At 38.3% G+C, this 127,366-nt stretch overlaps 2 protein-coding genes across 5 annotated transcripts in view; both read right to left on the bottom strand.

The window, feature by feature from the left end:
- Positions 1–11,075: 11,075 nt before the first annotated feature.
- LOC121380267 (tyrosine-protein phosphatase non-receptor type 13-like) lies at positions 11,076–108,114 on the bottom strand. 4 transcript variants are annotated; one of them, XM_041509113.1, is made up of 12 exons: positions 106,504–108,114; positions 39,926–40,802; positions 37,019–37,155; positions 32,221–32,353; positions 26,926–27,114; positions 25,137–25,341; positions 24,634–24,769; positions 21,484–22,262; positions 20,662–20,776; positions 19,268–19,406; positions 17,546–17,582; positions 12,054–12,190 (listed from the first exon to the last, which is right to left on the bottom strand). In XM_041509113.1, the coding sequence occupies exons 1-11, from the start codon at positions 107,109–107,111 to the stop codon at positions 17,565–17,567; spliced, it is 3,336 nt and encodes a 1,111-aa protein (XP_041365047.1). In that variant the 5' UTR covers positions 107,112–108,114; the 3' UTR covers positions 12,054–12,190; positions 17,546–17,564. The 4 variants fall into 4 exon arrangements, with proteins under 4 accessions (XP_041365046.1, XP_041365049.1, XP_041365047.1 ...); XM_041509114.1 differs by having other exon boundaries at positions 12,100–12,190; positions 17,528–17,582; XM_041509112.1 differs by lacking the exon at positions 17,546–17,582 and having other exon boundaries at positions 11,076–12,190.
- An 11,908-nt stretch (positions 108,115–120,022) lies between these two features.
- Positions 120,023–127,366, bottom strand: part of LOC121380257 (coatomer subunit epsilon-like) — a 21,175-nt gene continuing 13,831 nt past the window's right edge. Inside the window, exons 9-11 of the mRNA XM_041509105.1 lie at positions 125,875–125,949; positions 125,072–125,145; positions 120,023–120,269 (exon numbers count right to left, since the gene is read on the bottom strand). Of these exons, the coding sequence (XP_041365039.1) occupies positions 125,092–125,145; positions 125,875–125,949 (129 nt within the window). The 3' untranslated portion in view covers positions 120,023–120,269; positions 125,072–125,091. The remainder of the gene's footprint in view (positions 120,270–125,071; positions 125,146–125,874; positions 125,950–127,366) is intronic.

Here is a 127,366-nt window from a genome sequence, read left to right as displayed (position 1 = left end):
AAATGTAGGACCATGAAAATATAAATGTGACGCTTACATAAACTGGTTTACACCAAATGTAGGACCATGAAAATATAAACATGACACTTAAACTGGTTTACACCAAATGTAGGACCATGAAAATATAAATGTGACGCTTACATAAACTGGTTTACACCAAATGTAGGACCATGAAAATATAAATGTGACGCTTACATAAACTGGTTTACACCAAATGTAGGACCATGAAAATATAAATGTGACGCTTACATAAACTGGTTTACACCAAATGTAGGACCATGAAAATATAAACATGACACTTACTTAAACTGGTTCACACCAAATGCTACACCATGAAAATATAAACATGACACTTACTTAAACTGGTTTACACCAAATGCATGACCATGAAAATATAAACATGACACTTACTTAAACTGGTTTACACCAAATGCAGGACCATGAAAATATAAACATGACTCTTACTTAAACTGGTTCACACCAAATGCAGGACCATGAAAATATAAACATGACACTTACTTAAACTGGTTCACACCAAATGCTGCACCATGAAAATATAAACATGACACTTACTTAAACTGGTTCACACCAAATGCTGCACCATAAAAATATAAAATGACACTTACTTAAACTGGTTCACACCAAATGCAGGACCATGAAAATATAAACATGACACTATATTAGAGTGGGGTGGAGTGGACACCTGTGCATTGTGTGCACAAAGTAAAGGAAAGGAACGCTTATTTAACAACACATCAGTGCATTTTAAACTATGGCTATTTGGTTTCCAACACATGGTGGTTATTTCAACACTTGGTCGAGATAGTGAGAGAAAGGAAAGGAATGTTTGATTAACGACATTTTAAACTACAGTCCTTTGTTATCTGGGACATGATCTAGCTCAGACAGTAGAGCGCTTGTCTGAGGACCTTGCATCGTAGGATCAAACCACCTCTGTGGATCCATTCTCCAATTAATTTTTTTTTTCTAATGCCAACTAGTGCACCACAACTGCTATATCAAACACCATGGTATGTGTTAAGATCCCTTACTCCTAATTGAAAAATATAGTGGGTTTCCTCTAAGACTAATTAATAAATCAATGTGCTCTAGTGGTGTCATTAAACAAAATAAACTTTTCCTCTATGACCACGAATAAAACATTATCAAATGTTTGACAATAGCCGATGATTAATAATCAATGTATCTCGTTCGAGCCAGTGCACCACAATTGTCTTATCTAAGGCTGTGGTATGTGCTATCCTGTCTGTAGGATGGTCACATATAAAAGATCCCTTGCTACCAGAGAGAGAGAGAGAGAGAGAGAGAGAGAGAGAGAGAGAGACAGACAGACAAGACAGACAGAGACAGAGAGAGACAGAGACACAGACAGACAGACAGACAAGAAAGCCACACACTATAAAGATAACAAAAAAACCCTGACATCTCCCACAAACTACTAACCTGCATAAACACTCGACTCCCATTTCTCAAATTGATATATTTTCCTTCTTTAAAATACATGGTGTACTTTGTGAAGAAGAGTTTTAAACCTGCCCTACTGGTTTTAATCTCACTGTCAGCTGAACTCTCTTTACAAAATGAAGGACTTACTTAACCCAGGTAACATAATATGTAATTCATGTTCACCGGAGCGTGGATGGCAAAGACAAGGGAATGTTAGTTCTCCACAGCTCCCACCTCATGCAGCCTACCTCAATATATCAACATACCAAATCTGGAGGTCTCAATATCGGGTCTGTATCAATAAAAACCCTGATATGTGTGTTGCATTATGTAGCTATGCGACATAGTTCTACAAATCTGTACAGAGACACTGGAAGAATGTAACTTGGCAGAAAAAGTACTTTAAAAAAAAAAAAATTAAATGTAAAGAAAATTAATAAATCTTTAGAATAATATATATCCAAGCAGACTGTTTTAGCATGTGGTCAATATTCTCTAAAAGAAAAGGAATGTTTCTTTAAAGACACCTCAGCGATTTTTGATATATGGTTAATTGGTGTCTGGTATATAACTTTTCCCCACACTTAGTCAAGAGAGAGGGAGAAACAGACAGACAGAGACAGACAGACAGACAGACAGACAGAGAGATATATATAGAGATAGAGAGAGGGAGAAATGGGATGACAGAGATAGGTGAGAGAGAGAGGGGTGAAAAAGGGAACAGGGTGAGAGAGAGAGAGAGAGAGAGAGAGAGAGAGAGAGAGTGTGTGTGTGTGAGAGAGAGAGAGAGAGAGAGAGAGAGAGACAGAGAGAGAGTGAGTGTGAGAGAGAGAGAGAGAGAGAGAGAGAGAGAGAGAGAGAGAGGGTGAAAAATTAGATCGAAAGGCACCGAGGTTGATTGGGGGGGGGGGGGGGGGGGGGGCTGCTACCACATAGGCTACACCTATCAAAATTATCTTTTTCATGTACTTTCCAAAAGACAAGGTAGTACATACCATGGCATTTGATGAACCAATAAGGCACAGGTTGGAAGGAAACAGTCTATCAAGGACAATTGATTGGAGGATATATATCACATCTGCAAACAACTGACGAAAACGTCTACATGGACATAAATATCTATATACACTACACATATCCATTAAATATCCATATACACTAAACATATCCATTAAATATCCATATACACTACACATATCCACTACACATGTCCACTACACATGTCCACTACACATGTCCACTACACATATCCACTACACATATCCACCACTACACATATCCACTACACATATCCATTAAATATCTATATACACTACACATATCCATTAAATATCCATATACACTACACATATCCATTAAATATCCATATACACTACACATATCCACTACACATGTCCACTACACATGTCCACTACACATGTCCATTACACAAATCCACTACACATATCCATTACACATGTACACTACACATATCCATTAAATATCTATATACACTACACATATCCATTAAATATCTATATACACTACACATATACACTACACATATCCATTAAATATCTATATATACTACACATATCCACTACACATATCCACTACACATATACACTACACATATACACTACACATATCCATTAAATATCCATATACACTACACATATCCACTACACATATCCATTAAATATCTATTAAATACATTAAAAATTGCAAAATGAAAACACTTCCATGTGGTGTATATGATGACATACATTATTCAGCTGAAGGTCACTAGTCTAGTTTGGAGAATATAATTTTTACACAGTTACAAAATAAAGACGCTTCTGTTTGGAACCCGGTACATACATTGATATATTCATTACTCTTCGGTAAATAGAGTTACTCATGTGGAAGTCTTAAAATGAAATTAAAAAAAATATTTCATTACATAGCAAGCACATGCAAGTGTTAATATCCAAAGTTAAAACACTGTTGGTTCATGATTCCTTAATTCAATCAGACGTATACAGTGACATACATTACCCATGTGCAAGTTGTAGTCTACAATATATTCCAAACAATCAGGGGTGGGAATTGGTGAACTGTAAAAAAAATAAAAAAATCTAGAGGGGTCCGAGGACAAGGATAATTAAAATGCGAGGAAATGCAATGTTCCTCTGAAAACCATGGATCTGAGGAGAATTCCCACCCCTGAAACAATGGAAGAGACATCATCATACTTATATGCTGCATCTGCTTTTTTCATGATTCCAAAAAGAAGAAACATTCCTATGGTGCATATAGGAACATACATTACTCACAAGCAAGTCTTAATATTCCAACTGAAAACATTGCTTTTTTCATAATTCCAAAAAGAAGAAACATTCTTATGGTGCATATAGGAACATACATTACTCACAAGCAAGTCTTAATATTCCAACTGAAAACATTGCTTTTTTCATGATTCCAAAAAGAAGAAACATCCCCATGGTGCATATAGGAACATACATTACTCTCAAGCAAGTCTTAATATTCCAACTGAAAACATTGCTTTTTTCATGATTCCAAAATGAAGAAACATTCCTATGGTGCATATAGGAACATACATTACTCACAAGCAAGTCTTAATATTCCAACTGAAAACATTTTTTTTTAATGATTCCAAAATGAAGAAACATCCATTTGGTGTATACAGGAACATACATTACTCACAAGCAAGTCTTAATATTCCAACTGAATTTCTTTCCATTGCCACCCCCCCCCCACCCCCCCCCCACCCCGATTCCTTAATGAAGAAACATCTACATGTATTTGGTGTATACAACAAGAAACATTTCTCACAAGCAAATATCAATATCCAAATTAAAAACATTTAATTTTTAATGATTCCAAAATGAAGAAACATCCAACTGATGCACATAACAACAAACATTACTCACATGCAAGTCTTAGTCTGCATGATTCCAAAGAACGGAAGAGACTTCAAGACTTCTTGACTTTTGCCGTCTGTCGTTTGTGTTGACATTCTCCAACTCCACCCTGGAGAGCACAAATATCCCCCAACAACTGGCGTGTGTTCCCAGCGCCAATATTCACGCGATTAGGCCGTCACCACTAATCAATCGGTCAACAAAGGATCCTCGTCCAGCGTGAGGAGGACGCAGGACAGCCACACCAGTTTAAAATCAAACATCATGACAACCACCATTTTCGTCTGTTTGTCCAAGATGAAGATCTGGGGTAGAGTTAAAGTCTAACAACACCACTAGAGCACACTGATCACGTTATCATTGGCTGCTGGATGTCAAACATTTGGTAATTTTTTACTCGAAGTCATAGAGGAAGCCTACTACATTTTTGCGTTAACAGCGAGAGATCTTTTGTATGTTATTTTTCTAGACAGGACAGCACATACCATGAACACTGATAGACCTGTTATGAGGCACTGGGTGGGACTGAGGGAAAACCCCCAAACCACCTAGATGGGTTGATCCCTCAACTCGATCACCTCAGGCGAGCACTCTACTAATGGAGCCAGATCCCGCCCCTCAATGGTAGAGTTAAAAGTTTCTTTTGCTTAACAACACCACTAGAGCACACTGATTTATAAATCATCGGCTATTGGATGTCAAACATTTGGTAATTTTTGTCAGAGGAAAGCCATTAAATTTGTTCATCAGTAGCAAGGTATCTTTAATATGACCTTTAATTCCCAGACAGGACAGCACATACCATGAACATTTATACACCTGTCATGGGGCACTGGTTAGAACAGAAGAAAGCCAATCAGAGAATGGGTCCACTGAGAGTCATCAATCGTATCACCGATACATCTGAGATGAGCATTCTAATGACCGAACTGAATCCCACTCCTCCACACCACTTTAAAATCAAACATCAGGCAGCCACCATTTGTCCGTTTGTCACTGGGCAGGGTGAAGTAGAGGCTTAAAGTTAAAACTTTATTTTATTTAATGACACCACTAGAGCACATCGATTTATTAAAAATTGATTACTGAATGACAAATATTTCATAATTTCCACATAGTTTTAGAGGAATCCCGTTACATTTTTGTATTAACAGCAAAGAGGTCTTTTAAATGCACGTTCCCCAGACAGGACAGCACATATTATGCCCTTTGATATGACAGTCATGGGGACAGACAAAAAACCAGTCAGAGAATGGGTCCAATGAAAGGGTGTGCACTCTACCCACTGAGCTAGATCAAACTCTCCCTACCCACCCCCACCCCAAAATGCACCTTGTTTTATATGCTAATTTACTATTCTCACACCTGCTTTTTCATTACATAAGGTAAACTACTAGAATCTGGTCCAAAACTATTGGTATGGTTAGTCCAATACTTGGTCAACAAAGAGAACAAACCTTCTGCTAGAGGGGACTGATCCTATGACCTACTGCACCTCAGACTAGCATACAGAGCTATGTGTATCCTGTCCCATTAGAAAAGACGTCATGAAATATGAATACAATCAATCAAACTCGGACTGGAGAGTCATCAGCAAGGACAAGTCACCTTGGATGTAACAAGTGACACCCAGTTCAAGTTTCCATCTATGTACTACAACTAAAACAAACACAAAAACACTGCTCACTAATGTGTGTATGACACAGACCTGTAGAAACATCTCCATACTACAACTCAAACAAAAACACTGCACACTAATGTATGTATGACACAGGCCTGTAGGAATATTTGGAGTTGGGGGAGGGGGAGGGGAAGGGAGCACAATCTCATGGACAGGGACAAGCCAGATTTTTATCTTTATTTAGAGTAAGAACCCCCCCCCCCCAAAAAAAAAAAACCCAACAACAACATAATATGTTTGTTCTGAAATGGGACGTGCATGCGTGTGTGTATTCACGTTCAGAGAATGGTACACAAAAATGTTTGTTTTGTTTAATAGCAGCACTATAAATCATTGGCTACTAGTTTAATTATGTACATGTAGTCTTTAGTGGAAATCCATTACATTTTATTTTTTTTAACAGCAGGAGATCTTTTATATGCAGTTCCCCAGAGCAGCACCTACCACAACCTGATATACCAGTCATGGGGCACTGGTTGTTGTTTCCCATATAAAGACAAAAAACAAGGCATCTAGTAATTTGATAATATTGACAGAGTTTTCAGAGGAAGCTCATTACATGTTTCCATAAACAAGGGATCTTTTATATTCACTTTCCCACAGACAGGAGAGCACATACCACAACCTTTGATATACAAGTCATAGGGCACTGGTTGTTGTTTTTTATATAAAGACAAAAAACAAGAGATCTAGTAATTTGATAATACTGACACATTTTTCAGTGGAAGCCGATTACATTTTTCCATTAACAGGGGATCTTTTATATTCACTTTCCCAAAGACAGGAGAGCACATACCACAACCTTTGATATACAAGTCATAGGGCACTGGTTGTTGTTTTTTATATAAAGACAAAAAACAAGAGATCTAGTAATTTGATAATACTGACACATTTTTCAGTGGAAGCCGATTACATTTTTCCATTAACAGGGGATCTTTTATATTCACTTTCCCAAAGACAGGAGAGCACATACCACGACCTTTGATATACCAATCATGGGGCACTGGCTGTTGTTTCCTGAATGAATGAATGTTTAACAACACCCCAGCACGGAAAATACATCGGCTATTGGGTTTTCTCTATGACGACAAAAAAAACAAGGCATCTAGTATGTGTAATATGCGTTTTTATTACGCAAGTCTTGTATCAATACATATACAGCTGTCACCACTGTTGTAGGTAACAAAATAGAGTATACTCACTTCCATGCAGGAATCCACAACAGTTAGGATAGAGACTGTTCAACATGAACAAGTAAATAAGTAAACAAAGTAACACAACATCCACTGCTAACAAAACAGTCATAAACATCTGCTGTAAACATCTGACATACAAAATAATATTCAACATAATTATGATTGTTCAACTCATGAGACATGCGCCTAAAATTCTAGCATTTATTTAACAGCCTTAAAACAATACCAGAGGCCTGTTGTTCAAATGTTAGGTAGTTTAACGAGTGATTAACAGAAACTTAAAACACCCAAGTATTTGATCAATACAAATAATAACTGAAGGCATTGTGTTGAAACTTCATTTAGAACAACCAAAGGTGTCCATACATTATCATATCTAATGTTTGTTTTGTATTTGTGCAAAAATAATTAAAATGAAAATTATCACACTAATCAGAGTTAATTTAATCATACTTTAACAAGTAGGCCCTGATGTACAAATATCAAACTGTTTCTTCCATGGTAGATTAATTTTCTTCAAAATTTAAATTTATTCACCTCTTGAAAATTCTCATTTAAATATTTTTTAAAGTTAATTTACAGGGATTTTACATCTTTTGTTTCACAGCAAACATGATGTCCATGGCCACAACAATGTGTCAGATTACAGTTAATGTAAAATGTTTTAAAGGATGACCCAGGAAGTAAGAATATTTTAACACAAGTGACCTAAAAAATGTATGCACCAAACACAGGTATAACATTATATTTATTAACACAATGTGGTTACAAGTACACACAAGTACACACATGCACATACACACAGTGACTAATGAATGTGACTTTAGAAGGTTAATAAAATGTTGCCATTTCATGTCTAGATTTGATTTGTATTGTATTGCAAAATCTCCATTAATTCAGGATCAGATTACGTGCTTATTAAATAAACATGATGGATCATGCATTTTATGAATAACTTATAGTATCCTATACAACCCTATTAATTTATATAACTTGTGCCTAATCCATTTGTTCTTTAAAAAGCAATACAGTATGTTTCAGTTAAACCCTATTTATATTGCCCAGTTTGCCTACAAAATAGACCACCTCTTTAGATCTACATTCTATTTGCATTCAGATCAGAAGAAGCCATTGCCAATTATAGAGATTATTATACAAGCTTGTGTGTCGTACAGATTTTACGAAACGACCGTCAGGAATTTTGTATTGCCCGAGTGAAAGTGAGGGTAATACATGAATCCTGATGCGAGTTTCGTAAAATCAATACGACTCACATGCGAGTGTAATAATTTCTATTATCCATATTATTATTATTGTTTTCTTTATGTCAAAATGTTTCAGCCACAACTAGAAGGAGATCATGAAATGATGTCATATTTCAAATGCAGTTTGAGCTAGGACTGGAGAAGCAATGTCATGTTATGACGTCGCTTCCCACAATTACGTCATTACACTTGTTATTACAGTTATGTTGAACCATATGGACAATAAAAGCCATTATTATATAACATTTAGTGAAATATCTTAAAATATCAATGAAATGAAAGTGTTATCAGTCACTCAGTGACAGTAACACATTTTAGAGTGCAAATTTCACTATTTCACTCTAAAATGTGTTATTGTCACCGTAGAAAGTGTTATTGTCACCGTAAGAAAGCTGGAACTATTTTGCTGCTGGCATTTTAAAAATAAAGGTAAATTGTCAAAAGTTATATAATAAATAGAAAATTTCATGTTTTTTGTCAAATATGATTTATATCTCATCTCGTGAAGTTTGCAATTACATCACACTCGTTGCGCAAGCGCGGCTCATGAGATATGATTGCAAACTTCACTCAGTGAGATATAAATCATATATGACAAAAAACATGAAATATCCTTTATGTATGTTATACACAAAATTGGAAATGGTCCTCAAACCTATACGATATGTGGGTGTTAACTGGTCCCAAGTGTTGGTGTTCAAAACTTCAGCCTTGCCTCAAATATAAAATAAATCAGGGTGTCCGAATCATTGAATCAAATGTTTTCCTGTCACATACGGCATGATAAATATATAGATAAACATCATTGCAAATGTTAAGCACAACTTAATTTTGCTGAGATGTATGGATTTACAACCTAATGAACTTCTGTGGGACATTTTGGCACAAAATAAAAAAGAGAGAGAGATCCAAGATTCAATTGGCATATATACTTATAGTCTGTCCCATCATTCTATAAAAATATTTCTTGTATATAATTTCAGTTTGGTTTAACATAAGAAGAAAAGTAAAAGTGGTGTGGAAGTAACCAAAATAGACTATTTTTGTGTGCAATTTATAAATCAATCGACTCAGCAATAAATAACTTGTAGTAAATGTCATAGTTTGAAACAAGGCATTCCCTGTGGAACGGACTACAGAGTAATTGGCCAATACAATCCCTTGTTCCAGTAAATCATGTGCCAGTGTAATAGTGCGAGGAGGTGTGTTAATGCAGTCATTCTTGCACATACTAATGACACTATTACCACAACGGTACATGCAATCGGACAATATGCTTCTCATTATAGCCAGTGGTCCTTGTTTAGTCCATCGACACACCAGGGCTTCAAATAAAAGTATAATATAGGCTTAAGCACTGTTATATGTTTTTTTAAAACTGCAGGCCAAAAGAAACATGTCCTGATAAGAGTAAAATATAGCCTGCCGAAGGAAGTAAGACAGTATGAGGTGGGTGAGGTTTCGGGATGGGGTGTGAAAAATTAGCATCTCAGAGATGTATTTTTATATCATTATGTAATTAAATCACAACGTTCAGAATCACAAGCTAAATTGTAAATAAAACAATTGTACATAAAAATGAAACAAAATCAGTCTCTTAAAAATGACCTGCGATTTTTAAGGCATTTTTACCAGGTGAATTTTTATTCTGCCTGCTACGTCTAAATAATGGGATTGATTTTTGCAGGCTTCTATTTCAAGTCCTGTATACCTAATCCTTGTTTGTATATTTTAGCAGGCTGCTATTTCAAGTCCTGTATACCTAATCCTTGTTTGTATATTTTAGCAGGCTGCTATTTCAAATCCTGTATACCTAATCCTTGTTTGTATATTTTAGCAGGCTGCTATTTCAAGTCCTGTATACCTAATCCTTGTTTATATATCTTTGTAGAACGTTAACAAACTTACACACAAGTTTACAATCTGATATTTGAACAATAAACTGTTATTTGATTCCATTTGGTCAAACAAACAGAACAAGTCTGGGGAAAAACAACAACTTATGTGCTGCTTAACTTTTGGTGAGGTGTATACATGTATGTAGCGTAAAACACACTGCTATACCATAATATTGCTCAGTCATCAACATCTAAAAATAAGCCACAAATTTGACTTGCAATTGTTAATTGCAAAATAGTGACGTATTCTTAATTCACAAACACAACAAAAACAACATGAAATTAACATTATCAAAAGTACATGTTTATGTAATTAACATCTTTTTTGGCAAAAATTCAACAAATTATCACCTGGATAATTTATCACACAGGTAAAACTTAGACTATATCACAGAATAATTGTTTTATACTGTCAAACAACACCAACCAGTAAACAAAATATTAATGTTTTATTCAACATCATTTTATTAACTCACAATTTCTTCATTTAATTTCTATTTTTCCTTTTAAGCAACAAAGAATTATTTTTAATACTTTCCAAGATAGGGAAGCACCATAAGCGTACAAGACGGGGTGGGAGGCAACCGCCCCCCTAGTGCTGGAGCAAAACCTAAAATTTGGGCAAAAATTATAAGACATTCGGGTAAAATGTGTTAACCTGAGACCTCTTTGGCATATATTTCCATCATTCTACCCTCAAAATTAGTTATAATCTATGTAAAAATGTGTATTCGGGCATTTTCATTTAATTTGGACAAAAACCAGCCTGCGCCGACCCCCTCAAAAAAAAGGGAGCCCCATACACCTATGGGAAGCGCATACCAAAATCTTTGAAATTACGATCCGCTAAGAGGGATGGATCCAACAACCCACAGTACATCAAAATCAAGATTTACCACATTAAACTACTTTCTGCTCTTCAATGACAAGTACAACTTAAAAAGACAAAACAAACACTAAAATAATGTTTAAATATTTAAATACCCATAACTAATATGGAGGGGAAAAAACCGGCAACTGACATATTCACAGAGACACAAATATCCCCAAAACAATATTTTGACTGCAAAATATTAAATTTTTTAGATATCAATTTTTTTTTTAAATTGAAAACAACCTTTATACCTTTTATTTAATTTTTTGAAACCTTTTACATTTCTGTTGTACTACTTCAAGAAAACGTTTCTGTTATTAATCAGAAACATAATATGGTGGGTGTGGTGGGTAAAAGTAAAAAGTTTTTAAAGTATTGCTTGAATTAGACAATAAATAATAATACAATGGACATTATGTAACACATACATATGTGTTGATTAACAAATGAACAAATTAAGACAACAAATAAAAATTTAACCTACTAATTCTAACAGATCAATAAAACAAACCAAAGGTATCCTCCTTTGAAAAGCTTGGGATAATAATAAAACAAAATTAAATTAAAATCAATAGCTCAGTTAGAGAAAGAAATGAAATATTAAAAAAAAAAAAAGGACAAAAAAATAAAAATAAAGAAATTATGAAGTTTTAAAGCAAAACAAAATATTGGCATTTTGCCAACAAAGCAAACACAATTGCTAGTCCCAGAGTTCCTTGAGAGACATCCCAGAATTCCCTGCGGATTGAGGAAGTGCGAGTCAGTCCAGCCCATCTAGGTGTAGTGCAGCAGACTACAACACGTACCTTTCACTGGCTTCTCATTGGTGGAATTCAAATTCCCTAAATCCCTTTCATTGGCCGTTTTAAAATCACTTCTAGGAAATGCAGTCAGATCTTTAGATTTCTGGAAAGAAATTAATTAAAAATTCAAATAAAATTTAAAAAAACATAAATTGTGTAAAACCAGTATGAAGAATGCCACAAATCAATACATACCCTTGACCAATATACACCAGTAATTAATCCAAATTTGTTGGACCCTTTTTGATTTTCATTTTTGGCCAAGTTCTGGAGATATTTTTGCAACCAAACTGGACAATTTTACTTGTTACTATGCACCTGTAATGATTTTGTTAGATGGTAGGAAGTGTAAGTTGGAAAGTCATATATGGAAAGTCTAGAGCACATTGATTAATTAATCATCGGCTATTGGATGTCAAACATTTGGTTATTCTGACACATAGTCATCAGAGGAAACCTACTACATTTTTTCCATTAGCAGCAAGGGATCTTTTATATGCACTTTCCCATGACTGTTCTGGCAAATTAAACTTGTAATGATTTTGAAAAGAAAGAAAGAAATGCTTTATTTAACGACACACTCAACACATTTTATTTACGGTTATATGGTGTCAGACATATGGTTAAGGACCACACAGATTTTGAGAGGAAACCTGTTGTTGCCATTTCATGGGTTACTCTTTCCGTTTAGCAGCAAGGGATCTTTTATTTGCGCTTCCCACAGGAGGATAGCACAAACCATGGCCTTTGTTGAACCAGTTATGGATCACTGGTCGGTGCAAGTGGTTTACACCTACCCACTGAGCCTTGCAGAGCACTCACTTAGGGTTTGGAGTCGGTATCTGGATTAAAAATCCCATTATTCGACTGGGATCCGAACTCAGTACCTACCAGCCTGTAGACCGATGGCCTAACCATGACGCCGGTTGTAATGATTTTGAAGATATATATTTAAAATCTGAATATACTTTGATATTATGGAATAATATTTCTTAACACCTGAGTTTTAAAATTGTTTTTTTTTAAATCATCCTCTCCTTGATGATATATGCAACTGGTTGCCACTTCCCCATGTAAAAATGTCAATGAAATTTCAGAACTATATCCTCCAAAAAAGGAGAAAAAATTTACCATATTTTGTTATATCATTGTTCTTTGTTTCATTGACACACACAGACCAATTTGCTATGACTGCATTGAAATATTTAACACCTGGATGTGAAATAAAAAACATTTATTATGTAAAGATTTCGTCACAATGGGCCACCTATTCCTAGTTGTATTAATCTAAAAGTAAACGGTTCAGCTACAACAGAAATTTCAATATTATCTTGCCAAAACATTTAGTTTTCAAAAGCTATTCAAATGACATTTTGGCATCTGTTTGATACACATTTGCGACGTTGTTTTGATACGGCTTTATTCCCATATTACAAAGATATGAAATATCTCTTTAATATGACAACTCGGCACATTTTTAGTCTCCTAACATTCCAACTGGAGAGGACTATACGTTTCATATCCATCCTTCTGTCTGTCTTTTTAAGATATTGAGCTGAAATGTTGTATAAAGTTACTAATCAAGTTTGACTTTCATGGCGATTAACCCATTTCTGACAAGAATTATACGAAAATTTGTTGGGTTCGAGACAGGTATTGCTTTAGCAGTACTCCCAAAATTCTTGTTAAAACTTTGACCATTTGGTGTTGAACATCTATGATTATTTAGAAAGTTACTTGAAACAAGAGAGATAATCTGCTGCCATCATAGAGGCTGTGCCATCCAAAAGGTATACCATTCACTTAGATTTACAAGTTGTTGGACAGGAAAAATACTCAAGTCCTTTGAAGACATGCCTCGGTGCATTCACAATCTGCATTCCTCATTTATGGGTTACACGAATATAAATCCAGGTAACCCATTTCTTTTTTGTGTAACCCGTTATGTCTATAAATAAAAGACGTCCTAAATGAACAAATTGAAAAATAGGTTATGCAAAATTAAGATATGCAGGAGTGACATGCAAATGAAATAATAATTTTAAAAATTTTCAGAGTTCTGAAGACCATCAACCCTGCTATACACTGTAATTGAGGCGATCACTCTACCACTTAGCTATATCATGTTTCTTGTTCCCAGTAAAGTCACACTATCGAACATGTTTATAACGTAGTTAAATCATATTAATTTTCTTGGTTACAATTCTCAAGATTCCCTGTTACCCCTAACCTACCTCTGTCCGGAGGAAAACAGAGGTAGGTTAGTCAACATGACCTAGAGTTATTTTTGACATGTGTGATTTTTAAAATGATATTTAAAGGATATTTGACAATTTATATAGTGGGGGAAAGATCTGCAGGAGTTAGGTTTATGGTTGTGAATGTGCACAGATTGTTGAATGGGTTGTGGGAATCTTGTTCATGTTGACAATGTCAGATTTTTTTCATTTCACGTGTATTACCATTACGGGTTATAACCATTACTTCTCCTCCCAGCTTTCATTATATCTAGTACAAGCAAAATCAAATCATGATCACAAACTAAGTGTTGATACTACAGATTAATAATTAAATATAAATTACATTAAAAGCATAATAGCACAGAAAAGCATCTCCAGTAATAATGAACCCGTAGAGTGCTGCAGACGTGTATACACGTTCTAGGTTAAGTATTATGATGTTACATGGAACCATTGTCATAGTGTCGCTATGATCTGACTGTTTTAATGTTTTTACATATGAAAATGTTAATGGATAATAGGTGCATAAAATCCTCAAAGATATAGACAACTGGCAGCTGAGAATCGGTGTTTATTGAGAGAGAAAAAATATATGTGTTAATGCAAGTCAAATTCCTGAAACTTTCTAAAAACAATGCAGCCTTATAAGGGTTAATAAAAGACTAACACATAGCAGGAAAAAAGAAACAAAGAAATGTTTTATTCAACGACGCACTCAACACATTTTATTTATGGTTATATGGTGTCAGACATATGGTTAAGGCCACACAGATTTTGAGAGGAAACCCGCTGTCACCACTTCATGGGCTACTCTTCCGATTAGCAGCAAGGGATCTTTTATTTGTGCTTCCCACAGGCAGGATAGTACAAACCATGGCCTTTGATGAACCAGTTATGGATCAATGGTCGGTGCAAGTGGTTTACACCTAGCCATTGAGCCTTGTGGAGCACTCACTCAGGGTTTGGAGTCGGTATCTGGATAAAAAATCCCATGCCTCGACTAGGATCCAAACCCAGTACCTACCAGCCTGTTGACCGATGGCCTAACCACGACGCCACCGAGGCCGGTTAACACATAGCAGGAATACATAACGGTAAGCTCTATCATTTTAATCACTACTCATACACGTGCAGTTATATTATTGCATGTTAAAATGTAGCTAGTTCTTTTTGAAACAAGACAAGTAACAGAGCAAGCTGACTCAATCTAATGAGTTAATTGGCTGATGAGTTAATTTGCTGTGATCAACTACTTTAAATGAGCATCATATTCATACTCGTAGCTGTTTGACAGAGGACAAAAAATATCCCACAGATCCATCATCCAAGTAATACAGTCAGGGCTGCAGAAACTACTCGCCCCATCGCCAAATGCGAGTAAAAAGTCTGACAGTCGAGTTAAAAAATGCAACTACCAGTCCGACAGGGGATCTGTCTTTTTCAGACTGACTAATTTAATTTGTTATATACATATTTTGTTTTTGCATTGAATCCGCAGTGTTCTGAATAAATTGTTCTATTAAACACTTTCGGGATGTCACTTGAATTTTGTAAATCTATATAAAAGAAATGTGAAAAACAGAGTATTTCAAAATTTATTGATTTGTCAGTCAAGGTTTGGGTCTTGTTTCCGTTTGCTACATGATGTTGATCAACTACCAAGTGTCCTTATTTTGTTTTGTCATTAAAAAAAAAAAGAGAAAACAAAATCATTTGAAGTGAAGACAGTATATTATATTATTGTTAGACAATAATATATTCTATAGGCTGATGGGCTAGTAAATTTTAGTTGGTGTTGGAACGGCTAGCTAGTGAAATATTTTTAATTTCTGCACCCCTGACAGTCATTTCTGGAATTGTCTAGTCTTTTGAGCTAATTTTCATTCTTTGTTTGTACACAATAACTAACACATTTTGAAATATCATTATATCAGTCCAATGTTAAGTTTGACGACAAGATAATTTTCACACCATATGAAAAACAAACATATCAGACCATAATGTCACTTCATATCCATTTTGTAAATGGTACAGTTTGTTTAAATTACAATATTTTATTTTCCAAACATGGTTAGATGCATTAGTAATATTCAAGCAAGAGAATTTCAATAGCAATTTTTCATTCATATCATATCAGTTTTCCCGCATTCCGAAACGGAAGTATCATGCACTCAGTGTACTGTATTAATAGTAATTTAAGTATATCTGCTACCATGAAAAACATTTTGCAGTCTCTATTTCACAATTTTGATACATCAACTGTTATCAGAAATTAAATCGAATATATATTTTTAGTGAACACACTGGAAATTTACTTAAAACGAAAACCTGTTACTGGTGCAAAACTGTATTACAATTCACTCAGTGTTATTTCAATATGTTATAAAAACATTTAATTAGTACAAGCTACTACTTCTAATGAACGGAAAGTATACAACAAATACAGAACTTCATATGTATCTATTTTCTTGCTATCAACTCCTACTACTACTTAACCAATCACATGCCAATATTACTCAATGCTATCATCTACACACCAAATCTGCACTAAAAATACTCTAACAGGCTCCAGTCCCAACAAAACTATTTTCCTACTGGAATTGAATTCTTCTTTTTAATTGCTTCATATTTTTTCCCATTTCATTTAGAACACAATTAAACAAAATAGAATCCATCTTAAATTTTATATTAATGTCATTTTCCTGTTCATTACCCATCAATAAAACAATATTTACTACAACAAAGAAAAATCTTCAAAATGGCAACAAAAAAATCTTCAAAATTCAAATCAATTTAATAAAACAATTTATATTCCACTACCACTAAAAAGTACATGACACGACTCCCATAAAATATTCACACAAATTTCTACACTACTGACTGAAACAAACGTTCTGCAGAATTAAATGTGTTATCTACCATAAAACAAATTTGGTGCACTGTGTGCAACCATAAACCAAGTTTGATTGACCTAGGACTTACAGTTTGTTAAAAACTGATCTTAAAAATGAAACTTTAACGTTAAAATTTAATGCAAAAGACTAAAACATTTGAAGTTCTGTATTGGTTGTTGATTTTGATAGTGAATATGCAAAGATGAAGCATATGTTAAGAGAGAATACAGAGTTCACACTAGAGAGGAGAGAAAGTGGCTTACAGGTGAAGACGCATGCTAGGTGAGAACACACACACACACGTACATCTATTTATAGCTATACCTCGTTGACAACAGCAATACTACACATACACCTCACGCTGCAAGAGAGATTGGATCCTTAATTCTAATATTATAAAAGTATAAAATAAAGTGATAATTAAATAATTATATCTAACAGACCCAAACATGTCTGTTGTATTAAAGATGTGATCCTTAATTCTTATAATACAAAATTATAAAACAATATGATAATTAATAATTTTATCTAACAGACCAAATCATGTCTGCTACAAAAAAGATGTGATCCTTAATTCTTATATTACAAAATTATAATTATGACAATTAAATAATGATATCTAACAGAAATAATGTCTTTATTTTCAAAATAAAGAAGACAGTTTGTTCTATGTCGATGCAAATTCCTCATCCGTTTTCCGTGATTAAGCATTTTTGGAAATAGTTTAAAAGCATCTTAATATGAACTATACCTCAACTGTACACTTAACCAAGACATAAGAATGTTTTAAGAAGAATAGTCATCGTAACAGTGACACAAATGTAATTTTTAAACCTTCTGACTTCAATAAAATACAACAAAATTAAGTAAACTGCATAAATTATCCTTCAACAAACAAAAAGGTATTATAATTTAGACTTGTATAGTTTGTGAAACACTTTTATTGTTGAAATGAAAGAAATATTTTATTTAACGACACACTTGAACACATTTTATTTACGGTTATATGGCGTCAGACATATAGTTAAGGACTACACAGATTTTGAGAGGAAACCCGCTGTCGCCACTACATGAGCTACTCTTTCCAATGAGCAGCAAGGGATCTTTTATTTGCGCCTCCCATAGGCAGGATAGCACAAACCATGGCCTTTGTTGAACCAGTTATGGATCACTGGTCGGTGCAAGTGGTTTACACCTACCCATTGAGCCTTGCGGAGAACTCACTCAGGGTTTGGAGTCGGTATCTGGATTAAAAATCCCATGCCTCGACTGGGATCCGAACCCAGTACCTACCAGCCTGTAGACCGATGGCCTAACCACGATGCCGGTCTGTTTAAATGTTTCACAGACCTTTAAAGGTGGCACCAAAACTATCTCTGTGTATTTAAGTCACTGCAGTCTATAAAAATCATTAACAAGAATCTTAGTCTAAGTGGTAAGGCTGTTGTTGCCATAAAACTCAATTGTGTCACAAGACATTCTTTGTGTGTGTACAAACATAACATGCATGGAATCTAGTCTATATTGATAATTACATATATACCATGATGCAACAACATTAACAGAAGTTTTACAAAAACTGTACATCATTTTTATAAAACCGTTGTTGTTTTTGGTTTCTTTTGAAGAAGTGAACAAAAAAGAAGCTGAGAACTAAATGATCTATGGCCGATTGAATCAACGGACTGTTTTTATTGTTCGTCCATCACCATTGTTATTATGGACTAGACTGTCCAGTACTTCTATCCTTTCTTCTTTCTCTCACCATGAACACAAATGCCAACCATATCAGAACTAGTACCCATACAGTTTTACTTTGATCACAACCTTGTGGTGTATTTGGTCAAAATTCATAATACTAAAAAACAATTAATTCAGTGAGAGCAAAACTAGAATATAGTGAACTGTAACCAAACTTGGACGGTTTTAATCCAGAACCTTTATTCATTTATTAATTTCTACTTACACAACTGGTTGCCATGGTACTAGCAAAAACCTTTCATTACATACAAAGCACACGTGTAAAATCTATTCTAAAATATCTACCTGTATTTGAGTGATGTCGTCTCTCTGGGCCAATATGGCCACCGGTCCTGGAGAAAGGTTTCTGAACAACTGATACGCATCAAGAAGCGTCAACTCGTGCATCGGTTTCCCGTTTACTCGAACCAGCAAGTCTCCCTTTCTGAAAACAATATGTTACGGCTTTTAATATTTGGCACAGAAGAGAAATTAAAGCCAGAAATAATATATTACAAACTTTACTTACTAAAAGGGTGGGATTTATTTAGCTCAGTCGGTTGAGTGCTAACCGTAGGTGAATGTACTTGCGTCACAGGATCAAACCACTTCAGTGAATCCATTCAACTGATTAGTTTTTTTTTTACCTCATTGCAACCAGTGCAGCACAACTGGTTAAAGGTCGTGGTATGTGCTTTCCTGTCTGTGGGAAAGTGCATATAAAAGATTCCTTGCTGCTAATGGAAATATGTAGGAGGTTTTCTCTCATGACTATGAGTCAGAATTACCAAAAGTTTGACATCAAATAATTAATTAATCAATGTGCTCTAGTGGTGTCATTAAACAAAACAAGAATGAATGTTCAACACTTGGTAATTTTGACAAATAGTCAGAGAGGAAACCTACTACATTTTTCCATTAGCAGCGAGGGATCTTTTATATGCACCATCCAGACAGGATAGCACATACCACAGCCTTTGATATACCAATCGTGGTGCACTGGCTGTAAAGAGAAATAGCTAAATGGGTCCACAGATGGGGATCAATCCCAAACCGACCGCGCATTAAGCAAGCACTTTACTACTGGGCTAAGTACCGCCCCAACATCCACTAGCCAATGATTAATAAAATCACTATCCTCTAGAACTGTAGTGTAATCTGACCTTAACTGCCCTTCTCTGGCAGCTGGTGACCAGTCTGGAAGTGTAGTGTAATCTCACCTTAACTGCCCTTCTCTGGCAGCTGGTCACCAGTCTAGAACTGTAGTGTAATCTGACCTTAATTGCCCTTCTCTGGCAGCTGGTCACCCGTCTAGGACTGTAGTTGGTGACCCGTCTAGAACTGTAGTGTAATCTCACCTCAACTGCCCTTCCCTGGCAGCTGGTCACCAGTCTAGAACTGTAGTGTAATCTCACCTTAACTGCCCTTCTCTGCCAGCTGGTGACCAGTCTAGAACTGTAGTGTAATCTCACCTCAAATGCCCTTCCCTGGCAGCTTGTCACCTGTCTAGAACTGTAGTGTAATCTCACCTCAAATGCCCTTCCCTGGCAGCTTGTCACCTGTCTAGAACTGTAGTGTAATCTCACCTTAACTGCCCTTCCTTGGCAGCTTGTCACCCGCCTAGAACTGTAGTGTAATCTCACCTTAAGTGCCCTTCTCTGGCAGCTTGTCAACCGTCTAGAACTGTAGTGTAATCTCACCTTAACTGCCCTTCTCTGGCAGCTGGTGACCCATCTGGGACATCTTGCACATAGATATTGCTTACACCACCAAACGTCTTCCTCACCACGTTGATTCCTAGAGACACATCTTTTTCTGAAAAATAAATCACTTATATTTTAAATTTACAATAAAAATTGAACAATGTATTAAACTGACTCAAAAGTAGTTCACCTCAGGTCATGCAAGTAGCAGACAAAATGTACACAAATGGATGGATTGTTTGGGCAAGAAAGGCAACTCTCACAAAGTTAAATTTAAAAGAGTTATCTCCCATTATTTCCATTGCAAAATTTCAACAGCAATTTACTAACTAAAAACTTTTAGGTTTTTTTTGTGACATTTCTTTTTTAAGTGTTATCTCCCATATTTCCATTGCTAAATTTCAAGACAAATTTATTAATGAAAAACTGCTTTTTTGTGGCATTTATTTTTGCATCTGAAAATTGTTCAATTTATTTTTGAGCATACATGTAAATCTGAAAGAGAAAACCATATTCCCTGATCAAAACCGTATCTCTGCACAATGCAGAGTTGAAAGGATGTTAGGCAATGCCATGACTGCTTTCCTGATACACTATCTGGTGCTCGTCCTTAGGAGATCTGTACATTTACATGATCATGATGGGTTTACGTAAAAACGAAATGAGTCACCTGAATTTGTTTTTGTGTAATCCACTGTCTGTGCAAAATTTAAATTTTCAGAAGCCTGCATAAGCACATAGAGTTATCTCCCATATAAGCATGTAAACAGAGTTATCTCCCATATAAGCATGTAAACAGAGCTTTAGTTGGTTGCCTACCTTTGTAGAGATGGACTTCTAACAGCTTGTTCTTGCAGACTTCATTCTCGCTTGTTTGGCCGGAGGTGAACGTCTGTAAGGAACTCACAGAGGATGTAGTCCGAGCACTCGCGTCTTGTCTTTCTACTGAACTTACCGACGAGGCCACGCGAGTCTCGCTGTACTCGACATTCTGCGAGTACTCTCGTCTCTGCGAGTACTCTTGTCTCTGCGAGTATTCCAGCTTCTGCACCACTGACAAGAACTTCACCCCTTGGTTGTAACTGTGCAGGACAGTACTTCTCTGCTCCACTGGACGAAAACTGGAAAACGATCCAAATGAAGAACTGGAACTGGAACTCACATTCACCATCCCGTTACCGAACACACTGCTGGACACGTTCGAAGTCTGATTCTTCGCACACTGATTGGCCGGAAAGAAGCCATTCTGCAGATTCTGATTTCTTGAACAGTGATTGGATGAGAGGGAGTCAGATGACCCAGTTTCGTGGTTCTGATTGGTCAGTCTGCTCCTTAGTGACAGTACACTGGTTCCCATTTTGGGCGATTCTGTTTTTGGTTCTCCATAAGTGTATTTGGGTCTGTACGAAGGCACTGTTGGTACTAAGTTATTCTCGTGGCAGGGAGGAAAGGCTGGCAAGCTGGAGTATGGAGCAAGTCCGAATATCTGTCCATCTGTAATACTGTTGCACGGAGTGTGGCGGGGAGAGTGACTAGGGGTGGACACAGGACTCCCATCTAGGGAGTCACTAGGGGAGTGGCTTGGAGATCGGCGAGGGCTGTGGGAGAAAAAAAAACAGAAACAAATATACTAAGACAAAAACGTTTAGCAATTTGGTAAATGTGTTTAAATAAAAGAAATACTGTAAGTTTCAAAGTGAAATCAGACACTGAATTTAACTGAAGTATCCAGGGCTTCTAGAATTTTTATAAAATCCACTAGTCACGGGATCAGTGATTTTAGAAATTTACTAGCCATGATTAAAAGAAAGAAGTGTTTTATTTAACGACGCACTCAACACATTTTATTTACGGTTATATGGCGTCAGACATATGGTTCAGGACCACACAGATTTTGAGAGGAAACCCGCTGTCGCCACTACATGGGCTACTCTTCCGATTGGCAGCAAGGGATCTTTTATTTGCGCTTCCCACAGGCAGGATAGCACAAACCATGGCCTTTGTTGAACCAGTTATGGATCACTGGTCGGTGCAAGTGGTTTACACCTACCCATTGAGCCTTGCGGAGCACTCACTCAGGGTTTGGAGTCGGTATCTGGATTAAAAATCCCATGCCTCGACTGGGATCCGAACCCAGTACCTACCAGCCTGTAGACCGATGGCCTGCCACGACGCCACCGAGGCCGGTCCATGATTAAAAATTCACTAGCCCTACTTTACTTAAAAGTTAATACAATTTTACTAAATACTAGTAATAATCAGATATGTCACCTAAACAGGGAGATAAAGCTTAAAAACACTAACATTGGGGAGTTGGGGGAGTGGGCAGAATATTCATATTAACAAAACAGACTTAACTGCAACATTTGACCCAAAAAATGCACTACCTGTCGGGCATGGCAATAGCAGTTATTTACTAGCCCAACACTGAATATCACTAGCCATGGGAGAGTGGGGCTACCACAATCTAGAAGCCCTGCTGTATCATTTGTCAGTATAAGTAACTGGAGATTTTCAATGCAAAATGAAAGGTTAACTGTTTCTTCATTGAATGTAGATTTTATTTTTAAGTATATGTATAATGCATTATATAGTACCAAATGAGTGAACTTTTTTGTTGTAGTATACAATCTGTATTCAGCAGAATAGAATGTATCGTCTACCATAAACTGATCTGGTAAATAAAGAAATAATTTATGATGTAATATTTAGGATCATCGCCCATCATAAACTGATCTGGTAAATAAAGAAATAATTTATGATGTAAAAGTTAGGATCATCGCCCATGATAAACTGATCTGGTAAATAAAGAAATAATTTATGATGTTTATGATGTAATATTTAGGATCATCGCCCATCATAAACTGATCAGGTAAATAAAGAAATAATTTATGATGTAATATTTAGGATCATCGCCCATGATAAACTGATCAGGTAAATAAAGAAATAATTTATGATGTAATATTTAGGATAATCGCCCATCATAAACTGACCTGGTAAATAAAGAAATAATTTATGATGTAAAAGTTAGAATGAATCTAAAAAAAATAAAATTAAATATTAAAATAAAATAAATATTTAATTTCATGAATGTTTATTTTTTAAACTTGTGTTGAGATGAACATTTACAGGTATAACTCTAAACCAAGTTTTTTTTTATCTAGGACTTGTATTTTATTAGAATTTGGACCTGTTGAATATGTTCAATAACTGATGAAATGTGCTGGTATACACACTCTTCCTGATTAGTCAAGATTTCACCAAAGTTATTGCCACTAAATGGGATTTACAGATGTTGGTTTGGAGAAAGTCCACTGTATTTGTTAATTAAAAAAATAGTTTCATTCAATATTTTTTTTATTTTTTTTTTAAATAAAGTTTACTGATCCCCAGAAACAAAGATGGTAGTGTCAGCCATTTGTGGATTTATTTTGTCATTAAGAAGCAGAAATAAATAGAAGAAAATTATTATTAAAGTAAAGGAACTAGTTTCAAGTTTGACATAATTCAATTTGTAACGGAAAAAATATTACCACTTCATATTTAATTTTATGTAATTTTAACTGTCATTACCAAGTACCCCATCTTGTCTTGGCTGTGAAAAATTCCCATCATTTGGTTACACCCCTGGCATTCACACAGGCAGTCTCGGGTTTAAACCCTGTCATGGAGTTTGTGTTGTTAGTTATTTTATACTTGGCTCAGGGTAAAATAAGCAGACAAGTTCCCAAATGCCAACACCCCCTCCATACGATCAATTCTTGAACAGTCCTTTAGCTCAGTTGGGTTTGCTCTTACAGAGTTACAAGTTTTGTTGTTACAGAGTTACGTGTTTTGTTGTTATTCTATACCTGGCCATGGGTGTGAATCCAACAGACTGGTTTCCAAATGCCACCCACCCCCTCTACATGATCAGTTCTAGAACAGTTCTTAACTCAGTTGGTTACATGTTTTGTTACTATTCTATACCTGGCGGTGGGAGAAGCAGACCGGTTCCGAAACGTGATTCTGACGAGACCTTTCTTTAGCAATCGAAACTTGGACAAAACCTCCCGGTGAGTCAGACCTCGCAATGCCTCCCCGTTCAGAGCCACTATCTCGTCTCCTGAATAACACAGGAAACAAATGTATCTTATTGATGTTTTGCAAAGAATCGTAAAATTAGGATGGTATTAAAAATAAATGATTAAGAAACATTAAAAAAATACAGAGAGAGAGAGAGAGAGAGAGAGAGCAAGAGAGAGAGAGAGAGAGACAGAGAGCAGAGAGAGAGAGAGAGAGAGAGAGAGAGAGAGAGAGAGAGAGAGAGAGAGAGAGAGAGAGAAAGAGAAGAGAGGGGGAAGAGGGAGTGAGAAAAAAGGAGAGAGAAAAAGAAAAGAGAGAAGAGAGAGGGTACGTTATATAAAAGTTGGAGAGAAGGAACCTAATAATGAACAGATGGAAGAAATGAACTGAAATAAATCTGAGTGTACCTCCTTGTATTCTGCCATCCTCTGCGACCAGCCCGTTTGAGAAGATCCTGCGCACGATGATGCCCATGTTTCCCCTGGGCGTGTCACTGCCCCCTACAATGCTGAAACCCAGACCCTTCCCCTTGGCCCCTTTGTGGACTGTGATGGTCTGTTCATCACCATCCAGAAAAAATGGCGGGTTCGTCCTCGGTACCTGACTGAACTTCTGAAAACACAAGAAAGTAATTTTTATTTCTTAAGCATGCATGCATGCATTGAGATGAGCATTAAGAGATGGAATAGTCTCCCACATTTAACTGATCTAGGAACTATTTTAACCGATCTAGGAACTATTTTGATGTCTACTATGGTCATTTTGACAGTTGGTCAGGACAAAAAGAGAGGAAACCCACTGCAACAACACAGGCTACCCCTACAGAAAAATCATCACAGGATCTTTTATATGCACTTTTTACATGAACAGAACAGTGCATACCATGGTCTTTGATAAACCAGTCCTGGAACATGGGTTGGGGCTGGGAAAATACCCCTAGTCCATTGCACCTTCGGAAAACACTTTACCACCAATATACACCCCGTCTCAGTTTGAGAGAAATGAGAAAATGTAATAAAAAGCAAAAGACTGCTGTGTGATTAATAGCTCCCCTAATTTACATTATAGCGAAGGAAGGAAATGTTTTATTTAACGACGCATTCAACACATTTTATTTACGGTTATATGGTTAAGGACTACAGAAGGAGAAAACCCGCTGTCGCCACTTCATGGGCTACTCTTTTCGATTAGCAGCAAGGAATCTTTTATATGCACCATCCCATCGACAGGATAGCACATACCACGGCCTTTGATGTACCAGTTGTGGTGCACTGGCTGGAGTGAGAAAGAGCCCAATGAGCTGACAGGGATCAATCCCAAACTGACCGCACACTGAGCGAGCGCTTCACCACTGAGCTATGTCTTGCCCCAGATTACCGGGAGCCATTTAAGATATTACTTTACCGATGCCATATAAATTTACATGTTAAGATATTACTTTACTGATGCCATATAAATTTACATGTTAAGATATTACTTTACTGATGCCATATAAATTTACATGTTAAGGGGAGCTAAAAATTACTCTCTTTAAACTAAGGTCGACGACATTCACTTTTCGCACCTTGTTTTGGCTTTGTACACAATGCATACAAAATATCTCACCGTAATTTCACTTGAAATCCAAATTTCGTAAATGATATAATTTTTTAATTACACATCCAGATGCATTAGTAATGTTCAAAAAAAAAAAAATTCAATAGCAATTTTGCACTGGAATTTTTCCAGCATTCTGAAAATGGAAATGTCAAGTACCCAGTTTAGTGTTATTGTAAGGAGATATAAAGTGACGTCATTGGAATACTGATGTCATCCAAATTACAAATTAGCTGTATTATTACAATGCTTCGATACATTAAAATAAAAATAAGTCTACTAACCTTGACCCCTGTCAAAATTCACAACGAGCAGACAACGCTATTTTCAGGTCGGTATATTTTTATTTCTTATAATTCTGGACAAATTATTAAATTTAAGTTTCAAAAGATGAAAGAAATAAAAAGTACCTTTTGTAAAATATATCACATAAAAAAATTAGTCGGATATGTTATATTTATTGTGTATGAAGCCAAAACAAGAGTGCGAAAAGTGACTGTCGTTGACCTTAGTCTCAGGGACGTGATAGGGAGCTACTTTGTAGTGATAACTCTCTTAAAACTGTAAAGTCTGTAACAAGAAATGAATAACAAGACTTACCTCAAACATGTCTTCCCAGTTGATCAGAGTTCCCGATGGCGTCTGCGCCGTCACTTCTGGTACAACAGGAAATGGTGCGTCGCCACGGGAACTACCGAGGTAGGGTGGCGGAGACATCATCCGTGGTTTGGTTTTCAACAGGTCAGACTGGGGGGATTTGGGGGAGGCCAGGGAGGCAGACTTTCGCACCTACAATAATAAATGTTAGGACAAACTTCAATGACACTAACGTTGATTAATTAATGTAATTAATGTAATTAATTAATCAATGGCTACTGGATGTCAAACATTGAGTAATTCCGACATTTACAAAAACCGGCTACATTTTTCTATTAGTAGCAAGGGATCTTCTACATATGTGTGTATATGCATTTCCCAAAGACAGGAAAGCACTTACTATGGCTTTTGGTATACCAGTAGCGGCGGATCCAATTAGATTGGGAAAACCCCACCGAGGTTCAAGACCAGGTTTATACACAAATAAAAATTTTAAGAAGGAAGAAAATGTTTTATTAAACGACACACTCAACACATTTTATTACGGTTATATGGCATCGGACCACACAGATATTGAGAGAGGAAACCTACTGTCACCACTTCATGGGCTACTCTTTTTGATTAGCAGCAAGGGATCTTTTATATGCACTATCCCACAGACAGGATAATACATACAATGTACCACAGCCTTTGATATACCAGTCGTGGTGTACTGGCTGGAGCAAAAAATAGCCCAATGGGTCCACCGACGGGGATCGATCCCAGACCGACCATGCATCAAGCAAACGCTTTACCACTGGACTACATCCCGCCCCCATTTGACGAAAGACACCAAGGTTTAGAGAGTGATAATATACCTTTGACAATCATCATACCCAACATTTGTATGGAAATGTTAGCCCTTAAAAATATTTTCAACAAGTAAATGTATGTAACGTACTTTATTCAAAATATTACAGCCATAATTGACTTGAATGTTCCTACTGTCATGTGGTGCAATATAGATAAAGGAAGATAATGTTTTATTTAACGACGCACTCAACACATTTAATTACGCTTATATGGCGTCGTACATACGGTTAAGGACCACACAGATATTGAGGGAGGAAACTCGCTGTCGCCACTTCATGGTTTACTCTTTGTGATTAGCAGCAAAGGATTTTTTATATACACCATCCCATAGACAGGAGAGCACATACCATGATTGTGCATCAAGCGAGTGCTTTACCACTGGGCTATTTCTCGTCCCTTATAGATGAAGAAAAAGAAGTTTTTATTTTAATTATAGTTATGTGGAGTCGGACATATGGTTAAGGAACAAACAGAAACCTGCTGCCACCACTCCATTAAGGGATCTTTTACATGCAAAATCCCAGCAACAGGATAGTACATACCATGGTCTTTGTTACACTAGTTGTGGAGCACTGGCCTGTGAGCCCAATGACAGGTTTAAATCATAGACAAACAGGCAAATGCTCTATCATTGGGCTACGTCCCATCCCTGCGATATTGGTGTGCCAAATGTTGTGTGGTGCAATATAGATGTGCCAAATGTTGTGTGGTGCAATATAGATGTGCCAAATGTTGTGTGGTGCAATATAGATGTGCCAAATGTTGTGTGGTGCAATATAGATGTGCCAAATGTTGTGTGGTGCAATATAGACTTGTAAATGCTAACTTAAAAACTGTTTGACATAAATCCCATTAACAATTAACCACCCTCCTCCACACAAACAAACACAGTATCAAATTTTATATACACATATTAAAGGTGCGGCATAAAAAAACATCGACATACCACAAATAAACACACAGTCCGTTCTGAAGTTTCTGAGGCAAATACGAAGATTTATTACGGCAGTTGGGCCAAGACAAGGAAATTATTACTGCAAGAGCAACTCTTAATTGGGCCGTTAGCCAGAAATAAAACTAATGAAGCTTGCGAACATCTGAAGGAAAATTAACTGCAGTTTTAAGTTTACATCTATTTGTACTGGCAGTTTACCAAGACAGGAATTTCCTTTCAAAAGCAGCAAGCATAAAAGGGGGGTGTGGGTGGAGTGGGGGGGTATATATATATTTCATAAATCTCCGCTCGCATTATTTCGCCATCTGGTGTTGATAAAGGCTGCATGTTTTATTACTTGCCACTCAGCCATCAAAAGAATTAAAAAAATATTTGCTCATTACGCAATGAAAAATAGTCTAATTTAGAAATTGGAATCAGATGTGTGGTATTTAGTTGTATTACGCAGGAACAGAACGTAGGTTAGAGGTAGAATGCTCACCTGACGTGCAAAGATTTTTTTTTTTTTTTTGAAGTACAAGCATCTGAAATTTGCTAGAGCAATAGGTTCGTTCGTGCATCGCTCATGTAAGTATAGTTTGCGTAATTCATTTTTCATTTGCGCATTTAATTTATGACATCATTTACATGGTCGTGATGGGTTACCTAAAAATTAAATGGGTTAACTGAATTAGTTTTTGCGTAACCCATAAACGGTTTACACAAATTATCAATTCTCAAAGGTCGGAATGTGTACCGTATGTGTTTAATCAATGGCTAGTAGTTGGTTAATATGGGTGAAAGAATGGAGGTAAAGGAAAACCATTTTCCAATCTCCCATCTTTCAACTTCTTTCATCAGTGGCAACTGTAGGTGTTTAAAATCCGGGACTGTACTGTATGTGTTTAATCAGTGGCTAGTAGGTGTTTAATATGGTTGAAAGAATGGAGGTAAAGGAAAAAAAATCTCTTTAATCAGAAAAAATAACTTCTTTTATTTATTTTTATTTAATTTTTTTATTTATTTTTATTCCACTGCCCCCTTTCCTTTCTCTTCTTTGGCTTCCATCTCATTTCTTCCCGATCTGGCAGCTCCTCCCATCTTTCAACTTCTTTCACTGTCCACCTCCACATCCCAGTCCTTGTCTCTACAACTGCGATAGGTGCTAGTCTCTTGCGACAATCCGTGTCACACAAAGTCTATTATGTGTTTTACCTGGTCATCAGAATACATGAAAAAATACCGTATGTGTTTACTTACTGTATTACTGTGGTAGGTGTTCACCATGGCATAACTATGGTTATTTTGTGTCAAACATATGGTTATTTTGTGTCAAACATATGGTTATTTTGATACTCGCATGATAAAGGAAGGAAATGTTTTATATAACGATGCACTCAAAACATTTTATTTATGGTTATATGGCATCGGACATATGGTCAAGGACCACACAGATATTGAGAGAGGAAACCCACTGTCACCACTAAATGGGCTACTCTTTTTGGTTAGCAACAAGGGATCTTTTATATGCACCATCCCACAGACAGGATAGCACATACCACAGTCTTTGATATACCAGTCGTAGTGCACTGGCTGGAACGAGAGGGGCCCACTTATGGGGATCGATCCCAAACAGACTGTGCATCAAGCGAGCGCTTTACCACTGGGATACGTCTCAACCCTCACATGAAAAAACCCCACCCATACAGGCAAGGGGGAGCAAGAAAGATTTTGTATGTACTTTCCTCTAGACAAGACAGTACATACATTGGCCTATAATGTACCAATTGAGGGGGGGGGGGCAGTGGTTGGAATGGGAAAAATAATATGTCTATCACAACTAATTGCTCTAACATTACACTATATCTCTCAGTCACCCACAACCCCACCCCCAAAAACCATACACATTCCCATCAACAAGCTGTCACCTGGTTATAAATGGTGCTTTACAGAATGTTTAAGTACCTCTGATTTACACGTCTCCATATACACATATACATGGAAGCACAGCAAGTCTATCCTCAACACACAGACCCATCTGTCCCGAGTCAATATTTACAGGCATTTAGCACTGGCTGTTTAATTCCAGGACTGTCCAACATACACCAGCTGTGACCACCCCATCACAGGAATGTTACCCTTTTCACACAGTCACAGTTGTTCAGCTGGCTTAGTACAAGTCCTGCACAACAACGAGATATATACGATATATACATATTTCACTTTCACAACACTGTGAACCTTCTTACAAACACTGTGGTGAGCCTGTATCTTATCGACCATATGGTCTTTTTAAGAGTATATTACAGAGTAGTTTACCGAGTCTATTTTAATCGGTATTTGTCGAGGCTCTGCCAAGACAAATACTGATTAAGTAGACGAGGTTGATATTTTACATATTAAAAAACACGAGTAGCGAATTCTATTTATCCTATAACACTTCTAAAATAACATTTTAATTAATTTTTTAGTAAATCACAGTGATAAAGTTATCACCATCAGCAATGTGACATCACGATTAGCACAAATTAGTTTGACGTCACACATTTTAACTAAATCTTTGAAAATGTTACTCTCGGGTATACAGGTCTTGTTGGCTTGTAAACAAATGACCCATCCATTGCAACACATTACCTAGAGACCTTGCAAATTTGCATACCATTATTAACCGGGTTAATACACCAACTTATCACATGGATTTATGACATGGATATCATGGGCAAGTTGTAAGGTAAAACATTTTATCATATAATATCTTACATTTTCAGTGCAATCAAAACATGTGATATTTTTCAGATCACATACTTTAAGAATTTGATAACTTTGTAAATTAGATGTAAATTAATCGAGGTCACGGCACTAGGTTTATTGACATTTAAGCAAACGTACTTTGGTGACACTCCATGATTGACGTATGCATTCATAGTCGTCAAATAAAACCATTTCAATGACAATTTTAAACTGAAAGCTGTCCAGCGTTTAAAAAACAAAAAACATTATGCACTGGTTACATGTATTTTGATGTAAGGACATCCCAAATGACACCATTCGAGTTTGACGTCATTTCCATTCCAAAAGACTCTGTGCCACATATTCTTACTTAATTTGAATATGACATGACAACAGCAAAAACCAAAGTTACAATGCGACATGTCTATGTTGTAATAACTTGTTTCCTTTACAAACAAACTATTTTTGAAATAATGAGTATTCTGAGAGCTAGTACTGCTTGTCCACTACCGGGCCTAAAAAATATTTGTATCTCCTAAATTCAAGGGCCATGAAAAATGGGTAAATTGCCATGAAAGTTATCTTTAACAGTACATGATAAAGCTATATACAAAATGTCAGCTAAAGGCATTGTGGAAAAAAATTCCAAAAAACTATGTGGGACAAACGGATTGACAGACAGACAGACGGATTGATGGACGGACAGACATGAAACCCATAGTCCCCTCCATTTGGACCGATAAGAGACTAATAAAAACACAATAACTTAAACAAGTACTGACTTTAGATGCGACAACCAGCTGGACAAGTTTAGGTGCGCTGCGAAGACAGTCAACCGCCTCCTGGTGGCCGAGACCGATCAAACTGTGTCCATTAATCATCAACAGTTCATCACCACGCTTCAGTCGACCATCCCTGAAACACAACAATAAACTGTGTCTGTTAATCATAGTTCCCATTAATCATCAACAGTTCATCACCACGCTTCAGTCGACCATCCCTGAAACAAAACAATAAACTGTGTCTGTTAATCATTAACAGTTCATCTCCATGGATCAGTCGACCACCCCCTAAACACATCAATAAACTGTGTCCGTTAATCATCAACAGTTCATCACCACACTTCAGTCGACCATCCCTGAAACACAACAATAAACTGTGTCTGTTAATCATTAACAGTTCATCTCCATGGATCAGTCAACCATCCCCTAAACACATCAATAAACTGTGTCCGTTAATCATCAACAGTTCATCACCACACTTCAGTCGACCATCCCTGAAACACAACAATAAACTGTGTCCATTAATCATAGTTCCCGTTAATCATCAACAGTTCATCACCACGCTTCAATCGACCATCCCTGAAACAAAACAATCAACTGAAACATGTCAATCCCAAATCAAAATCTCTTGCTTTTTCTACTATTTGACAATTATCACACAGGGAACTCTCAACGACCTCTAGATTCTTCCAGACCCAACCAACACCAACATGAAATGCATGTTTTGTTGACAGGAAAATACATATGAAAAGACCTATATTTGTTCCATTAGCAGTAAGGGATCCTTCATATGCACATGTCCACAGACCTGACAGCACATACCACAACCTTTGATACACCAGTAGAAGTCATGGGACACTGGTTGGGACCAGAAAATACTGGCTGAGTTACACGGAGGAAACCTACAAGACTAGTCCTAGCAACATGCAGCAAGGGATATTTTATATGCAATTTCTCATAGACAGGACAGTACATACCATGGCCTGCGATATGCCATTCATGGAACACAGGTTGGACAGAAACACCCCCCCCCCCCCACATCTATTATGGCCAATCGATCTCACAACCCTTGACACCAAATGAAAGTACTCTACCACTGAGCTCCATCCCACACCTACATGAAAAAAAAGAGTAAAGTTTGTTTTATTTAACGACGCTCCTAGAGCACATTGATTTTTTTTATCTTATCATCGCTATTGGACGTCAAACATATGGTCATTCTGACACCCTTTTTCAGAGGAAACCCGCTGTCCCCACATAGGCTACTCTTTTACAACAGACAGCAAGGGATCTTTTATTTGCGCTTCCCACAGGCAGGATAGCACAAACCATAGCCTTTGTTGATCCAGATATGGATCACTGGTCAGTGCAAGCGGTTTACACCTACCCATTGAGCCTTGCGGAGCACTCACTCAGGGTTTGGAGTCTGTATCTGGATTAAAAATCCCATGCCTCGACTGGGATCCGAACGAAGTACCTATCAGCCTGTAGACCGATGGCCTAACCACGATGCCACAGAGGCCAGTACACCTACATGAACTTAAAAACACAAGCCTACTGCATTGATTCACATGACATTTAAATCGATGGCCCACGACTGTAACCATTTGGCCAACCAGTACTCCTCCCACAAGAATGGAAGCTCAATTAACCGTAGTTAAAAAAGCGTGCTGGTAGACACTCGGATTGAAACTGGAGTGTAACAGTTTGTATTAATATACAGCAATTTTTAAAAATTGCAACGCGGCTAATGATGCACTCGGGGACTAGTAGTCCACTGGCAGAAATGTCAACCCAGTAAATATGATGTTTAAAATCGCAAAGTGCCAACTGTCAGGGTTCGAACATACCGCACTGATTAATTCGCATGACATTTCACAGCCCACGACCTTAACTACATTTCACAGCCCACGACCTTAACTACATTTCACAGCCCACGACCTTAACTACTAAGTGTACACCAGTGGCGTAGGAAGGTGCCAAAAAGTGTGTGTGTGTGGGGGACCACTTTTATATTTACACACTTTACACTATTATAAAGTAAATATAAAGCAAAATATCTGAGAAGTCTTGTCCCCCACTTCCTACGCCAGTCTACACTGTATTTTTGAAAGTGAAAAGAAATTCTGTACATAAAACAAAGAGATACTCGCCCCACCTACGAGATACAGAAACAGTTTTCCTTTCAAATTGAAGCTAATCATGGCAGTCATCAATGCAGTATTTTATTTCAGGCAAGCCATGATCTAACAGCCGGCAATAGACACAAATGATTCTTTGTTCTCCAAATGGTTCTGGTGATGCAATCAGAATGAAATCGCAACAGCACACCGTTTAATGGCTGAAATGAAAGTAGCCATGTATCTCTACAGATAACACATTTACAGACAGAACATCTAAGCTTGTAAAGGAAGCCTTGTTCTTGACGACTCACTCATTTTAACGAACACTGGCCCTGAGACATGTACATGCAATTATTAATGAACAGGATATTAACATACGGTAGAGTTGAAACGCTGGTCATGGCATCAGATCATGGTTACAAGTCGAATGATTGCTTTTGTCAGTATCAATGTCACTGTCGTATACACGAGTTCATGTGTCTGTCTGTTTATGTCAGTATCACTGTCATACACACAGAGTTCATGTGTCTGTCTGTTTTTGTCAGTATCACTGTCGTACACACATAGTTCATGTGTCTGTCTGTTTTTGTCAGTATCACTGTCGTACACACATAGTTCATGTGTCTGTCTGTTTTTGTCGGTATCACTGTCGTACACACCGAGTTCATGTGTCTGTCTGTTTATGTCGGTATCACTGTCGTACACACCGAGTTCATGTGTCTGTCTGTTTATGTCGGTATCACTGTCGTACACACCGAGTTCATGTGTCTGTGTGTTTTTGTCGGTATCACTGTCGTACACACCGAGTTCATGTGTCTGTCTGTTTATGTCGGTATCACTGTCGTACACACCGAGTTCATGTGTCTGTCTGTTTATGTCAGTATCACTGTCGTACACACCGAGTTCATGTATCTGTCTGTTTATGTCAGTATCACTGTCGTACACACCGAGTTCATGTGTCTGTCTGTTTTTGTCAGTATCACTGTCGTACACACCGAGTTCATGTGTGTGTCTGTTTATGTCAGTATCACTGTCGTACACACAGAGTTCATGTGTCTGTCTGTTTTTGTCAGTATCACTGTCGTACACACCGAGTTCATGTGTCTGTCTGTTTATGTCAGTATCACTGTCGTACACACCGAGTTCATGTGTCTGTCTGTTTATGTCAGTATCACTGTCGTACACACAGAGTTCATGTGTCTGTCTGTTTATGTCAGTATCACTGTCGTACACACAGAGTTCATGTCTCTGTGTGTTTATGTCAGTATCACTGTCGTACACACCGAGTTCATGTGTCTGTCTGTTTATGTCAGTATCACTGTCGTACACACCGAGTTCATGTGTCTGTCTATGTCAGTATCACTGTCGTACACACCGAGTTCATGTGTCTGTCTGTTTATGTCGGTATCACTGTCGTACACACAGAGTTCATGTGTCTGTCTATGTCAGTATCACTGTCGTACACACCGAGTTCATGTGTCTGTCTGTTTATGTCAGTATCACTGTCGTACACACCGAGTTCATGTGTCTGTTTATGTCAGTATCACTGTCGTACACACCGAGTTCATGTGTCTGTCTGTTTTTGTCGGTATCACTGCCGTACACACCGAGTTCATGTGTCTGTCTGTTTATGTCAGTATCACTGTCGTACACATAGAGTTCATGTCTCTGTGTGTTTATGTCAGTATCACTGTCGTACACACCGAGTTCATGTGTCTGTCTGTTTATGTCAGTATCACTGTCGTACACACCGAGTTCATGTGTCTGTCTGTTTATGTCAGTATCACTGTCGTACACACCGAGTTCATGTGTCTGTCTGTTTATGTCAGTATCACTGTCATACACACAGAGTTCATGTGTCTGCTTTTGTCAGACAGCTGGTAATCCAAGTCAAACAGACTAAAGTAAACTGTAGGCGTCTCTTACCTAGAAGTTACGAATAGTCATAATATCTATAACTGGCAATTCTAGTATCATGACCTGGTAAACTGTAGGTCCTCTGAATATTGGATGTAGGGAAGACTGAGGATAATAATTAATCATTCTAAGGTTGGGTGATGTTTTAACTGTGAGGGGTAACTGTATCCCTAATTGTGAAGTGCTTAAGTTTATGTGTGGTGCTCAGCCTAGAGGTGGGGTGACACCGGCTGAAACAGGCCATGTAAGTGCTGTAACCCTTACCTGGTATTCTATAGTACATATTTGAAACTAAATTTGTGTTGTTGTCTTTTTAGTGAATTTAACATTGGTTAATAGTAAATATAAATATATATACGATCTTGTTCCCTGAATACCTCTAGAGCCAAGCCACTCTGGGAGTAAACTACCCGATACAGGGAGATCTATATGTATAGGTTGGGATATTTGGAGAAATACTGTTACACCCATTGCAGGTTTCTGATTCTGTTGCTGGGGCACCGAGTGGTGGAGCAGTTGCCGGTAATGGCGTTGGAAGCTTCATGACAATACCCCAATGAACTTAAACGAAATAACAGACAGTTGAAATCAGACAAAAAGCTAAAAAAAAATCACATGTCACTTTTCCTTCTTCCATATTAAGATGTTATCAACAAGAGAAAAAGCAAAATGACCAAGTATCATGAATGTCTATGTACTCTTTAGGTTGTAGTTAATGATGCACTATATATCAAGTTTGTAAATAGAATTTTCCGAACCTAAATGCTGCTCCATTTTCAGTGATTCCAGCTACGAAAATCCCAATGTCTCCCTTCTTGGATCCTTTACCGCCTGCTATGTGAATGCCAAGGCCGTTCTCATCTTTAAGAAGATGTAACTTCGTGATCAGACGTCTCTACAAAAAAATAAAAAAATCTGAATCGAATCTGATTGGATCTCTATTAAACATTTCAGGTGGTAAAATCACCAATATACCAGTCGCAAACTTTCTGGCAGAAATACGTCATAGGTTATGCAAAGAACAGGGTTGTTTTGTAATGATGTCAGAAAGACAATTTCTGTAGTGTTCATATTACGTACAGAAGTCGTTAAATACTGAGAAGTTTTTATGTCAGAAATGAACATATTATTCTTTATTAGTCGTTGCAAATTTACCATAATATTGGCTCTGCTAACGCGTCGCCAATAAAACTAAATTGCGACAGTAAAACCACCGATATACATACGCAAATCAGAAAACACAGTAGGGTTATCCCCTAATAATAATAAACTTGTAAAAAGAACAATAAAAAATCCAGAACTCTAAATTTATGCAACAATGCATCCATGCGTACACTGGAATTTTTCAAAGGGATGTCAACGAGATGGCAATTCTGACCTACAGTCCTCAAATTAAGCCTGCTGTATTTTTCCACATGTATGTAAAATTAATCGATGTGTTTTAGTGGTTTTATTAAACAAAACAAACTTTAACTTAACTTTTGATTACATGGATACGGCGGAGGGACGGGGAGGGTGCATTTTACATGTAATTATTATTTTATGCCTAATGGATTTGATATTTGTTTTATAAATAAGATTTTATTTTAAGGGTGATGTGGTTACTTCTTGGACAGCCCTTAATTATTTACTTAGGCAACAGCCCTTAATTACTTACTTAGGCGACAACCCTTAATTATTTACTTAGGCAACAGCCCTTAATTATTTACTTAGGCAACAGCCCTTAATTACTTACTTAGGCAACAGCCCTTAATTATTTACTTAGGTGACAGCCCTTAATTACTTACTTAGGCAACAGCCCTTAATTATTTACTTAGGCGACAGCCCTTAATTACTTACTTAGGCAACATCCCTTAATTACTCACTTAGGCAACAGCCCTTAATTACTCACTTAGGCAACAGCCCTTAATTACTCACTTAGGTAACAGCCCTTAATTACTTAGGCTACATCCCTTAATTACTTAGACAACAACCCTTAATTACTTAGACAACAACCCTTAATTACTTAGGCTACATCCCTTAATTACTTACTTAGGCAACATACCTTCATTACTTACTTAGGCTACAACCCTTAATTACTTAGGCTACATCCCTTAATTACTCACTTAGGCAACATCCCTTAATTACTTACTTAGACAACAACCCTTAATTACTTAGGCTACATCCCTTAATTACTTACTTAGGCAACATCCCTTAATTACTTACTTAGGCTACAACCATTAATTACTTACTTAGGCAACAGCCCTTAATTACTTACTTAGGCAACATCCCTTAATTACTTACTTAGGCTACAACCATTAATTACTTACTTAGGCAACAGCCCTTAATTACTTACACAGCCGTTAATTACTAAGTATATGTATACATTAATTTATATGTTCAATACTGTTTTTATGCCATAACGCAATAAAGAACTTGGAACTTGAACTTACATTGACAACTGTTTTACTACAAGATGTCTGCATTCTCCTTTCAAGTTCTATAATTAACAGTATACATCAAAGTCTTTCAAATAAGGTACATGAATCTTTGAGGAAAATTAAATAATGTTACCAGTGTTATGCACTACTACATTGCTATGTTACCAACATCATATACATATTTATACTGTTTTATTTGTTCGCACAACAAAAGAAAATCTACCAAGTGTTAAACACAACCAGAGTAATTGGTAATAAAACTAGGCCTATATTTATGACCTATGGGTTAATAGTACTAGACTCATCACACACATCCATGATGAAACACTGCTTAACACATTAGATTTCAATTCATCCCGGTTATAAAATAGTTTACATTGTTATAGAGATCACTACACTGGCTATAAAGAATTTAGTACTGCAAAGGGAAATATGTTTGTGGGAAAAATCCATATGAAAAATGCGAAATTAATAATTCAATTGCAAAAACCACCACATTCGCCCATGAAATTTTGATAATAGAAGCTGACGAAGCACCATTAAAAAAAACCCCGAGCATTTTGAGAGTACTGCTAAAGCAATACATATCTCCTACTTTAAAAGTTCATGATAATTCTGTAAAAAAATGGGTAAAATCACCATGCAGCCAAAACTTGGTCTGTAAGTGTAGATGATAACGCTATATACAAAATTTCAGCTCCAACATCTTGATGCACTGCGAATAAAAGTCTGGAAAACTATATGTGGGACAGAAGGACGGAAAGACGGAGACAGACAGATTGGACAAAAATGAAACCTATAGTCTCCTCCGGTTGGACTGGTAGGGAACTAATAAAACGTTTCTAAATCTCTGACCTTGTTGACAAAGCACCATTCTAGCAAAATATTTTTTGTTTTACCTTGCCAATGGATGCTGGTGAAGCACAATTCCAAGAAAGAAAAAAAAACCCACAAAAAATCTCTTACCTTGCCAGTGGATGCTGGCAAAGCACCATTCCAGAAAAAGAAATTCTTACCTTGCCAGTGGATGCTGGTGAAGTACAATTCAAGAAGAAAAAAATCTCTTACCTTGCTAGTGGATGCTGGTGAAGCACCATTCCAGAAAAAAAAGAAGAAATTTTTATCTTGCTAATGGATGCTGGTGAAGCACCATTCCAGAAAAAAAAGAAGAAATTTTTATCTTGCCAGTGGATGCTGGTGAAGCACCATTCCAGAGAAAAGAAAAGAAAACAAAAAATCTCTTACCTTGCCGACTGATGCTGGCGAAGCCGACTGTGGACTGCTGGTTCCGTCTGACGTTATGCTACAAGTCGACGAGGGTGAAGCCGTCTCCGGCCGATTGCTGTACATTCTCATGTTCTTCAACAAATTGCGCTCCATCACCTTCCGAATGGGCGTGGCACTTCCTCCGTTCGTCTGCTTGGACCCGTGCCTCGTCAGAGAGTCTGTAGAGTCCGAACTACCGCCCCCGTACACGCCGGGGTCCGGAACCAGCGTCGACGTCGAACTTTGTCGGAGATCGGTGTCGGGGTCGTCGTCGTGGAAACCGTTCACGTAACAACAACCAGACCGTGTCTGACGGGCGTTTGCGGCACTTTCTTCTGATGACGACGTCCACTGAAGCACGTCCTCCACGGCCGACGCGCTCTGAGTCTTCAAGCCGGGATCCTCCCAGAATTCATCCTCCTGCGCCGACGCCAGCCCGCCGTGCTTGACGTAGTACTGGTTCACGACGCGACTCGTCTGCAGCTTGGGCTTCGGCAGGTTCACGTAGATGATCTGGTCCGACGGGGTGTCCGAGTCGGCGAACACGTCGTCCGATGATATCGTCAGATCGTTCGAGTTGGACAAGCCAGGCGCGACGGGCACGATGTTGCCGTTGACGTAGTCTCCACTGCGTTTTCTGCTGCACTCTGATGGTAGGCAGGTTGTCGACTGTGACATGCCCTGGAAGAACGACCCACTTACATGCTGTAGGTGCGTGGAGGTGGCGGTGGAGTTCACTTCTTGCAGCGACGGCGTGTGACGTATTGGCAGAGGTGGTGGGGCACTAGGTCGCTTCCGGCGACGCCGTATTGTCATGACAACCAGGCCCGATCGGACGGCATTCTCGAGAAGAAGTCTGGAACGATAGATTAAACAGTTTGCAGAGGTGTCATGTCTAAGGCTGAAATGAAGACTTTAAAAAGGCTGACATCTCATAAGCTTACTAACATAAATAGCTGACATCTCAAAAGCTTACTAACATAAATGATCTTTAAAAATGGCTGAAATCTCTTAAACCATACTAGCATAAAATTAATGATCTTTAAAAATTGTAAACTTTAAATTTGTTCAGGATTTCAAATCCAATCTACATGTACTTTATGTAAATTATATTCTGCAAAAAACCTAAAATCAGATAAGATAAACAAGAGTATCAGTGAGGTACATTATATGTTTGATGGAAAACCATAGATATTAATGACTATGTTACAGATATGATTCAATTCTAATTATGTGAAATTTTTGCAATGGGATGGATGAAGAGTTTGTTTTGGACCAACCACCTTCCCAAGTTGTTCCTACATGTGGTTTGATGGTCCTGTATGCATCTGTATGCAAGGATTTACTGTTATATGCAGTAGACCGTGAAAAGTAGGTCACAGTGACCTAGTAATAGAACACGACACACTGCCATCCCAAGTTGTTCCTACATGTGAGATTTGATGGTCAAGTATGCATCTGTATGCAAGATGTGGTTCGGACAAGAAAATATTAACAGACGGATGTACGGACAGACAGACAATGCTATACCATAATAAGAACCCATCAGATGGGCGTATAAAAAGTACATGTTCCTTAACAAAACTAGAGCTGGGTGGTATTGAAATTTCAGGTTCAGTATCGTTAAAGGCATTTTTTGGGTGATTTACCTCAGTATAGGTACAGTATTCGGTATTGATAGACAATACCGATATCGATAATCGAGCAGTATCTTCAATATACTCTAAATGCAAGTCAGAGTTAAGTCTTACCTGCTAATTTCATCTAAATAAAATTAAATTCTATACACAAAGCCCTGATCTCACTCTCTTCTTTTCAGCTAGTTTGTGTTCGTCAGATATATTGTTGGTGCTTTAATTACTAAATAGCAGATAACATTTTTCAATTCCGAAATTTCAGCATTTTGAACTTTGCATGGTACCGTAAATCCGTATTGCCCAGCTCTAAACAAAAATCAAACATGGCAATAGGTAAACTGGCATTGTGCATATATATATGTATATATATGTGTATATATATGTATATGTATACATGCATATGTATATATATATGTATATGCATATATATATATGTGTATATGTATATATATGTATATATATGTATATGTGTGTATATATATATCATATAATATCTTACATTTTCAGTGCAATCAAAGTATGTGATATTTTTCAGATCACATACTTTAAGAATTTGATAACTTTGCAAATTAGATGTAAATTAGTCGAGGTCTTGGCACTAGGTTTATTGACATTTAAGCAATGTACTTGGGTGACACTCCATGATTGACATATGCATTCAGTCATCAAATAAAAACATTTCAATGGCAGAGAGAGAGAGAGAGAGAGAGAGAGAGAGAGAGAGAGAGAGAGAGAGAGAGAGAGAGAGAGAGAGAGAGAGAGAGAGAGAGAGAGAGAGAGAGAGAGAGAGAGAGAGAGAGAGAGAGAGACAGAGAGAGAGAGAGAGAGATGGAGATGGAGACAGAGAGAGAGACAGAGAGAGAGAGAGAGACAGAGAGAGAGAGAGAGACAGAGAGAGAGAGAGAGAGAGAGAGAGAGAGAGAGAGAGAGAGAGAGAGAGAGAGAGAGAGAGAGAGAGAGAGAGAGAGAGAGAGAGAGAGAGAGAGAGAGAGAGAGAGAGAGAGAGAGAGAGAGAGAGAGAGAGAGAGAGAGAGAGAGAGAGACAGACACACACCACACACACAGTGAAACTTCTTTAAACTGGACACCCTCAGGATCAAGTAAGAAGTCCAGTTTTAAGAGGTATCCAGTTTAGTGTGGTTCTCCTGTAGATATTTAAAAAGGGATCATGTATAACGTCCAGTTTTGAGGAAAGTCCTATTTACAGAGGGTATGGTTCTGAGAGGTTTCACTGTGTGTGTGTGTGTGTGTGTGTGTGTGTGTGTGTGTGTGTGTGTGTGTGTGTGTGTGTGTGTCTGTATATATATACACACACACACGTATATGTATATGATATTTATAAGAAAAGGTACAAAACTGCTTATTTGACCAATAAATTGACCTACATGTACATGTCTGTATGTTACAAGTTGACAGTTTGCATTACACTGTGTTGAATTGTTTATTACACCTTCGAATTAAAGACTGGGTCAAAATGTGCATGGCCTTTATCTTGGCTGCTTTACATGTATGTAGGTCAGGTTTTGGACTCAACTATATTTTAATATGTAAACATTTATAACAAAAATCATCAACTTTTGTACTCTTCCTCCGATGTGCCATTCTTTTATTTTCTTTAGATCATATTTACAATTAAATCTAGGAAACATTCAAATGCTGTGAATGTGAAATAGATGACCTCTGGTGTAGTGCTATGTGGGAAATTGATTGCTACGTTGCCATGTAATATTATAAGACTCCAACATATGACGTCATGTGGGATAGGGACAAAAAGTACACCAGAGGTGGTGAAAATTTCGACCTAGGACGAGGCTTGGTCCCATAGGTGTCCGGTAAAGAGGGCTTTTAACAGCATTGCTTTCTGAATCTTATTTAGTGGGTAACCATGCTGTATTTGACCATCAGCAGACGTTAATGCTGTTTGACAGTCGCAAATTGAGTAAATCCAGTAATGCGGAGCGGAGACGATAAAACAGATATTGGCTACTGTAAAACCAGCATGAATGTCTGCTGATGGTCATGTACAACATAGTTATCCCCATTCTAATTGAATAAAAGGAAGGAAGGAAACAGTTTATTTAATGATGCACTCAACACATTTTATTTACGGTTATATGGCATCAGACATATGGTTACTGACCACACAGATATTGAGAGAGGAAACCCGCTGTCGCCATTTCATGGGCTACTATTTTCGATTAGCAGCAAGGGATCTTTTATATGCACCATCCCACAGACAGGGTAGTACATTCCACAGCCTTTGATATGCCAGTTGTGGTGCACTGGCTGGAACGAGAAATAGCCCAATGGGCCCACCGATGGGGATCGATCCAAGATCGACTGCACATCGAGCGAGTGCTTTACCACTAAGCTACATCTCGCCCCGCAGGAACAAAGGTGCGGTACCTACCTGATTTCCCACGATGCACTATAAATTCCACTTTGTACATGTGTATAAGAATTAAGAGAATATTCAATGAGCTACGAGGCATTACCGTTTATCTGGCACAAATTAACTGAGGTTGTTATTCCAGAGCCTTTGGTCAGGGTAAAAGTTTGTTTTGTTTAACAACACCACTAGAGCACATTGATTAATTAATCGTTGGCTACTGGATGTCAAACATTTGGTAATTCTGACTCGTGGTCATCAGAGAAAACCCTCTACATGTTTCCTAATGCAGCAAGGAATCTTTTATGTACACTTTCCCACAAACAGGAAAGCACATAAAATGGCCTTTGTCCAATTGTGTGGGCAGGACGTAGACCAGTGGTAAACTGCTCGCTTGACGCACGGTTCGTTTGGGATCGAACCCTATAGGTGTGCCCATTGGGCTATTTCTAGTTCCAGCCAGTGAACTACGACTGGTATATCAAAGACCGTGGTATGTGCTATCCTGTCTGTGGGATGGTGCATATGAAAGATCCCTTGCTACTAATGAAAATAATGTAGCGCGTTTTCTCTCTATGACTGTGTCAAAATAACTATAAGTTAGACATTCAATAGCCAATGCATGATTTAGCCAATGCATGATTAATAAATCAATGTGCTCTAGTGGTGTCGTTAAACAAAACAAACTTTGTCCAGTTGTGGTGCACTGGTTGAAACGAGAAAAAAACCAATAAGCTAAATGGATGCAGCGAGGTGGTTTGATCATGCGACACAAGCAACCTCAAGTTAGCATTCAACTGACTGAAGTAAACCCCGGCCCCTCGGTGAGGGTAGGACAACATCAATTCACGAGTGCAAGATAAATGGTATTGCCGAGTAGCAAATTGGGCATTCTATTTATTACCCATTATCAATATTTATTATTTTGTGGAAGATTTTCAAATGATACTGTTATTGAAAACAACATTGCAAGAGGAGAACAAGAAACAGCGTTGTGTCATAGCTGTGACATACATATCGCTGATGACATTAGTTAGTTGTTGACATGACTGCCACCATGGAAACCAAGATGCCAAAGTCCATAGTGAGGCATTGATTATGATGTCAAAACATATCTAGGTGAAGAAATGTAGTTTGTTCTTCCAAATGGGAAAGATCATTTTCCATTCCCCACTTCTCTCTGCCCATATGGGTAATAAATTGTAAAATTATCATTGGTAATGTATAAAAAGGCATCCGTATCCAACACATTGCAAAGACAAGATCCCAAGACACTTGGGTACAACACTTTTTGTCTGAGAAAACGTGATAGAAAGTAAGTTGCCTTCATGCCCGTCTTTTAAAGAAAACATCTGTCTTGGTGTCTTCGTGCCCTAATATCCGTTATTAAACTGAAGGTAACACTTGCCATACCCCCACAAATGTTCAGATAGTCACTATATGATATATGACGTTAACGTTTGTTTTGTTTAACAACACCACTATAGAGTACACCCATTTATTAATAATCAGCCATTGGATATCAGACATTTGGTATAAATGATGTAGCCTTCAGCAAAAACCTGCTATATGTTTCCATTAGTAGCAAGATATCTTTTATATGCACTTTCACACAGACAGGACAGTACATACCATGATGTTTGATATACCAGTTGTGGGACATTGGTTGAAATTAGTGAAAAACAGTAAGGAAATGGGTCCACCGATGGGATTTGATCCTTTGACCCTAGCACCTCAGACAAGTGCTCTACCAACTGAACCAAGTGATCCACTATACCATATATGAACTATATACTGTAGATATATACCATATATATATATATAGATAGATAGATATAGATAGATATAGATAGATATATAGATAGATATATAGATAGATAGATATATACAGGTTACAGTGTAGAAAGTTAAAGTTTGTTTTGTTTAATGATATCACTGGAGCACATTGATTAATTAATAATTGGCTATTGGATGTCAAACATATGGTTATTCTGACTTGTAGTCATCAGAGGAAAGCTGCTACATTTTTTGTAATGCAGCAAGGGATATTTTATATGCACTTTCCCCAGAGACAGGAAAGCACATACCATGGCCTTTGTTCAGTTGTGGTGCACTGGTTGGAACGAGAAAAAGAAACCAAGAAGTTGAATGGATCCACCGAGGTGGTTCAATCCTGCGACACAAGCACCTCAAGCGAGCACTCAACCGACTGAGCTAAATCCTGTCCAGGCTGCAGTATAGAAGGAAAACAAGATAAATCTAGTGCCAAATGCCCAGAACTGCTAATGGATTTCACACAGTAAAATATGCAAACATCCTGAGAAATGGAGACAATTGTAGTAAACAATTCTTGGTCAAGCCTGGCAAAGGTCAGAGTTAACTGCCATATTTCACCTCAACTGTCCTGTTGTAAGTTGTTATTCATGCTAAGCGCATTGTAAAGCATTCCAACTTTACGAGTTTCCACAAGCAATTTATATGCTACAGTACCACAAACTTCATCCCATCTGACCATACACACTGTACAATGTCTTCACACATGCACACGCGCAGTACACACACTCTGACATGCACAGTACATACACACACACAGACAGACTGACACACCCCAAGCTACACACAATTCATGTTATCATATATCAAAATTAATTTGTAACAGATCTATACTGATTTGTTTGTTTTGTTTAACAACACCACTAGAGCACATTGATTTATTAATCATCAATCATTGGATGTTAATCATCTGGTAATTTTCACATATAGTCTTGGAGAGGAAGCCCAGTACATTTTTCCATTAGTAGCAAGGGATCTTTTATATGCACCATCCCACAAACAGGATAGCACATACCTCGGCCTTTGATATACCAGTCGTGGTGCACTGGCTGGAACGAGAAATAGCTCAAATGGGCTCACTGACAGGGATCAATCCCAAACCAACCACACATCAAGTGAGTGCTTTACCACTGGGAGACCTCCCGCCCACACAACTGGACAAAGGCCATTTTGTGTGCTTTCCTTTTATTGCTGTATGTCCTGGGTGTGTTCACACGCTGCTTAGATCAGATTTATTAGTAAACATTAACATTATCGGCAATAGGAATTGATTTGGTCTATTAGAGCCTGTAACAAAGACTGTGTCGTGTACTATTTTGATGATGCATATAAAAGATCCCTTGCTGCTAACGGAGAAAAAAAACAATACCCACCAATGCAGCTGGCATTGGTCAGGACCTATACTATGCCCAAGCCAGGTATCCACCATAACAGCTTCTTTTTTTTGAAAGTGCATGTTAAACCAATTGACTTGACTTGACTTGAGCAGGTTTCTTCTCTATTTATCTGTGTGGTCCATAACCATATACAACTGTAATTAAAATGTGTCGAGTCGTTACAAATTTCTTTCTTTCTTTCGTTCGTTCGTTCGTTTGTTCATTCGTTCGTTCCGTTCTTCAAATATATTTAATTGTTGTCACGCATGAATTGTAAGCCTACATGTAAATCAATACAACGACTAATCAACAAATGACTGTTCACATCCAGCTTCCTGCACAGTTCACAGATATCACATCAAAGCTCTTCATTATTAGAGAAAGGACTAATTAGCGCACACACTGATTAATGAAACAAATACAGACATGTAAACGGAAGTTCATTATTTAGATATGGAAAACGAGACTTTGATGGTGAAACATTAGTCTGGTAAAAATAGAATGATATTCCTTAACCTTCTGACTACTGCAGGCGAGATATCTCGCCCGACATCACGTCAGTCGATATACTGTACACTGTATACAGTGCATTCCCCAATTCATATTTCCCGCCGTTTTGCACACGACACTCACCGGAAACGGAAATATAATTAAAGAAAAAAGATTTTTTTTCAAAATGGTGGTTTTTGTTTTGATTTTTTCAATTGAAAATACCTTGAAATTTTGAGTTCAAAAAGTGGTTTTCGGCAAGTATTTTCGCTTGACAACAATGGCGGCACGTCGCGGTAATTTTCAGGGATCGATAGCTGATTGTAACAGCTAATTTGATAATAAATTTGATCTTTTTACTAACAACGAAAATTACCAAATATTGCAATATGAATCGTAGTTCGGGTTTTAAAAAAAATTCTGGTCAGAAAACCACTGTTATCGGGAATAATGGACATAAATACTGGACAGCTGGCCACAAATGCCTGTAAGTAAACGCAACTTTTTCGATTTTTTGCCTAATTTTAATCACCATTAGCCGATCTAAAATAATAAAAATTACAAAAAAAGACACGAAAATAATACTTACCGATTCATATATGAACTTTATTTCATGTATTTATGAAACATTTAAGTGAATATATGTGAGTAAAAATTATAAACTTGTACCCACTCAACGTGGTTTTTGTTAAAAATTAATCCAGTAGTCTAAAGGTTAAGGTGTATATAGTGAACATTCAATAGTTTCATGAAAAGAAAAATTATTTTATAAATTTTATAAGATTAAAATTACCACAACCTTATTTCACTGGAATCTATAGAATCCAATTTTTTTTACATGGATTGTTCAATGTGCTAATTAAGCGACATAGTTTTTCAGTATGCTAATTAAGCGACAAATAGTTTTTCAGTATGCTAATGAAGTGACATACAGTTTTTCAGTGTGCTAATTAAGCGACAAATAGTTTTTCAGTGTGCTAATTAAGCGACATATAGTTTTTCAGTATGCTAATTAAGCGACAAATAGTTTTTCAGTATGCTAATGAAGTGACATACAGTTTTTCAGTGTGTTAATTAAGCGACAAATAGTTTTTCAGTATGCTAATTAAGCAACATAGTTTTTCAGTCTGCTAATTAAGTAACAAATATTTTCATGAAATGTATTATGTTCAAATAATTAGGAAGGCCTCTTTTTCTCTTTTTTTTCGTCTTCAATAGAATCCACAGCATAAGTGTATGAGACAGGGGCAGGAGAAAATCCTTAAATTTGGGCAAAAACAATAAAGAAATTTGGGCAAAATGAGCCGGTCTGAACACTTTTCATCACGTAAATTCAATTATTCTACCCAAAATATTAGTTGTAACCCATGTAAAAATGTGTGGCCATTCGTTTGTAACCCTATATAGTAGTAGTTTGGCAGTAATACTAATATGAATAAACGTAATCCAGATTCGCACATTTTTGTTTAATTTGGGCAAAAATCAGCCTGCCCACCTATAAAAATGGGATCCCGTATGCCCATGACCCACATAATCAAAGTCATTAGTGTGCTAAAGAAGTAAACAATATTATCTTGAAAGGTAAAATAGGAAGGCCATATTTTATGTGTCATGTTTTTCAAAAAATCGATTAAAATTGACATCTCTTTATTTCACTAAATTCCACACGGTTCTCATTTCTTTCTCTTTTTATTCTTTTGGGTTTTTTCCCACTGCTCCCTTTCCTTTCTCCCCTTTGAATTCCATCTCATTTCTTTCTGATCTGGCAACTCTCTCTATCTTTCAACTTCTTTCGCTGTCCACCTCTACATCCCAATCCTCGTCTCTCCAACCGCAACAGGTGCTTGTTTCTTGTGGCTATTTGTGCCACACACCTACCATTCTCCATCAGCTTTTCGATGTGGGCTTAGTCTGACCACTTCGGGGAGTGTCCAGTACTTACTTCTGGCATTGCTAAGAGGCACTTGTAACCACTTACTATGCACCCCTACTACTGGAGGTCGTTAGTTAGCGCCGTGGGTCAGACCAGCTTTATTAGCGGCAGAGGACGAGGATGCCAAGTGGGTTCTCATTTCTTAATGAAGTTCTCAACATGTAAATTAAGTGACCAGACCTCGTCATATAACGGGGAGCTGTCATTCTCATTCCCCATCACTCCTAGAGCTTTAGACAAGTTGAACGAGAGTAATGTCTAGCTCCCCTTAGCATGCCAATTTATATGTCATCAATATGATAATTTATATGTCATCAATATGGTAATTTATATACCTAGCTATGAAAATATATCAATCTACAAAAACCATGAAAGTGATATTCGGTGAAAAGTCATATTTTAACTGCCTGAACATTGGATGTTAGATGAAATGCGTGTTTTTTTTTTTTTTTAAGGAGTCGTATATGTTACCCACTTCTAATTGGAAATGCGGGTATAATACAGTAATCAGAAGATATAGTAATGAACACTTACAATGAACATACTTAGAACAAACTACTGCATACAAAGAACTGATTGTAAAGTCCCGTTTTATCTTCTATACATTAATAACCAACTTATGCAACTGTGTATAATGAACTACTGCTACAACAAACTAATTATCATCACAGGCTTAGGAAGGAGCCAAAAAGTGAGGAGTACACACACACACACACACACACACAGATAAATACATGTATAAATATATAAAAACCATAGCATCCCTCCCCCCCCCCCCACTTCCTACACCAGTGATCATGGTCCCTTTCCAGTTTGTTATATACTGTACATGTATATATACTGAATGTGAATCAGACTGCCAGATTCCCATGAAACAAAAAAAAAAATTGAGAGTACTATTAAAAGCAATACATATCCCCATCCGGGCCCAACCATTTTTTGTATCTTCTAAATTCAAGGGCCATAACTCACCATGAAACTTCAACTTGATGTGCAAGGCTATATACTAATGATAAACCTACACGTGTATATACAAAATTTCATCTTGATATGTCCAGGCATTGCAAAAATCAAGAAAACAAATTTTCATATCTCCTAAGTTCAAGGGCCATAACTCCATTAAAAACATGTAAATTACCATGGAAGTCAAACTTGATATGCAACAGTACATAATAAACCTATACACAAAAAGCTTTTCTTCTGAAAAACAAAGTCTGGAAAACAAAGTTTCACATCTTGTAAGTTCAAGGGCCTTAATTCCATCAAAAATGGGTAAATTGTCATGTAAGTCAAACGTGATCTGTAACAGTACATGATGAAGTTATATAAAATTTCGGCTCAATGTCTCAAAGGCTTCTGAAAACCCCCATCCGGAAAACATATGTGGGACAGACAGACAGACAGACAGACAGACTGAAGGAAGGAGATGAAAGCTATATTCCCCCCGCAGTTGGACCGGTAGAAGAGTAACAAGCCAGGATAAGACAAGACAGTGAAACTCATCTAAATCAAACACCCAAATTAAAGTTTGTTTCGTTTAATGAAACCACTAGAGCACATTGATTTTTTTATCATTTGCTGTTGGATGTCAAACATTTGGTAATTCTGCCATACAGTCTTAGAGAGCAAACCTGCTACATTTAACTATTAGCAGTATGTGATCTTTTATATGCACCATCCCACCGACAGGATAGTACATACCACAGCTTTTAAAATACCAATCATGGTGTACTGGCTGGAATGAGAAACAGCCCAATGGACCCACCAACGGGGATCGATCCTAGACTGACTGCGCATTAAGCCGGTGTGTTATCTCTGGGCTACCCACTCCCCATCCCAAAGGAACAAGAAAAATGTCTGGTCTCAATAAGTGTCAAATTAAGAGAGGCTATGTTCCATATTGGTCAGGGCTCACCCTGGCCATTGTCAAATGAACTTTGTTTTGTTTAACGACACCACTAGAGCACATTAATTTATTAGTCATCGATTATTGAATGCCAAACATATGGTCATTTTCAGTCATAGAGAGGAAACCCGCTACATTTTTCCATTAGTAGCAAGGGGTCTTTTATATGCACCTTCCCACTGACAGGATAGCACATACCACGGCCTTTGATATACCAATCGAGGTGCACTGGCTGGAATGACAAATAGCCCAGTGGGCCCAGCGACGGACATCGATCCTACACCGACAGTGCATCAGGCGTGCATTTACCACTGGGCATCACCATTGTTAAATGAGCCAACTGCAATTTTTTATACAAAATGGCCTCAACCTTTAGTCTTTGGCTAATGATTTTTTTCTTAAATTAACCACATATTTAAAAATTGGCAAAACTAATATTTTATCCAGTGTGAGCATTGATTGATTTTTAAAAAGTGACTGTGAAAAAAAGAAAGAATTCATAGAATACCTGCTTAGATAGATTCTGGTTTGAAGGGTTTAATTGAACATCTTCATGTTCTCTATAGTGTACCTCGGAAATCTCTTCAAGATTAACTTGTCCTTTCTCTGTTTTATAAATGTCACTTATAGCATTTTATTTGTATGCAACATTACAATATTTCTACTTTCGGACTCTGGTGAAAATATAAAATACACAACAGAATAATATAAATTCCAAGAATTAAATTGCTGGCTTACTACAGTGAAATATCTCAAAACCGAACCCTCTGTAAACGGGAATTCCCTCAAAATCAGGCGTTTTTCATGGTCCCATTTTAAAAATCAGCACATAACTGGATACCTCTTGAAACTGGACTTATTACTTGATTAAAGGACGTCCGGTTTAGAGAAGTTTCACTGTACTACTCTTTGGTTTTACTACAGGTGCCATGGAATATTATGTTCTTAAATTTTTGATTAGCAACAGTTGCTATGGTTTTATAATTGTGTAGCAATTTCTTTTAGAAATAAATGTAGCCATCACAATGCAGTATTCAATCAAATGTTCCATGTTTACACCAAAGGATTTTTATATCAATGGATATAATGGAAATAATTACAGTAAATTTTAAATTAATTTTATAAAATTTTAAAGAATTAAATAAAAAATTTAATTAAATATTTTTTAAAATAGTAGACTGATCAGGAATTAAAAAAGAAGACCACACTACACTCTTGATGTTGAGCTAAATGTAAACAAGTTTGTTCTGTTTCCTTTGTTGGTGCATCCATCCATCCATGCATCAATCTACATATACACAGTGGATGGCAAGATGGATGGAGGAACGCAATTTAATTCAGTCATTTGAGTGCTCGCTTGAGGTGCTTGTGTCGCAGGATCAAACCACCTCAGTGGATCCATTCAACTGATTGGATTTTTTCTCGTTCCAACCAGTGCACCACAATTGGAAAAAGGCCGTGGTATGTGCTTTCCTGTCTGTGGGAAAGTACTTATAAAAGATCCTTTGCTGCATCAGGAAAAATGTAGCGGGTTTCCTCTGTTGACTACGAGTCAGAATTATCAAATGTTTGACATCTAATAGCCAATAATTAATTAATCTAAGTGCTCCAGTGGTGTCGTTAAACAAAACAAACAAAAGATGGATGGATGGAAGGCTGATCAGTGATACAGATAAACCGACTGATGGCTGGACTATCCCGATAGATATACAAAGAGAAGAGGGAAAAACGAAAGAAAAGAAATGTTTTATTTAACAACACATTCAACACATTTTAATAATGGTTATCTGGCATCAGACATGGCTTAGGAGCATGGAGATGGTCAGAGAAGAAACCTGCTGCTGCCACTCCAAAGGTTACTCTTTTCGATTAGCAGCAAGGGATATTTTATATACACCATCCCAGAGACAGGATAGTACATACCACAGCCTTAGTTGCACCAATTGTAAAGCACTGGCTGGAATGAGAAATAGCCCAATAGGTCTAATGGTGGGGGTGGGGAATAAATCCTAGACAAATGGATGAATGAATGAAGATTTGTTTCATAGTGATGTTTGTGATCGATTACAAACGAAAATGTATTGGTTTGGCCAGACCAATGTGAGGATTGATTATAAAAATCCAAAATTAACTGTGTAGAAAAATGTTAACTATAACTGTTTTGCCAGTTTAGATGATGGAATATGTTGGGATTGGTGTTTGTTTCCTGTGTACATTAACAAAAAGATATTACATGTAAGTAGTTGTTAAAAAGCAAAACGAGTCATTTGTAGGGTCTAAATCATATTGAACACAATAGGTGAATGGTCTTCATTATTTAATCCTTCAGATTATGTTCAGATAAACCGATAAGTAATCAAAATTTGAAAGGCCGTGGTGTGTGCGATCCTGTCTGTGGGATGGTGTATATAAAAGATCCCTAGCTACTAACTGAAAAATGTTGCAGGTTTCTTCTCTATAACTATATGTCAAAGTACCAAATGTTTTACATCCAACAGCCGATGATTAATAAATCAATGTGCTCTAGTGTGTTGTTAAACAAAACAACCTTTTAAATCTAAAACTATATGTCAAAGTACCAAATGTTTTACATCCAAGAGCCGATGATTAATAAATCAATGTGCTCTAGTCTAGTGGTGTCGTTAAACAAAACAAACTTTTAACTTTTTAAATCCGATGGTCGATGATGACATCCCAACTGATTCCAAAGACCACTGTTTGAACAAAAATCGAACTTATACTCAACATACACAATTACCATTTCACACCCACAGAACTGCATTACCACCATCAGTCATGCAGACCAGCAATTAGAAGTGATATATATGGATGTCTGTAGAGGGAGAGAGAAAACCTCCACGTACCGTAGACTCTGCAATAGAAGCAGCAGCAATGACTTGAGGCGAGATATAAAAATGCCAATTACAGCCGTTATATACCTGTTCTGGCAGCATGTGCAGTCAGACATCGGCCTGGACAGTGTAGTCCGCCTGGGGACTGGCATGTCGGCACATCATTACCATGACATTCGCCAAACCAATTTACAGTTTTATCTACCAATTTACGTTACTGCCAACCTTAAGTGGGCTGTATCAGTGTACAGTACACATCTAACTGTTGAAGGTTCCCACCAACCAGCAAGAAAGATTTTGTAGTCAATATGGGGGCAGGGAGGAATGGAAGGAGGGAGGAATGGGGGGGGGGGGGATGACTGCCACGCCCATATACCAATTCCCTGGAAATAAAAAGAAATGATAGAATAGAAGGAATGTTTGACACCTCAGCAGTGTCTTAACATACCATTATTTCAATACTTAGTCTGAAGAATTAGAGAGGAAACCTGCTACTACTATCAAAAAGCAGCAAAGGATACTTTTAAATTCATTTTCCCCATACACAGAACAGTACATACCATGATCTAGATATACCAGTTAAGGGATACAATCAGGTTATAAATGTAATAAAATTTTAACTTATTTTCGTGCTTATATCCAATTAAGGTTCAAGCACGCTGTCCTGGGCATACACACCTCGGCTGTCTGTCCAGGATAGTGGGTTAGTTGTGAACTGTTAGTGAGAGAGGAAAGTGTAGTGGTTTTATATCTACCAAATGAGTCGTTAAAACTCACTGTGGGTGGGAGCCGGTACCGGGCTACGAACCCTGTACTTACCAGCCTTATGTGCGATAGCTTAACCACACCACCACCCAGATCGGTCAGGTTATAAAAGCACTGTAGATAATGAATGGAGTAAAACACTATATGTACACTATATTGACCATCATCTTATTTTTTCATTAAAGGTGCACACCCTAGATTGAACCCGTAAAAAATGGAAATGGTTTATTTAACGACACACTCAACACATTTTATTTATGGTTATATGGCGTTGGACATATGGTTAAGGACCACACATTGAGGGAGGAAACCCGCTGTTGCCACTTCATGGGCTACTCTTTTCGATTAGCAGCAAGGGATCTTTTATATGCACCATCCCATAGACAAGATAACACACACCACAGCCTATGATGTACCAGTCGTGGTGCACTGGCTGGAGCGAGAAACAGCCCAATGGGCCCACTGACGGGGATCGATCCCAAACCGACCGTGCATCAAGTGAGTGCTTTACCACTGGGCTACGTCTCGTCCCCGTAGAAAATGGACACTAAGTTAGATTAATCTACAAACCTGTAACACACATCTGGATAAAGTTATAATAGAGTCAAACTAAACTGTGCGAGGTTTAAATGAAGAAAGACACTCTGATAACCAGACTAGAGCTTGGCTCCATAACTGTTACTTCTCAGAGGTACGTGTGTTATTTAGAATTATGAAAAATGTATAAAAAACAGGATGACCAGAAACACCCATTAGGATGTATGAAAATGGATATTTTAAACAATAAAATCAGGAGTAGGAATTGGGTGAACTGTAAAAAAGAGGAAATCTAGAGGGGTCCCGGAAATTCTTGAAATCCAAGGTTAAAATCTGTGCCATCTGACACCATTTGGAGGAAAGGATGATTAAAATGTGAGGAAATGCAATGTTCCATGAGAGGTAAACAGCTGATCCAAGGAGAATTCCCACCCCTGTAAAATATAAGTAACTTCAAATTTATGTTATCAAAAAATGGCTTTAATAGTAACAAAATATACACTGCAGTGTTTAAAAACTAGAACTTGTCTCTTTAATAGAAACTCTTCTTTCAAACAGAGTTAATCCTCTGTCAACAAAGGTGACTTATTTTCCTAATGATCTCCATAAAGTTGCTCTGGGATTTGGATATTGGCAAAAACTGTCTTAATGATCTGACAAACAATCACATATGTCACCATGAAAGATACCGGATAAAAACCGATGGATGGGTTAACCCATAACAACTAGATGACAGGAAGGATAAGTGGATGGATAAATGGATGGATAAATGGATGGATGGATGGATGGATGGATAAATGGATGGATGGATGGATGGATGGATGGATAAATGGATGGTGGATGGATGGATGGATAAATGGATAAATGGATGGATGGATGGATAAATGGATTAATGGATGGATTAATGGATGGATGGATAAATGGATGGATGGATGGATTAATGGATGGATTAATGGATGGATGGATAACTGGATGGACGGATGGATGGATAAATGGATGGATGGATGGATGGATGATGGATGAATGAATGAATGAATGAATGAATGAATGAATGAATGAATGAATGAATGAATGAATGCATGGATGGATGGATGGATGGATGGATGGATGGATGGATTGATGGATGGATGGATGGAATGTAGGTATGACTGAATGGAATAGCATGGACAGACAAATGCACAGATGGAAGGAGGAAGGAATGTTTTATTTAACGACACACTACACACATTTTAATTAAGGTTATGTGGTGTCTGACATATGATTAAGGACCACACAGATGACATGAGAAGAAACTTCCTGCCGCCATGCAATGGACTACACTTTCTAATTAGCAGCAAGGAATCTTTTATATGCATCATCCCAGAGACAGGATAGTACATACTACGGCCATTGTGGATCACTGGCTGAAAAGAGAAGTGGCCCAATGGGCCCGTCGATGGGGATTGATCTCAGATAAACAGCACATCAGGAGAGAGCTTTACTACTGGGCTGTGTCCCGCCTTCAATGCACAGAACTATGAACACAACGCCAGGCTGACTACAAACAATGGGGGGGTGGGTGGGGTGGGGGGATTTATCTCAGTCAGTTGAGTGCTTGCTTGAAATGCTTGCGTCGGTGAATCCATTTAACTGATTGGTTGGAACAAGAAAAAAACCCAATGAACCACAATTGGTCAAAGGCTGTGGTATGTGCTTTCCTGTGTTGGGGTGTGGTAAAACAAATATTCCTTTCCTTTGCAACCCAAACATCAAAATAATCATGTTACACCAACTAGCCACAGTTTAAAATGTGCTGGGGTGTGGTTAAACAAACATTCCTTTCCTTTCAAACCTAAAACATCAAAATAATCATGTTACACCAACTAGCCACAGTTTAAAATGTGCTGGGGTGTGGTTAAACAAACATTCCTTTCCTTTCGAACCTAAAACATCAAAATAATCATGTTACACCAACTAGCCACAGTTTAAAATGTGCTGAGGTGTGGTTAAACAAACATTCCTTTCCTTTCGAACCTAAAACATCAAAATAATCATGTTACACCAACTAGCCACAGTTTAAAATGTGCCGAGGTGTGGTTAAACAAACATTCCTTTCCTTTCCCAACCAAACATCAAAATAATCATGTTACACCAACTAGCCACAGTTTAAAATGTGCCGAGGTGTGGTTAAACAAACATTCCTTTCCTTTCCCAACCAAACATCAAAATAATCATGTTACACCAACTAGCCACAGTTTAAAATGTGCTGAGGTGTGGTTAAACAAACATTCCTTTCCTTTCCCAACCAAACATCAAAATAATCATGTTACACCAACTAGCCACAGTTTAAAATGTGCCGAGGTGTGGTTAAACAAACATTCCTTTCCTTTCCCAACCAAACATCAAAATAATCATGTTACACCAACTAGCCAGTTTAAAATGTGCTGGGGTGTGGTTAAACAAACATTCCTTTCCTTTCCCAACCAAACATCAAAATAATCATATGTTACACCAACTAGCCACAGTTTAAAATGTGCTGAGGTGTGGTTAAACAAACATTCCTTTCCTTTCCCAACCAAACATCAAAATAATCATATGTTACACCAACTAGCCACAGTTTAAAATGTGCTGAGGTCTCGTTAAACAAACATTCCTTTCCTTTTCAATCTAAAACATCAAAATAATCATACGTTACACCAACTAGCCACAGTTTAAAATGTGCTGAGGTGTGGTTAAACAAACATTCCTTTCCTTTCCCAACCAAACATCAAAATAATCATATGTTACACCAACTAGCCACAGTTTAAAATGTGCTGAGGTCTCGTTAAACAAACATTCCTTTCCTTTTCAATCTAAAACATCAAAATAATCATACGTTACACCAACTAGCCACAGTTTAAAATGTGCTGAGGTGTGGTTAAACAAACATTCCTTTCCTTTCCCAACCAAACATCAAACCAAGTGTCACAACAACCATATGTTGTATAGTAAATACTTGTAGCTGTAGTTTAAAATGTGCGGAGGTATAGTTAAACAAATATTTCTTTCCTCCCCCCGACCTTTATCTGAATGCAGAAAAAGAAGGTGGTGGTAACTGACAGACAAACAAACAAACAAACAAAAAACAAACGGACGCATATGTAAACTCTTTAAATCTCACCTGTGATTGTAAAATATAATCAATGTTGACTGTGATGTGATATGTCTATTTCAAGATGATACAGCACCTTGTCTATACGTCCCCTCATCACCGCCAGTTATAAATCCTCGCCAGTGTGACAGGCAAAGAGGGTACCGCGAGAAAATCTATCGATTTCACTGGGAAAGCCATTAGACACAAACAATATTTATTTTCAGCTGATTCTGCCCAAGAGCAAAAGATATGTAGATTGTGTGGAGGCTTTGTTTATTACACTGCTTTTGAGAGAGAGAGAGAGAGAGAGAGAGAGAGAGAGAGAGAGAGAGAGAGAGAGAGAGAGAGAGAGAGAGAGAGAGAGAGAGAGAGAGAGAGAGAGGATGGTATAGGGAGGGAGGGAAGGAGGGACGGACGGATAACAAAAAATGCATGTGTGCATGCATATATGTTCATGCATGTTAACCCAATTTCTCCATGTTCTGTGTATATTTCTATTTTCAAGGTCATAGAATAATTAACATTCAATTCACTCTACAGTATTTGGTGTCCAACTGCTTCTAAAAGTAAAAACTCAAAACACACACACACACACAAACACACACAGATAAACAAACACAGATAAACACACACAAACACACACACATCAGGTGAGATATCTAATGAATATACTGAATTACACACACGCACGCACTCAAACACCTACACACGCACACACCCAAACACGCACGCACACACGCACGCACACACCCACACACAAACATGTACACACAAACACACATGCAAGCACACACAAAAGCACAAACATACATACAAAAGCACAAACACACACACAAATCCACACACACGACACACACAAGACACACAGACACACAAGACACACAGACACACAAGACACACACACAATTTGATGAGATCTCTAGAGCAACTGAGCTAATTACATTCCTGACAACAGTGATAAACAATACGTAAAATAAGTCAAGGCTACCTGTATCAATGGACTTCATACACACTACACAATTTACACGTACATGTAGGTATATTATGGAACTTGCATGTTTCAAGCATATATATATAAAACAAAGTGACTGTTAAAATGAGAAAACAAATCCAGTTTATAAATATGTATCAACATTGCATGTAGACAGCATGTTGACAGAAACAGTAATAGTGTTATACTTTACCATAAACTTAAGACTGTATCGAACAATATTTTTTATAATACATACCACAATAAAAAAAAAAAAAAAAAAAAAAAAAAAAAAATATATATATATATATATATACCTTGCACAAACAATCTTCAGAGAGCACAAAGGGTAAATACACGACCATTCACCGAGAGAAGAAGAAGAAAGACTCCTGATTACCCGAACCGGCACAGCGTCATGTCATATATATACATACCGTCATATACACACTGTCACATACACACCACCACCTACACTGACCTGTCCAGATCTGACCCACAAACACCACAGGACTTTGATTGCCTGCTATATTTCCACAGGTGCTGTTGCTTATGTAACACCCCACCAGAACCATTAGAATGTGTATTTATGGCCATTAAGTCTTGTACTGGTGCCCTAATCCCTCACACAATGAGTTCCATCCACAGTTTGAGCATTCGTTTAGCACAGGCGTATAATGACAAATGCAAGTGTTAACAAGAAAATATGATCTTCTTACGTAACTCGCGCGCCGTTACATGTACAGTATAACCTGCCATGGCCCAAACAATGGATTTTGTTATTAGGGGCTTATATAATTAGAGCTGCTGCAGTCATAACGACCTGTCATGGACAGAACTCTCTGGGGAAGTCAGAGGTTGTGTCCACGACAGGCGTACTTGAACATTCCTTGATGGAAGCATGCCTGAAAATTACCCAAACACCCACCCAGTCACAAAAAAATTGAATGCAATTTTATTTCATTTCAACTTATTTTTGTGCTTATATCCAAATAAAGGTTCAAGCAGGATGTCCTGGGCACACACCTCAGCTATCTGGGCTATCTGTCCATGACAGTGGGTTAGTTGTTAGTGGTTAGTGAGAGAGAAGAGGGTGTAGTGGTCTTACACCTACCCATTGAGTCATTAAAACTCGCTCTGGGTGGGAGCCGGTACTGGGCTGCGAACCCTGTACCTACCAGCCTGTAGTCTGATGGTTAACCACTGCACCACCGAGGCCGCGGTCATTGAATGCAGTATGTACATTAATGTACATATAGTAAGTTGACCAATTGTGATGTTTGCAATGATTGAGAGTATGTACTATCCTGTCTGTGGGATGGTGCATATAAAAGATCCCTTGCTGCTAATCGAAAAGAGTAGCCCATGAAGTGGCAACAGCAGGTTTCCTCTCTCAATATCTGTGTGGTCCTTAGCCATATAACTGTAAATAAAACGTGTTGAGTGAATCATTAAATAAAATATTTCCTTTCCTTTCTTGATTGGGTTCCCCCCCCCACCCCATCCAGTGTCCCACGATTGCTATGTCAAAGGTCATGGTGTATGAGCAAACATGAAAAAAAGAAAAGAAAATGAAAGTTTGTTTTGTTTAACGACACCACTAAAGCACATTGATTTACTAATCATCTACTATTGGATGTCAAACATATGGTCAATTTTGACACAGACATAGAGAGAAAACACACTACATTTTTTTCATACCAGTCATGGCGCATTGGCCGGAATAAGAAGCTCAATGGGCCCACCTATGGGAATCAATCCCAAACTGACTGTGCATCAAGCGAGCACTTCATCACTGGAAACCCACTACAGTTTTCCATTAGTAGCAAGGGATGTTTTATATGCACCATCCCAGACAGAATAGTACATACTACTGCCTTTGATACACCAGTCGTGGTGCACTGGCTGTGACGAGAAATAGCTCAATGGGTCCACCGACGGGGATCGATCTCAGACCAACCACGCATCAGGCGAGTGCATTACCACTGGGCTATGTCCTGCCTGCAAACAACATGAAACAAGTTTACTACTGGTATGGGTATACATGTATTAGTTGGGCTTTTAAAGTTTAATTAAGTAATTAAGCACCACAATATTGGCAGACCCATATACGCATATATATGTATATGCATTAATTCGGCCATGTAGTGTTACCAGTAAATATATCTCTGTATAACACACATAAACGTAGACTCACCATTTCTGTTTAGTTTCCACCGTCCTCAAGGTTTGATACGAGACATATAAAGCCAGTCAGTCATGTATGTCCGACAGTTAGTGCACAGGTAGGTAGGTATAGTAGGTATAATCAAAGTGATTCCGTTCAAGTTGGGTTAACATTGATTATTTGAGTGAAACCCAGGCCACAAGCTGTCGCCATGTTAATATATAGGTACAGTGCTAATGGCGCTATATTGACTGCTGCTAAAGAGTTTAAATTTCATTACACTTGTTCATGTCAGGCGTAAAATTCTTGATATAAACTGCTGTGATTTTAAATATATATATATATACACATACACACATGTACATGTATGTTCAATTATGGGTTCAAGTACACTATCCTGGGAGTACAAATCAAGTTGTCAGGGTTATCTATTCAAGACACTTAAAGTTACATATTTGTTTTGTTTCATGACACCACTAGAGCACAATGATTAATTAATCATCAGCTACATGTATTTGGTAATTCTGACACTGAAGAGGAAACCAGCTACATTTTTCTATTAGCAACAATTAGGGATCTTTTATATGCACTTTTCCATACAGGACAGCACATACTACAGTTTTTGATATACCATGTATGCGATAATGTGGAACACTGATTGAAATGGGAAAAACACAATTGGTCCAAGGAAAAGTTACGGTTAGAGCACATTGTTTTACTAACAGTCTTAGAGAAACCTGCTACATGTTTTACTAACAGTCTTAGAAAAACCTGCTACATGTTTTACTAACAGTCTTAGAGGAAACCTGCTACATGTTTTACTAACAGTCTTAGAGGAAACCTGCTACATGTTTTACTAGCAGTCTTAGAGAAACCTGCTACATGTTTTACTAGCAGTCTTAGAGAAACCTGCTACATGTTTTACTAATAGTCTTAGAGAAACCTGCTACATGTTTTACTAGCAGTCTGAGAAGAAACCTGCTACATGTTTTACTAGCAGTCTTCGAGGAAACCTGCTACATGTTTTACTAATAGTCTTAGAGAAACCTGCTACATGTTTTACTAGCAGTCTGAGAAGAAACCTGCTACATGTTTTACTAGCAGTCTTCGAGGAAACCTGCTACATGTTTTCCAGTTGCAACAAGTGATCATTTATATTTCCCATCCATACAGGACAGCATATACCAAGACCTTTGATATACTAGTCGTGGGGCACTGGTTGTGATGGGAGGAAAAACCTGATCAGAGAATGGGTCCACTGAAGGGTTTTGATCCTACAATGGAAGCACCTCAGGCGGGTGCTCTACCAACTGATCTAGATCCCCCCCACCCCCCACCCCCAGTCTCCACATAATACATTTAAACCATAGTATATCAATGCGTATTAATGGACTCTGTGGATAGGCCGACCCCTTAGTTTAGCTGTCCTTCAATATACCTGGTACAAAAGGATTGGTAGTGTAGAAGCCAACTACACCGTTTATGTACAATTAAACATCTCAAAACCTGACCTCTGTAAATTATAATTCACTCAAAAGCAGACATTTTAAAATATCAGTATAAAAAATAACCGATCTAAACCGGATAGATCTCAAAATCAGACCTTTTATATGGTCCCATGGGAATTTGCACCCAATTAAAATGTATTACCGAATATTACTTCACATTATTGAACACCACAATTGGAAAGTCGCAGTGTTTACAACTAACAACCACCCATGTGTGTAACATATTTCCGTATTACAGCTCATTACATTAGGTTTCCCCTGCATGAAGTGGCAAAATTCATCCTATTAATATCTGGCTATCTGTCACTAATACACGCTTCTATCACTGAGAGTCTTGTAAATGTATATTATTATATCTCATAAGACAGCTGTTTTTTCACCACGCCACACTTTATTAATGCCAAAATGACTCGGAAACGAGATATAGATTATCACATACAGTAGTTAGCTCACCGAGTTCACAGAGATGTGTTTTTGCAAAGATTGGCTTTTTTCCCTTTAAAAAAAAAAAGAAAAAAAAAAAGAACTAACAAGTGGCATTTTCATGTAACAAGTGTTTTCATTTAAATTAGATACTATTTTGTTTTCCCCTTGCACTCGTTAATTGCAGTCTTATGTAATACACATATTAAGTTTCCATTAGCAACAGTTTACAAGGATGTGTTTTTGCCAACATTAGCTTCTTTCTTTTTTTTTTAAACAGAAAAGAGAAGAAAAATCATAACTGTAACAAGTGGCATTTTCCTGTAACAAGTGTTTTCATTTAAATCAGCTACTATTTAGTTTTTCCCTTGCACTCACAGGAGACAATATTTCGAAATCTGAGGTTCACATGGTTTTTACCTAGGTAACCAATTGTTCGGTTACGTAAATTATAATTGGGTTAACGTTTTTGTTTGTTGGATACATTTTTAAACAACTCGTATGTAGACAATAGTTCGAAATCTGGTAACGGGAAGTCGATTCATGTGGTTTTTACCTAGGTAACCGGATTATTCGGTTACGTGAATTATAATTGCGTAACCCGTGGGTTACCCGATCAGCTGCCTCAAAGTTACATTGAAATCATATTTCAAATCCATAATTTGTAACTCGAACAAAATTAAAACAAAATACAAAAGAAATTTTTTTATAAAACAGTTTCTTTAATGCTTGCTAAACTTATCAATATTGTAAAAGGACTAAATATGAGTCCCAGTACTGAAACAAAATAGATACATTTGGAGGGATTCCTTTTTGTGTTTTGCAGTGGCCATGCTACTTTCACTTTATCAATGGTACTTCCATACTACAGTAATGTTCCAAATGTTTGTTTTTTAAAGCTCATTATGCGATGTTAATATTTTTCAACTTTTGTGACACTTGTGGATTCCTGTTTACATTAAAACCATTTTCAGCAGTTGTCAGGCAAGTTCTTTCCCACCCCACTGGTCTACATGCATACTGCTCAAATAAAACATGTGAACAACCAGCGTTGGTGCAACGTGTAGTAGTTAAACCATCAAAGTTAACACTGGTAGAACAACCGGCGTTGGTGCAAGGTGTAGTGGTTAAACCATCAAAGTTAACACTGGTAGAACAACCGGCGTTGGTGCAACGTGTAGTAGTTAAACCATCAAAGTTAACACTGGTAGAACAACCGGCATTGGTGCAAGGTGTAGTGGTTAAACCATCAAAGTTAACACTGGTAGAACAACCAGCGTTGGTGCAACGTGTAGTAGTTAAACCATCAAAGTTAACACTGGTAGAACAACCGGCGTTGGTGCAAGGTGTAGTGGTTAAACCATCAAAGTTAAGGCTGGTAGAACAACCGGCGTTGGTGCAAGGTGTAGTGGTTAAACCATCAAAGTTAAGGCTGGTAGAACAACCGGCGTTGGTGCAAGGTGTAGTGGTTAAACCATCAAAGTTAACACTGGTAGAACAACCGGCGTTGGTGCAACGTGTAGTGGTTAAACCATCAAAGTTAAGGCTGGTAGAACAACCGGCATTGGTGCAAGGTGTAGTGGTTAAACCATCAAAGTTAACACTGGTAGAACAACCGGCATTGGTGCAAGGTGTAGTGGTTAAACCATCAAAGCTGGTAGAACAACCGGCATTGGTGCAAGGTGTAGTGGTTAAACCATCAAAGTTAAGGCTGGTAGAACAACCGGCATTGGTGCAAGGTGTAGTGGTTAAACCATCAAAGTTAAGGCTGGTAGAATAACCGGCATTGGTGCAAGGTGTAGTGGTTAAACCATCAAAGTTAAGGCTGGTAGAACTGGCATTGGTGCAAGGTGTAGTGGTTAAACCATCAAAGCTGGTAGAACAACCGGCATTGGTGCAAGGTGTAGTGGTTAAACCATCAAAGTTAAGGCTGGTAGAACAACCGGTCTCAGTGCAAGGTGTAGTGGTTAAACCATCAAAGTTAACACTGGTAGAACAACCGGCAATGGTGCAAGGTGTAGTGGTTAAACCATCAAAGTTAACACTGGTAGAACAACCGACATTGGTGCAAGGTGTAGTGGTTAAACCATCAAAGTTAACACTGGTAGAACAACCGGCGTTGGTGCAAGGTGTAGTGGTTAAACCATCAAAGTTAAGGCTGGCAGGTACTGGGTTCACCTCTCGGTACTGGCTCCCACCCAGAGCGAGTTTAAAAATTCTATGATTAAGGCATGGACAGGATAGCACATACAACCATTTTTGGTATACCAGTTGTGGCCATCCAAACCTTGACATGGTTAACGGTATCAAACCTACATGTCGAGGCTGAAAATGGCTATAATCATACAAGACAATTTTGCATTGTAAAACTTACAAATATATTAAAAATATTCACAATGCTGGGACTGAGGTTTCTCCAGACAGGCTGCAGGCAAGTGATTCCAAACGGTTTATACCGCCTTATACTAAACAATAACAAAACATTAAACATCTTGTTTTGATAAAGCTGATGTAAGCAGCTTATCACCTCGCTCACCAAAACAAGTGAAGGGAGAGGCACTTAGTAATATTTAATCTTCTTACAACAGTACGGCATGTGGAATTTGAAGGACGTTTGTTTTCTTTACAACACTAAATAAAAAAAAAAAATAAAAAAATAATGAAAAAAAGAAAAAAACCCACCCCAAAAACTCCATAACAAACAAAAACCAAACTAAAAAAAAAAAAAAATAATAATAAAAAAAAAAAAAAAAATTAAAAACCCAACAAAGACTATTAGATGTGTTACTATAGATTTTGTTGATTTATTTTTGCTTTAATTCGTTTTAATTTGTGCTATTCTTTGCACTTACCATACATGTAGCAAAAAAAAACCTGACTAGTGGATTGTGTGGCTTTTGATGAGCCCAACCACTAACAAAAATCATTAAAGTTTCATAAAAGTAACATTGTTGGAAATCTGCCTTGTTATCGGTTTGTTTATAACATTTTCATAACCACCAGATAATAATGATTACTGAACTGTACCACAACAGCATAGCATGCAGTAACAAGAGGAAGGAAGGATTGTTCACGGTTTTAGTGGGTGTTTTGGTGTTGTTTTATTGTTATTCTTAAAACATTATGTGTAATGTAGATGTAAAATAAACCGCTGATAGCATGCTGTCATACAACTTAATGATGATTTTCCTAACAAAATATAGTTCCAGTATGGTAAATTCTGTATATCTTGAATAAAACATTTGTTTATTCCTTACTTATTCAATCTCACTATAGTGATGTAGAAAATAACTAGTTAATGACGTAGGGTATTGGGTTTATCCTGTGATGGTAAGAATCTAAAATTCCGCAAGACTTGTTAAGCGGAATTTCTCATTCAGAGTGAACAGATATAAAGCTGATATCCTACATCATTAACTAGTTATTATTTTTATCCTACGTACAGACCATAAAAATGAAGGGTAAAAGTCATTACTTCTATTATTTTAGCTACATTTTAAGATGACCTAGAGGTCAAATGAGTGATTTTGTAATGTAGCTATGCGTCCGACATCACATGCATGACGTCAAAAGTCAGAAAATGTCAGTATACCTGTATGACTTTGCTTTAATCAGTCATGTTAATCAGCCAATACAAACAGTGGCTGTAGGATAAAAAAAACATTATCAAACCATGTGATAAATGTATCTTGTATTGCACATTCTGCAACTCTTTTTCTATGGGGAATTCCCTTTTTATTTTTACCAGAGTCAGCACCTTTTTCCTACTTACATCACGTTTTACAAATATATACGTATGTCATATATGATTTACAAAATATGTTACATCTTGTTTGAAACTTACATCAAGTTGCAGATTGCTGCAGAGTGCGATTCTAAATACCACGTAAATCCATGACAGGAGTAATTATCATGAGAAACTGTAGTCATATCATATCTTTTGACGTTAAATTAAAAACTTCTCTTTTTTTCTACAAATAAAAGAAGGCATGTAATAAATATTTATCACACCTTTCACTTTCTATTTATTGCACGTTTACTTTGCTCAATAAAATACCACTCGACCCTCTCGTGCTATATATTCTTGTACAAAATAAACTTGTCCAATAAATAGGAAGCGAAAACAACATATGTATACATTTATTACATAATGCAAGATTAAATTGGCATGTAATTGGTTGCTGTGGACCATACGCATTTTACTGCACCTTCTTTCTCTTTTGATCAGCGTAACAAATGACATTAGATAAGAGTGCTCAGTGATGGAAATAATCAGACTGTTTCACTATAGTCCATCAGACACATATCTATACAGTGAAACCTCTTAAAACCGGAACCTCTGTAAACTGGAACTCCCTCAAAACTGGGCATTTTTCACAGCCACTTTCTAAGTATCTGGATGGAAGAGAACTCTAAATATCTGCATGGAAGAGAACCTCTCTAAACTGGATACCTCTAAATACTGGACTTTTAGCTTGGTCCCAAGGTGTCCAGCTTAGAGGAGTTCACTGTATATAGAAGTCTACATGTCCACCAATATTTCCACTTGTCCAAGTGAGTGGTTTGTTTTGTTCAAGTATAAGAATGATGATATTGATTGCTCAAAATGAAACTGCATTGAACATTTTCACTTGGACAGTGGACAATTACCACTGACAGAGATTTATCTAGGATTTTTTTTTTTCTTTTTTTTTTTTGTCGTGATCGAGTCCCATATCCGATGGGTTTGAGACAAATAGTGAAATAAATAAAATTTGGGATATGTATTCCGGCCACTGAACAATACAGTACACCAATGTTAAATTAATTTATTATATAACATTAAGTGAAATATCTTAAACTATCAGTGAAATAAAAGTGTTATCAGTCACTCAGTGACAATAACACATTTTAGAGTGAAAATTTCACTATTTCACTCTAAAATGTGTTATCATTACTATAGAAAGTGCTGACGCCACATAACCGTAAATAAAATGTGTTGAGTGTGTCGTTAAATAAAACATTTCCTATAGAAAGTGTTATCCTCACTGTAAGAAAGCCGGAACTATTTTGCTTCTGGCATTTTAAAAATAAAGGTAAATTGCCAAAAGTTATATAATAAATAGAAAATTTCATGTTTTTTGTCAAATACGATTTATATCTCATCTCATGAAGTTTGCAATCATATCACATTTGTCACGCTTGTGAGATATGATTGCAAACTTCACTCAATGAGATATAAATCGTATTTGACAAAAAACATGAAATTTTCTCTATTTATTACAACAGACATAATTAAATGTGTATATTGGGAATTTTAAGTACAGAAATTGGAATTTTCAGTGCATCTTGCTATTGTGAAGGGGCCCATGTTCGGACTCACAGAAAACCTGGATAAATTCCTGACTGATATGAGGGTACATCTTGCTATTGTGAAGGAGCCCTATGTTCCGACTCACAGAAAACCTGGACAAATTCCTGACAGATATGAGGGTACATTTTGTTTGCTTGTCCAAGCAGATTTTCATTTTACAAGTGCTTACAATGTATTCCTACACTAGTGTGAAGCTACAGCTCTCAGCTATTGTCAATAACAGACTTCCTCGTCTAACAAACTAATTCTTCAAAACCCACTTTGGTTCTGTAAGTACTGTCTCTTACGCTTTGATTTCCTTTTTATATTGCAAGAGAATAACTTTTGTGTACACAATGCATCATCTCTCAGCTAATGTCATTGTCACATCTCACATCCTGAGATATTTAGTGTAACAAAGAATACGTTTCCTGACTCCTATACACTTGTCATACACTGCTTCCTGTGCTTTGTGTGTTCCAGGAACACGGTCCTTCCTTTATGAAAATATATTTTACATTTATCACTAGATTCCATATGCTAGTTAATCAAGGGCAGACCATGGAAACAGTTTAAGGAGGGCACCAAGGTCAAAAGAGCGTAAGTTAAAGTTTGTTTTGTTTAACGACACCACTAGAGCACATTGATTATTAATCATCGGCTATTGGATGTCAAACATTTGGTTATTCTGACATATAGTCTTAGAGAGGAAACCCGCTACATTTTTCCATTAGTAGCAAGGGATCTTATATATGCACCATCCCACAGACAGGACAGCACATACCACAGCCTTTGATATACCAGTCGTGGGGCACTGGCTGGAACGAGAAATAGCCAATGAGCTCACCAACAGGGATCGATCTCAAACCGAACGTGCTTCAAGCGAGCGCTCTACCACTGGGCTACATCCTCTCCCAAAAGAGCGTAAGAGACACTGCTTTAGTAACCATTAGTTATTGGATGTTAAACATTTAGTCATTTTAACATATATATATATAATTTTAACATATATATATATATATATATATATATAATATATCTAGGAAGCCCGCTAATTTTTTCAAATTAATAGCAAGGGATCATTTACATATACTTTTCCATAGACAGGATAGGATATACCACCGAATTTTGATTTACCATTTGTGGGGCACTGTCTGGGATGGGCAAAACACAATCAGAGAATGATACATCAATGTATTTGATCCTTTTACCCAATCGTCTTAGGTGATGCTCTAATGGCTGGGCTACATCCCCCTACCACACCACACCCCATCCCCCTACCACACCACACACCATCCCCCACCACACCACACCCCATCCCCCTACCACACCACACCCCATCCCCCTACCACACCACACACCATCCCCCTACCACCACACCCCATCCCTACCACACCACGCCCCATCCCCCTACCACACCACACCCCATCCCCCTCATCCCCCTACCACACCACACACCATCCCCCACCACACAACACACCATCCCCCACCACACCACACCCCATCCCCCACCACACCACACACCATCCCCCTACCACACCACACCCCATCCCCTACCACACCACACCCCATCCCCTACCACACCACACACCATCCCCTTAGGAACCTAACTAACACTTCCTGAAATTAATCCCAAATGCTAAAAATATATTTATAAGGTTATCAGCAACTTCTGAATATAATATTACACTTTGATCTGACAAATATCCTTTGAAATATGTCACTTATCTGGCATTAATGTCAAAAGTGTATATAGGGTACTGGGCTACAAGTTACACGATGGACTACATATGTAAAAGATAAAAAAAACCTTTGGATGTAAATGCAAAAACTAAAGCTAGGACTACACATGTACATGTAAAAGATTAAACTTTAAAATATTAAATTGATACAAACAAAACTTTGCATATTAAAAATGTAATTAAATGCAAAAACTAAAGCTTGGATTACACATGTACATGTACATGTAAAAGATTAAACTTAATACAAACAAAACTTTGTTGGTTAAAAATGTATGTAAATGCAAAAAACACACCAAAGCTCAAGTTTTCTCATGCCGGAATCTGGTGCTAAAAATGTATATAAACTAAGGAAACGAAGATTTGTTTAATGTCACCCATCACCTCAATATTTTAGACAGCCTATTTGGAGTTTATACTTCAGTTATAGAAATACTTAATCAAAAGCATGATCAAAAGAGGAAACTCTTTTGTGCCGATAAAACAGCAAAGGAAGTTTTGTATATATTTTTCAGACATGACAGTACATACCAGAGTCTTTGGTGTACTAGTAGCTGGGACAGCAAAGTAGCATAGGATGTTTTGTATATATTTTTCAGACAGGACAGTACATACCACAGTCTTTGGTGTACTAGTAGCTGGGACAGCAAAGCAGAATATGATGTTTTGTATATATTTTTCAGACAGGACAGTATATACCACAGCCTTTGGTGTAATAAAGTACTGTCGGAAATATAATAAAAATTATTTTTGTCAATTATTTCATTCATATTAAACTGACATGAAAATATTTTGTAAATACCTATTTAATGATACTCTACCTAATTTACCATTTACTTGTTTTGGCTCTCATTGATGTACAAAGTGGTGTTTACTCTTGAAATTAAAATAAATGTGACAGTAAACAGGCGATTTGTGACCTTTATTGGAACAGACTATAACACATTTTGATCGATATGTGTCAATTTCATTTACCCTTAAAAAAAATGTTTAATTTAAAACTGCAAGTTAACTTATTATTTTGAATTGCAGTAGAAATTATTAATTATGACAAGCATATTTATTGAAAATAAATTAAATATAAGTGCATTAGACATTTACACAATCTGGCAACCACTTAAATGTGCTATATATACTGAACAAAAAAAGAAACTTCCGATTTGTACATATAGTATTTGTTGTGTTAAAGAATTCATTGTGTAATGAAATTATATAGGTAGTATTAGCCTTGAGCTGTATTATCAGGATTCATGAATTTTATCGATTATTTTTGCACTGTTAATCGTTGACAACGTGAAATTCAATCTGCATGTGCATGCATGGTTCGACATGTCCGTGTAGTATTCGGCCAATTTGTTTTACTTGTCTTACTGACATTGTTGTCAAGTGAACGAAAACACTTCAAAATTTGTAAAAAATCAGTGGGCAAACTGTTCGTAATCCGTCTGCGAGAGAACGGTTTACATGCACGACGTCCTTACGTCGGATGCGTTTTAACGCAACATCATCGTCTAAATCGTTTTAATTGGGCACGTGTACACTCGTTGGATACGGCGACGCTGGAATACCGTTCTTCTTTCAGATGAATCCAGATTTTCTTTACAACGTGGTGATGGCAGGGTGCGCGTCTACCGTAGGAGAAATGAATGCTATGCTGACTGTTGTATTCTTGAACGAGATCGTTTCGGGGGTGGGGGTTGTGTCATGGTCTGGGCAGTCATTGCCCATGGTTATCGTTCACCACTAGTCGTCACTGATGGCAATTTAAATGCTCAACGTTACCGCGATGACATTCTCGCTCATCACGTCATTCCTCTGTTCCATAACAACGCCAACATCTCAATTTTTCAGCATGATAATGCCACCTCTCATACAGCTAGAGACACTGTAAATTTTCTTAGGACAAATAACATTGATTTCATTGATGACTGGCCCACTAAAAGTCCTGATCTCAACCCCATCGAGCATGTCTGGGATAGTCTGGACAGACGATTGAGGCGTCGTCCCAACCCACCCGCTAACGTCAACGAACTTCGCCAAGCGCTCATTCAGGAATGGAACAATATTCCACAGGCAGAAATGAACACTTTAGTCAATTCTATGCGCCTGCGATGCACTGCAGTGGTCAATTCAAGAGGTGGTCATACCCGTTATTAAGTGGGTGTTTTTTTTTAAACCCCTACCACACTTGGTCAAAATTTCTCCCAGTTTCTGTTAACCTATGGCCATGATTTTTGCACCAAACGATTCATCATGGACCACTCTTTAAACGCATATATAACAATTATTCCCCCCGGTTTGTTTTCATCAAGTTATGTTCAAGCAAAGTTAGCGGAAGTTTCTTATTTTATTCAGTATATATATATATATATATATATATATCAGAGTTATATGTGAGCATCTGTTTGTGACAAGGAGCAGGGCGTAGACAGTGGTAAAGCATTCGCTTGATGCGCGGTCAGTCTAGGATCGATTCCCGCGGTGGACCCATTGGGCTATTTCTCTTTCCAGCCAATGCTCCACAACTGGTGTAATAAAGGCTGTGGTATGTACTACCCTGTCTGTAGGATGGTGCATATAAAAGATCCCTTGCTGCTAATCGAAAAGAGTAGGCCATGAAGTGGCGACAGTGGGTTTCCTATCTCAAAATCTGTGTGGTCCTTAACCATGTGTCTGACGCCATATAACCGTAAATAGCATGTGTTAAGTGCGTCGTTAAATAAAACATTTCCTGTTTGTGATAAAGATTCTCCAATAAAAATGTATTTCTACTAGTAGATAAAATTATTTTCTATAATCATTTATGGGCATACAGTTAAAAGTGTCTTCTTTAAATGTTAAATCGAAATTTTATTTTAAAAAAAAGAAAAAAAGATTTGCAATAGCAAATTTGCATTGTGCAACATAGAGATAGCACCTTTATTACCGGTATAATAGATCACAAACTCAGAATGGTTCTTAACAGTTTTTCTCAAAAGTTACTTATAAATGACTACAAATATTTTGTTTTAGAGAGGGATAGGGGTAAACTGTCATCAGAAATGGTCCCTCACATATTGCAATAGCAATAAAATTGACATATGTTGACCAACATATACTCTTCAAAAGAAGAAACGCAAAACCACATTGTCGTAACATTTGGAGAATTGATTTAATTATTGAATGGTGAGTCCGATAATTACCAAATGTTGCAGGATTGTTCACAATTCACTCTAGTCCATTGTGAGTAAGTGATAGGACACACCACCAAGGTCAAGGTCATCTGGAGTCAATACCGGGTGTGGCCTCCGCGTGTGTTGACAACTGCCTGGCACCGCCTGCCCATTGAAGCAACCAGAGTACGGATGACGTCCCGGGGGATGGTGGCCCACTCGGCCTGCAAGGCTGCTGCCAGCTCGGGCAGGGTCTGGGGCTGTGGTTGTCGCTGTCGGAGGCGTCGGTTCAACTCGTCCCATAGATGCTCAATTGGGTTCAAATCCGGCGATATCGATGGCCAAGGAAGGACATTAATGTTGTTGTTCTGTAGGAAAGCCGTTGTGAGACGTGCTGTGTGAGGCCTGGCGTTGTCATGTTGGAACACTGTGTTGGCGTTGGCCATAACTGGAATGATGTGTGGCCGGAGGATCTGGTCAATGTAGCCCTGTGCATTCAGGTTGCCCTGCACGTGGACCAGGTCAGTTCTGCCAGTGTGTGAGATGGCTGCCCACACCATGACACTACCCCCGCCGAATCTGTCCACTTCCTGCACGCAGTTTGCCGCATAACGTTCACCACGACGCCTATACACGCGACATCTTCCATCATGACGTCGGAGCAGAAATCGGGACTCGTCACTGAACCACACCTGTCTCCATCGCAGTTGAGGCCATTGTCGATGAATCTGGCACCACTGCAGTCGGAGTCGACGGTGTTGTGGTGTTAAGATGACACCTCGAACTGGACGTCTGGCACGAATTCCTACCTCACGTAGGCGGTTCTGTACGGTCTGGTCGGATATCCTGCGCAAACCTGGTATTGCTGCGGCTGTGGAGGTGGCAGTAGTCAATCGTTCCCGAAGGTGGCGTACCCGGATGTAGCGGTCCTGCCCGGGGGTAGTGACCCGTGGTCGACCGGATCTAGGGAGGTCACGTGTTGATCCATGTTGCTGGTAACGGCCCCACAGTCTGGAGATGGTGCTTGGGGACACATGGAATGCCCTGGCAACTGCCGTTCTGGATTCGCCTGCGTCTAGTCGGCCGATGGCATTGTTTCTCTGCGGTTCACTGAGACGTGGCATGTCCTGGATTGTCAACTGTCGGCCAGATACAGAGGCCAGACAAGAGAACACCCTGCACTTTTATACTGTCGGTGTTCATGTTGCACGTGCAGACAACGCACGTGCAGTGGTGACATGGTTTGCACGTGGCTGCGTTTTTGCGAATATTCACATTTTGGAACTTTATTGTACAGTAGCTGCGTTTTATCGAATGTAACCGTGGGAATGTGTTTGGGACATGCAATGACCTTATATTCACAAAGCATGAACCGGTAGGAAACATAAAATCGGAGTTATAACCCATTTGTACCCTTTTGGGTTTCTTTTTTTGAAGAGTATATTTTATAGTCTGTTCCAATAAAGCGCACAAATCACCTGTTTACAGACATCTTTCTTTTAATTTCAAGAGTAAACACCACCTTGTACATCAATGAGAGCCCAAACAAGTAAATGCTAAATTAGGTAGACTATCATTAAATAGATATTATAAAATATTTACTTGTCAGTTTAATATGTAAGAAATAATCGACGCATATAATTTTTATTCTATTTCCGACAGTACTATAGTAGCTGGGACAGCAAAGTAGCATAGGATGTTTTGTATATATTTTTCAGACAGGACAGTACATACTGCAGTCTTTGGTGTACTAGTAGCTGAGACACCAAAGCAGCACAGGTTGTTTTGTATACATTTTACAGACAGGACAGCACATACCATAGTCTTTGGTGTACTAGTAGCTGGGACAGCAAAGCAGTATAGGATGTTTTGTATACATTTTACAAACAGGGCAGTACATACCACAGTCTTTGGTGTACTAGTAACTGGGACAGCAAACAGCATAGGATGTTTTGTATACATTTTACAGACAGGACAGTATATACCACAGCCTTTGGTGTACTAGTAACTGGGATAGCAAAGCAACATGGGATGTTTTGTATACATTTTACATAGGACAGTATATACCACAGCCTTTGGTGTACTAGTAACTGGGATAGCAAAGCAACATGGGATGTTTTGTATACATTTTACATAGGACAGTACATACCACAGTCTTTGGTGTATTAGTAACTGGGATAGCAAAGCAACATGGGATGTTTTGTATACATTTTACAGACAGGACAGTATATACCACAGCCTTTGGTGTACTAGTAACTGGGATAGCAAAGCAACATGGGATGTTTTGTATACATTTTACATAGGACAGTATATACCACAGCCTTTGGTGTACTAGTAACTGGGTTAGCAAAGCAACATGGGATGTTTTGTATACATTTTACAGACAGGACAGTATATACCACAGCCTTTGGTGTACTAGTAACTGGGATAGCAAAGCAACATGGGATGTTTTGTATACATTTTACAGACAGGACAGTATATACCACAGCCTTTGGTGTACTAGTAACTGGGATAGCAAAGCAACATGGGATGTTTTGTATACATTTTACATAGGACAGTATATACCACAGCCTTTGGTGTACTAGTAACTGGGATAGCAAAGCAACATGGGATGTTTTGTATACATTTTACATAGGACAGTACATACCACAGCCTTTGGTGTACTAGTAACTGGGATAGCAAAGCAACATGGGATGTTTTGTATACATTTTACATAGGACAGTATATACCACAGCCTTTGGTGTATTAGTAACTGGGATAGCAAAGCAACATGGGATGTTTTGTATACATTTTACATAGGACAGTATATACCACAGCCTTTGGTGTATTAGTAACTGGGATAGCAAAGCAACATGGGATGTTTTGTATACATTTTACATAGGACAGTATATACCACAGTCTTTGGTGTACTAGTAACTGGGATAGCAAAGCAACATGGGATGTTTTGTATACATTTTACATAGGACAGTACATACCACAGTCTTTGGTGTATTAGTAGTTAGGACAGCAAGGCAGCAAGGGATGTTTTCTATAGACAGACAAGACAGTATATACCATATCTTTTGGTGTAACAGTCATGAGACACTGACTGGGTTTAGGAAATAAAATTGATCCTAGTGAGTGCTGTAGCACATGTACTGTGCTTTATCCCACCCCGAAGAAAAAAAAGGATGCATAAGGTTAAAAGTTGGTTTTGTTTAACGACATCACTAGAGCACATTGATTAATTACTCATTGCTTACTGGATGTCAAACATTTCATAATTCTGACATAGTCTTAGAAAGGAAACACAGTACATTTTTCCATTAGCAATAAAGATCTTTTATAGACACTTTCCCCACAGACAAGACTGTACATACCACAGCCTTTGATACACCAGATGTGAGGCATTCGTTGGGAGGGGAAGAAAAAAACAAACCCCGCAATGAAAGAGTGGATTCACTGAGGTGATTCGATCCTTAAGCCCAAGCACCTCAGACAGACACTCCACCGACTGAGCTAGAGCCTGTTCTTGGAAGATTAACAGGTGCCATCGATAGACCAACTGAAAAAAATCCCAATCTAGTCAGGTACATCCTGTTCTTATTAATATTATCTTGATGTAAGTGGTTTAGCCGGGGCGTCCGCCAGTGTGCGGGTTTGTCTAACATGTGTATGGGTGTGAACTACTTTTTTTTACTGATAATTCCTGATTCAACATTTCAAGTGTGGGTGTTCCCACAGAGCTGGCAGGAAACCAGCTACAAGAGATAAAGGTGTGGCTGCCTGATGTCCTGTGTATATATATACTGCCTTGAAAAAGGGGAGTAGTATCAAGGATTCCAAAATAATCATAACAGATGGGTGGGAAAGATAGGGAGGGAGAGAGAAATGGAGAGAGAATAGAGAAAGGGAGGGAGGAGGAGAGAGCAAAAGAGAGAGACAGCGACAGAGGAAGACAGAGAGAGAGAGAGGGATCGAGAGGAGAGGGGAGGGGGAGGGGGAGGTGGAGGGGGAGGGAGGGAGAGGAGAGGAGAGGAGAGGAGAGAGAGAGAGAGAGAGAGAGAGGAGAGAGGGGGAGAGACAGATAGAGAGACGAAGGGAGAGAGAGAGAGAGAGGGGAGAGACAGAGACGAAGGGAGGAAAGAGAGAGAGAGAGAGAGAGAGAGAGAGAGAGAGAGACACACACACAGAGAGAGTGACAGAGACAGACACAGAGAGAGAGAGAAAATCTGAACCACAATATGTACATAACACCTCATTCATTTTTCATTAATTTTTTCCGATATGTAGTGAAAATTCAGTCATTAAAAATACATTACAATCAACCTAATATACATTTATAGTCTTTTTTTTCCTCGTCTTTTATGCACGCACCTTTCAGATCAAATATTTATTGTGCTGTGCAAGAAATTCCAGAATAAATCAGCGCACAGATTAGTACAATCTGTCACAAAGACTGGATGCACTGCCAGTAAATAGACACAGGAAATGGCGTTTCCGCCTTTATTCTCTATTGCTGCTTCATCTGCATGATATAAATGTCAGATGCAGCATGGTGCTCCCTCTCTGCAGTACACACATCTGGATTCAGTTGTGAAAAAATAAAACACAAATCCACAGCAATCCGTCAACTCAGGCAATCCGCTTTGGCAAGGCCATGATCATCCTGTCCTTTCTCACAGACAACAGAACGAAGTAAGGAAATGTTTTATTTAACACCACATGCAACACATTTTATCTATGGTTATATTGTGTGAGACACATGGTGAAAGACCACACAGATATTGAAAGAGGAAACCTGCTGCCACCACTTCATGAGCTACTCTTTTCGATTAGCAGCAAGGGATCTTTTACATGCACCATCCCACAGACATAGTAGTGCACACCACAGCATTTGATATGCCAGTCATGGTGCACTGGCTGGAATGAGAAATAGCCCAATGGTCCCACCGACGGGGATTATTCCAGAACGACCACACATTAAGCGAGCGCTTTACCACCAGACTACGTCCTGCCCCCACAGACCAGAGGTGGACATGTTACTTGGTTTTACAGCTTTACCACCAGGCTACGTCCTGTCCCCACAGACCAGAGAGGTCGACATGTTACTTGGTTTTACAGCTTTATCACCAGGCTACGTCCTGCCTCCACAGACCAGAGAGGTCGACATGTTACTTGGTTTTACAGCTTTACCACCAGGCTACGTCCTGCCCCCACAGACCAGAGAGGTGGACATGCTACTTGGTTTTACAGCTTTACCACCAGGCTACGTCCTGTCCTGTCCCCACAGACCAGAGAGGTGGACATGTTACTTGGTTTTACAGCTTTACCACCAGGCTACGTCCTGCCCCCACAGACCAGAGAGGTGGACATGTTACTTGGTTTTACAGCTTTACCACCAGGCTACGTCCTGTCCTGTCCCCACAGACCAGAGAGGTGGACATGTTACTTGGTTTTACAGCTTTACCACCAGGCTACGTCCTGTCCTGTCCCCACAGACCAGAGAGGTGGACATGTTACTTGGTTTTACAGCTTTACCACCAGGCTACGTCCTGCCCCCACAGACCAGAGAGGTGGACATGTTACTTGGTTTTACAGCTTTACCACCAGGCTACGTCCTGCCCCCACAGACCAGAGAGGTGGACATGTTACTTGGTTTTACAGCTTTACCACCAGGCTACGTCCTGTCCTGTCCCCACAGACCAGAGAGGTGGACATGTTACTTGGTTTTACAGCTTTACCACCAGGCTACGTCCTTTCCTGCCCCCACAGACCAGAGAGGTGGACATGTTACTTGGTTTTACAGCTTTACCACCAGGCTACGTCCTGTCCTGTCCCCACAGACCAGAGAGGTGGACATGTTACTTGGTTTTACAGCTTTATCACCAGGCTACGTCCTGTCCTGTCCCCACAGACCAGAGAGGTGGACATGTTACTTGGTTTTACAGCTTTACCACCAGGCTACGTCCTGCCCCCACAGACCAGAGGTGGACATGTTACTTGGTTTTACAGCTTTACCACCAGGCTACGTCCTGTCCTGTCCCCACAGACCAGAGAGGTGGACATGTTACTTGGTTTTACAGCTTTACCACCAGGCTACGTCCTGCCCCCACAGACCAGAGGTGGACATGTTACTTGGTTTTACAGCTTTACCACCAGGCTACGTCCTGTCCCCACAGACCAGAGAGGTGGACATGTTACTTGGTTTTACAGCTTTACCACCAGGCTACGTCCTGTCCTGTCACCACAGACCAGAGAGGTCGACATGTTACTTGGTTTTACAGCTTTACCACCAGGCTACGTCCTGTCCCCACAGACCAGAGAGGTCGACATGTTACTTGGTTTTACAGCTTTACCACCAGGCTACGTCCTGTCCCCACAGACCAGAGAGGTGGACATGTTACTTGGTTTTACAGCTTTACCACCAGGCTACGTCCTGTCCTGTCCCCACAGATCAGAGAGGTCGACATGTTACTTGGTTTTACAGCTTTATCACCAGGCTACATCCTGTCCTGTCCCCACAGATCAGAGAGGTCGACATGTTACTTGGTTTTACAGCTTTACCACCAGGCTACGTCCTGTCACCACAGACCAGAGAGGTCGACATGTTACTTGGTTTTACAGCTTTACCACCAGGCTATGTCCTGCCTCCACAGACCAGAGAGGTCGACATGTTACTTGGTTTTACAACTTTACCACCAGGGTACGTCCTGCCCCCACAGACCAGAGAGGTGGACATGTTACTTGGTTTTACAGCTTTATCACCAGGCTACGTCCTGCCTCCACAGACCAGAGAGGTGGACATGTTACTTGGTTTTACAGCTTTACCACGAGGGTACGTCCTGTCCTGCCCCCAGACCAGAGAGGTGGACATGTTACTTGGTTTTACAGCTTTACCACCAGGCTACGTCCTGCCCCCACAGACCAGAGAGGTGGACATGTTACTTGGTTTTACAGCTTTACCACCAGGCTACGTCCTGTCACCACAGACCAGAGAGGTGGACATGTTACTTGGTTTTACAGCTTTACCACCAGGCTACGTCCTGCCCCCACAGACCAGAGGTGGACATGTTACTTGGTTTTACAGCTTTATCACCAGGCTACATCCTGTCCTGTCCCCACAGATCAGAGAGGTCGACATGTTACTTGGTTTTACAGCTTTACCACCAGGCTACATCCTGTCCTGTCCCCACAGATCAGAGAGGTCGACATGTTACTTGGTTTTACAGCTTTACCACCAGGCTACATCCTGTCCTGTCCCCACAGATCAGAGAGGTCGACATGTTACTTGGTTTTACAGCTTTATCACCAGGCTACATCCTGTCCTGTCCCCACAGATCAGAGAGGTGGACATGTTACTTGGTTTTACAGCTTTATCACCAGGCTACATCCTGTCCTGTCCCCACAGATCAGAGAGGTGGACATGTTACTTGGTTTTACAGCTTTATCACCAGGCTACATCCTGTCCTGTCCCCACAGATCAGAGAGGTGGACATGTTACTTGGTTTTACAGCTTTATCACCAGGCTACATCCTGTCCTGTCCCCAGAGATCAGAGAGGTGGACATGTTACTTGGTTTTACAGCTTTATCACCGGGCTACATCCTGTCCTGTCCCCACAGATCAGAGAGGTGGACATGTTACTTGGTTTTACAGCTTTATCACCGGGCTACATCCTGTCCTGTCCCCACAGATCAGAGAGGTCGACATGTTACTTGGTTTTACAGCTTTATCACCGGGCTACATCCTGTCCTGTCCCCACAGATCAGAGAGGTCGACATGTTACTTGGTTTTACAGCTTTATCACCGGGCTACATCCTGTCCTGTCCCCACAGATCAGAGAGGTGGACATGTTACTTGGTTTTACAGCTTTATCACCGGGCTACATCCTGTCCTGTCCCCACAGATCAGAGAGGTGGACATGTTACTTGGTTTTACAGCTTTATCACCGGGCTACATCCTGTCCTGTCCCCACAGATCAGAGAGGTGGACATGTTACTTGGTTTTACAGCTTTATCACCGGGCTACATCCTGTCCTGTCCCCACAGATCAGAGAGGTGGACATGTTACTTGGTTTTACAGCTTTATCACCAGGCTACATCCTGTCCTGTCCCCACAGATCAGAGAGGTGGACATGTTACTTGGTTTTACAGCTTTATCACCAGGCTACATCCTGTCCTGTCCCCACAGATCAGAGAGGTGGACATGTTACTTGGTTTTACAGCTTTATCACCAGGCTACATCCTGTCCTGTCCCCACAGATCAGAGAGGTGGACATGTTACTTGGTTTTACAGCTTTATCACCAGGCTACATCCTGTCCTGTCCCCACAGATCAGAGAGGTGGACATGTTACTTGGTTTTACAGCTTTATCACCAGGCTACATCCTGTCCTGTCCCCACAGATCAGAGAGGTCGACATGTTACTTGGTTTTACAGCTTTATCACCAGGCTACATCCTGTCCTGTCCCCACAGATCAGAGAGGTGGACATGTTACTTGGTTTTACAGCTTTATCACCAGGCTACATCCTGTCCTGTCCCCACAGATCAGAGAGGTGGACATGTTACTTGGTTTTACAGCTTTATCACCAGGCTACATCCTGTCCTGTCCCCACAGATCAGAGAGGTGGACATGTTACTTGGTTTTACAGCTTTACCACCAGGCTACATCCTGTCCTGTCCCCACAGATCAGAGAGGTGGACATGTTACTTGGTTTTACAGCTTTACCACCAGGCTACATCCTGTCCTGTCCCCACAGATCAGAGAGGTGGACATGTTACTTGGTTTTACAGCTTTACCACCAGGCTACATCCTGTCCTGTCCCCACAGATCAGAGAGGTCGACATGTTACTTGGTTTTACAGCTTTATCACCAGGCTACATCCTGTCCTGTCCCCACAGATCAGAGAGGTCGACATGTTACTTGGTTTTACAGCTTTATCACCAGGCTACATCCTGTCCTGTCCCCACAGATCAGAGAGGTCGACATGTTACTTGGTTTTACAGCTTTATCACCAGGCTACGTCCTGTCCTGTCCCCACAGATCAGAGAGGTCGACATGTTACTTGGTTTTACAGCTTTATCACCAGGCTACGTCCTGTCCTGTCCCCACAGATCAGAGAGGTGGACATGTTACTTGGTTTTACAGCTTTATCACCAGGCTACGTCCTGTCCCCACAGACCAGAGAGGTGGACATGTTACTTGGTTTTACAGCTTTACCACCAGGCTATGTCCTGTCCCCACAGACCAGAGAGGTGGACATGTTACTTGGTTTTACAGCTTTACCACCAGGCTACGTCCTGTCCTGCCCCCACAGACCAGAGAGGTGGACATGTTACTTGGTTTTACAGCTTTACCACCAGGCTACATCCTGTCCTGCCCCCACAGACCAGAGAGGTGGACATGTTACTTGGTTTTGCTGCTTTAATGAACAAAAATTCCACGGACTTAAATCTCTTGCCTGCCCTTAACGGATTCGGTGTTCGTCACACATGTAATCGTACTTCTAGATATTCATCTCAAAGCAGGTTTTAAAAAAAAGTTTTAATAATTTTTATTTTTTAAAAAAAGATGAAAGAAAAAAACAAAAAAACAAGTGGTGTAAAAATCATGATTCATTTAGTTATAAATTAAAAAAAAAAAAAAAAAAAAAAAAAAAAAAAAAAAAGTTTTCTAATAGTACATGGAAAAGATCTTGCTGATATTGCATGACATGTGGAAGCCCTGTGGAAATGATCGATCCAGTAGACGTGTACAGACAGGTTGGTAGATTAGGAGTGGAAAAGAATGGAATATTTGTTTAAAGACACTGCAACACATTTACTTAATTACACAAATACAGCTATTAAGGGTCTGAACAGAATTATGGTTATCTCAACACTTGGGAGGGAGGGATTAGGGGTCTTAACAGAATTATGGTTATCTTAACACTTGGAAGGGAGGGAGGGAGGGAGGGAGAGAGAGAAAGAGACAGAGTGACCTACAGAGACCGAGACCGAGAGACAGAGACAGAGACAGAGAGAGAGAGAGAGTGATTTCATGTGTATGCATTATTATATGTGCACATGTTAACACAATTTCTCCCATGTCCTTTGTGTATTTCTATTTTCAAGGTCATATATCTAATAATAAACATTCAAGAGAGCAACAGACGGAAAGCAAGGTAGAAAAAAAAGAGAAAGAGAGACACAAAAACAGAGAAAGAGAGACAGCGAGAAAGACAAACAGGGAGCTTACATAGGTTCAGTTAATTTGCTTTATTTGCACGACACTACTAGAGCACACTGATTAATAATCAGCTACTGGATGTCAAGACATTTGTTTATTCTGAAACATAGTCTTCAGCGGAAACCAGCTACATTTTCCCACTAGAAGCAAAGGATCTTTTGTATGTACTTTCTGATAGAAAAGACAGCACATACCAAGACCTTTGATATACCAGTCATGAGACCCTGGTTGATACAGGAAACATGAACTGGTCCGCTAAGAGGTTTTTTCCTACATTTGTTTCCTCTAAACACCACGTGCAAGCGCTCTTCTGCTAGATAATTCTTCTTCTACTGCAATCCAAATCTGGTGTTAAGATCATTATACAGTTAACAATGAAAAACACAGTGTTATTACCCTCTAAATAAGACCAAAGTGCCCCCATCAACGCAATGTACCAGTATTGAGTGGGACACTAAACGTCTCATCAATAAACCACGTACAGGTAAACATGTATTAACGTGTGCGTGTGTAGGCATCGACATAATAAGCAAGGTGTCTGCTAACCCAGGAGTGCACAAATGGAAAATATTTAACTAGTCCGCTGGACCAGAACCAAATAAAATTTACTAGCCTGTCAGAATTTATATTAGTCCACCAGTCTATAAAACAATATATTAACAATATATAGGAAGGTGCCAAAAAGTGTGTTTGTGTGGGAAGGCACACACACACACACAATAAATACATGTATAAATATATAAACCATCACTGCTGCCTCCCACCCCCTGCTTCCTATGCCAGTGCAATATTATAATATACAGCGTGTTTACTTCAAATGATACATCTATATATAGATATATTAATAAAACATTATTAACAACACTTGGTAAGTGATCGACATCACGTGTCAAATGAAATAAAAAAGAAAAGACAGATCGCCCGTCGGACTGGTAGTTGCATTTTTAAACTCGTCCGTCGGAATTGTTACTCACATTTGGCAAGTGGGCGAGTACTTTCTGCAGCCCTGTAACCAATAGGTTATGACACATTAATATTTCTATTAATATTACTGTTAACATCACTTCACAGATGCAGGACTCTAACTTAGCCGATAGGGAATGGCAGGTGTGTGGCATGGATAGCCACAAGAGACCTTTCGCAGTTGGAGAGACAAGGACTGGGATGTGGAGGTGGACAGCGAAAGAAGTTGAAAGACAGGAGTTGCCAGATTGGGAACAAATGAGATGGAATTCAAAGGAGTGAAAAGAAAGGGGGCACTGGAATAGATAAAAAAATTAAAATTAAACGCTGTCGTTGAGGTATATATTGCAGTAGATTTGGAGCATCACTGTCGGGATTTCTGTGCCACTGAATAAAACTTACTGCCATCAGTAAAGCTCCTCAATAACAGCAAAATGTAAATACACCTGGCGTACATTATGTGTCAGTATTGAAACAGTTGTACACTCGAAATATGTCTACATACAGCAAAATGTAAATACACCTGGCGTACATTATGTGTCAGTATTGAAACAGTTGTACACTTGAAATATGTCTACATACAGCAAAATGTAAATACACCTGGCGTACATTATGTGTCAGTATTGAAACAGTTGTACACTCGAAATATGTCTACATACAGCAAAATGTAAATACACCTGGCGTACATTATGTGTCAGTATTGAAACAGTTGTACACTTGAAATATGTCTACATACAGCAAAATGTAAATACACCTGGCGTACATTATGTGTCAGTATTGAAACAGTTGTACACTCGAAATATGTCTACATACAGCAAAATGTAAATACACCTGGCGTACATTATGTGTCAGTATTGAAACAGTTGTACACTCGAAATATGTCTACATACAGCAAAACAACCTTTCAGTCATGTTTATTCGCTACAAAAGTCACTTTTAAAAACATTGCCATACCACGACACACCATGAGGTTAACGTTTCCAAACGCACAAACCAACCAACAAAACGGTCTTTCTGCTTGAAAAGCATTTACCTTTAATGTACTGCGGCGGTGGAGTACCCTCACATGCTGCAAAGCATGTCTTAGTTTTACAACAAGTGACATGCAACAAGCTAGTGATTAAAAACACATGTTTACCATTTTGCCACTCTGACCAGTTCATAGGAGGTGCAACAGGGCTGGGATGTAGCCCAGTGTTAAAGCGCTCGCTTGATACGCGGTCGGTCTATAGGATCGTTCACTGATGGTGGAACCATTGGGCTATTTCTCGTTCCAGCCATTGTACCATGACTGGTATATATCAATGGCCGTGGCATGTGCTATCCTGTCTGTTGGATGGTGCATATAAAAGACCCCTTTCTACTAATGGAAAAATGTAGAGGGTTTCCTTTCTAAGATATATATTTTAAAATTATCAAATCTTGACATCAATAGCTGATGATTAATAAATCAATGTGCTCTAGTGGTGTTGTTGAACAAAAACAAAAACTGAGGCACAATAGTACCAGCCTTGGTCAAGTCATTGGACTTGAGGCTGGTATAGGTACTGGGTTCACGTCCCGGTACTGGCTCACACCCGGAGTAAGTTCTAAAAACTCAGTGAAGGGGTGTAAAACCATTATATCAACTTCTCTCTCAATGAAGTGTCTTTTCTTTAACGACACCACTAGAGCACATTGATTTATTGGATGTCAAACATATGGTAATTCTGACATAGTCTTAGAAAGGAAACCCCCTCAATTCGTTCATTAGTAGCAATTGAGGTATCTTTTATATGCACCATCCCATACACAGTATAGTACATACCACAGCCTTTGATATACCAATCATGGTGCACTGACTGGGCTGGAGCCAAACATAGCCCAATGGGCCCACTGACGGGGATCGATCCCAGACCGACTGCGCATCAGGCGAGTGTTTTACCACTGGGCTACGTCCAGCCCTTTCTCTCAATACAGTCACTGACAACTAACCAATCGCAGACCTCTCCATTTAAATGGAGCTATCATTTTGACTTTTCCCATTACTCCCCGAGTTCAAGAAAAGTAATTTTACCATCTAGGATCGATCCCCATTGGGCTATTTCTCGTTCCAACCAGTGCTCCACAATGGGTGCAACAAAGGCCGTGGAATGTGCTATCCTGTCTGTGGGATAATGCATATATAAAAGATCACTTGCTGCTAATCAAGAAGAGTAGCCTATGGAGTGGAGGTGGTGGGTTTCCCTTCTAGTTATCTCTGTGGTCCGTAACAATATTTCCTATGTTATATGTGCAGAGTGCATCATTGCAAAAATATATATATATATTTTTTTTTTTTACCATTGCATCACACAATAGTCAATTAAGATATATATATATAATCATATATATGGGTTGTCGTTAAACAATCATTCATTCATTCATTCATTCATTGTTAAATAAAAATTTCTTTCTTTCTAATAGCCGATGATTAATAATTACTCAATATTCTCCACGCAAACTAGACTAACTATAACACCGCAATGCCCACATTAACCTTACCTACAACCAGGCACCCACATGCATCTTGAGTAAACACTGCATGATCAGCAATTTAAAACCAGTCATTAATATTCTGGTCATCAGGAAGTTGCTACCAGTCTATTTTCGATGCAGTCGCATGGCACACATACAGCACGAGGAGTTCGTTAATAAGACGATCAGCCTTTTCGATGAGGCGTGCCAGAGAGCGAGAAATGCATACATCAACAGATTGGCAAGCAAAACGCACACATCAACAGATCAACTAACAAGCCGGAGATTGAAGCCATGTGCTTTTCAATCCTCGTCACGTTATATTTGGCAGCAAGGAACAAGATGTGTTCTGTGGAAGAAATGTGCTGGAGATCTTTTCCATTTTTACCCTCTACTTGTGTACAAAAAAAAAAAAAAAAAAAAAAAAAAAAACCATTTATGTATTCGTTAGAAGAAATGTGCTGGAATATATTTTCCATTCCACTCGCAACTTTAAAAACGATAACCTGTATTCTGTAGAAGAAATGTAGATAACATGTACGTCTTCGGTAGAAGAAATGTGGTGGAATATTTTCCATTTCACCCTTAACTTTAGGAAATTTTAGAAAAATCACATTATGGTTTTTTCACAGCTCTTTAGTTTTAATTTAACTTTTGAATCTGTATACTGATTTATGGGGAGAGATCTATATAGCTCAAGAATGGTAGAGCACTCGCCTGAGGTACTCGCACTGTAGGATTGAACCACCTCAGTAACACTATTTCCCCATCCTAGCCAGTGCACCAAAAATGTAAAATGCACCGGAAATGTGACGCCAGACAAGAGGACAGCAAGTGTCTTGAGCATCTCATTTGTTTTACTCACCAGTTTGAATCTGTTGACATTTCAACAATATTTGACCTATGGGCCCAACATTTACACTGAAGGTGTCAAATATCCATGTGCTGTACTTGATAAATGTGAAATATCAACATTACAGTCCACATACTTTTTCATACAATTCTATATTAAACAGGGTTATCGGGTGGGGGGGGGGGGGGGGTTTGTTGGCTTTTTTCCTTCTTTTTTTTTGGGGGGGGGGGGGGGGGGAGGCACCTGACACAGTAGCTTAATTATATTTAAATATACATACTACACAAACACCACAACCAGCTCACTTATATACATGTATTATTATTACACGCACATTTTGAAGACTGGTTTTAATTACATTTTGCATACACATGCTACAAGCCTATATATTACTATGTTCACACGTGTTGTTCCTGTATATTCAAATAGTTTTCTTTTGATGAATCATCTTGGATTGTTTTTCACTAGAAACTGAATCCAAGAATGACAAACAAAAAATGCCAGCTGGTTAGCACATGAGAAAGTTAAAAAACATGTTGACTTGTGAACACTTGAATCTCTAGGCTTGGCTTCCCCCATCATGAATAACGGTTATCATGGCCGACCTACCAGATGATCAAACTCACACACTTAAGTATATTTATGGTCAGCATGGTATATTACAGACCCGTGTGTGTGTGTGTGTGTATGTGTGTGTGTGTGTGTGTGTGTGTGTATGTATGTGTGTATGTGTGTGCGTATGTGTGTGTATGTGTGTGCGTATGTGGCGTGTGTGGTGTGTGTTGTGTGTGTGTGGTGTGTGTGTGGTGTGTGTGTGGTGTGTGTGTGCATGTGCATGCACATGTGTGTGTGCGTGCTTGCATAGAGAGATTCTTATGCTAAAACGTAGCCCAGTGGTAAAGTGCTCGCTTGATGCACGGTCAGTTTAGGATTGTTCCCCGTCGGTGAGCCCATTGGGCTATTTCTCGTTCTAGCCACTGCACTATGACTGGTATATCAAAGCCCATGGCATGTGCTATCCTGTTTTTGGGATGGTGCACATAAAAGATCCATTGCTACTAATGGGAAAATGTAGTGGGTTTCCTCACTAAGACAGTACGTCAAAATGACCCAATGTTTGACATCCAGTAGCCGATGATGAATAAATCAATGTGCTCTAGTGGTCTCTTCAAACAAAACAAACTTTAAAACTTCATTTAATATTGTTTTAAACCTAACACATTTTGTTTCACTGTAATATGCATGGCTCTGCAATTACGGTATATCACGAGCCTACCACAATGATTAAAATACCTCCTTGGCAAAGCCTTAGATATCTATGTATTTATACTTCTTTTTATTTCCAAATTTCCAATTTGATGTGTAAATATTGGTGTAATTATGTCTGTTCTGATAAATTAATTTAACAATGCTGCATGCAGGGCTGCAGAAAATACTCGTCCGCTTGCCACATGCGATTAAAAATTCTGACGGACAAGTTAAAAAATGCAAGTACCAGTCCGACAGGCGATCTGTCTTTTTGATTTGGTTTGCTACATGATGTTGATCATTTACCAAGTATTCTTAATAATGTTTTGTCAATATATCTCTCTCTATATATATATATAAAGTGAAGACATTGTATATTATAATATTGTTAATAATATATTGTTCTATAGACTAGCGGACTAGTAGAAATCCTGTCGGGCTAGTTAATTGTAGTAGGTTCTGGTCCGACGGGTTAGTTAACTATTTTCCCATGTCTGCACGGCATATTATTCAGTGGCTCCCAACTGAATTAAATTGTGCCGTTTCCAATGCACAGGACTCTGCCACAAAATCCGGGATAAAGGACTAAATTATGACTAAGAAATGACCAAGTTCACTAGTTACTCTAAGTACAAAAATTATGCATGCAGGAAGCTACGTTGAAGAACATGATAATCAAATTAAAACATTTTTCAAGATTCATGTAATATCCCACTATTTAAAGTTCATGCATGTATTATACTATACCTCCATCAGCAGGTTAACTGAACTTGCTACATACCACAAAGATATTCATGAATCAGCTAGGAATCTTTTATATATTCATGATTTTTTTTTTTTTTTTAACAGCAAATAGCTCAACACATATTATCATGGCTTTTCAGACACCAATAGTGGTAAATTAAAGTCTACAGCACTGACTGGAATTCCCAGCCAGTCAGGTCAGGGTGTTCGAAGATCAAATTCAACACAAATATGTGACTGTACTTGGTAAGTCCATCAAAGGTAATGAGCCGTGGCGAGAAGGTTTAAAACGTAATCACTGTGTAATGACACATTGTCTCTGTTGATATTTATCATTGGCAAAATCTGCTACGGCATACTGCATGTTACTTAAACAATTATTTTGTCTTCTTTTGCGAAAGGGGCGAGACGTAGCTCAGTGGTAAAGCACTCACTTGATGCATGGTTGGTCTATGATCAACAGTGTTCGAGATTAACATTTTTGGCCATTATCCCAGTTGAATACTAACATTTCAAAATCTGGTATCCCACCTGAGAAGTTAGTATTATATAGTATCCAGGTGGGATACTGGGTTCTTTAAGTCTGGTATTCAAAATTAAATTCTGGTATCCCCGGGATATCGGAATGCCGTTAATCTCAAACACTGATCGATTCCTGTCAGTGGGCCCATTGGGTTATTTTTCATCACAGCCAGTGCACAATGACTGGTATATCAAAGAAAGAAACGTTTTATTTAATGACACACTTAACACATTTTATTTACGGTTATATGACGTCAGACATATGGTTAAGGACCATACAGATATTGAGAGAGGAAACCCGCTATCGCCACTTCATGGGCTACTCTTTTCGATTAGCAGCAAGGGATCTTTTATATGCACCATCCCACAGATAGGATAACACATACCATGGCCTTTGTTATACCTGTCGTGGTGCACTGGCTGGACCTGTTAAAAGTTTGTTTCTTATGTGAAATGGTTATTTTGTGTTTATTTGTTGTAAATGTAAATGGTTTAAAATTGCTGAGGGCAGTCAAAAAATTGATCACCTGTACATTTTTCTTGTGTCATAAATCTTTCAAAACTGCCATAGGCAACAAATTGTTAAGTTTTGAGCTCTGCATGCACAATTTATTTATGAGTATGTATATATGTATATATATATATGTATATATGTGTATATATGTGTATGTGTGTGTGTGTGTGTATATATATATATATATATATATATATATATATATATATATGAGTCACCAATAAATGTATCTAGCAGACTAGAGATTTTCAAAGCTATCTTAATACTACGTTATCGTAAAACCATCATAGCCTATGACATCACTATGACATCGTAAAACTGTCATAGGCTATGATGTCACTACTACTCGCGCCATAGCCTATGAACAATTTTACGATATCCTAGTGCTACGATAGCTTCAAAAATATGGGCCCAGTTCAGTGAGAAAAATGTTTAAATCTCCACTGGAGAAGAGTACATGGGTGTGTTGTATTACATATCAGTGAAGGCGTTCTAAGAATTCAGTAGGGTTTATTTTTAAAACACACTCACAATAGTCCACTATCATCAATAGCCCACTATCATCAAACGGTTGCCATTCCAGTCCCATCAAGATATCTCACAATAGCCCACTATCATCAAACGGCTGTCATTCCAGTCCAATCAAGATATCTCACAATAGCCCACTATCATCAAACGGCTGCCATTCCAGTCCCATCAAGATAGCTCACAATAGCCCACTATCATCAAACGGCTGCCATTCCAGTCCCATCAAGATAGCTCACAATAGCTCACTATCATCAAACGGCTGCCATTCCAGTCCCATCAAGATAGTGTCTTGAAGACACTCTTCCAACAACCAAGAACTCCCCAAATGTACACACATGAACATTTAAACAAGAATCAACATTAGCACAACCAAGAACTCCCCAAGTGAACAGAAATGAACATTTAAATAAGAATCAACATCAGAGTTCGACAAATCCGCTAGCCCGACGCCCGTGGCTAGTGGTTTTTAAGTTCGGGCTAGTGAGAAATGCAAAACCACTAGCCCCTGTGGGCTAGTGGTTTCCCCCCTCCTCTCGTCATCGCTCGATCGTGGGTTTTTTGTTTTCTTTCTTTCTTTTTCTCTCGGCTGAAATTTCGTTTAATAAATTTGATTGTGACGTTTGTCATCGAATAATATCAACAACGCAATGAGTATATAATAATAATCCACTTGAGCTAGGTCTGCAAACTGCAGTAACATGCTATCTCTACATCGTCACAGTTACAGCATGCATTGTTTACCTTTCCCTTTCAAGTTTCTGGCACAGGAAATAAAGTCTAATGACATGCGTGTTTTGATTGGTTAGACACGTCACGTGGTCGTTAATCTCGCACATGTTTTAGGCTAAGAACTTGGAAATCATCAATCGCGACGACAGGTTAATCTCAATCAAGTAAACCCCAGCCATGCTTTGAATTTCAGTGTTTGTTTTATTTACCTATTGTTTTTTAATTTAACACTTCGCTAACATGTGGTTATTGGCAATCAGGAAAACAATTTACTTTAATGGTAACCGCATATGCAATGACTCGGCTTGGCCTATTACGTGTAGCGGTTTGGATAAAACGTCATAGCTGCCGATACAAGATAATACCTTTTTTGTTCATAAATTAACAACGGATTAGATGTCGCCGTTATATTCTTTTGATATCGGTCTGACACGGGATAATGCCCTGTATTTGGCATCACCGTTCCTGGCGACATAAATAGTAGGCCCTAAATATGTAACCAACTACCAAATACACGGAACCATCTATTACCCCTCCCGCCATGGAACCGTGGACTGGCGATGCCAGAACATGGATCCATGGTGGGCGTGCCTGAACCATATATGGATAGGGGCACGAGAAAATAGTTCCAGTTCCAGTTCCAGTTCCATCTATTACCGTGTGTCACACTGTCGTACCATCATTTAAATTTAATTATTTTGATAGTGTTTTTAGATACCAACCAAGAGTTTGCTCAATTATTTTTCCCCAGGGGAAGGGTAAAAACTAAAACGGGACAATGACGATGGATCACACTTGACAAAAGACAAAACTTACGACACGACAAAAAACTGAAAGTTACATCATGATTTAAGTGTTTGTTTTATTTTACTGTTATACTCGTAAATGTGTAATGTTACAAAAATTATATAAAAATCCAGTTATAATTGATCAGGAATTTGGGCTAGTGCTTTATCTTGGTGGGCTAGTGGTTTTCACAAACCCACTAGCCCTGTGGCTAGTGACTTTTCAAAATATTTGTCATACTCTGCAACATTAGCACAACCAAGAACTCCCCAAGTGAACAGACATGGACATTTAAACAAGAATCAACATTAGGACAACCAACAACTCCCCAAGTGAACAGACATGGACATTTAAACAAGAATCAACATTAGGACAACCAACAACTCCCCAAGTGAACAGACATGGACATTTAAACAAGAATCAACATTAGGACAACCAACAACTCCCCAAGTGAACAGACATGGACATTTAAACAAGAATCAACATTAGGACAACCAACAACTCCCCAAGTGAACAGACATGGACAATTAAACAAGAATCAACATTAGGACAACCAACAACTCCCCAAGTGAACAGACATGAACATTTAAACAAGAAACCAGAAGTTTTCAAACAGAAGTACATACATGTATCACAATTTGTTACACAGATAGCACTATGCAGGGATTTCTCCAGGATGTCGGTCCCGCCAGGGTCCCATGTATGATGGGATTGGGAAGATTAGTCCAAGTAAATCATTCTAGGGATATGTTTCCAAGCCACTGAATGATGCAATACACCATTGTTAAAGTAATGTAATACAAATGACATAATTATATATATACTGAACAAAAAAAGAAACTTCCGATTTGTACATATAGTATTTGTTGTGTTAAAGAATTCATTGTGTAATGAAATTATATAGATAGTATTAGCCTTGAGCTGTATTATAAGGATTCATGAATTTTATCGATTATTTTTGCACTGTTAATCGTCGACAACGTGGAATTCAATATGCACGTGTAGTATTCGGTCAATTTGTTTTACTATTCTTACTGACATTGTTGTCAAGTGAATGAAAATGCTTCAAAATTTGTAAAAAAAAATAATGTTTTTTTTACATTGTAGCATTTTTAGTATGGTAAGAATACCCAATAATTTACACGAACAGGCGATTGGCATGCTTGATACTGGCATGTCGACAGAAGACGTTGCAAGGCATGTTGGGAGTTCTAGTCGAGCGATACGAAATCTTCGCGTAAGATTTCGGACGACAGGAAGCACCAACGATTTGCCATGTCGTGGACGTCCGCTATATCATGAACACACATTTGCGCAATCGATTCCAAACTGCCACTGCTACTGCTGCTAACACACCTGGGCTTCATAATAACCGAATCAGTGGGCAAACTGTTCGTAATCGTCTGCGGGAGAACAGTTTACATGCACGGCGTTCTTACGTCGGATGCGTTTTAACGCAACGTCATCGTCTAAATCGTCTTAATTGGGCACGTGTACATACTTGTTGGATACGGCGATGCTGGAATACCGTTCTTTTTTCGGATGAATCCAGATTTTCTTTACAACGTGGTGATGGCAGGGTGCACGTCTACCGTAGGAGAAATGAACTCTATGCTGACTGTTGTGTTCTTGAACGAGATCGTTTCGGGGGTGGGGTTTGTGTCATGGTCTGGGCAGCCATTGCCCATGGTTATCGTTCACCACTAGTCGTCATTGATGGCAATTTAAATGCTCAACGTTACCGCGATGACATTTTCACTCATCACTTCATTCCTGTGTTCCATAACAACACCAACATCTCGATTTTTCAGCATGATAATGCCACCTCTCATACAGCTAGAGACACTGTAAATTTTCTTAGGACAAATAACATTGATTTCATTGATGACTGGCCCGTTAAAAGTCCTGATCTCAACCTCATCGAGCATGTCTGGGATAATCTGGACAGACGATTGTGACGTCGTCCCAACCCACCCGCTAACGTCAATGAACTTCGTCGAGTGCTCATTCAGGAATGGAACAATATTCCACAGGCAGAAATCAACACTTTAGTCAATTCTATGCGCCTGCGATGCACTGCAGTGGTCAATTCAAGAGGTGGTCATACCCGTTATTAAGTGGGGTTTTTTTTTTCTTTTAACCCCTACCACACTTGGTCAAAATTTCTCCCAGTTTCTATTAACCTATGGCCATGATTTTTGCACCAAACAATGCATCATGGAACACTCTTTAAAAGCATATATAACAATTATTCCCCCAGTTTGTTTTCATCAAGTTATGTTCAAGCAAAGTTAGCGGAAGTTTCTTATTTTGTTCAGTATATATATATATATATATCAGGAATTTTTAGTGTAGAAATTGTGAATTTTCAGTGCCACCGTTTTCTCTTGGGAAGGGGCCCATGTTCGGACCCACAGAACGTCTGGATAAATCCCAGCTATGGGACCTTTAACATATATTTGCAGAAAACAAGTTCAGGACTGCATGTGCACTAAATAAAATGGTCTCAAATCAATGGTTAAGTTTGTAAATTATGGCTGAAATGTGTGGCTCAACCATGTGGACACATCATCATTTTGCAAACGGTCTCATATTTAGGAATGACCAATAAACAATTTCTTTAAAATGATTCCATTTTCCCTTCATTACTGCTAAATAAAACTTTGTGCAGTACGTATACAATGTACAGTGGGCAGGACGTAGCCCAGTGGTAAAGCGCTCGCTTGATGCATGGCCGGTCTAGGATCGATCCCCGTTGGGCTATTTCTCATTCCAGCCAGTGCACCACAACTGGTATATCAAAGGCCATGGTATGTGCTATCCCGTCTGTGGGATGGTGTATGTAAAAGATCCCTTGCTGCTAATGGAAAAATATAGCGAGTTTTCTCTGTAAGACTACATGTATATGTCCCAATTACCAAATGTTTGACATCCAGTAGCCAATGATTAATAAATAAATGTGCTCTAGTTGTGTCATTAAACAAAACAAACTTTAAATTTTACATGTACAGAAACATTTTTCAACGAGTACACATTTAAAAGCAAACCAGAGTCCATTTTGATCTAAATATCTTTTACCGATATGTGTATGTGCTTCTTTCTTTTATTAAAGTTAAAACTTTGTTTTGTTTAATGACAACACTAGAGCACATTGATTAATTATTCATCAGCTATTGGATGTCAAATATTTGGTAATTATGATAGTCATCAGAGAAAACCTGCTACATTTTTCCTAATGCAGCAAAGAATCTTTTATATGCACTTTCCCACATACAGAAAAGCACATACCATGACTTTTGACCAGTTGTGGTGCACTAGTTGGAACGAGAAAAATTATTTGATTAATTCCTTTCTTTTTTAATACAAAAATCATTTAAAATTAAATATCCCCACTGACCAATCCCCTAATTAATAACAACTAAAATGGTTATTGAATTTACACCAAATCAAAACCCTTTTTTAAAAGGAAAATTTTCGGTTCAAAGTATTATGGATAATTTTAAAAATATTTATACTTTAAACATTAAAAAAAAATATAGCTTCCTTTTTGAACAGCCGCATGCCAGAACCAAAAGTTAAATGTGTCTTACATTACAGAACTAAAAATATCCACAAAGCATAAGGCAGTTAATTATTTCCAAGATGAATGAAAAAACATTTTTTAAAAACTATCTTCCAACAATATACAGTAAAACCTCTCAAAACCAGACCCTCTGTAAACTGGAATTCCCTCAAAACTGGACGTTTTACATAGTCCCTTTTTAGAAATCAGTACAAAACTTAACCTCTCTAAACTGGATACCTCCAGAAACCGGGCATTTGTGTTGGTCTTAAAGGTGTCCAGTTTAGAAGGGTTTCACTGTGTGAGAAAACGATCATCCCACAAAACACCTGGCTGCTTTCTTGGCACGGAAATGGTAGATTCTTTTCTTTTTTTCACATTCGCTTTCAGCTGCAGTAGCTAAATGAAGCAAACGTGATAGTCTGGAGAAGAAATGATCTCCCAACAAATCACTTTAAAAAGCTAGTTTGAAAAATATACTCGGTTAATGTGTCTTTAAATGCTTAACAACATGCTACTGATGCAAGTAACGTACAAGTTACAATCAATAAAAACAAATTTGAGAGCAGGAAGGGAGGGGTTTATACATCCACACTGGAAACGGAAGGAAGGAAATGTTTTATTTAACAATGCACTCAACACATTTTATTTATGGTTATATGGCGCAAGACATATGGTTAAGGACCACACAGATATTGAGAGAGAGGAAACCCACTGTCGCCAATTCATGGGCTACTCTTTTTCGATTAGCAGCAAGGGATCTTTTAGATGCACCACCCCATAGACAGGATAGCACATACCACGGCCTTTGATATACCAGTTGTAGAGCACTAGCTGGAACAAGAAATAGCCCAATGGGTCTACCAACGGGGATCGACCCTAGACCGATCGTGCATCAAGCGAATGCTTTACCACTGGGCTTTGTCTCGCCCCTCACTGGAAATGTGTTATGATTAAAATTGTGAAATAGTTACCGAAACACTGATTTTAGCGAGAACGCAGTTTCCTCTGACAAGACTACATATTAGAATTATCAAATTTTTGACATCCAATAGCTGGTGATTGAATACTTGATGTGAGCACTTTTAGTCCTATCAGCGGAAGGAGAAATGTAGCTCAGTCAGTAGAGTTTGATGTGTTATAGAATCGAACCACCCCAGTAGACACATTCTCTGAGTTTTTTTCTACCCCAATTAATGCACCACAACTCATCTATCAACAGCTATGGTATGTGCTGTCCTGTCTGTGGGGGAAAAATACATATAAAAGAACCCTTGCTGTTAATGGGGAAAAAAGCATGGGGTTCCTCCGAGGACTACAGGTCAAAATTACGCAGTTCCTGACATCCAACAGCTGATGATCAATAAATCAACAAACTTTGGCCATAACGTTAACCTTCACCTACTGACCAACATTGTTAAAATGGATGGCCTTTTGCCCTGTGTGATTAATATCAGGATGAGAGAAGTCTTGCACAGTAACTTGACCACAGAACCTTACATTGATGGCTGACGACAGGTGTTAACATCACTCCACAACACCTACACATAGCTGGCTGTTGATTCCATTCCCCTGGTGCTAACTGATCTTATAACCACAAACACACAAATATCTCCCAGACCACCAACAGACCACGGCAACCAAATGTTCCAGTTGGCTCAACCAGCTGGAACTATAAGTAATGCATGTGCGCAACTGGCCCCTGTACAGGCTTTGATTATGTTCATAAAAGAATGTTTATAATTTATAATTTACATTTAAAGGTGTTGGATCAAAGTTTGTTTAAAGTAAGTTACTGTTTAACGACACTATAGCACACTGACTAACTCTACATTGAATATTGGATTTCTAACTCTTGATAATTGTTACATCATATATATTCTTGAGAAAAAAAAAACACTACATTTTTCCAAGGGAGCAAGGGATCTTTTACATGCACAACCCTTGCAATTAAGAAAATGTCTACGGCAAATAATTTGGCGTGCAAAAATAAATGTCCATGGCATTTTTCATGACAATTTTGTTTGAAAATCTGTAATGGAAGTAAATTTTAATGATTAGTTTGTTATTTGTGGTGTTTACCAATATGCTGTAAGATTTATTCACACCAGTGGTGGTATTCGATGATTAAAAGTGACAACAGTTAACACATGGATGACACATACAGTTCAAGAACAATGGGGCTGCAAAGGAATGACAATTTATCATTGTCCGCCGTGATGTGCCAGTTCAATCTTTATCAAAATAACACAATATATTTAATATGCTATAGAATTAAACTCATTTTCTTTAATAACGGCATAATTTCTGTTTGGAAATCTGCCACGAAGACCAAAACCCCATTTATTATTTCAAGCCCAAGTAAATAGGTAAAGTATGGGGTTTTTTTTATTAGGCCACATGTCACCAGAAAAAGGTGGCATATTTTGCCAATATGAATCACAGAAATTTTGATTAAACTGTCGGAACGATCTCACTATATATAAGGGGTGGGACATAGCCCAGTGGTAAAGTGTTCACTTTGTCGCGGTCAGTCTAGGGTCGATCCCCATCGGTGGACCCATTGAGCCATTTCACATTCCAGCCAGTGCTCCACAACTGGTGTAACAAAGGCCATGGTATGTACTATCCTGTCTGTGGGATGGTGCATATAAAAGATCTCTTGCTGCTAATCGAAAAGAGTAGCCCATGATGTGGTAAAAGCGGGTTTCCTCTCTCAATACCTGTGTGGTCCTTAACCATATGTCTGATGCCATATAACCGTAAATAAAATGTGTTGAGTGGGTTGTTAAAACATTTCCTTCCTCTATATATATGTATATATATATACACATATCTCATCAGGCTGACTTGTAGGAGTGTATGTTAAACATTTTAATGAAAATAAAACACATATAATGCACCATAGCCACAGTTTAACGATATATAAGCTGTCACACCCCTGCAATCCAGTGGTCCCTGCTGTGTGTGTGCTGTGAACAGTCAATAGAGTTCAATGACCTAGTTGATACATGCTCAACGCGGTAATTTACATGTATTTAAGATTATGCCCCATGACGCTGAGATTCAGATACTTAGTAAAATAACGGTGCAGTTACTGTTTTAATATTTCCTTTTAATCTGTTTTCAGTTCACAAGCATATTTTATTTTTAACAATAAGGAAAAAATACATCTTGAAAAAAAACACCAATATAGTCCACGGCAAAGGAAATGCCGCAGAGAACGAAAAACTCCTCGGCAATCTCCACGGGCAATTGCAGGGGTTGCATGCACCATCCAACAGAGAGGATAGCAAATAACACGGCCTTTGATAGGTGCATGGGGAACGGGTTGGGACAGAAAAAACAATAACAGAGAATGGGTCTACTAAGGAACGGATTAAATATTTGGACCCTAGATCCTACCCACTGACCACACTGATTTATTAATCATCGCTATTGGATGTCAAACATTTGGAAATTCTGAAACAATAGTATTCAGAGGAAATCTGCTACATTTTTCCATTAGCAGCAAGGGATCTTTTATGTGCATTTTCTCACAGACAAGACAACACATACCACAGCCTTTGATATACCAGTCGTGGGGCACTGGTTAAGATAGGGGGGGGGGTACAATAAGTCTGACTAGGAGGTTTGATCCTACAATCTAATCACACGAGTGCTCTACCGACCGAGCTAAATCCTGTACACTCCCCAAATTTCAGATCAACTATTTTTTTAAAACATGGTGCTTTGTCAGTCACTATTATTGGATATCCACCATTTGACAATTCTTAGGAACCCTGTCACATTTTTCCATTAGCAGCAAAGGATCTTTTATATGCACTTTTCCACAGATAGGATAGCACATACCACGGCCTTTTGACTAGTTGTGGTGCACTGGTTGGAACGAGAAAACAACCAATCACTTGAATGGATCCACCAAGGTGGTTCGATCCTGCGACGCAAGCACCTCATGCAGGCGAGGGCTCAACCGACTGAGCTAAATCCGGCCTCTGTCAGTAATTAATTTCATGGATGGAGTCTTCCCCCAGACCCCAATTTATAAGCATCTTCACATCTTTGACCACTCACTCTTTCCGGGAACTCAAACTTGTCTAGGCTCAATTTAACACTAATGATTGTTATAATTTCCAGAAACACACGCAGTACAGCAGTAATTACTGGTACCAGCCAGAAAACACGTCTGGTAGTAGCATATGTTAGTTCACAAACGAAAGGCTCTCCTACAAAATGTGTGTGTACACAAATGGATTATCACTAAATGGAGAAAAAAACCCAGCTGGTGGTTGTACATAATATGCTTTTTAAAAGATGTCTCGACATCAGGTGTGGATCCGGGGGGGGGGGGGGGGGGGGGGGGGCGCGGGTCAAGGGGTTCTGGACCGACAGAAGTCTTACAGCTACCATAGGATTTCAAATATCATGGAAAACAATTTTTTTAGAATAATTATATATATTATATATTATTACCAGTGTTTTTCAGTATCGTCAATATCATATATTAGGAATAAAAATTGTATTATGCGAGCCTCTGTCGAGCATAATACATTATTTTTATTCCTAATATATGATATTGACGATACCGAAATACACGAGGGTAATAATCTCTTTATCATATAATCAATCTCAAGCTTAATACAACATGTTTTTGTAAACTGTACACCCAACTATTCCAGTCCGCCATTACTAGATATTCAAATGACGTAAGAATATGTGGCGTGGTGTATTTTTGAATGGAAATGACGTCAAACTCGAATGACGTCATTTTGGATGTCCTTACATTCAAATAAAGTTATGCCTAATGTTTTTTTGTTTTCTGAATGCTTGACAGCTTTCAGTGTCAAATTGCCATTGAAATGTTTTTATTTGACGACTATAAATGCATATGTCAATCATGGAGTGTCTGAAGTATGTGAACTGAAAAATATCACATACTTTGATTACACTGAAAATGTAAGATATTATATGATAAATATATATATATTTATTTATTATTTCCGTTGAATAGTCTTACTCGATATAATAATCATGGGAAACAAAATTTTGGTTCCGTGATTATAGTGACACGGGTCCGGAATCAATAGTTTCCGTGAAATATGAGGGCCTTTCTTAAATTGATAATTTATATAATTAGTACCATTTATAAAGAGATTGAAAGCTGGAATAACAATGAGATCTCAACATCATTTGAAGTTTGTAATACAGCTATTAATGCTAGTAGAAATCATAGACGACTAGTATGTTTTAGAGCTGGTCTAGTACTGGAGATCTCAACATCATTTGAAGTTTGTAATACAGCTATTAATGCTAGTAGAAATCATAGACGACTAGTATGTTTTAGAGCTGGTCTAGTACTTGAGATCTCAACATCATTTGAAGTTTGTAATACAGCTATTAATGCTAGTAGAAATCATAGACGACTAGTATGTTTTAGAGCTGGTCTAGTACTTGAGATCTCAACATCATTTGAAGTTTGCAATACAGCTATTAATGCTAGTAGAAATCATAGACGACTAGTATGTTTTAGAGCTGGTCTAGTACTGGAGATCTCAACATCATTTGAAGTTTGTAATACCGCAATTAACACTAGTAGAAAAAATCATAGACGACTAGTATGTTTTAGATCTGGTCTAGTACTTGTTAGTTACAGATGCAAATTAATGTTATGTTCCCTCCTATTGCTGGCATCTTCCGATGGTACATGTATGCCATAACTGTGCAAAATGGGTAAATCGCCATGATAGCCAAACTTGATCTGTAACGATACGTGATAAAGCGATACACAAAATGTCAGCTCAACATCTTGAGGCATTGTGAAAACAGAAGTGTGGAAAACTATATTTGGGACAGAGACAGACAGGCAGACAGACAAAGCAAGATGGATAGAAGACAGACAGATGGATAGAAGACAGACAGACAGATGGATAGAAGACAGACAGATGGATAGAAGAGACGGACAGATGGATAGAAGAGACGGACAGATGGATAAAAGACAGACAGACAGATGGATAGAAGACAGACAGACAGATGGATAGAAGACAGACGGACAGATGGATAGAAGACAGACAGACAGATGGATAGAAGAGACGGACAGATGGATAGAAGACAGACAGATGGATAGAAGACAAGACAGACAGATGGATAGAAGACAGACGGACAGATGGATAGAAGACAGACGGACAGATGGATAGAAGACAGACAGACAGATGGATAGAAGGATGGGAGACAAAACGTACAGATCCCTCCCAGTGCAACGATATAAAGAGACCAATCAACATGCATTAACAAAGAACGCAACCATATAATTATACAGGAGCAACAAAAGCTTTTGAACTTCTACAAGTTTCTAACCTTACCTACAGACATGGACATGTCCATAGTGACTGACTTCACAGACAGCCTTTAGGCATTCTTACATACAGTCTACGTTTTCAAAAATCTCAGCTCTAGGGGTCACTGCCTTCGTCCTCAATCTGGGAAAATTGCGTAAACACATCTGTGTCTGCCGCATGGAATAGCAGAAATGCACTACAAGAAAGATTCCTCAGTGTTCAACAACAACCCAACTGCTTGGGAAATCTATCCGAAACGTGCTGTTTATCAGAAAACCAAGTTGGCAACTTCCAACCCAACTACGCTGCAAACCCTCAACCTTTTAGCTTCATTTTCTGCATTTTGTACATAACAGGGCTTTACAGCAAAGTTGAGGCGATAGCGGCTGTGCCTAAAATAAGTTTGTTTTGTTTAACGACACCACTAGAGCACATTGATTTATTAATTATCGGCTATTGGATGTCAAACATATGGTCATTTCGACAGTCATAGAGAAAACATGATACAGTTTTTACATTAGTAGCAAGGGATCTTTTATATGCACCATTCCAAACAGGATAGCACATACCACAGCCTTTAATATACCAGTCGTGATGCACTGGTTGGAATGAGAAATAGACCAATGGGCCCACCAATGGGGATCGATCCTAGACCGATCACGCATCAGGCGTGCATTTTACCACTGGGGTATGTCCTGTCCTGCCCAAAATAAGCAGGCCGAATTTAAGTGCAAAAATGTTAACCTCAAAATCAACTGATGGAATATTAAGCTGTAATTTGATTAAAGTATCTTAAACTGCATTTCTCAATATGTACCAACTCTTTACTAGCTATTAATCAGTATTCAGCACTGCACTAAAAAAAAACCTTAGCGTGTTTAGAACAGATAAAAAGTCTGTTGTGCTCAAATTAGTGAGATCGAAGAGGCGGGATGTAGCCCAGTGGTAAAGCGCTAATTTATTATTTCAGCCAGTGCACCACAAATGGTATATCAAAGGCTGTGGTATGTGCCAATCTAATTAAAATTAGCTCCACAGTTACATGTGGATCTAACACCAGCCAGTTGGAGCTGATGTCTACCAATCAAAACCTTACTTGCAGAATCCTGCCAGTGATTTAAAACTAACAACACTGCATAGTCCCCAATGTCCAGGTAACATTTCGTCTGTAAATAATAATTTAAATATTGACCAATCACACTTCGCCTTTTATAATGTTATTTGGGAGCATACAAATTCTAAAAATATCGGGCGAGTCTATTTTAGTGGCCGCAGTACAGCGAACCATACCAATACGTACGGGGTGGGTTATCAGTCTTCAATTTTACATTAAAAATTATTTATTTATTTATAAAAAACCCCAACTAAATCAGTCTTCAGTTTTACATTACAAATTATTTATTTTATAAAATAAAACATGTTTTAAGGCATTCGTAATTCACATGAAACATGTCGTATACCCTCAGGACAATTCGGAATGTTTTAAAATTATTTTTAAATCACTGGCAGGATTCTGCAAGTAAGGTTTTGATTGGTGGACATGAGCTCCAACTGGCTGGTGTTAGATCCACATGTAATTGTGGAGCTAATTTTAATTACATTGTGGTATGTGCTATCCTGTGTGTGGGATAGTGCATATAAAAGATTCCTTGCTATTAATGGAAAAATGTAGCTGGGTTTCCTTTCTAAGACTGTGTCAAAAAGACAATATGTTTGACATCCAATAGCCAATGATTAATAAATCAATGTGCTCTAGTGGTGTCTAACGTTAAACTAAACAAAAATAGTGAGATCTAAAGTACTGCGTAAGTACAAAATTTCCCCCTGCATAAGTACTGGTAATAAAATTTTATATGGGGGGCAATCCACTATTGGGGGTGGGGGGAGGGTGGGGCAACCCAAACTGTATGTATGTAATAGTATGTATGTATGTATGAATGATTTTATAACATTTAATCCAGTTAAAAAAAAAACCGTTTGATAGTTGGGGGGGGGGGAGAGCATTCCCCCCCATGGTCCCCCTTCGCTACACCACTGATAAGTACAGTTGGATTTTCAACATAGGATTTAGTTTTTTCAAATTCTACACCATTAATTCTACACATTAAGAGATCTATGGAATCTCTAAAACCTACAATCATAATGCTGGTTTTTGTGGTGTGCATACATGTGTGTGCCTGTGTGTGTTGATAAGGAAACCAGGACTAAACCACTATCACTGTCTATGGCAGTTGAAAGAATTAATTGTGACAATATCACAACTTCCATCGGGAGTTGCTATTACATGTAGTATTAAATGATTCACATTAATTTTAGGAATTTGTGCAAAACTAAAAAGTGAAGAAAACAATCGTGCAAAAGGTGCAAACTAAAATGTGACAGTTAATTGATAAAAATTGATATTAAATAGTTATTAAATGTAAAATTATCAATTTATAGGTCAATTGCAGTAAACATGAGAATAGATGCACAGTGCTTATATAACTGAATTCAAAACCTTATGTTCATATAATTCTAACCCAGGCACAGTGGAAGCAAGTGGACATTTGGGGGGGGGGGGGCTGACTCAGATTGAGATTGCAAAGCAAAGTTTCTAGGGGGTTCGAGTATGCTCCCGACTAAAATTTCAAAAACTTTATGTCCTGAAATTAATTTCCTGCATTCTACAAGTAAAATTCATCTCTGCCTTAAGATTTACTATCAATAATACTTTTTATTCTGATTTATTGGGGGGGGGGGGGGGGATAAAACCCCATAGCCCACCCTACCTGTAACCCGACTGTGTAAGTCCATAAATTGATGTAAAACGATTATGACCGATTATCGATGTTGGAATTCCAACCCGATTCCCAACACTAAACTTAATGCACGGGGCACATTAAGGCTATATTTTACTACGTCCCTCCGGACTACATTAAACTGACCAATAATAAAACTTGTCCCACCTACCTGGCCGAAAGGAGACTTTCTTTCAACAAAGGTATTCCATTGATGTCGATCAATTCATCCCCGATTTTTAGACGACCATCGTAAAACGAAAGACTCCCTTCTTTAATGGACACGATTTTGAACGTCAAGAACACTGATGCCGCCGCCGCCGTAGTAGTAGTTGCCGACACAGGTAATGGTGATGACGGCGGCGAGGCAATACTTCCGTTAATATAGCCATCACTGCTGTCGCTCGCCGCCCTGCGACGTTGTGATCCCACGGGAACACAATCAAAAACAATTCCTAAATTCTTTCCTCTGATGGTCGAGAATTGGACAGAAAATACATGATCCTTTCTCGGCGGTTTAGTCGGTGGCGGAGACTTGGATACGATTTCCCGGCTACCCGTGCGTTTGAAATTAAAAACGCCGACACGTTTTGCACGGGCGTAGTCGATTTCGTCACGATCGTCCACGTGCGAGGCGGAGGCTGCACGGGCCGGAACAGTGTCCACGCCTCGACTGAATCCCGGGTGGGACTTCCGGACATGTCTTGTTTTTAAACTTCCTCTTCTTCCAATATTTTGTGGAAATATTCGATTGAAATATGACTTCAGTGCATCCATCATTCAAATGCATATTCAAATGTGCTTCCACCACAAAAAATAGACCGAATTTTGCACTTTAGCGTAATCTAAACTTCAAATATTTATAGCAACCAAGCATTTTATTGTTATAATTTATTGTATTATTTTTTTTTTTAAATGGGGGTGGGGGCATTTTGGAATATAAATTAGCACAATGTATTAATGGTTTTAATAACAAAATGTCGGTAGTACCATTGGTGCTGCTAACAAAACTTAAGAGTTTGGAGTTCCATTGAAATGAAACCATGTACGTTTCGTGCAACGATTTATCTGCACTAAAAACAACCACTTTTGTCTAAGCAATAGAGAGATAAGTGGTTTAAGAAAGATTTGTTCCCGTAATGATTACAATTAGTGATGGTCTATTCGGCAATTTACAAACGCGTCCATTGATTGGTTCTTCGAAGACACAAATTGCGTTCGCTACTGCTACCTACAACACAATCAGCACGTTTTTGATTTTTGCCACGAAATTGAAATGCCAGTTTCCTTCTACACGAATTATCACACACCATGGTATACCATTAACTGCACGCAACACTTAATGGTGCTGATCTGCGAGAGAAATAATTGTCGTTGCTATGGATATTAAAATCAAATACATCTTTGTCGCATCCATCCTAACAAGAGAAATCGCAGCGGTTGTTGTTGTGGGTTTTTTTTAGTAGGCCTAATGTTCCACGTGGTAAAGTTTTGATGTTCCAAGTTGGTAAACAGAAAGTCTCAAAGTTAGTCGATGTGGTAAAATCCCTCTCCATCACGACCTGTTGAAAAATGTCATGGAATATTGGCTATAGAACTCGCCCGTGGGAAAATAAAAAAAGTATTCGGTGAGTGTTGTATATTTCTATACCGGGCGACAGCTGGAAGTAAAAATCTAACACAGAAGCACCACGTCGTGTCATTTTGCAACTGCGGAGCCGATAACAAACAATTCTGGCGAAGTGCCACCCATGTGTTGGCCAGTCCGAAACTGATTGGATAACATTTCTCGAGATGGCCAATGAGTAATTTTACCTCGTGGAGCTCGTGGAATCTACAGTATTCCTAGAATGAATGAAATCGGTATAAGCTACAGTATACCTGCAAGACAGTGACTGAGCATGTGAAAATAACCACATGGCAGTATAAACACAATACTATAGTATACGATGCAGGGCCGTACCCTGACCAAAATCCATGGGGGGGGCACTAAATTTTATAAATAATTTTTAACATACTATAAAGATTAAACATTTCTATGCTATTACTGGAGATATAAAAAAAAAAAAAAAAAAGGACAAGATTCTCAGGGGGGGGGCAGCTGCCCCCTTGCCCCCCCCGGAGGGTACGGCCCTGCGATGGGGGAAACCCACAAGCTGTTCTAGACATTTATATGAGGGTTAAAGTGTCAAGTCCAGTCTCTGATGTAACGGGGAAACATGGTGGTGGTGGTGTTTGGGGGGGGGGGGGTCAAATAGGGGTCACGAACATTCCTTTAGTAAAATAGTAGGATTGCGCTGTTATTAAAAAAAAAAAAAATTTTTTTTTAAAAAAATACCGTAATCAGAATTTTTTTTTTTTGCAAGGTCTTCTTTCAGATCAAGGAACATATTGGAGTAGCCAGGGTTTTATGGGGGTGGGGAGGAAAGATGTTTTATTTAACGACGCACTCAACACATTTTATTTACGGTTATATGGCGTCGGACTTATGGTTAAGGACCACACAGATATGGAGAGAGGAAACCCGCTGTCGCCACTACATGGGCTACTCTTTTCGATTAGCAGCAAGGGATCTTTTATATGCACCATCCCATGTCTGTGAGTGTTAATTATCGTTTTAAACACATGCTATGGAAAGACGACCGGAACATTTAAAAGGTGGTAGTGGTGGGAAACAAGTATGATTGGGATTGGGGGGGGGGGGGGGGGGGGGGGGGGGGGGGGAGCAAGGCTACACCAGTGTCAAGGACAACCGGCCTTTCCCAGAATTTTAAATATTATTATTTTTTTTTTTTTTTTTAACACGCTTAAATTTTCAGTATTACAATGAATTACCTTTATTAGAAGGAAATGTTGTATTTAACGACGCACACAACACATTTTATTTACGGTTATATGGGTCCACCGACGGGGATCGATCCTAGACCGACCGCGCATCAAGCGAACGCTTTACTAATATTGATTAGAAGTCTAATTTAGAACATTATTTGATTGGTTATGTATATCTGTTCTCAAATCAAGCAAAACTACGGGAGGGGATGAAAGGAATTTTTCCCCCTAGAACTATTAAATGTTTTAATTTTATTATTTATTAGATTTATATTTACTACATGTAATTTGTTAAATTGTTATTATTTATTTTATATATTATTATTATTTTATTATTAATTAAAAATAATAATTGTTGTCAGCATTCTATTAGTACTGTATTGCCCTCCACCCACCCCATTTTCAAGGTGTTAAAGAATTTTGTTCTTATTGGTAAATGCCCATCCCCAACACCCCAACCACAGTAAGTAAAAACAAAAGTACAAGTTTGCTAAAGTTCACAAAAGGTCAAACCGGCTGTTAGAAGAACATTGTAACAAATGATTAAACACAAATGTACTAACATGAAATTAACACTCGTGAAATCAGAGGTCTCTTCAAACGAGGTCAACACAGTAAATCATTGTTTTCGCGTTAATGTCGGCTGTTTCTTTGATCTATTCGAACCCAAGTAAGAAGCATTCTGAGAGTACTGCTATCACTGAATGGGAGCGACACCGGATATTGGTACTAAGCGAAGCGCTAGAAATGTGTGAGAAGGCTACACGTGAAGTAAGATTTCTGAAAATTACTACATTTATAAGTAACACACATGAACCAGCTTTTACACATTCATTTATAACAATTTCCGCTATTAACCAAACCTAAAAGTATACTGACTCAGTTGGATATTTTTGATAAAGCTCATTAAACATGTCATCTAGTACCGGCAAAATGATGCGTCTGTCAACTTTATGTGCAGTAAAAACAGTTTCTAATGACATAGATTCATACTTATTATGTCATTTCTGTTTGGTTATTTTCTACTATTAACGTAAATGTGCATTTATTTTAGTTTCATTTTCAATGAACGTCAAAATCGCAAAGAAAACTATTTCAAAGGTGTACGGCGGCTTGAATGTAGAGTGTACGGCTGATTGGTTTTACTCCGTGTGGAAGGTGTACGGCTTCTTGAATGTAAAGTGTACGGCTGATTGGTTTTACTCCGTATGGAAGGTGTACGGCTTCTTGAATGTAGTGTACGGCTGATTGGTTTTACTCCGTATGGAAGGTGTACGGCGGCTTGTATGTAGAGTGTACGGCTGATTGGTTTACTCCGTATGAAAGGTGTACGGCGGCTTGAATGTAGAGTGTACGGCTGATTGGTTTACTCCGTATGGAAGGTGTACGGCGGCTTGAATGTAGACTGTACGGCTGATTGGTTTTACTCCGTATGGAAGGTGTACGGCGTCTTGAATGTAGAGTGTACGGCTGATTGGTTTTACTCCGTATGGAAGGTGTACGGCGTCTTGAATGTAGAGTGTACGGCTGATTGGTTTACTCCGTATGGAAGGTGTACGGCTTCTTGAATGTAGTGTACGGCTGATTGGTTTTACTCCGTATGGAAGGTGTACGGCGGCTTGTATGTAGAGTGTACGGCTGATTGGTTTACTCCGTATGAAAGGTGTACGGCGGCTTGAATGTAGAGTGTACGGCTGATTGGTTTACTCCGTATGGAAGGTGTACGGCGGCTTGAATGTAGACTGTACGGCTGATTGGTTTTACTCCGTATGGAAGGTGTACGGCGTCTTGAATGTAGAGTGTACGGCTGATTGGTTTTACTCCGTATGGAAGGTGTACGGCGTCTTGAATGTAGAGTGTACGGCTGATTGGTTTACTCCGTATGGAAGGTGTACGGCTTCTTGAAAACAACATTTTTCTAAAATGCCATATTTTAAAAATATTAAGTATTATATCGTGTATATAACAAATAAATTTTACCAAGACATCCAAAACCAATATGTACATATAAAAAAAAAAAAAAGTTATTTCGGAAACGTTTGAGGCAATGGAAGTGATAAAAATGAAAAGTTCCTATAAAAATGGATTAAGGTAATTAAGTGATGTGATACAATGTAATTGAACAATTATATTATGCAAACAATTATTTTTCTATTTCCAGGATGTTAAGGTATAACTGCCCATATTGCCGAAGCATATGTTTCACTTTCACAGACATTATATCTCACCTAACGATTGAACATAGAAGACAAGTACCTGAAATTTACACGTCATGATGGAACGTCATCAAAACTGTGCAATTTTAAAATCATTCCAGAGTTGTGTAAAGAGCAAGGGAGAACAATTACCATTAACACAGGCGAGGAAAGGTACATCTATCTTGACGTAATAGCGCTCCAAAAGACAGTCCATGTTGAAAACTTTTCAAAGTCTCTGAGGATAGCAATGTAGATTTCAACACTACTACAGAACTTGAAGACAGTCGGTGTCAAGACATTGTAGATGAAAGCTACATTGTTTATAAAGAGATTATTTCACTTCTTCCATCAGTGATAGAAGAACTAAAACGCATAGGAAAAATAGAAGAATTCTTTAATAAAATGGTTTGTATGTATATTTTTGACATGTAAATTATAGCCAAACCGATTTTTGTAGATCTTGCCACACGTCACAAATGTACGTACGAGGGTCTGATGATGATTTTATTGGAGTACTTGTCATTGGTTGTGGGTGCATCCTCTACATGTGTATTCAAGTTGCTTTTGTTCTTTGTTGTGTATCCACACACTTGATGAGGACATCTTCTAACACTTTCGGGCTCAATGTCTATCTCAGCTGAAATATCCAGTGATGCATTGGATACATCCATGTTCTGAAATACTACAGCATTATTTTTATTTATGAAAATGTTGTCAAAAAGCACTACCACTTTATTGATAAATAGGTACAAAGAGTAAGTTAAAATATGTTAATAGACATAGGATGCTAAATAGATATTAACTACAACATACTGCTGTTTTGTTCATCTAGGACGAAGGTAAAAATCCCGAAATATTCAGAAAGCACGCTACTACGGTTTATAACTATGTAGATTTCACTTGTATGTACTGGTGACATGTATTGGTTCCGTGAAGTGTGTTTTACCTTTACATGTAGGTAGTTTGAGGCCGTGAAAATAATTCATGTCCCAAATGGCTGGATCCAACCAGAATTGAATTTGTATTATGTAAATACAAATTAATCACATAAACTTTGGTATAAAAACAATTTTATATTCGGTACACCCACTGCTTATGACTGGTGGGTGGGTTACACTACTTTGTATCAATAACTGAGAACCTATACGTTGTCTATGCGCTATTATAATCATGTTTTAGCGGTCTGTCTTTGTCAGTATGCCGTACACTACCATACCAATATGCCGTACACATATTTTAAAAATAATATACAAGCCGCCGTACACCTTTGAAATAGTTTTCTTTGCGATTTTGACGTTAATTTAAAATGAAACTAAAATAAATGCACATTTACGTTAATAGTAGAAAATAATCAAACAGAAATGACATAATAAGTATGAATCTATGTCATTAGAAACTATTTTTACTGCACATGAAGTTGACAGACGCAACATTTTGTCGGTACTAAATGACCTGTTTAATGAGCTTTATCAAATATATCCAACTAAATCAGTATACTTTTAGGTTTGGTTGATGGCGGAAATTGTTATAAATGAATGTGTAAAATCTGGTTCATGTGTGTTACTTATAAATGTAGTAATTTTCAGAAATCTTACCTCACGTGTAGCCTTCTCACACATTTCTATCGCTTCCCTTAGTACCAATATCCGGTGTCGCTCCCATACAGCGGCTATACAGATAGTTAATGACGTAGAATATCGGCTTTATCATGTGAAGGTAAGAATGGGAATTTCCCATTCGGCCTGAGCAGGATAAAGCCTATCCAATGTCAGTAACTAGTTATTCATTTTATCCTGCAATTCATCAAATAGGGGGAAAACGATTATTTCTGTTATTTTATCTACATTGTAAAATGCCTTAGAGGTCAAATGAACGATTTTGTAATGTATTTATGCATACATGTGACGTCAAAAGTCACAATCTGCTAATCATAATCGGCCAATAGAAACAGTCAGGTTGCAGGATAAAAATGGATAAAGGTTGCAGGATAAAAATGGGTAAATTGCAATTAAAGTCAAAGTTATTCATTTTATCCTGCAATTCATCAAATGTTAGCTGGCTGAAATTAGGGATGTTATAAAACATGATAAAGCTATACACAAAATACACGACTAACAGTGTACTTTAATCCATACTTGTGATGTCACACTAACTAGGATTATTGTTCAAGCATCTACAGTCGTGAACAATGCAATTTGACCACGTCTGGAATTTAAACCTACAACTTTTTGCCCATAAGACAACACATCTGTATAATCGATAGGACATGTAATACAAATCTTATAAACCTGGTTGTAGTGCTAGTAATGCATTCATACGGAGTAGGGGCGGGACGTAGCCCATTGGTACAGCGCTCGCTCGATGCGAGGTTGGTGTGGGATCGCTCCCCGTCGGCGGGCCCATTGAGCTATTTCTCGTTCCAGCCAGTGCACCACGACTGGTATATTAAAGCCCGTGGTATGTGCTTTCCTGTCTGTGGGAAAGTGCATATAAAAGATCCCTTGCTGCATTAGGAAAAACGTAGCCGGTTTCCGCTGTTGACTACCGAGTCAGAATTACCAAATGTTTGACATCCAATAGTCGATGACTAATTAATCAATGTGCTCTTCTTCTTCTTGTAATATAAGCCTGATAAACCTGGTTGTAGTGCTAGTAATGCATTCATACGGAGTACACTCAGGATTATCCATTACTGTATACACGTGTAGCACGTGCAGCATGTTAATGTCAGTCGTCCACTTCTGAGAAAGGATCCTGTTGTTTGAGTTATTAGTTTTAATAACAGGTCTATCACATGCAGGAATTTAAGTAGTGTGTGTGTGTGTGTGTGTGTGAATGTGGGGGTGGGGTCTAGACTGTGGCAAGCGACGTTTAATGCGGTGAGGATGGGAGGGTAGAGTCATGCTCCCCTGGGTAATAGTATGAGGAGAAAAAAAAGAACATATGCTGGAGCAGGTAGGTTTCAATATACACAACACTCCCCCATGTCTATTCATTACCATTTAACCCTCTTCGTTTATACAAACATATAAAATAGTAGTTAATTTGGCAGTCACATTAAAAGATGGAAATCAAAACCTGCTTGTCAAGTTGATTACCAAAAGGCAAAAAGATGTAAAATATTTTGTGTGCCTCTTTCTTCCTGGTTGTCATATACATGACCTTTTACCCTCACCTACCAATCATTATCGTCATCATTAAACAGATGGAGGAGCGGGACATTGCTCGGTGGTAAAGTGCTCGCCTAATGCGCGGTCGGTCTGAGATCGATGACAGGCCTCTGAATATTGCGTTAGCAATTGTTTCATTCGTGCGTTGCTCGCGTAAATACAGGGCCCAGTTCCACGAACGGATCTTAGCACTACGATCAGCTTAGTGCATAAGGTAGCTATGCACTTAAGGTGATCTTAGGGCTAAGATCACCTTAGTGCATAAGGTAACTATGCACTTAAGGTGATCTTAGGGCTAAGATCGCTTTGTGGAACGGGGCCCAGGGCCGTAGCTAGCGGAGGGTGGGAACATTATAGAAGCTTAAAGAAAATTCTCTTCTGAACCGTTTAAGGAGTTTTAGACTATTAACTACTCAGTCCCCCCCCCCCCCCCCAACAAAAAGTCCTAGCTACGGCCCTTGCTGAAGTATAGTTTTACGTAAAAACCCCTTTACACAGAGCTGCGACCTTTGTGCCAGCTTTGAGCGACCAAAAAATGACCAGGACGCTCAATGGTCGCCTAAACCCAGAGAATCCTGTTTCTATGTAACTGCTCCAGCGATCCTTGTGCCTCCCTTGGACCACCAAAAATGCAATTATCGGGCATTGTCCTGGCGATCTACGAGCGACCTGTGCGTCCACTGAGCCACCTGCCTGCCTCCCCATGTGCTTCCCCTGTGCAACCTATGGCAACCAACTAGATTATAGTCTACATAGGCGACCCCCGAGCAATGTTTGGGCAACCATTGAGCCTCCTCTGTGCCTCGTCTGTGCCATCATCGGCGACCAACGGCGATCCGTAAAAATTGCAGCAGAACGCATCTATTACCTGGCAACCATTGGGCGACCACTGTGCCTCCATTCTGCAACCACAGCAATGCTTGTGCCTCCCTTCTGCCTCATTTGAGCCACCTTTGAGCAACCAACCTCCTCGACGACCTTTGTGAGACTGTTTTGAACATGTTCAAAAATTTACGGCGTCCATGACGATGTCTGAACCACCTGTGTACCACCTTTGACCGACCTAGGCAACCATTCTGCCTCCTTTGAGCCTCCAACGGCGACCTGGCACAAGGGAGGCACAAAGGTAGCCATCCTGTGTAAAGGGACCTTAACCCATTTTCATTCTCGCATTGGATTTATGACATCATTTACATGGTCATGAAAACGAAATGTTTTACCAGAGGTTGTTTTTGTGTAACCCATAAATGGTTTATGCAAAATTTCAATTTTTAGAGGCCTGGATCCCTGTTGGTGGGCCCACTGAGCTATTTCTCGTTCTAGCCAGTGCACCACGACTGGTATACCGAAGGCGGTGGTATGTGCTATTCCGTTTGTAGGATGGTACATACATAAAAGATTCCTTGCTACTATTTAAAAATATGTTGCAGGTTTTCTCATCAAGACAGGGCGGGATTTGGCTCGGTCGGTTGAGTGTTCACTTAAGGCGCTTGCATCGCAGGATCGAACCACCTTGGTCGATCCATTCAGCTGACTGGGTTTTCCCCATTACAACCAGTGCATCAAAACTGGACAAAGGACATGGTATGTGTTTTCCTGTCTGTGGGAAAGTTCATACAAAAGATCCCTGGCTGCATTAGAAAAAATGTAGCGGGTTAGAATGACCAAATGTTTGACATCCAATAGCCAATGATTAATTAATCGATGTACTCTAGCGGTGTTGTTAAACAAAATAAACTAACTTTTAGCCCAGTGATAAAATGCTCACCTAATGCTAAGTCTGGGATCGATTCCCTGTCGGTGGGCCCATTGGGCTATTTCTCATTCTAGCCAGTGCACCACGACTGGTATATTGAAGGACATGGTATGTACTACCCTGTCTGTGGAATGGTACTTATAAAAGATCCTGTGCTACTATTGAATTTTTTTTCTTCAGGTTTTCTCATTAAGACAAGCAAACATCAAACATATGTCTCCAATCCATACCCCCATCAACTCTTCCACACATGGCCATACATGTCAAGAGTTCATTTGGAATCACAGTAAGTGCTCAGTGAAATAACATCAACATGATAAGGGCAGTGACTGGTTATTCCAGCAATGATAGGATTAGACTTTAAACCTTGAATGTATTGATTTTTGCAACCATTCTACAGGGAGATGCATTCATGTATGCAAACATCTGCTAAGCTATTCTTAAAATTACAATAATCTTCCATTGCAAGTGTTAAGTAGATTTATATTATTTTTAACTGATTAAAAATTCAATTTTTTTTAGAGAGAGAGAGAGAGAGAGAGAGAGAGAGAGAGAGAGAGAGAGAGAGAGAGAGAGATGGAGGGAGGGAGAGAAATGTTTTATTTTAATGACAACACATTTTATTTAGTTGAGAGAGATACAGAAAGACAGAATAAGGGGAAGAAAGAGATGCATGCATGAGAGAGAGAGAGAGAGAGAGAGAGAGAGAGAGAGAGAGAGAGAGAGAGAGAGAGAGAGAGAGAGATGGCCAACACATAAGTGAGAGAGAGAGATACGCGGTGGGGGGGGGGGGTAGAAAATCATAGCAGGATATGGGTAGGCACGGATCCTGTAAAATATTTTTGGTTATTTCAGATTTTCCACTTGCTTAATTATCTATTTTGGCAAGTCCAACATGTTTCCAATCATCCTGGTATTTGTGGTAGCTTCATACGCATTTTAATGTACCTCACAAACTAGGGTCAGTGACTTTAATTCCTTCAATTACAGAAAGGTTAATACTGGCTTGCAGACACTGGTGTCTCGTTATCAATAGCTGTTTAGGTTGCCCATGTAGAACTGTTCTAGGGAGGAAGAAATGCTTTATGTAATGGGGAAGAGAGAGAGAGAGAGAGAGAGAGAGAGAGAGAGAGAGAGAGAGAGAGAGAGAGAGAGAGAGAGAGAGAGAGAGAGACACACACACACACAGACAGACACAGCGAAAAAGAGGGAATGATAGAGAGGGGGTCAGACAAAGATAGAGAGGGACAGAGATGGAGAGAGGGTCAGTGATTTTAATTCCATCAGTTACAGAAAGGTTAATACTGCCTTGCAGACACTGGTGTCTAATGATCAATTTAACTGTTCAGGCTGCCCATGTAGAACTTTTCTAGGGAAGAAGAAATGCTTTAATTAATGATGCACTCAACATATTTTAATCACAGTTGGCGTATATGGCATATACATATATACATATTATGAGAGGAAACCCACAGCCACAACAATTTGCAACAAGGGATCTTTTATATGCACCATCCCAGTGTCAAGGATATTCTCTCATCCTGGAGAATATAGGAGAGCTATCCCATGAAAGACAGCTATTAAAGATATTACTTTCTCTTAACCTGAAGTATATAGGACAGTGCTACCCCATTAGACAGCCAAGACAGATACATGTATTACTTTCTCTTATTCTGAAGTATATAGGACAGAGCTACCCTGTAAAAGACAGCTAAGATAGATACATGTATTACTTTCTCTCATCCTTAAGTATATAGGACAGAGCTACCCCATAAAAGACAGCTATGAAAGATATATTGCTCTCTCAACCCTAAGTATATAGGACAGAGCTACCCCATAAAGGACAGCTATGAAAGATACATTACCTTCTCTCATCCTTAAGTATATAGGACAGAGCTACCCCATAAAAGACAGCTATGAAAGATGTCGTTGGTAATATATGACATCATCTTAATGGGAGTTGGTGATGTGAGGTCATCAGACAAGTTTTAGATGGATATTTTGTGATAAAAATCTTCATTATAAAAGTTATCTTGCTAATTTGTAGTGTTATATATTATTTAACACATGAAACAAACAGCAAATATGATAGTGTAATTTATTTATGACAAGATGGTCAAATGAAAGTTATTTTTTTCTGACATTTTATTTGTGTAAAATAAAAGTTATTTACCAAATAGATGACAGAAAAAGAAAAAAATATCCATCATATAAGTACATTTTCTAGGTAGATACACCAACATGTAAAAAGCTGTTTTCCCCAGAAATACCCAACCAACCAAGATAAATTGAAATAATTGTATTTCTCAGGAGCAGGATCGGACTCACCCGAGTTCTCACCCGAGGGGCTTTGATCGTAGGATCTAACCTACATGGTGAACTCATTCTCTGCTCTTGACTCGTATATCAAAGGCTGTGGTATGTGCTGTCCTGTCTGAGAAAGTTCATATTACTGAACAACAAAGTGCCATGAAAATCTAGTGTTTCACAAATGAATACAATTAAAAGTTAAAAGAATAATTTGTTTAACACCATTGATCACTAGAGCACATTGATTTATTAATCATCAGCTACTGAAGGTCAAACATTTGTAAATTCTGACACATAGTCTTAAGAAGAAACCTGCTACCTTTTTAATTAGTAGCAAGGGATCTTTCATGTGCACTTTCTCAGACAGGACAGTACATACCACAGCATTTGATATGTCATGGGTCAGTAGTTGGAATGAGAAAAAAACCTTGGAATAACATCTCATCTACAATGAATTTATTATTCAGTGTTACAGACAGCTGCATCCACAGATATTCATCTCATCTACAATGAATTTATTATTCAGTGTTACAGACAGCTGCATCCACAGATATTCATCTCATCTACAATGAATTTATTATTCAGTGTTACAGACAGCTGCATCCACAGATATTCATCTCATCTACAATGAATTTATTATTCAGTGTTACGGACAGCTGCATCCACAGATATTCATCTCATTATATGTTTATTTTTTTTTATAAAAATCTGAGAACGATTTAATTAAAAAAATTCAATTAAACTTTTAATTTAATAAATTTAAATTTTTCTTCCAAACATGCATTGAGACAAACATTCATGGATGTAACTATTAGACAAGTTTCATCGATACAGGACTTGCAGATTGTGAAAAATAGAGCTAAGCGCAAAACTTTAATGTTGAGCTAAATGCAAAACGTAATGCCGCCACCACTGAAAAAGTAATACACACATCTCGTCTTTTTACTTTGCAAATGTGAGAGAAAAAACCAATCAGAGAATTGGTCCACCGATGGGGTTTGATCCTATGACCCACACCTTAGGTGAGCACTATACCAACTTAGAGCTCTATTCCGCTGCTCTAGCAGGTACAATTATCATGTTCTCTCACTATATTACCCCTGCGTGTGCTGTAACCTCACCGTGGTGCAGGGGTATAACATTCTCTTTGAGAATGGCCAATACAGCACAAAATTGAAGTTTTGAGTAAAATTCAGTATCCGTAAAATTCTGTGATATTTGTGTTTTTGTACAGTTCTTTACACTGTTTTTGTTTAAGTCTTGAATTTTTATATTGATGTTGATCATCACTTTATTTATTTGCATTACCATAGTTTGACACCAAAAGCCGATGTATTTTTTGTGCTGGGGTGTCGTTAAACATTCATTCATTCATTCATTCATTCTCACTGTATTAAGAAAAACAAAATTTGGAAATAATGATAATAGTAATAGTTCATGTACTTTATTAACATGTACTGTCCTGCACCAGACATTAATTTACATTGCACTCCACCATATACAAAGAACGTGTCACTATGTTCATATTTTATCCTCAACACATTTCATTGTGTTGGTGGCATCGTTTGTTTGCACATGCAGTCACTCTCCCATTCTCATTCCATTCCTCACTAACAAATGAGTGATCTGTCTGGATTGAAGAATATGTTCTTTGATTACAAACAACAACATTTTTCTGCAAAAGAAAAGAAATAAAAATAAGTATTAAATAAACAGACAAAATTATGTCTTACTTTTTCTAGTTTGTGTATTCCACCAGTGTTTGGGGTGGGCGAGTGGGATCTAGCTCAGTATATCATTTGCCTGATGTTCTTGGACCCATTCTCTGATGACATAGTATGTACTGTCCTGTCTATGGGCAAACTGCATATAACACATTTCATACTGCTAATGGAAATATGCTGCTGGTTTCCTGTGAAGACCAGGAGTCAAAATTATCAAATGGCCGACATCCAATGACTAATTAATCTAGTGGTGGTGTTAAACAAACCCCTCCCCCTCCCCCTCCTCCAAGTGTAATTAGTGTCAGAAACCACGATGTAACAAGCAGAGTTTTAGGCAGGAAATACCTAAGTGGAATACAGAAACCACAAAAATACACATACAGTGAAACCCCTCGAAACACTCCTATCCTGCTATATACTAGCTGGTGAAATATGTAACATATTTTGGAAAGACTGTGCAATGGCTTTTATGGATTTTTCACATAAAATTTGTCCAGCATCATTTGATGAGTTTTTGACAGAACCCATTTTCTACAATTCTAATATCTGCTTAGACAAAAAGCCTTTGTATAATGCTAATTGGCATCGGAAAGGCATTTGTCAAATTACAGACTTGTTAACAAGTGATGGTGAATTTCTTACTTTTACAGCATTTCAAGATGTTCATGATTTTAATGTTTTTTTGGTTACTTACGATATTCTTCAAGCTATCAAAAAATACCTCAGAGCTCTAAACTTTGGTTGTCTTGATTCTGTTTCTCTATTAGATGACACTAATGTTATGAGAAAACAAACTGTTTTTCAGTTAATAAGGGTCCTAAAACTTATTACTATATCTTACTGAATAAATGTAATGTAATTAAGGCACATACAAAATGGAAAGATTGCTTTCACTCCAACATTAATTGGAATTTTGTTTACTTAAAACCTTTCAAGACGACGCAGGATACAAAATTTTGGTGGTTTCAGTGTCGATTGTTGTTGCATAGAATAATCTCTACTAATATTTTTCTTCTGAAAATCAACAAGGCTGAAAGTAATCGATGTTCAGTTTGCAAGGACTCTCCAGAGACGATTTCACATTTATTAGTCAAAATGTTCTGGAACGACTTTCTGAAGTTTCTAATGGACAACTGTACTCATATTCATAATATGTCTCTTGATGCCGAATTAGTTTTATTGGGATTGAAAAAGAACATGACAACAGATAAAATATTTATCTGTTTTTGTTACTAGCTAAAAAATGTATTTATAAATGTAGAATGAAACATTTTGAACATACTTTGCAAGATAGATATATACCGTATATCTTCGCCTATAAGTCGAATTTTTTTCACCCAAAAATTATTTTATAACTTGGGGGGGGTCGACTTATAAGAGGGTAAAAAAATTTCACCAAAAAATATTAGTTTTGGGGATTATTTTACAAGTTTTATTGTTGAAGTATGCCATGTATTTATACTCAAATATGTTAATTTGACACATTTATTTTTTTATAACCTTTTTTTTTTGGCATTAGAACGGTTTTGGTTATGCGAAAAGGCGTACGATCTCACTCACATGCCAAGACAACAGTCCACTTAGTTAAATTAACAGTCATCACTAATAGTAAAAATGTAAACAATACTAACTACCTGTTGCCTGAGTTTATTTTGAAATCTGGTCACTGGCATTAATCGTTGTTCAAACAATGTTTGGGCGGCGATTAACTTCATGAATATTACTGAGCTTTCCCTTAAAATAGACTGATCTCTGCAGTTCACTATCTAGAGCAATAGGGACACACATCATTTGGTACAAAAACCAGTGTACTTTCCAGTTATCCTCCTTACATGTATTAATATGGCGGCAAAACGTGATACTTTCAGTTTTATCGTAGTAATCTGTTGTTAGTGTTTATAAATAAAGTTGTTGTCTGTGCACAAAACCATCTGTACAGTACTATACAGTAACAGTCAAACAGCTTTCACTCTCTACTAAGGGAATATTTCGTTTTGATGCTATGTAATAATGATAGTTTGATTGGAATAGTCTGATTATATTGTGATGTACAAAACGTGAAAACCGAAGTTTGTAAAATAATTTTCTTTTGTTCAAATATTATTGTTCTCATGTGCTGAAAATAAGAAATATTTCAATATTTATAAGTAGTTTTTCATGGGTCGACTTATAAACGGGTCAATAAAAAAATATGTTTTCAGGGCTTGAAATTAGGGACTTGACTTATAGCCGAGATCGACTTACAGGCGAAGATATACGGTAATTGAGAAAAACATTTATTATAGTAAAAGCTTAAAAAACAAATTTGAAACAAAATGGGCTGTGTACCATTGTCTGTTTAACTCAGTACTGTATCAATATATCACACTTAATATATTACACAGGTTGAGCTAGATCCTGAATGACAATATTTTTTGTATGTGTGCGTGCATGTCTCATTTTGTCCTGTTCGTGACTAAAATCATACAAATTTTCTTACCTCCCATTGATTTTTCACTTAAAACGAAAAAAACTACTTTGTATTGAGCTTTCTTTTTTTTATAATTTTCTACTCCTGAAGAATTTGTACTCTATGCATTTACACAACCAGCGATAGTTTTATTTGTTTGTTGTTTGTGGGTTTTTTTTTTCGTACTGATTCTAGAGCTATTCCTCAAGTTACTTTAGAATTTATTGAAAACCTGTTATATGTAATATATCAAGGTTATGTTGACCGTCTGTCCTTTATATTCACCCTGGTTGGGGACAGGTCTTACTGTAACAGGGTTTCTGTGAATTAAAAAAAGAAGAAAAACAAAAAGAAAAAAAAAGAAAGAAAAAAGAAACCCCTTGAAACTGAACCCTCTGTAAAACTCAATTCCCCAAAACTGGACACTTCACAGTCCCGTTTTAAATATCAGTACACAACAGAACCTCTATAAAACTGGACTTTTTATTTGGTTTCGTGAGTAACCGTTTTTAACTGCATGTGGTTAAAGTATGTTGTTTTGTTTTTAAGGCATATCCTAAATGGAAGTTCAATTCTATTCTAAATAACTGAAAACCAAATGTCACACAACTATAACAAGTGTTTCCTAATTTACATAACTAGGTCACTAGTGTTCCTATACATAGATTTTGTTTACATATTAGATATAATGGGTATGTAAATAATAACAGAGTGAATGCTATCACAGTGTATAACTGAGACTTACTACACATATCACATATACCTATTAAATGACACATGTAGGGGAAACACGTGCATTGGCTAAAGTCCATCATTCAACTAACTGTAGCCTTTCAGATATAGCTGACTGGTAAAGCCCTCACCTGACACATGGTCAGTCTAGGATCGATCCTCATCGGTGGGCCCATTGAACTATTTCTCGTTCCAACCAGTGCACCATGACTGATATATCAAAGGCCGTGGTATGTGCTATACTGTCTGTGGAATGGTGCATATAAAAGATCCCTTGTTACTAACTGGAAAATGTAGCAGTTTTTCTCTAAGACTATGTCAAAAAATACCAAATGTTTGACATCCAACAGCCGGGGGCAGGACGTAGCTCAGTGGTACTGCGCTCGCCTCATGCATGATCGATCTAGGATCGATTCTCATTGGTGGGTCCATTGGGCAATTTCTCATTCCAGCCAGTGCTCCACAACTGGTGTAACAAAGGCTGTGGTATGTACTATCCTGTCTGTGGGATGGTGCATATAAAATATCCCTTGCTGCTAATCGAAAAGAGTAGCCCATGAAGTGGCGACAGCAGGTTTCCTCTCAATATCTGTGTGATCCATAACCAATGTCCAACACCATATAATCGTAAATAAAATGTGTCAAGTGTGTCATTAAATAAAACACTTCCTTTTTCCAATAGCCAATGATTAATAAATCAATGTGCTTAACTGAATGTAAATCAAATATGTACACTATTGATTCATCAATAGATCAACATGTTTGAGGAATTTGTTTCTGTGACACCATAAAATCTCTGATAAACATCCAAGACTCGAAATTAATTTTGGCAGCAATATGTATAAACCTGGTGTAAATTATTTGTCATCATAAATAATCTTTCAGCCATGGCTGTTTGTTGCAAAAGTCACTTTAAAAATAAATAAATTCCATAGCCAGGTGCAAAATTGCTGTTGGTTGTCAAGCATAGCAATTTAAACAATTTTTTTTTAAAGTTTGAGCCCTACTGCTGTATAATATTTTAAGATGGAAAGCAGAAAACATACAAATTATTTTTTTGAACAGTTGGCAATTGCCTGTTGCGCTCTATCAATTTCGGGGGGGGGGGGGGGGGGGGGCATTGCAGCATTGCCCAGTGGTAAAGCACTCACTTGATGCGCGGTCGGTATGGGATTGATCCCTGTCGGTGGACCCACTGGGCTATTTCTCGCTCCAACCAGTGCACCACGACTGGTATATCAAAGGCTGTGGTATGTGCTATCCTGTCTGTGGGATGGTGCAGATAAAAAAATCCCTTGCTACTAATGGAAAAATGTAGCAGGTTTTCTCTCTAAGACTGTCAAAAACTACCAAATATTTGACACCCAATAGCTGATGATTAATAAATCAATGTGCTCTAGTGGTGTCGTTAAACAAAAACAAACTTTAGCTATCAATTTCGAGCCTTGAATATCATAAGAAATACTGATAGTACTAGTGTGCAGATAATGAAATACCGACTGGACCAACAGTCCAGGTAAAATAGAATCAACATGGTCCAATTGCTGATGCTGACCATGCGAATATACTTACAAAAACAAATGCAGACATGATCAGGCTGTCACTGATGCAGAATAATTTCTGGATATCCTATCAAACTCACTTTCCTGTTAATGGAAAACAATCAGTATCAATCTAAACAAAAATAGGTGACCCAGGTCATGTCCTGAAGAAGAGTGTGACAATATTACTTGCTTTATATCAGAACAGAATTGATCTATTTTGTACATAAGATGATAATAATAATAAATCATAACAAGAACATTCCTATTACGAAAGTCCAAACAGACTGATTGAAAAACAGGATCTCATTCAGCATGCACATCACTATTCACTTTTGCATGCATGTCAGAATATATTCTGTAAAAAATAGGACAAAGTTGATTTTCCTATTGTGTAAACTTGTGGTGCATACCACATGTACCATTGCTATCATTTAGTTATAAAAGTAACATGTAACTTCAAACCGATGCCATATTTAAATATTACAGAGGTCAACCTACTTATAATCATCAAAGAAAGATTTGAAAAAGCATTTCAGTATTAAATATTATTTTTTTAATAAAGAGCTATTTTCTAAACTGGACTGTATTAAGCTGTGACACAAAATAATGGCATGGTGAATAGTAATGCAGTGCTTTAAAAGTCTTGAAGAATCAAATGGTGTTAGGAACTGAAGCTTAAAAATATGAACATACTTGTCACCAACCACTTCGTAAATATATACAGATTAGTCAATGGCAGGCTATGATTTAAAATTCCAGTGCTCTATATTTTAAGGAGGAAAGTTGAGTTATTTCACCACAAAGAATAAAGCCCTGAAGGTAACAACTCACTTTTAGTAGATAGTCTCGGACAAATGGATGACTTCTGTGAGAATCCTTCAACTGAGAAATATATCTGTTGCTAACCTGTTAAAAAAAATAGTACAACAGTTTTAAATGAATGAATGAATGTTTAATGACACCCCAGCACAAAAATACACATCGGCTATTGGGTGTCAAATCATGAATACGACTGAACAGTCTTAGGATTACAAGATATGGAGTGTGTTCTTGGGGTGTGTTCAAAACCCTTGTGGTATATGAGCACATTAAACTAGTTACCTACCTACAAGATTTGGCAAAGTTTTAAACTTCATAAACTAATGTAACATTTGCTATTCTACCTACCTCTTCTTATTCTAGCTCTCTCTTATGTAACCAGCCGTATAACTCTCTGCTCACTTTCCAACCCCTCTCTCCTTGTTCACACCCTTTTTAATATGTCTGCCTTCACCTCACATCCGTACCACATGCGATAATTCATACTGTACATACTATTATATGTATATAATAGTATATGCACCTGTTACATTGGTATGTTAATTCATACCGTACATATAATAGTATATGCACATGTTACACTACTATATCCCAGTGTGCAGTCATACTTATCTTAAAATTACAATAATGCACACCCTCTCCACCCTGTTAAGAGGTCAGGTCATGTTTAAAGATTTTACGGAATGCTTACCTGTTGAGATGTTGAAAACCAGATCAACAGAAAAGGGGATGAGTGGAAATGTAATAGGTTGAGAGGTCATGTTATATAAGGTGTGGCCAATGCTTAAGAGTGAGGAAAGTCAAAAGAGATCAATGGAAAAGGAGGGGGTGGGGGGGGTGGGGGTGGGGAAAGAGAGAGGGGTGGAAATGTAATAGGTTGCGAGGTAATGTTACATATAAAGATTTCAGCCAATGATTGTGTGTTGGGATGTTCAGACCAGATCAATGGAAAAGGGGGAAACTGCTCACAGGTCAGGTTAAGATGAAAAGAAAACGTTACCAGTTCACAGGATGTACAGTCTTCCCTTGCTCAAGCAAAGAGACTCTTTTTTAATTTTTCGGGGAGACTGTCTCCTTTACCCCCACTCGGTGTGGTGCTCGAAACTTTGTCATGATATATTGAGGATATTTCATGTTTTTTTTTTGTCAAATATGATTTATATCTCATTTCGTGAAGTTTGCAATCATATAACACTCGTTGCGCAGACGCAACTCGGGAGATATTATTGCAAACTTCACTATGAAATATAAATCATATGTGACAAAAAAACATGACATTTTCTATTCATTATATAACTTTTGGCAATTTACCTTTATTTTTAAAATGCCAGAAGCAAAATAGTTCCGGCTTTCTTACAGTGAAGATAACACTGAAATAGTGAAATTTTCACTCTAAAATGTGTTATCGTCATTGAGTATTAAAATATTTCACTAAATGTTATATAATAAACAATTATATGCTTTTGTCTACATAAAGGCATTTTAGTAATAACTGTTTACTAAT

Source organism: Gigantopelta aegis, chromosome 2, assembly GCF_016097555.1.
Source record: "Gigantopelta aegis isolate Gae_Host chromosome 2, Gae_host_genome, whole genome shotgun sequence".
In the NCBI taxonomy this organism is placed as follows: Eukaryota; Metazoa; Mollusca; class Gastropoda; order Neomphalida; family Peltospiridae; genus Gigantopelta; species Gigantopelta aegis.
Note: the sequence above shows the minus strand (reverse complement) of the source record. Positions and strands in the feature narration are given on the sequence as shown.

Bases quoted from the DNA above. Each gene is read 5' to 3' on its own strand.
- LOC121380267 (XM_041509112.1), bottom strand. From the start codon at position 107,111: ATGATGGATGCACTGAAGTCATATTTCAATCGAATATTTCCACAAAAT. The intron at 40,803-106,503 runs GTAGGTGGGACA...CTATCGTTCCAG, and splicing joins GAAAGTCTCCTTTCGGCCAG to ACTTCTTCTCGAGAATGCCG. The intron at 12,191-19,267 runs GTAGATATTTTA...ATTTCTTTCCAG, and splicing joins ACGACATCACTCAAATACAG to AAATCTAAAGATCTGACTGC.